The sequence below is a fragment of the Anguilla anguilla genome, chromosome 6 (genome assembly GCF_013347855.1).
Source record: "Anguilla anguilla isolate fAngAng1 chromosome 6, fAngAng1.pri, whole genome shotgun sequence".
NCBI lineage: Eukaryota > Metazoa > Chordata > Actinopteri > Anguilliformes > Anguillidae > Anguilla > Anguilla anguilla.
The window spans coordinates 17,075,871-17,220,049 of record NC_049206.1 but is presented as its reverse complement, the minus strand read 5'-3'; the positions used below and the strand labels follow the sequence as shown (position 1 = coordinate 17,220,049).

The window sequence follows — 144,179 nt, the reverse complement described above, 5'->3', positions numbered from 1 at the left end:
CAGTCTAAATCCTTCCTAACACAAGAAAAACATTCATGACAAAAAAATAAAATCGCATTAAACAAGCAACCATCTTCCGCACAAGAAATCATATCCCTCTACTTTTTTCAGTTGAGTAATGTAATTAATGCTAATATCCTCATGCTGGCTGATGGTTTTTACCTTTGTTCCATGTTGTCTTAGAAAATAAGTGTCAACATTTTTCCGTCCCACCAGTATAAAAAAAAGTATTTTTCACCATTCTTTATTGATTGGGTTCAGTGTGGGGCAAAGAAAAGCAAACTGGCTGATAAATTCATAAATAAATGTAATGAAGAAATAAATTCATCAAAATCTACATTTCTGGATTTTGGGATCTTTGAGAACTTTGTTTTTACCCATATATTTGCATTAATTATTTACCATATGCAGTCTGCCACATTCTAAAAGGATGTCTAATTCAATAAAAGACATTTTGGATTCAGTCAAGCAGGCAGATTCGATTTAGATTTGATTCTATTTTTACATGCCAGTATGAGCTAGGATACTGTTTAAATGAATGCAAAACAACAGAGGAAGGGCATGTAAGTAACACTGGCTTTACTTCAATAGGAAGGTTTCACTGAATAACGTCCATTGGATGTTTTGCTTTTGTATGTTGAATAACACTGAATAATTATTCATTGCATTGAATACTTACACAAGGTTATGCACAAACCGCGCCACTGTTAGATTGCATGAAAAAGACTTCAGTAATGGAGACGTAGTTTGAATATCCTATGTTTAATTGAACAAGATGACTGACTGTTCGTGATCAAAGAACAAGAGTGGAGTGTTTGGAGCTGTCGTGCAATGGTCACATTTGTGCTTTTTTCCTGCAGACTTCCTAACAGACCTAAGTGTGCACATTTAACCACAAAATATAACGTGTGTGTTGTGTACATTTCAGCAATGCACAATGCAGAAAGCCATTTCTTAATGTTGCCAAGAGACAGAGCTTGCGCCAGGGGAACATTAATTACTACAGATTTCAGTCCAATAAGTAAACAGGCATTCTGTTATCATGAAATAATGGAATTGGAGTTAGCTCTCACATGCATGGTAAACCATGAAATGTGCTGCGGAGGAGCTCAAATTGTGCTGCGATTCATCCTCATATAAACACGGCTAGCTTAATGAATCCTTAAATCAAAGCCTTATCGAAGGCAGGGAACAGTAGGGTAGAGCCTTTTTTAACACGCAAGATTCACTTGCATTCACATTGTCTCAAACTATCCTGCTTTTCCTCTTGCTGGCTAATTGACTTTTTAAAACATATATACCAAACTGCCATTTGCATTCTGCTATACATAAAATGTGCAGACAACGATATAACACATATAAATATCTGCAAACCTAATAAGCTTAATAAATAACTGCAATATGCGCTAATGTGTGCTATTTTAAAAAAATCAAAGAACATTTGTTTGAAACGAAAACAATTTGGCATTGCAAATTTCTATTCTGACTCCTAATGTTGCTCAGCAGTCGAGCAAAATGGACCGGGCTAGCGGAAAAGGCACTTATTTTTGGCAAAAATCTGGCCTGTATTTCTCCGTGTTCAGCCGAATATTTAAATCGCAGTTAAGCACCTCTCTGACAGCTCCCTGGCAAACGAGGGCATCGCTTGAATTTGACAAACCCAATTAATGACAAGCAAATCGGTTCAGGGAGTTGAACGAGAGATATGCCATCCTTGCCAAGGTCTAAGCGTATAAAATCATTAGGAGCATGCTCAGCCGTACTCCTGCGAGCTCCATGGTCCAATGTTCTCATTTTTTTTTGGCAGGTCTTATTCACAATATCTTCTACTTCCATCAAAGGCCATTTTTATGCTAATTCCTGCAACAATGTAAAACAAAAAACCATTGTGGAGCATTTGTTCTATCGCTCACAATAAAGCACATATATCACGGAAGATTTGAGGGTGCCAATCGTTTAATTACATAAATGTTGTGTATTTTTTTAAAGTGTCTTTATCATATCACTGTAGAAGACAGGATCTATGGCTGCCATTGCTTTGAGTCAGTTGTTTAATTCTATCTGTAACGGTGCTCTACTTTCATTTTTGCTTGTTTACTGAACAGGCTATTGCGCAAAACACTCAGACAAGATTTTAAAAAATATTGTGTGTTTTGTCTTCCATGTTAAAGAGTCAATGCTACCTATAATATCAGTAGAGGTTTATTTTTGTATAGATTTATTCATAATATCTTTATTAGCATACGAGCGTAAAGCAGCACATTATGTTCATAAATATGTTTTTAAATAGGTCACTGAATATTCAGCCATACATTGCCCTTTTAAGTAAGATTGTTTATGAAAGGGCATTAACCGCAAACTAGCTCAGACTGCAGGGCTCTGACAGACTGGAGACAAAGCAATGTTAGATCAATAGGACACAAGTGGAGAAAATGCAATCTGAAGGTTTTATGTTATTTCAATTATTGTGCACCAAACCTTCTAATATGATACCAACAACAAGAGAGAGAATAGGAGTTAGAGTTCTGTGCAGACCAGAATATGACACACACACACACACACACAAACACACACACACATTCAGGCTGATTATGAAAACACAACAAAAAAAATGTTCATATGATGTAGAAAATGATATCAGAAAACTATTTCTCTGCACCGAAGAAGAAAGCACGCTCGACTGAGCATGTAGGCCACACTAACAAATGCGTAACAAACCCGGAGGTAGAGGGACACAGTGTTCGAGGCTTATGCATCAACATGACAGAGCCTTTCGCCTCAGAGAAAACAGCCATGTGCCATGATTGGCAGAAAATCACAATGATAAAATGGCTGAAATATATTTCATTAAAAATACACAAGTTTTTCTGTGCCTTCGGCATGGTTTACGCTCTTTATAACAAGGGCATAGCAGAATCTGTTATACAGTTCAACTGCCCACGGGCCCTGCTTTTTTTAAGCCAAATATTTCTACAATGGCCTTTCTTTTCTCTCGAGCCTACGACCGAAGAGCCTGAGCATCTTTTGAAATAATCATTAAACGGCTGCCATTATTAGAAGGTGACAGTGACTTGGGCTGGAGATGAGCTTGGGCTAAAGAGGGCAGTTGCAGCATGGTAAACGTGAATGCAAGGCTAATTACAGCGTGTCATGCCATCGGCCCTCTTCACGACTGTGAATGACGTCCAAAGGAATCTGGGGCTTTTCGAGAGGACACGGATCAATCCTCAGTTTTGGGATTGAGAGGGTCTGAAAAAAAAGCACCCTGTGGGGGCCCGCTCTTTAAGAGAGTTCTCAAGGCCTCGTATTTAACGATCACGGTTACACAACTAACCCACTTTTCTCCTGTCTCTGATGGCCTGGAAATAAAGGATTCTTTCGTAGCTAAAACATATTTTCACCATGAAGATTATCAGGGTGAATGCTCTCGCATTGCTATTCACCTTAAAATAAAAAGTTAATAGGCCAAGACTGACTGATGATTTTCTCGACATTGTTTCATTAAGCAATGCACTGTGCTTCCAAACCTGCTGCCAGTGGTCACTTCTTTTCAACATTCCTCGTGACTTAATTCATTTTTCTTTGGTAAAGTTCTGCAGTACGATTTCTTCTGAAGATTTTTAATAGTGAGTTGTGCCATTTGGCTTGTGCATTCTGCCACCGCCAGTACCGACTGTCCTCTTGTGGACCGATGCTCAGCCAGTCACAGTGTTGAGGGAAGGCTTCAGTCAGTAGGGTATTCCCCACCTTATCGCTCACTTGAGACTCCTCTGAGCGTGCACGTGCATGAGGTCTGCCTGTGCCAGCTACAAGAGATGAATAGATAGAGGAAATTGCAATGATGTGACAGGCCTACGCATATGATTAGGCATACCAAATTGGGAGAAATATAAAAATATGGGAATAAGGGTAAAACATGACATTTTGGTGCATATCTGAAACTGAATTTTACTTTAAGTTACCCAGATACACAGCTTAACCATGGCTTAATGTATATAATTATTCTTATAATATATATTCTTTTATCCAGTTTTTACTGAAAACTAAAATAAACTGCATTACTTCATTTGTTGATTGGGTTTTGGCTGTAACCGGGTTTGTTACTCCTGGCATCCTTGTTATTAAGTGTTGATTAGAACAAGGCACTGCTGTACTGCTAATGAATGTGAAACACTGATGCCCATGGTGATTTGTGCTGGTGTGAGGTGGCATAGAATACAATTTCCCTTTCAGATCAGATCAATAATTCGTTTTTAATAATAATTAGAAAATAAAAGCTGAGTCTCCTCTGTAGGCTCCTTTCGGGCTCAAGTTTGTCTATCTTCATTTGTATTATTAGCTGGCTGCATCAAACTGTTATGTTGCCATTCAAATAGACTCAACTTTGGCCAGCCAGTTGCATTTGATGATTTTTTTTTCCCTGGTTTATTTGCTCAGCAGTAAAAGACAGTGAAATTCTGCGTTTTTATTTTTGCTTATGACTCTGCGAGGTGGCTGTCGAGCGGAGGCCGAACATCCTTCGATTGCGGGGGTCGTGGCTGCATCAGCACACACGCCCCCTCCGCCCGGCCCTCCCCCCGCAGCTGCCAGAGCAGCGGCTGTGACCGTGACAGTCGCTCTCGGCGACTGCGAGCCGCTTCCTCTTGTGGGCGGTTGTGCTTTCCCCGAGCGACGGTTTCCCATCAGCGGGCGCGCGGGCGCTGCCTCCTCAAAACCGCCGCTTTAACGGTTCCCCACCACTTCCGCCCTCCTGCGCCGCTCGCGGAAGGCCCGCGCGTGCGCTGGAGCCCCGCCGTCGCGCGGAGCGCCGCTTCCACAGCCAGGCGCAGGACGAGTCGCCCGCGGCCTTCTCCGAGCTCGCGCGCGTCACCCACGGCAAAGGCAGATACGATCTGTGCGGGGGTATCTGCGAGCCCTCTGGCCCCACGGCGCATACGCAGGTCACAGTGTCAGATATTTTCTTTCATGTTTATGGAAATACGGCGAAAGCATTTACAGGAACAGCCCAGCATAGTTTCAGTCCTCTTACTCATGGGTTAACCCTGGGAATTTAGTTTGAACTAAAATAACCTAGGCCTATATACAATGTTACCGCCAGTGAATGCCCCTTGCATAAATGTGTAACTCACAGGGGTGTTGTCGTGGGGGGGGGGAATAGTGGAATGACTACCCAGGGCCCAGGCAGAAAGGGGTGGGGGCCCTCAAAAGGACTGCAACTTTGGTGGTGAGCGGGGGTCGGGGTTGGGGAGCAAGTGTGTCCTCCTCAATGTCAAACTCACTATGCCCCTGACAGAGACTGCATTTTCACAGGGTCCAGGATTTTGTGCTATACTCCTGATAACACACAAGTTGCTTCATTCAATAAGACCTCTCCTCTTTATATAGACAGATCATGCTGCTTACTGATTTGCACTAGTTTACAGCCTTGGATACAGATTTGGTGGTATTGACAAACCTCAAGAAAACTCAGCAGGCTTCCTCATTCAGTGCAATGCGATGTAATGCAGTATAGTGCATTTATAAGCTAATCCTGTGCAAAAGCAAACACATGTATTAGTAGGCAACCACACATCACCTCCTTTAATGTTTCTTGCAGGGATTAATAGCATTAATCAATTCCATTTGAACTTATTCAGAAGCTGTGTAGAAGAGATCAGGCTCTTTTCCTTTTGATATTACACTCCCAGGACTATAGACCGCTCTTAGTTTGAGAAGTTAGAAGGGTTTGGGTACGTGTCCATTTGCTGTACTGTTGTGCTATTGATAGCCCAGTTAATCTTATAAGACCACACTGACTCAGATGGGAAATGTCAAGTCTGCAGGAAGTATGAATGTGAAAGAAAATAAAAAACATTTAGAGAAATCCCGTCTGAATGCAGAATGCGCGCTCGTGTCCGAGATGACCATCAGCTGCTGGAGATTCCCCCCGCTCTGCCTCTATTGCATTCTCCATCTTGGATTTACTTTACACTCACAGCCACACACCATACATGATGGGATACATGCATGCAAACACCTACATGCCAGCACGCACGCACACACATGCAAGCATCCACGGACACACATGCACATGCAAATGCAAATGCACACAGACAGACAGCAGTTGGCATACTCACACAAACACTATGACGCCCAAAACATTAACAAGACTAAAAAGAGAAATAAGCATTACATTTTAACTTTTAGCAGAGCAGCCAACAATGTAAGAACTGTTTCTGCGGACTGCATTTCAAACATGCAGACTATACTGTAGACATCTGGAGCTATCTAAATGACTAACAGCTAAAGAGTTTCATTTTTAGTCGGCCCTCCAGTACCCACATTCCTCAGACCAACGCCCACAGACTTCTTGTTGACTTTAATATGTTGTAAAAGCACACCCAGGCCACTCCCTGGTTCCAACCAAGGCCCCGCCCCTGTCTGGTGGTCCAGGGTTGGTGCACACTGGCCTCTTTCACTGCGCCAGCACACCATATATCTCTGAAATCAGACATCTCATTTCTATTTATTCTCTTTTGAATGCCTATTCATATAAAGCGGTTCTCAGAACAAGGTCAGTTTGGAGAGAGAAAAAAACATCTAGGTAAGAAAAGACGATAAAACAAAGGCTTTACTAATTTGTAAAATGGCACTTTAGCGTCACCTGACACATACAATGACGGATTGTGAGGATGTGAGATTGCAGAGATTGCCCCAACCCTGGCTTTTCCATGCCCCTAGCCTGCTTTTTTGAACCCTTGATGAGCCCTAGCACATGCACTTTACAGGCTGAGACAAAGGCCACTGTGGAATCAGGCTGCTCTAGAATCTTTGCAGAAGGCACCATTGTTTTGTGGGTCTCTTGAGATTGCAGAGATATTTCATTCAGGGTCTGACTACCTCAGCACATTATTGGTTCTGTTCTTAACTTGAAAGGTATTCAGAATTGCTCTGTGAAGCAATAAAGTCCAGGTTAAGTGTCTGGGAGCTTGTACCAAGCGCTTATAAATTACCTCATGTAAGGGCCATTAACAAGGTGCAGGTGAGGTTAACTAAACACTTTCTACTGGGTTCATGTTCAAATGCTTTTTTTTTTTAACCTTCAAAAATGTTCAGATTAACTTTCAGTATGTTTGACATGTTAAATAATCATTGTTCTCCTATCTAGTAGCCTACTGATTATGATACAGGCCAACACAAGATGGGCTTTTCTATCATGATCTATTATTTAACCCTGGAATTACCCTGGGCTTTTTGCAAGGTCTAGAAGTATGTCACACAGGATAACTCTCATTTTAAAACCTAGAATTATTTACTTGAGTCGCGAAGTTAACAACCAGACTGTATGGGGGCGCATACAGGGGCAATGCTCAGATACTAGTTTGTGTGATTATTATGATTTTACTCATATACTATACCAAAAGGGAAAATGGAGATGTACCATCAGCAAAAAAAGATATTATATTACAAATGTAGAAAACAGCACAATTTATTGTATTTCACATTATGGTTTAAAGGAACATTACTATGGTGCCAATAGTTGAAGAAAACAAGTTTATAAAATCAAGAGCTCCATCGAAATTCAGAGATGCAAACATGTCGTACAAAATGAATGACGGTAGAGCTTCTGTCTGATGAGCATGTGTATCTGTCATAAAAAGCACCAGTTTTGGGCTCGGTGCTTTAGTTTTACACCAGCAAATTAGTCATCGCTGAACCAGGGCTGTCTTTCACAGTCACACTGAAAGTACAAACTCTTGGTAAATCAGACTCAACACCTCTGAAAAAAAAAAAACTTATCACCTCAGAATTAGCTTTAGGCAGTAAGGAGGAAAGGATATAGCACCACGCAGCTGCATTTACCTACCACAGAAGATAGAGCTATTAGAGAAACAGTCACATTGGACTTGCCTTCATGAACTCCCAAGAGTTCCCTGTGTGTCCATGTTCAAATGAGAAAAAAGGCCAATTATGAAGGCCAAAATTAAATTAGTCTTTTATATTTGATCAGAAAAACTGTTGCACAACCTTATAAACAATGCAATACTACTACTACTAATATTAATAATAATCCATGAAAACCAGTAACATCAGAAATACAATATGAGGCTTATTGGTATGGTCTAGCATTTGGCCTATACCTGCAGTGACATTTTTCTATAAACACATAAAACAGGTGAGGTCCATGTGGAGATTAAAAAAAAAACATTTTCTTTTCCCTGAATTCCAATTCCACCAAGCATGTATTTTGTCCATGTTATCAATGTTCTCCATAGCATGAATGCATGATTTCTTGCATTACCTGGCATTGTTTATAAACTATTTTTTGTTATTATATGAATCTACACACTTAGCTATCCATTTTGTTCCTCCCTGGTAGAACAAAACCTGCATCCTATGTGTCCTATAGTTGCAGTATATATGAGAACTAACAATAAACCACAGGAATGCCTGTAATCTTCTTCAGGAAGCAGTTAGCGTAATGGCAATCGCTTAAATCAGGGTCAGCTACAGTACATGTAATAGGAAGTTGAACTCTTTATCTTCATTGAACATATCAACATAAGGTAATCATTTCTTAAATATTTCATTAGAATGATTATATTCCTCAGTTAACTAAATTATTTAAAAACTTGTGCAATGTATGTTATTATGTGATTAATTGAATGAATTGTATGAAAACAGTGAGGACTCTCAAAGCCCACATGCTGTTAAAGAAAAGCTCCCATCCTCAGCCTGGGGACCACAATTTTCAGGCCACACCATTTCCTTCTTCTTGGATTTTTCAGTGTTTCACTAACTTACATTTGGTTTGGTTAAATTACATTATGACTATAAAATGGCTAAATGCAAATGGCGATGTTCATTTCATTCAATCAGTTTCATTTCATTACATCTAGTTTTGTGTTTTCATTATTGTTAAAATACTCTTTCGTGTTTTGTGTTTTTTTAGTCTCTTAATTTCAGGAAATTTCATTAATCACAATGAATCACAGCAAAGCCGATAATTAACTAGTCAATATTTGAACAAAAAATGCCAAATTCTCTGTATTATTTAGGTTTTGAAGGTACCCTCTAACCTGTAATATACCTGCCAATCCAACACACACACACACACACAGATTGAGACATGGTGCAGCATAAACCAACTGCGTTTGATGCTACAGCTCCGTCCTCCCATGTTCCCATTCTGCTACGAGGTCACCGATTATAAGCAGGAAATCGCAGCTGAATCTTTAGCGGGGCCCGATCTCGCAGCTACAGGGTAGCGGTGCTTCATCTAACCGGATAGAAATCTGAAAGGCTGATGGTGAAGCCTGCCGTCACAGGGCCTATGTATTAAATATAGAACAGACAGAGGCACCAAAGGGGGATACAGTTGCTTCCCAGGTACAAATAGCAGAAGAAAAATGAATAATTCAGAGGTGCTAATGCAAGATGCACTGCAGCGGTGCCATTGAAGTGCTGCTTATGGTAGTGGTTCTGTGCTGCTGTTTCCATGGCACCCTGTTTTCCCCTCCGCCGTCTTTATTTTAGCCAAACCATGGCCAAAAGAGGAGGGACCTGCCAAAAAGACAGTGGGTGAGAATTAAGGACGCCTTTAAAGAGTAGGGGTCCCGGCCAGGTTCTTAAAGAGAAATGAGACCAGGGAAAAAGTGTTTGGAACAAATTTAGGTAGCTACTTCCAAGCTGTAGATTTATTGGTTAAACTGAAACTGTAAAGTATCCATGTATTTCTTTCACAACATGACATTGTAGCTGTTTCCTACAATATAGAACATAAAAAAAGCAAAATGGTGCCCAAAGATGTGTGCAGACAAAGATATTTAATGCATAATCCTGGAAATTGATGATCAAAAAAATAAACATCATAATATACAATATTGTCTGTCTGGGAATTATGAATTTGGAAAAAAAGAATACATGGGGGAATGACCCATGATTCTCAATAATTGTTTATTGGAGTAAGGAATAGATGCAATGGAGTGAGTTTATATTGGAATATGCCCCAGCTAAAAAAAAAAAAAAAGTTATAATTGTTAGTTTAAATGTATAAAATGCAAGTTCATCAAAATTTCAGCAGTTATTCAAAATGATTGATAATGAGGAAAGAGCAAACCAGTAAATCTTTTACTGGAGCATGCAATATGTGTTGACGTTGTCTTTTTTGGGCAGTAAATACTGTAAGTATAAACAATCTATGCTGTCAGGCAGTGCAATGAAGGAAGAAAAACCTCACATTAACTAATGACACCATTCCTGTATGTGAAAGATCTTAACATATCGGGACACACTTTTTGCTATACAGCACATTCCCTCGGTTTCATTATTCAATACAGGCCTTCACAGTCACTGTATGATCAGAAGGTATTCAGTGTTGTCAACATGCTTTCAGGAGAAAACTAAGCTGTGTTACATATTGCAACCAACATTCACTGTTATGTTTTTTTTATATGCTGGGGAAAATGTTTTTGTTTTCTCAGCTGAGTTGAATGTGGCTAAGGCCGGGGGGGTAAAAGAAAGATGTTATTCGTGTGCGTGTGACAGAGCTCCTGCTGACTCCCCAGGCTACTGTGGGTGGGGTGCTGTCCAACACAACCGCACCACCCCCCCACCCCCCCACCCCCCCCTCGCTGCCCCTGAACAGCTGAGGCCACAGTCATTATCTTAACACACATCTCATCTTCGTACTGTATGTGACCTCAATTACACAGGTACGGAACATATTTACACTTATGGGGATGACTGATCAGAAGCAGTAACTGTACACAATGTTACAAAAAATATTCTCAACAAGAATGGCTTCAAAAACTGAGTGTTTTAATGTCAGCGGAGTAAATGTATTCTCAAACAATATGTATCTGTAAAAAAGAGTACGTGTTTGTTAAAGAGAGCATAAGAACTGCAACTTTGCTTAAAGTGTAATTCATTAGATATAATTAATGTTAATGTCATTTGAAAAAAAAATTAAGGCCAAACACATGTAGATATAATTGTACACATAATAGTATGGCATAATGCATATAGATTAGTTTTGGGGGTTCTTCACAAATATGATTCATTACTGAACACTACAGAAGCCCATACAGTACTTTATAACTACCTTAATAACTATTCCTAAACAGAATTCAACAATTTCAAGGCAGTTACTGTATGAGTATATACAACAGAATATGTATATTGACAATTGTATATTGAAATTCTACAATTTATAAATATGATCTGAAGCACAGGTTGCATTTCACCTATATCTAAAATGCAAATTTAGAAAATTTTGGATACTTTTTAAATGTGTAAGATAGGTTTCCAAAGCTTATTGCTTCACCACATATGACTATTTGGCTTAAACCAGCATACTTCACATCTCATTTTTGACTGAAATTATTTGCAGGACATTCAGTGAAGACGATGCCAATGTGGGGCCTACTTTAACTTTGAAAAATGGGATCAACTGGAAAATTAGCAGCAATGAAATACCTACAGAAACATCCCTTGTTCTCGTGAGCAGGAGGGGGCATCTTTGCAAGTGATAATGAAGTGTCTGGAGCAGTTAAGTGAGAAGAGACGTGACAGTGAAGGGAAATCAAAGTCGGAACAATGCTGGAATATGTATTCTGATGTCAGAGGAGTCTGTGTGCTCGGAAGAGAGAAATGAGTAACTGTGCTATTGGAAAAGCATCTGGATGAAGGGCTTACAAACTGTACTCATGGCCTGAACTCAAACAACATTTATCCTGAATTGTGATTCACAAAAAAGTGTTATTATTTTTTATCTTCACCTATGCGGTTTGGCAAGCTCAACAGTCTTGGAAAGGTAAATTAACGTACCAAACTGTTCCTGTGAAAAACACATTTATTTTTCATTTAGTTGACAACACATTTTGATTGAACGCTGACTCGTATTAAACTTTTTGTAAACATACTTATTGTGAATGGCAGATCAGAAATAGGAAAGTTATATAATTTTTTGAGTTTGTATTCATCTCTGATAAACATAGTCCCAGAGGACTATTTTCTTTTCACACATGCATCACAATCCAATGTGACCACAGACTTACATAAGTAAATACATATAAATACTATTAAATCAATCTAAATATAACTAAATAATTATGATTGTGCATTCCATAATTTATTTTTTAAGACTAAATTTAATCATTAATAACATTTCTTACAGTGCCTAAAGTCAACATCATTTATCATTTACAAATGACCTAAATTCAGGCATGACAAAACAAGTGAACAAATGCCACAAAGCATTTATTGATGTTTGGTAAGCATTAAATATTATTAACATTTATTGCAGTGCCTGCTATAAATAGGCATTTGTTACCCCTTATAAATGACTTTGGGACAAACGTTGTAAAAAAAAATCATCAAGTGTTACACCACTGCTAATACATGTTTGATAAGAATTCATTATCAGGTCATGCAGAAGGAGTTGAATACTATCTAGTTTAGGGTGGGCACAGTATTCATTTAAGAAAAAAAGCGTATACAGGGTACATATATTATAAATAATACATATTATTATTATTATTTGTAAGAAATATATTCACATGCGCAGAAAAAGGCAGAACCTCCATTATACTCAGTTTATCATGTTCTTGGCTGCACCAAAGTATTAAACAGCTATCAGCACAGGCGGAGATTAAGATGGCTGCAGCACTGGAAAGCCGCAGGAAAGTCATTACGCCCCCCCCCCCCCCCCCCCCACATTCAGTATAATAACAGCAATTAAAAGACATCTGCTGCTAATATAGCGGTGGCATTGGATGCTGGCAATCAGACATCATTATGAGCTAGCACACATCCCCCCCCCCCACCCTCACCAAAAGCGAAGCCGTGTTCCAGAACTCATTTGGTTCGCCTCAGTGATTAATTCTATTCAAACGTTAGCGCATCCTGACAAACAGAATCTGACACAGTTGCGGAGCAGGGCGCAGGCCGAGAATTCTAGAGGAAACCAGGGTTGATGAGGTCCCCCGATTTGACGCACAGCCCTGCACAAGCTGCCAGGGCGTGTGAAGGGAATGAACGGGGTCGGAAGTTAAGGAGAGGAACTCACCCTCTCAAATGGTAAATGAACAAATCAACCCCCCCTACCCTGCCAAATGCCTAATTAAACAGCCAACGACGGACACTGAATAAAAGCCATCGTGATTGGCCCCCCGTATTTTGCTCACTTTTACCAGCTTGGGTGAAAATAACAGGCTGACAGGCTAATATTAGCTTTTCCTTCGGAATGCCTTTCAAAGCAGTGGTGTGAAGCCTGCTACTTCATTAAGCAAAATGTGTAGAATCACAGTTCACTCTCTGCAGCGCTCACTTGTTGATGTATTTGCCGATCAGACCATATGACTCTGGCATTGAAATAAGCTATTCTTGATGCCAGTTCAGAGAAATCATATGTAAATACCTCAACACTCCAGTCTACAAATCTGTATTCACTACAGTGTGCTATCATCTGGCAATAATGCGCACAAGTCCAGTGAAGAATTTGTTATCCTTATATACTGACTCACTGTGTGTTATGTACAGAAAAAATTATATGAGTTTCTCAACATTGTCTCTGTGTATGTTGCTCTGGAAAAGCGATTCTGCAAAGTGATTGTAATGTAATATAGTTATAATGGATGATACTTCCTAAAAACAAAAACACAACAGACAAACAAACAAGAAACAAAATGACAATCAGAAGTGTCTTGTCATATGTCCATCCATCCATCCAATATCCATACCTGCTTATTCCTGGGCAGGGTCGTGGGGGTAGCTGGAGCCTATCCCATCATGCATTGGGCGAGAGGCAGGAATACACCCTGGACAGGTTGCCGATCTATTGCAGGGCACTCACACCATTCATTCACACACTCATACCTATGGGAAATTTAAAGTATCCAATTACAGTAGCCTGACCCTGCATATGCAGAGGAAACCCAGGCAAACATAGGGAGAACATGCAAAGCCCACACAGAATGGCCCAGGCCGGGTTTCAAACCCAGGACCTTCTTGCTTGTCATATGTCCACAGACAGAATCCTTGTTTGCTTGCATTGCAGGTCCTTGCAAGCCAGCTTGAATTTACAAATGCTGGCTTTCTTTTGGGTGCATGCATGTCACTGCTTAGTCACCTCTGGCATTGTTGTTTACTGTGCCTCTCTCTGTTGGCTCGTTGAAAGCACCCCAAACCCCGCCCCTCATATGTTCTGGGGTTCGGGGTGCTTCCGACAAACCAGCAGAAAGGGGCAAAGTCATCAAAAGATATCAGTGTGGAAGAGGCCCTCTTATTTCTGGACAAAAGAAATACAGCATCTCAGGACAGTGATGGGAACACTGTGCTGTACAAGAAGGAGCTAAATGCGCTACAGAGCTAGATGTTAAACCAAAGTTCTGACTCACTGTGGACATTAAAGTAACGGTACTTTTCTAAATAACCGAGGTGCTAACGCTGGTGTCCTATCCCCACTACTAGCTCTCTTGGTCTTGCCATTTAACCACCCCCCAATTGTGAATCCTTCTTATCGACTAACCCCTTAGATTCTCCACATCATCACTGCAAAAAAGAAATAAGCTGAGTGGTGAGGCTGCATACTGACAGAAGCCCTCCCTCCCAGCATGAGGGTAGAGCCAGTTGAGCACTAAAATCATGGGACTCGAGCATGGCTTAAACCTGATCAGAACCACAAGGTGCATCACTGATCAAAGAATAAGTGCAGCTGCAGCTGTAACTTATTAACTTGGAGGACAAATTTACCGTATTTGATTGCTTAAAAAGTTACATACAGTATAACCCCAAACACATCTAGCAAATGCTAGTTCAACTCTATGGATTCTCCACCGGAATCAGAGTAAGTCAGAAAGGATCAGCTTAGCTAAGGACATATGTGAGGTGACAGCATCAAAACTGTCTAAGCATTTAATAATCCTAACAGTGGGAGTGTGAATTTCAATTCCCGCTGCATCGCAGAGTAATGGTCAAATCCTTCACTTTAATATGTTACCATGGAAATCAACTGTAGCAAATCAGGCACATACCACTGTGCTTTCGTCTCATTGACAATGGAGTCAAGAATCTTATGACACATATGGGTCGGGGGGAAGGGAATAGAAGGGTTATGGGGTGGGGGCTGGCATTATAGCTGAATATTTCATTAGAGATTAGGCTGATTAAACTCATTGAAGGTTTGACTGTTTATACCAGCACATTTGTACAGAAGACATTATTGCGTGACATAATTTTCTTATTTCAGTAATCAAATGAAATGGGAGTAAACCTCATTCAAACAGCACAATACACAATTGTCTGGGTCACAAAGATTTTCCCCGCTCTCTAATAGTAATTCTAAAATTAGAATCAGTGATAATTTTTCCATTCTAAATCCTGGCTCCTCCTGACGGATTATACTAAATCATAACAACCGTGATACTTACTGTATTAGCATAGTACAAATATATGATTTCTATATTTGCCATTGCTCAGTTGCAGTTGCTTGCTCTTTTGGCATTGTGTTCTGTTTGCCCAATAGAATGTCTGAAAAGGCACAGTTCATTGATTACAGCTGAGTATTTCAGGTAGAGATAACGGCATGGGCTGAGGGGAGAACTCCAGGTGCTTGGGCATCTGCTTCTTTTGCCCCAGGTGCCCAATTTCCCCTTTGATTTGATTTAAAAATAATAATATTTGTAGTAAAATAATATAATTGTTGCTGTCACTAATTTTCATTCATTAATTTTGGTGAAATATAGTCATTATAACACCTGGGTATCATAAAACCGTTTTTCTAGGTTGGTGTGCCATTTTCTCACTTTGAGCACCTGCCCCTCAAAAGGTCTCTGCTTGGCCCTGTAGAGACACAGGGGCAGTTACATCTTATTTTTCATACCAATAACCTTTCTTATAAACACATTAGGTTTAGGTACGATAGCAGAGATGAATATAGAAATACAAAATGCAATGCACTCGCCACATCTGTGTCAAATTACCATGGGAACCACTGAAAGGAGCTTTTTTGCAGAAATGCAGCTTGCCTGTCATTGGGATTATCTCTTGGCAGGCTGTGCCTCCTCACCAGTAGTACACACAGGCGTGTGAAAAGCTTAGATCTTGAAAAGGAGGTGTGCAGCTGGATTCTACCAAACACAGCAGCCACCGTTCAATCGTCACCAATTTATATAGGGAAAGGTGTAGAAAAGGTTAAATAATTTCTCTCTCTCTTTCTCTTTCTCTCTCTCTTTCTCTGTGTGTGTGTGAAGTATGTTCATCTAAGTTATTATGAAAGCCTGATGTCCATGGAAAACAGTTATTTGACGGTGACCCCCTAATTGAGAAGGCATTTAAATTTGAACTGCTGTTATCAGTATTTATGAACTTTCTGACATAGCTGGAGGTGGGCAAGACAGTAATTGGCATGACGTGAAAAAAAAATGTACAAGTTCTTTTTTCATTCTAATAAAATTGCAGGCAATCATTTTATTGCTAAAATCATAGGTATCAAAATGAATGCCACTGTTTTCACTACTTCCTGCTCCCCCCTTCACAGCGATAACACTACTGAGTCATATGTTGAGCTTTATGAACATACAGTGGGGATTTTTCTCCATTCCTCAATATGGAGTCTTTCAAGATGCTTCAGGTCCATTGGTTTAGACTTGTGGACTGTGCTCCTCAATTCACACCATGGATTTTCAATCAGGATGAGTTCTGGAGACTGAAAATAGTCATTATATTTTTATGTATTTATCTATACACACACACACACACACACACACATATATATATATATATATATATATATATATATATATATAAGAGGGAGCAAGACAGGCCATAAAACTCAGGAAAGTCACATGGTGCATCACAGTAGCACTCAACTGAGTAAAAGAACAAGGGAAAGCTTTGCAGAATATTGATTCCATGCAGCACTCAAGCAGTGGATGATCTGGAAATTATCCATGCTCTATTTCACCTTACAGTACAGTACTGTGACAACACCCCCCCCCCCCCCATCTCAAACTCACACTGGAGAAAGACAGAGATAGCCTCTCTGCACAACCATTTCCTTCAGCACATTGGCCAATATGTTAAAACACAAAGGGCAATGATACAATTTGGAGAAAAAAAAGTTATGTAAATATTGCACGGGCATACCAGAGTGCTTCAGTGTATAGTCTATATTTTAACATCTCTAGCAGTCCTGCTTCAATAATTTAGAAAATGAGCCAATGCACATGCTGTAACTACCATCCTAGCAGCATTCATCCCCCAGTTAAGCACTATTTGAAATGTAAGATTACGATTCACTCACGGATATGGTGACTGTATTCATCCAAATGAACAAAAGGAATTGGGTTTTTTATTCAAAGATGTAAGTTACATTCATTTTTGAAGTTTCATGGGAAATGTATGCTTGTAAACAGTGCTTATAAAGACTCGAAATTTAGTTTGGCACATGAAGAGAGATATTGAATGAGGTTGGTTCCAACATAGAGGTTTTCTTGAGGAACAAGGGTGTAAACAAAATTGGCCTACCTTGCACCTCTCATCATTTATAAGGGTAAAGGCATTGTCATTTTGGCTGAACTGGTCAAAGAAAATGTAACCATGTACAATTGTAACCAGTTCTCCCAAATAGTGCCACGCACGCACATACACACACACATTTTGTCATTATTTATAGCCTAGTCCCCCAGCAGCCTATAGCCTATTTTCTCACAGCAACATTTCAGCTGTTGTTCTTGAATTTACATTTACATGAGCTCATATGTATTTTAAACGAGCGTGGCAATTTTTATTTAGCCATTCATTCCGTTCATAATTTCATACAGGCGTTTTTAATAGCGACATGTCATAGAAGATCAGCGACAATTATATTGACTAACATTTTCCTTAATAAGCAGACAAACTTTTCCAGGGCTTAACCGTTTTTGAACTTTATCACTTTTAAAGATACCAGTTTCAAATGTCTACTAATAAAATGATATAATCTATATGTCAACATAGATCGAAAAATGTTGACAATATTTGACTGGTGAAATACTTTCTCAGTTCGTTTCAAGAAAGAGAAATTATAGCTACCGAATCAGGACCGAATCTGTATGTTTCGAAGATATGACTGAAGGTGCACAACTGTGAAATAATTGCAAAATGAGGTGGCAAGTGTTGGACGTTCATAACACAGAACGCACAGAGGGGGGCAATCTAAAAACAGCACCGAAATGTCTACACATAAACCGGTTGTAACTTGACTGGCACGAATGAACAAATATGTTTATGCAGTATTACCTCAGTTAGATCCCATAATTTAATATTATTTTTTAGAATTTAGCATTTCTAAGACATTCTTGTACACAAACCGGTTTGGGGTTGAGAAGAGGAACGTCGGTTCCCCAGTTTTCTTCCTGGCCCAATAGAGCGCGACCCTGTTTTATGAAATTACGGTCATCTGACCAATGGTGCGAGCTTTCGTGACTCACGTGACCGTTTTTCTCTTGTCTTTCTGCACGGGCAGAACAGACTTCAATCTGGAGACGCAGACAGAAGCCGAAACTACAGCCACGGGATATCTAAAGTGCACAAGTGGTCGACTCTAAATACTTATCATTGTACATGAAACCGTGAATATATCATATTTTAAACTTTGTCTCTCGAATGGACTTTTAACATTTGCCGCGGTACATTTGTAAAATCTTGCGCTCAACGCCTAAGCGTAAAACCTACCTTGAAAAGATAAATTGTAAGTATTTTTTTATTTGCTCATTTCTCTTTCCATGCTTGCGTATTATGGAGTGTGCGCCAGTTTTTTTCTTCTTCTTTTTAGTGAGATATTCTTTGTTCGCGCTGGGTAAATTAGGCGCTGGTTTAACATTTCGATCAACGTTTGCGAGCGTAGCTCGCTGGTTTACTCTCAATAAATAAGTGCGGTAAACTCGCTGACCCCTCGCGCGAAGGGGTGCTCGAATGTCCAGCGAGTCGACACGGCTGAGTTATTATAATTACCACTACAAAAGGCCGGGAACACTGGAGGGTACATAGTTCGAAAATTGCTGAGCAAGAGTGTATAGCACAGTCTGTCCTAAAAGAAGGCATGTTGTATTGCGGTCTCATGTTTACTGAAGGCATACATAGACGGTGATTTAATTTAGATATCGACTGTGAGACAGATGTAATGAATACTTGATACAGTGTGGATGTATTTTTTGACATATACTCTGCTCAAATGGCATTAGTTTCTTAGCATGGTTTAGCACGGTCATTGTAAAGAAAAAAAAAACTAAAGTTCATTTTCATATTTCTGTTTTATTTAAATAATCCAAATGAAGTCATACTGGTCATTGCCACTTGCACTTTGATAACAGTACAAGGGAAGGAAAAATGGGGAACAGCATGTCTTGACTTTAAAGGACTGATTTTCCTGATTTAATTTAATCAGAGTGAACTTTCAGGCTGTCTGCCGTTGAAAGGGTCTGTTGAAAGGCTCCAGATGTGGTTAATTAGGACTTATAAAATGTGTCTAGCCCTATACCCTCCCTGTGCGCTTCGGAATAAAGCCGAAGAACACAGAAAGTCACTTAAGTGGAGGACCTTCCTAATTAAATTTTTATCTTTGTGCTTTTTTTCTCTTTTTCGTGATGGGTGCGTTTCTCCTTTGTCTGACTCTTCTGTTACCCACACCTCCCCCCAACCACCGCCCACGGCGAGCTGAGACACCTGAAGGCTAGACATAATGATCAACAGAGCTCGAGTCTGTCTGGAGTGCAGCCAGTCACCCCACACCCCCACCCCCACCCCCAGCCCCTCATACCCCCTCTTTCTATAATCAGGGGGCTAGCAGGCAATCTTTGCAGTTGTACTACTGTGCACTGTGGATTTGGGGCTTGAAAGCAGGCATATGCTGGTGGAGAAACAAAGATACTGTTTCTTGTTAAAAAGATTTTCAGTCTGTTAATGTACTAACTTAAATAAAATAAAGCTTTTGATAGCAAAGAAAAGGCCAGTGATTTCTGCTTGGACCATGAGCCACCTGGCTAGTCTTCTGATGTAGCATCACAGTTGCGCTCAATCGATATTCACTAACAGATAGTCAGAAGAGAAAACTGCCAGTCTTCACTCACGTTGTGTGTCCCTGTGGCATGTGGATGGGTAGACACAGTAGCAGTAATTTTATTTCCCTGAAATAGTTTTTCTCAATTGAAAAAAAAAAAAAAACTAAGAAACACAAAAAACAGCAATGGTCAAACTGCATGGTCTGATTAAATGTGTCAAAAACAGGGCATGTTGATATACTTGAACCTCACATATAACCATCATTGCCAGTACTGCTCCCAATGCTACGCAACACAGTATTGCTTCAATGTTGTGCTTGTAACTTACTTATTACATATTCAAAGTAACAGTGCTAAGTAACAACCCACTGGATGTAATGCCATGCAGGCAATTGTCTTGCATCACCCAAGTCTTTCAGCTACATCTTCATCAGACACCAAACAACTTCAGTCATCATATTAAGAAAATACATTTGATAAATAAAAAGCCTCACTTTTTTATTTTGATCACACATGCATACCCAAGCTGAAATGATACAGCTGTGAGGGTAAGAAATTTCCAGAAAACTTTAAGTGAATTCTAAATGAACTACTTAAGCTTGCAGTACAGTAGATGCCGTTGTTTCAGGGCAGGACTAGCCATGTAAATCTATACTATTCTTCTGAAAATAGGTGTTTTTTTAGGAAAGTGACATTGGATTGAGAAAAAAATGTTCTTTGCTGTCTTTCTAAAAATATTTGGAGATTAAAGAAGCCTGGATGTGCTATTATGAGGATGTACTTTTTATACAGTAGATAAAACATTAGTAGCCTAATGTGCATATTTTTCTTGTGCATGGCATGCACAGCCATGTTTTAATGGAGAGGTTTCTGAATGTTGTGTGTTTCTAGAGAAGGCATGTGCACAGTGTATGCAGTGGCTGTACAGAGGCTTTGATTATGGGCATACCATACTCTCATTGTGATTTTTAACTTTGATGTTGTCATATAGCAGTACCATCTACTGTAGCAAGGTCATAGTATTGCACAAAGTAATGTGTGTACATGTGCATGTATGTGTAATTTATTTTCAAATAAATTTCAAAGTAGTCACTTTATTTAAAATAACTTAGAGTTCAGAAGTCATTGTTTATAAAGCCTTTTACACACATCTTGAATGACAAAGAATAACTATTTTTTTATTTATCGTTATTATTATTGCCAAATGTTCATTTCTAGATGTACAGCTGATTGACCATTTAATTACACTTTAGGGGCATATTTGTTGGAGCTCCACATAGCTATAGGTTTAGTGTTGCCGTTTACATAAATGAAAGCATTTGTTCTGCTCGAGTAGATTAAACGCAAATTAGATATGGCTCTCACTCTCTTTTGCAAAGCAGCTTGCTGCAATTATAATGTCAGTGCTTAAAATATCGACTCTTCTGAAGTTTAATACGATGTAGTTTAAGCAAATGGCCCTGAGCCGCTCCTGCATCTCAGATTGGACATTTCCCTCCCAGAAATGGCAATCTTTCTGCCGTGCTTCAGCATTCCTGAAAATGCGAATCTTTGAAGGATTTTTTGATGCTAATGTAGCATGTGCTGAGGAATGGGCTAAAGTCAGTGGCGCCTTTGTTAACCCCCAGACATCAATCTGCTCTTTGTGTCGACTGTAAACTGCGAAATGAGAAATGGGTACAAATTTAAATGTTTTTACAGTGGTTATATTTTCGTACAACTCATTTGTTCGGCAAGGATTTTTGCTCAAGGACACAGTGCAAATAATATCTAATTGCACGTTGATTGAAACCAGATGGAGAATTACCCTACCTCCAGGTCCTGTTATGATCAAAAATTTCAAGTGCATCATAAAATATCCCTTTTTTAGTGTTACCGTGGGCTATATTATATTTCAGTCACTCATTTGGTCAGTATGTTTTGTATCAGGAACTGTGTAATTGTGAATTGGCTGGTCACCTGAAAATGTAGTGACATTGGCTAAATCTAATCTCTAATTTTGCAGGTGACAATGTGTCTTGGGTAATGCAATATGGTGATTATCAAACTGATTTATAATGCTATGCAGTGTAATTTAATCCAACTAAAATACACAGTAATGCCAGTTGCACTAAAGAAAATCAATAAATGAGTGTTTTTTCCTCTGCATTCTACCATTTTAAAGAATTTTAGATTGATTACCTTTTAGGGGTCATAAAATATTTTCCTCAGTGGCTCAAATGTAGATTTTTTTGTTTCTTGATTCCCTTTGTCCATAACGTGCTGTTATAACTTGTTTGAAAATGGTGCAATATGGGATAGATATGGATTGAAATGTGCTGGAATCTCTTTCTGCCTGTACCTTTCAAAATGGAGGCAGTAGAGAGTCCTGCTGCACCCACTCTACCATATTCTGTAGTGCTCTACTTTGGGGTGGAAATAAATTTCTCTGAATATTCTTCTGAAGTGACCGCAGATTGAGGCATTCTTTGTTGTCGCTGTGGTCAAAGGCCGACCTATTGCAGAGTTAAGGTTCTTGGGCCATTGTTGCTTGGGCACTCCACACTCTGGACAAACACAGTGGTGTACAGATTCCGTGTGAATTCCTTCTGACACCTGTACATGGGGATAGTAATATGGATGAGTGCAGTTCTCCTTTGATGTGTCATAACTTTGGCCTAAGGGACGGGAGGAAAGGGTACAGCGAAGATGGCAACCCAGGAAAACAATGTATTGCTCAATGCTGTAGCTTCACTTTATTTTTAGTTTAAGCCGACATCTCAATTAAGCCTCATAGAAGGAATTGCATTTTTCGAATTGGTTGCAAAGTAAAATGAGATTTGAGAACATTTTTTTAATGATGTTGAAATAAATTTTGCTTCATCAAAAGCCACTGAAACTGTAAAAGTGGAGTTTCATAAGTAACACTTTTTGAACTTATGCTGAATGAAATGTCAGGTTTGGTGTCAGTTTTGTTAACACCAAAACACACACACACACTCTTAACATATCCTTAACACTCTTATTCTAGCATTTAGCTATGTCAAAGTGAAGCAACTGTCGTGATACATTTTACTATATATAGTGCTCTCCCAGGGCAAAATATCTTTGGCATTTCAAAACCTCACTGATTTTTCAATCAACCAAAAAAGGTGGTGTGAAACACTTTGCAAAAAGGATTATATATAAGGTTTAAACTCTAATCTATCTTAACCTATTTTCTAATGTGGATGCCCAACCATCCACCACCCATGGTTGGTGAATACACACATTTTGTGTGCTAAAAAATCCTTAAAAATGTGCATAAATCAGTCCATCGCCACCACCATCTGCAAGAGGTAGCAGTGCATAGCCTATGATACATAGCTGTATGTCAGAGGAAAGTGATTGATGGGATCTTTCAAATAAGGAATACATTCTCCTTACTCAGCCATCAGATATACTCTAAATCACATCTTTATGAAAGGGCCAGCTCTTGACCTCAACTAGACAGGTCTGTGAGTTGACCTGAAACTTAGTAGACATCTTTATGGGCTCAAAGTCCAGCTTCTAAGATCTTTCGTCACCTCGTTTCGGGATGTGCTCTAAATGTGCTACTTCTGTTGTTTTTCTCAAAACCAGAGAGTAAATAAAATGGAGAAATAGGAAACGGGGCATGCCATAACTCACACTTGAAGTGGTCTTATTTGCTCTAAGAGGAAAGGCAAGCTTGCATGAAACACTAATTGAAATTTAATAGGCAGATCATCAGAAAATTTGATTTATTTATTGTATTACTTCACGTGCAATTTTGTAAGTATAATACGTATTAACAAAGATTTATTTATGAAATGTCTAAGAAGCATTTATGTTTTTTATCCTTGCCTTGGAACCGTCTGTCCACTTAAGTGTTGGGCTTAATTATTTCCAAACCCTTGAGCTGAGTGGAGCTCTTTGAGCATATTTGCGGATCAGTGTGTCTCCAAAGAGACTAAAAGCGCATGGTCGGAGGCAAGACCAGACTTTGTCTGGACTTTTCAGAGAGCAAAGTCTTGTTTAGTCAATAGGAACGACCTTTAATCCCCCTTGTGTCCCCCTCCCAGCTCCAGGTGTAAGGCCAACACGTGTGCGCCACTCACGTCTTGTCCATGCAGTAATTACAGCGGGACCCACTTTTGGGTGTGCTATTCTGAGTGGATAGCCTACATACAGTAGCCACATTGAATTTGCATTTCCTTCTCATCTGGCGAGCAGTGGTACAAATGCTGCTTGTTTGCCGTCGTATGTTGATGACACACTTTATTTTGTTATATATAAAAACACTCATTCTAGGAAGCTGCCTGATCTTAACTATTCACATGCTCCATAGTTAAGCTCTGTAAGGTTAATGAGGCAATTTCCACACATTCTGCTACCATCTGGATATAGCTGCCTGGAAGCTGAACACTATTCCACTTGTTCAGCCCTTGTGATGTTGGCATATGAGAGTAATTCATACCTCATTGATTTGGGGTGGGGAGTGGGGGGGGTCTCTCTTACGAAGCCCGTCTTTGTCCTACTGGGGGAATGTGCTTTCCTGTCGAATATGCAGAAGTTTGACAAGTGAAGCCCATTTTTTTTCTCCTTTTTTGCTGTAAGATCAATGTCAGCAGACATGGTTTTCTCTGAAGCATCTTAGCTTCTGATTCTGCCACACAACCCTCCTGGTCGCCAACCCTGCCCTGCTTGCAGAAATGTAGCCTGGACACCTCCTGCGTGGTTCCAGTGTGTATCAATGATGCGGTATGCGGTTTATGTAGCGCCTCTTGGCCATTGATTGAAAATCAGTGATAAAATGGGTACGGCCTTTGCATTACGCAACTGGTGGAAACATAGCAGACTGCGATTTCTCTCTTTGCAAGCATCCTCTTTCTCTCAGAGGGGGCCATTTTAACCAGGCCGTTCGGAGAGATAAACGGTCGGCCGCGATGAACCTCGCAGCAGGAAAGATTACCGGCGGGGCCGCTAATGTCGTCCTGGTCTTGGGGGAGCTCCGTTAGGGGCAATTCATTTTTGCACTCTCTGTCCGGGGAAGGCCTAGCCAGGTGCCCAGGCAATCCATAACAGAGTGTGGGGTCATTGTGCCTCGCCAAGTGGCGCATTTAAAAAAACCAAAGGGACGGGGGCTGCTTCAAGTGCCTTCGGCCTGCTGGGATCAGCGTAGGTAAAGCCGCTCCAGCGTGCAGCCCCCCCCCCCCATCCCCCCACTCTACACCTTATCAGAAGTGTGACCTCCACGCCAGCTTCTGCTAATAACTTAGCGCTATTTGGGAAACCCTAAACATCAGTGCACCTTCTGTGTACCACAGGCAGGGCGCTATCCTGGCACAGGAGAAGATCTGCCTGGCCGAAAACAAGACGTATTTATTTTTAATATAATATACCTAACTTTATTTAGTGGAAATGCGAGCAATCCTCACCAAGCATTTTGTCCTGACAGAGGGAAAGACGAAAAGGGATTAACTCCCCGTCATTTGCTGCTTGGGGTGGAGAATTTCAAATTCTGATTGAGTTCACAGTGATTAAGAAATGATCCTGTTTTGACCTGACAACATGTCAGATTCAGCGTGCGTGTGCATCACAGATTAGCTCTCCTTACCATAAAAAGAGGGAGGGGATGAAACGAAGAAATTAAAAGAATAATATGTTGGGCATAGTTTCTACCTCGATATAATTTGATACATGCCATCAAAGTGCAATATTCCGCATTTCATGTTAAAAATAATGCTTTCGAATCGCCCCCCACATGAAAAAATATAGGAATAATATTGTTGTACTATGTGAACATAACTGCAGATACATTATTATATTTTAAACTCTTTTCTCTGCTTAAGAAGCATCCATTGTTGTTTTTGATTACATTAAATTTGTTCCCAAATTCTCTGCAAAGAATATATATGTATATATCTAAAAAAGAATGGTATTTGTCAATGCGACTGCCATTTTGGTTCAGGTCACATGATCACAGATGTTATACTGCTTGTAGTGTCTTTCTCTGTGCATGCACCCACAGAGAGATTAAATCAATGTGGAACACACTGTACCACAAAGAAAAGATGTGGAAGAAAGCCTTAGTCCTCCTTGTGGCCGTTTCAGGCCAGGAAAAAGCGTACTTGCGCCTGCCTAAACACGTCTCAAAAACTATATCGCCATCTGAATCCATTTATAGAAAACATTAAGCTTGCAGCAAAAGGGCCCTAAGTCAAACCAGCCCGTGTAATGGAGTGTTTCTGTTTTTCTTTTTTTTAAATGCACCAATTGGAAACAACAAGCCTATTTGCATATGCTTATGGGTAAAAGAAGGTGTTGGGAGAATCACATTTTTTAAAGTAATGTATTTATTTGTTTATCCAGACAGACAATCAGTGATGGAAAGGATGTATGTGAGTCATTATTTTCCTGTGGGAGTGCTTATCTTTATCTGAAGCTAAAGTCCTCCTCAAAGGCGTGGTCGGATTTCACACTCGCACTGTAAGCAGTGCATTTGCACCTACGGTTTTCCGTCATATTATTATAGAATTTACATTTACAATTCTAAGCATTTAAAAAAATCAACATTGGGCAACCACATTTCAGGGCTGTGTATATTTTCTCACTTTAGGAACTTATTTTGCTCGAGGGGACAGTAGCAGGGTTTTGAACTTAAGCTCAGGGCCAGTTCTCGAATGTATGCATTGCCCCATGTACTGGAACTGACTTACTCAAACTTACTTCTGTGAGTGACTGATCCCTGTACAGTCCTTAGACGCGCTGGAAGCATTATCTGTGTGAGACAGGTCTGAGTGGCTGTTCCCAGTACAGTGCTAAAATAAATCTTGACTGATACCCTGCTGTCTGGCCACCTCTGCCTCCCTGTAGCATTATTTTGATGCGGTCTGCTTCTCTTGCTTCCGCTCTTCCTCCCACTCCTCCACGACATCAAATTTTGGGTTGCAAAGGAACCTCCATTAGAAACATACTGACAATTTGACTCGTTTTTCGGCTCATTTAAAAGAAATCAAATCAAATTTGGATTCTCTGCATTTTATCACCGGGCTAAACGATCGTAACATCCCATTCGCTCCAAATTATGGGTCTGGGTAATGAATGATCTTGTGCCGCGCGTCTTGCATCTTGCTCGATGACAATGCAACACATGTAGCCTGCAGGGCGCGTCCCTGAGATCAGAATAATTAGCTCCCGCTAGTAATTGATTCAGGGAGGATAATGAGACTAGGTCCCCAAAGGGCTCTCGGTACATCAGTACACCCTGTAAAAGTCGGAGGTCTTTGAAAGACGGGACCCTTGAATCACCAAGGGGCGGGGGGCGGTTTTGAAAGCTGATTAAGCGAATCCTAAACCTTGTGGCCTGCCCTTGCCATATTGCCTTGCTCAAATTGATGTGAATGACTACTCCTCCATTGGTGCTTGGAAACCAATTCAGTTTGATGCATTATAGCAGCGGTCACTCCTGGACCCGTATATGTTCTGCAGGATAAGTTACTGTACGCACAGTACAGTACATTTATATTCAGAAATTATGGGCGCTTCTACTTATGTGAGCTGTAGAGTAAGATGTAGAGGTTGAACCACCCACTACTACGGTGTAATGGCGTGTGAAGCTAGTGTCATTAGTGTGTTATTTGTGGAATATGTGCACGTTTTTGCTTGCACTGATACCAGATTGTAATATGGGGTTTTCCAAAGCTATAGGATTTTGCATAAAATGCTTTAAGTGAATTTGCCTGGTGCTAAAAATCAAATGTGAGATGGGCCCACTGGTTAAGATATAAAAAAAAACTAGAGGTCTGTTCCTGCTTTGCATATTTTCCCCTAAAATGGTTAAGAAGGAATTTGTTTTTTTTCCCCATACTAAAAGATACGACTCTTCCATCTGTTTATTTTAGTCCAGAACATTAACTCTGTGCAAACAGCTTTCAAGAACAGATCTTGAAAATTAATCATTGAGGGGGTTGAACAAGCAGCGTGTGAAGCTTTTACTTAAAATTATACAAAAATACAGTAGTCTATAATTAGTGTGTGTACTGGCAGGTGTCTGACTTCTTGGGGGCGAAAAAAGTCATAGGCTAAATTAATAAAATAACAAATCTCTTTCAATAACTGTTTTAAAAGAGAAACATGCTTTAGATTCATACTAAAGAAGGAATACCAGGAAATGACATGCATTCTTTCTGGCCAATTCAAAAATAAACTAAAAATCTACACTTCCTGTTTGAGTTGAACACAAAGGAGCAAACGAAGGGGAAAATGCAGAAAGGATCCAGAACTCTTTGCTCTCCTGACTTTTAACACGCAGCTTTTGTTCGTTTTTTCCCCCCTTTGTGATGAAATATTGTCTGAGTAGCTACGCAGCCATCTAACGTGTTTGGCCTGGCAAGGGGCCTGTGTACAGTCGTTGACCTTTGGGTGCGCGTGCTAAAACCCTGCAGTTATTACGATTACTTAGGGAGGGATAAGGTCAGGCTGTTAGCATCCCAGATTTGTCACTCTTTGCGACGGAGTAGGCTGTTATCCTGAAGACTGCACACGTTGAATTCAGTTATACACAACAAAGGAATGATACTAAGCTGACCTAAGAGTCTTAAAATGTACCTATTTTCTTATAATATTTTTTAAAAAGAACATTATCATTGTCTCATTTTTGGAAGGGCTTTTTTTTGTAAATCTCTTGCTGCAAATGTGATGAATTACACCAATTACATGACTGGTTCTTTGTTTCCCGAGAAAGTGGAAACAAATAAAAATTATTTTTTCTTAAAAACAGAAGCCAGGGATAATGACTAAGACTTGTGTGCTTCGATGTATACTATTGTTTCCCTTGCTGGCAAAATGAATAAAATTATTGAATGAGAGAAAATCAGTCGATAAATAAAATGAACCTTGCTTGAATTCATTAGTCAAAGCTAAGGGAAAAGATTATTGCTGTATTGAACGGAGGCTTCAGGTTTTATTCATTTTATCTTTTTAATTGGCTGCATGGGACAACTTGCTGTGTAGTCAAATCTATACAAAAGCTTTTTTCCCCTCAGAGCTGCATCGTGCTCACCATTATTGCATAGGTATATTCAGCTAGTGCTAAAACAGGCCTTGGACAAATTCAGTCGTTAGCAGACAGTAGTAGATACAGGATATTGGTGGGCAAGGTATGGTCAAGGATTCCTGAATGTTTAAGTCCCAATGCATATTAGACAGAGAGGGGAAACATAATAAGGCTTAATAGGGTTTTCTGGCCTAATCAATAGGCCATTTAAAATACGGCATTTGCAGCAGCAGTATTTTCTAGCATCCTGGCGGCTAACAGTGAACCAGGACTGATTGGGGGAGAAAAAAGATTAGCGGAAGGACGCAGAGCAGGCCCGCTGGTTTTTACGCCTCCTGTCATTAGGGCGCTCGGAGGACTCCCAGCGATCACAGAGGAATGCAGCCTTCCTGAAAGGCTCGGCTAGCGAAGAGCGACCCGGCGCTCAGCTATCACACCGTCAGCACCCAGCCTTCTCCGCTCTCCGCGCTGCGCCAGAGCAGCGTCGCTAAATTGCTAAAGGCTTCATAATTTCATTTTTTTTGTGTGTTTTGGTTTCATTGTTTTTGTTCGCCCAAGCCTTACAGTATATATCACTTTGTGATCGCTTGTTGTACTGGATTTGGCTTTGGGCCCACCGTTAGTCACCTGAGAAAAGCCCCTAAAAGGGAGAAGCCAAAGTCAATGACGCAGTAGGGTGATCCACCTCTCTGTGGCTATTGAGATGTACCTAACCAGTCAGTGATGGAAGTAGTGGAGGACCACGCCTTCTTTTCTACGAACCAAATGACATTTGTAAGAAGGCATACTTGGATCATTTAAAATATTTTAATAATTTTTGAGAAGGTTATATTTATGTTTTAAGAAGGGATTAATAGGGGTATATAACAGAGGCATTTCAGTTCTGACTGCAGAAAATGGTAAGATAGGGGGTATGGGTGGAAATGAATTAAAGGTAAATTTCCTGATGCAATGCCGGGTGCTTTTCTAGTGTGCGGCTGAATGGCCTGTTTTCGTCATGAAAGAAGGGAAGAAAGATGAGTCTGTGAGTACTGAGAAGACTCGTCTTATTTGGGCCTCTAAAGGAGTTGTATTACTTACGGTTTTCCCATCTGCACAGCCCTACCTGAATAAATGCATTAGTTCAGTGGCAATGGCTTTTGCAGTTTCATGAGTGCATGTCCCCCTCTGTCTAAGCTCTCTTTCAGTAACTTAGCTGCTCTTGCCTTGGGTAATGACATCACAGGGGCTGGAAAAATCAAAAACATGACAGTTATCAGCTGTGGTGCTCTGCGGTTTCTTATGCCATTAGAAGGATTTTCATTTTTAGCATTATGTCAGAGTGCTGCCTCCTCTTGAGTTGGGAATATATATATATATATATATATATATATATATATATATATATATATATATATATATATATATATATATATATATATATATATATTTAAACTGACTAGCCTTAAGGCTCATGAAGCTCTGACAGCTGGATTTAAAAGCAAATAGGATCGACTGAATTTTCGTTTTTCCCCATGTGTCAGATTTGCAGAGACGAGTGAACGGGCAGTGTGGGGATTGGTCCGAGGTGTGATCTCCCACCCTCTTGCTCAAACCTGTATGAATTGCCAGAAACGGCTGGATCCCCCATCTCCACACCGCCAGGCGCAGGCCTGAAGAACGGAAGAGGTAAGAGATTTCATTTAACCTGATTCTGTACCCATAAACCCCCCCCCCCCAACGTGTGCCCGCCCCGCCCTCTTCATGCTAAACCGTGCTGCACGCGGGAGTGTGTTGGGCCGTGTGCCAGGTCAGCCAGTAGAGAAGCACACAGCCCCGGGGGCCAGGGCAGGGGTGGGGGTGGGGGCGGGGGCTAGCGTGTGGAAATTGTTGAGGGCTGGGGCGTGTCCTGGCCTCCCTGGGCCCCCGAGGCGTCCGCTCTCCTGCCACAGTGCGTCTGCGGCCGGATGGATCTTGGCTCGCTGTGCTCGGTGTCACAAGCGGCTACATTTACTGGCCTCGTGCGGCCACGAGGTCTGCAGTGCTTCGTGATTAACATTTCACTCATTTTTCTGGAACAATGAACATAAATTAATTTTGAGCACTTGATAAAAAGCTCGGGGTAAAGTGCTTATGCGGGCGCGCCAAGCCAGCTGCCCTTAAAACATCAATTTACAAAACTCTATAACCAGAGCTTTCCTGGGTTAAAACGATACGGCCACACAGCAGGTGCCTTTTGAGTGCATTCATGTAAGCTTCTCGTCTGACGTAGAAAATATAATCTAGCTTTTCTGAAATTTAGAATCCCAGATGATGAGTTTACAGTTGCTTAGTGTTAAGTGTTGCTGAGACAGTAAATGTAATTCAGTTTCAAAATTAAATGTAACCTTTTGACTGACACTTCTGTGCAAAAAGTTCCAAATTTGAAACCCTTCTCACAGATGCTTTTTTGTTCAGAATGAACAAGTAATCTGAAACCAATATGACAAACCTTTTTCATGACTTGTGGAAGATTAACACAGACAAACTTATATTTGTTAAATAGTTATAGTGTTGTGCAATTTTTCAGTCTATTGCAAATGCAGTGCTTGACTGCAAATTCAACAAATGTCCCAAAGAGTGACTTTTTTAAGGGAACGAGGAGAGCAGCGTCGCCGCGATTCGAGCTGCAATTTCGTGTCCCCCAAGAGGACTAACTGCCTGTACCAGAATCAGCCATAAGTAATTTCCATTCTGTCAAGGGGCCAGACAGGCTGGAACTGCGGGATCATGGGTAACGTGGATATAAAAAGCGGAGGGCGGAAGCCTATAATTTCCTCCTCTTTCCACCCCCCCCGCCCCCCCCCCGCCCCAGAAAAAAAGAGCCCCTCCGCTGTGGTTGCCAGTTGCGGCAGCTGTCAGAAGGGGGTTAGTTAAAGACGCGGCGGCCTGCGGGCTGCTATTCTCGCGCGAGGCCCCCGCGCCGCGGCCTCCCGAGACTCGGCGGCGGAAAAACCGCGGCGCTCCCGCTCTCCGCCCCGCCGAAACCCCTCCTCCTCCTCCCTCGCCCTCTCCTCCAGATTTAATAACTGCTCAGGATCCACTTTTGTTTTACGAGCCCTAAGCTCTCCTGCTGTTTTGTCTTCCTGTCCCCCTGGTCCCATTCTCGTCTCCCCCCCCCCACCCCGTTTCTTTCCCCTGCTGTGCTAATAGCAGGTCTCAGAGCCTTTGACTGCTGGCCTGTGGCAGGTGATCCCGATCCCAGGCAAACAAAAGGGCGGCTTTAAACGCAGGGAGATGAAAGGGGGCTGAGGGCTGTACAGTCGCCCGTTTACAATGGGAAGACTCCTCCGCCGCCATGTTGGACAAAGACCCCCCCGTTTTAATGCGCGTACGAAAACTTAATGATGGTTTCTGTAAATGAGTAGGAAACTGAACGATCGTTTCTGTACGGCTGATTCGAGGCACAAGATGTTGGCCTGGATTCGATCGGCATTTGCCAACTCTTCACCAAAAATGCTAAGGTTTTTTTCCCCTTCACAGATACTTTGGTCAGGTGATTTCAATAATCGCTGAATTTTGTTAGTGAAAAAAAAAGCCTGCACATATTTTCAAGTCAAAGTTAAGGGCAATTGCTGACTGAACTAGGCCACCATCTTGTTCCTTGATTCCAGCATATAGAAACAATCTTTTCATCTCCTTCACCTTCCACATTTCATTCGTTGTCAAGGTAGCTTTCACATGGAGAGCTATAAATACGTATGTACTTGGAGGAATGACAAAATCTCTAGGCACTACAGAGCAATTCTTTATTTACAGCTGGTATGGTTTTAACTAGCTTCCATAAAGTAATTTAATGTAGTATGCACACCAAAAATGAATTCATGAATGAAATCATTTTCAGGGCACAGTTTGTCCTAGCACAAGCTTTACTGAAGGAGAAATTTGTAATGTTTTATTATGGGTATAAAGTACTTAAATGCTCTGTTGAGCATTCCAGACAGTGTGCTATATGTCTAGAGCTTGGCCAGCCAGAGCATTTCATTAGCCTGAAAACATCCATATAAAACCCTGCTGAAGAAAAGCTGCTCTTTCCTTACAGATAGCTCTCTGATCACTTAAAGACACTGAGGATCGAGCATAACCCACATGCCTTTCAATGGATGAAGGTTTGTGAAATGAGTAAGCCTAGCTTGTCTGGTGAATAACCAAAAACAACTGATTCATACAAAGCTTTTTTTTCCCAAGAAAATTAATTCCTCTATCTCTTTGCCAAGTTCTGGTCAGGTTGAATAACCTGCCTGCACAGCAATACTTAGGTTTACTTTTTATGGATTAATAAGGATTCTGGGATACTTTTCGGGAAACTAAGACTAAGACTACACCTGTGATGACATCACCTGAGGAAGACGTTATGTATACGGAACAACTAGATTGGAATTAGCTGGCTACTGTCAGCTAGCAAAGAATTATTCAGTGCTCGTCCTCCATCTTGATTATGTCAGGTCAGAAGATGATATGATCTATCCTTGAAACTCTCCAGAGTCAGCAATGGAGGCTGAGGAATGGAAATGAATGCCCAAAAAGAGCAGACAGAAAGGGTAGACTGTGTGCCTTGCATTTAGATTTGCGTTTCGGTGATCAAATTGTTGTAGGGGTGGGCATACATCGTGTATACCTGTGCAGCTAACATGTTTCTTCACCTTTCACTAAGTTGATCTGCTGCCTACTTATTTGATTAGTTTTTTTAAGTAATGTTCTTATACATGCTACATGCTGATGTAATGTAGCATTGTTCCTTTAAATCTGTGTTTTCTGTATAGATGTAATACACACATATACAGTGTGTGTGCATATACAGGATATATATTATATTTCTCCTCATAATAAAGAAAAACACCCAAACACCTGTCCTACGGATCAGAAAGACTCTTCAGGAGGCAGGCGTGGATGTATCAGTGGCTATATATGCTAGGTGCTCCCGACATTTGAATGGTCACTCCTTTTCAACGAAGGAACGTTTCTCTGCTCATCTTGTGAACTCATGCCAACTCGCTCTCGTCTAGTCAGGTACAGTAAATCACATCAATCAGCACGGTACCACTGGGCAGTAACTACCCAGTCTCACGTTGATTTATAGCCTATCTGGATGAATATGTGAAAGTCCTCTCAGGCTGACATTGATGAGTTACTTTATCGACCCCCCTCTTTCAGCTAACAAAAGAGGCTCCTGTGTAGAGGTTTCACAAAGATTAAATGCTCAATTTAATGTGAGTGGACCAACAAACAGCTCTTCTTCCCCCCCATTTCCCCATCAACAAAGATACAACCAGCCTGATTTATAAAAAATAAAAAAAATTAAAAAGTTATGTTCCAGCCTTGATCAAAATTCACTGCTGTGTGCTCATTTTAATGAAAGGCAGATTAAACATGGAACTGGCGGGTTAAAATTAGGCACGCTGGCTCACTGCCAAATCCAAAGCCTCTGTCTTTCATGGTTTTCTCTTATATTTTGTGAGATCAAGAGGTCCACCAGCAACATTAGCGCAGAATCTGGCTCTGTAATATACTTATGGCCTAGCTTGTTTAAATTCATCAACGCTGCACGCATAGAGCGTATTAGATTACCCACCCCTTTTCTTTTTCAGCTGCCAGGAACAGGCTGCATCAGTTCAGGGTTATTACCCACAATGCACAGACATAAGGGATCCTGATAGCATATGATTTGCCATGGTGAAAATTGATTAATCATCCTGCCATTACTAACAACGTTATGGAATGGAACAAGTGAGCAATTTACGGTTTACTGGCAGTTGTTTTTTTCAGAATCCATTCCTTGAAAGATAGTCATGTGAACCATCTATGTAGCTGTGAACCACTTCTCATTCGTTCTCATTTATGTATTCTGTTACAAGCAAAATTTATGTTCTGACAATCACATGAAAACGACAAATAGAAAATATTATTTTAAAAATATGTGTAAATAAATTTCTGTTGGTATTTGTATTTTAGTTTTATGGGTCCTACTTGTAGTGTTCTATTGTAGGTGGCAGCATTATTTATTCAGATACACTATGCTTCAATGTTCATCTGACAAAATAGGAAGTATATCAGAAGGATTTCTATTGCTGTTTTAAGAAGACTAAAATATGTCTTCAACTTCTTAGTTTTATTTTATAAGAATATACTTCCCCTGCTGACCTGTTTATTTATTGATGGAAAAAGAAGAAAAGATGAATGTAGTCCTGTATTATTATCTTGTTTTCTGAACTTTTATCACCCAACAAAATATCAATTAAATTTTTCCAAAGGATCAAAGGGTGCAGTCTCGACGGAGAGACCCGCTGATTGTGGACCACAGGCCTCGCTGTGCTCCTCATCCATGCCCTTACCGCTGCTTTCCCCCATTACTGCCTCTTAAATTACAGACCTGCAGAAAGACGTGCAGTCAAAACACCTCGTTTGAGCGGGGCCTTCTTTTATTACAACGTCTGCGTCTATTGTGACTGCTCCCTTTCATCTTGTTTTGCGTGCCTGTTTGATTGTGGCTGGCATCTTGTGTCAGCGGCTTTGAAGTAAAATCGCTACATCGCCTCGTGTTTAGGGTTTCAAACTGAGAAGTCCTTCTACAGGGTCCAACAATAAATACTAGCCCGTCTGGTAATGGACTGAATTGCCCTTTGGTGGATAAGTGAGAGTTATTAACTCACTATTAGAAATGTATCCACAGTGCACGTTGCTGGAACTCGGCAATCCTAGTTTTTATCAGATGATACCGTGCTTGTCAATGTTTTTGTTTATTTTTGCTTTCCTTTCCCAGGTACTAGTGTATAATTACGCTCGGGTCATAGTTGTTATTTCGAGGCTTAGCTAAATCTCAAAAGCAGCTTAACCCATAAAATGCTGGTTCCTGAGTGTGGTGTGGTGAGCCCCTAAATTACCTATGAAATAAGGTAACCGATTTAGATTAATAGCCAACTGATTATTATAAAATTGTCATTTCCACAGTACTCAGGCCTTTCTGCAGGGGATCAAAGAATCAGACTCAATAGAAGGATCCCAGCCAATATAACAGGCCGTAGTGCTAACACAGAAATTGAAGCCTTTATTTGAACATTCAAAATGCTAACCATCTGATGCTTAAACAGCACAAGTCTGGGGTTAACCGTCTATCAGATACAGTGTGTGCATGGTTATTGGGCAAGCCCTGCTCCTGTAAGGTTTTAATGGAGAAACGAGTCCCTTCTTAGCGAAGTCAAATGTTTATTCATTATCAAAACCGAATCCTTTGATATTTATTTTTCTGAAACAAAAGTAAAACATACCCTGCAGTTATCAGTGTAAGTTCTTATCTTCAATATACGCAACAAGAAAATTACATTTGCATCTCAACAAATAAAAATAAACTTTGTTTCTTGTTTGAAGTCCATAATTTTTAATTCAGTTGCCAGTATAGCCACCCTTCTTCTCATTGACCATCATGAGCCTCCTGTCCATTGAGTCAGTCAGGTTTTTGATTTGATCAGGACCAATCTTAACTGACGTATTCAACACAGCACCCCAGATGCTGTCTTGAGATGTGTATCACTTTCCATCACTGTATATCTCACACTTCAGTAGAGCTCAGTAGTTTTCAATGGGGTTTAAGTCAGGAGAACAAGGGGGCCAAGTCATGATTTCTTTGCAAGCCAAAGTACATGGAATACTTGGATGCATGTGATGGAGCGTTGTCCTGCATGAAGATCATAACCTTTTTGAAAGCAACTTTTTAAAAAACTGTGAAGAAGGTGTTCTCTAGAAACTAAAACTAGGTCTCAGAATACATTTTTACACCATCTGCAACTCTGAAAGGCCCCACAAACTCACTGTTGATGCCTTCCCACACCATCACACCTCCACCCCCTTGTCGTTGCTTCATTCAAACTGGTGCTTCTTGATTATTTGTGATCTAGCCATGGGTCTGTCCATCTGGTCCATAAATAGTCACTCATTTCAACTGTCCATAAAACCTTTGTAAAGTCAGTTTTTAGGTATTCACATGCCCATTTCCTGATGTTTTAGCTTGTGACAGGGGTGGTCTTGTGGTCTTGAGCCTTTCTGACCTTTGCAAAGTCCCAAAGCTCCTTGCACCGGGCACTTCATGAGATCCCAGACAAGATGCAGTCCTGAAAGATCAAGGCACTTGAAGCTAAAGGATTCCTTGAAGCTTCATGTTTAATTCTGTGCAAATCATCGTCACGTAATACTACACATTTTCTCTCAAAAAGTTTTTTCTGGATTTTACAGTGGTCATGTTTTAGGAGCTTTGCGATTTCAATTGTTTTGCATCCATCTGCCAGGCATTTTTACTATTTTTGTGTTTTCACTTTCAGTCAGGTCATGTTGTTGACCCATTTACCTGCAACATGCATTGGCTTAATCATTCACACTGATTTATCAGCAAATTCTTGTATTTTCCAAGTCTATTCATCACAAAGAATTGGAGTATGCAGTTTTTCTTAATTGTTTTTTTTTTTTTTTTAGATAGAAATAATTTAGGAGCAGAAAACAGAAAAATATATACTTGCCTAATAATTATGCATGCACTCTATAGGGAAACAGCCTTCTCTTGGTCATACAAAGTCTCTCTTGTCCTGAAATGTCATATGCTGTCCATCGCCTTGAAACCAGGCAGCTGCCAATGGAAACACGTATCAAGATTAAATTTAGATTGAAAAACATGATGAACACACCTAAGAAATTGTTTATACGTCCAATGGGACTGTTCATTTTGTCCGTTAAATGCCGAATGCTTACTACTCATCAGGTAAAAGATGGTTTTAAAATGGCACAATCTGAACAAATGCTACCTAAATTGGTGCTCAATCCAACAGAAAAAGCACAACAAAACAGAAATAAACAGGAAGAAGATTATTTAAATTAATTACTTTAGTTGTATGCCAATGTTATCAAGATTATTTGTATTAATAATCAGAGAAGTTTTCCAGTGTTGTACCACACACACACAGGTATAATAGAGCAGAACTATAATAGCTTGAGTCATGGTACTCCTATACTCGTTTTACACCTCAGGTGAAATGAGGCAATTGTGTTTCCAATTTATACTTCCTAAGATAATGTGAAGTGGCGTGGTTCCTGTTTTCTGGTTTTTAATAGGATAAAACTTCAGTGGCTGATTTAGGTCCATATCCCTCCTTTATACATCTGTCAACACATTCACAAAAAAGCAGGTTTTCTGTTTATCACCATTAATTCCTTGCATTTGTAGTCTTTTCTCATTTAATCCGATGGTACCTCATTTTACTGCCTAATGGTTTCATATTGCTCCAGAGCGTGGGTGGTCTCTTTTTGCCAGGGCAAACTGTACAGTACATGCTAATAAAAGGAAACTGGCAAGCACTTGTGGAGATCTCTAAATTAATCCTGCAATAGTTTTTTTTTTTTTTTAACTCCACCTTTATGTGGCTGCCCGGGAAGCGTTGAATGGCAGTGGCCTTTTTTTTTACGACTGACTCCTTCTTTAAAGCCGTGCCTCTTTTTTTCATCCCGTCCCCTCGTTAGACGGAAGTGGGCTTTTAGTAAAATAAGGGGTGAAATTTCAGGTCGTTTATTGTGTCAGAGCAGATTCACTTGAGTGGACCCAGAGAGCGTGAGTGGAGTGGAGTGCGATCAACTCTCCTGCAGGGAGAGATGACAACTCCCCGTCTTCATGTACTGCTCTGAATGATTCATGAGAAAAGGGGGTGGGGGGGTGGGAGAGAACGGATTTTAGGTACCAGTTTGACTGAGTTTTGATGCCTGTTCTGTGCCACTAAAGTGGTCCATTTTGGTGGAAACTCTTGAAATGGTTATTATTGATGCGCATTATGCATGTTAATGCACGTTCTCGTGCTGAAAATAGTGTGCGAGCCTTGATTTTTTACGTCTGTTGTGGACGCTGTAAGTACCATAAACGATGAATAGTTTGCTTACCTGCAAAAGAAGGCAGCTAGTGTGGTGTAGGCACTTCAAATGGCAACGAAACACCTCAGTGTTTGCCATTTCAAAGTTGTTCATTAAGTGCTAATGTTTTCTCAAGAGGCAGGCCTGGAGCTCTCTGTATGATAGAAAAAAAGGTTGGCAGAAAACCTGCTGGTGTTATTGTTTTTCATCTGTTCCACTGGTCTCATCATTATCCTTGTGTGATTCGATACTGTTCATTTACAGTTGATGTTTTATTTACAGTATGGTAGAAGTGCTCATTTACTGACAGTGTTAAAAGAATAATGTTTGGCATTGTTGATGCATTACCTGTCTCACTTCTGTCACTGGTAACAACACTACTCAAGCCACATATTTCTTATTTGAAATCTAGGCCAGGTTTCGTTCACTTTTTCTTTCCTTTCCTTTGACTTACAGTTAATTGTGAGTCATTTTTTTCTCACAAAGATGGTTTGGTGAAGAAAAGAAGAATTCAGCATTCACAAAATTAACTTTCCACGCTGTTTCTGCGAAGACAAAAATACAAACAAACAAATTCATTTATTTGTATGTTTGAGTCCAAGGCCTTAGTTTTGAAACACGAAACCATAAATAGATTAATATAATTGTAAGAATCTACTGGTCTTCTAATATTTAATGTTTGTATGTTTTTTCTTCATTTGGTTTCCGCCAACAAAATTATTTTTTATTAATTATGTAGGTGACATTAATTTATGATTGAGAAGCAAAATGGGAGAGACCCACATTGGTGCTGTCTGGCCATTTTGTTTCCCATGCTCCACTGTCGCTGTAATTCTCTCCCTATTTGCTTCTCATCTTCAGCCCACGTTTGGCCTGAATGGTGTCAGCCAATGAAGTTTCACGGTAGACAACCCAGCTAGAATTTCTGGAAAGCTTTGTGAAAAATAAAATTGCTGTCATGACTAATGGTCACGAAAAGTGCTGAGAAAAATTGGTGGGTGTCAGAACTTTTTCTCGTCCTTGAAGAATCTAAGGCAAATACATCTATATAGCTGTGAAGTGTAGGAAAAGAATACACTTCAGGACTAGAAGACTTTGTAATGGTGCAATAATTCACAGAGTCACTGGAAACCTATCGGTGAATGTGTTTGTCTGGATATGTGTAATTGCGTGAATGTGAGTGTGCTGGTGTGTTCTTGTCGGGAGTGGGGGTAGGGGGTCGCTGGCAGAGGCAGACCTAAAAGCTCTGAGTCTATCAGCAGTAGCAGCAGCAGCAGCAGCAGCAGCAGTAGCTGCTGGGTCTCTTATCAAAGCAGATGCTTTGTCTGGGATTTTGGGCTGTCTCCCTGTCAGAGACAGAGCTCCTCCCCCTGGGCCATACCACAAGGCTGGCCAAAGACACCGTCACCTGGGAGACGATCAGAGGCATGGGCGGGGCTACATGTGGAGGAGTGGCCAGGAGGTACACACTCCGGCATGGAGCACTACCACCTGCTGCAAACCCTCTCAGACCTCCTGAGAGTCACCCAACGCATCTAGAGAATGCTCATTTTCTTTGAGTTATTAAGCCTTTGAATATTCAAATGGTAAACCCATTTTAATACCCAGGCCTGATCTGGGAGTGGCCTCATAATCCCCGTTATACACCTCTGTCTATCATCAGCAGTGCATCATGTTGTGACTGGTTGGTGAAATTTTATTGTACAGTGTGCACACACAAACACACACACACAAATATATGTCCAGACACAGCATGCTATATATCTAGGATGACTTTAAAATTTCCTTCAGTATATGATGTCTCACTTCACATGGTTTTTCTATTGTTGATAATTGACCGGACTTATTTTTTTCCTGTTTACTTCAGTTCCTCATGTTGATGTCAAACATAACTGTGTTATTGAGATTCTGGTCCTCAAACACTGAGTATCATTAAGATGATTAAGGGTCTTTATATGATGAAGTTTCTTCATTATCCATAAGGGTGTTTGTTCTGCTATTGGTAGCTACAGTACACATTTGTCTACACTATTAACATTTGTCCTTAAAATTGACCATAAGCGCGACCCGTTTTCATTTTTTTTGCAACCCATGGGTGGAGGAACTGTGTGTGGAAAATTAAAAGGAACACATGAATATGAGCATAAATGCACATTGAAAAATAGCCTTCTCTTAAACAAAGTTTTGAAGTGGAGGAGGTCAATTATTTTATCCCATTAACCAGACCAGGTCTTTCACAAAGGAAAATAAAATGCTAACTGAACTGTAAAAAATAACTGCTGACCTTGCAGTTATGCAAATTATACATACACTACAGTAGTCAGTTTTCTGTTGAGTCTTAGTATGACCCCCACGTTTGGAAATATTACATAAGGGCCATATTTGCATGTTTTCAGCAATAGATGCAGATTCCTGTCCAACATGAACACCGAGTGTGTTTATGTTTCCCTTGGTGCTCTCAATTACATGGATAAATACATGATAAGGTCATTTTGGAGATTCACATGACCAGTTGTGCTTACAATGTACTTCATACAATAATATGATTTACATGACAGTATATCAGGAACATACTGTGCCGTACATGCTAAAAATTAAATGCAAATAATATACAAATAAGGGCAATTTGATTCCGTTCAAGCCATCAAACGGTTCTGCTAGAGGACGAGAAAGCAGTGATGTGAGGTTTGAGAGCAAAATGCACTCAAAGCTTCACGTTGTGCACACAGCGTTTTCCTGTGACGCTCTGGATTGTACTGCGAGGGGCACCAATTATCTTCAGCGGACAGTGTTTTTTGTTTACATGGCAAATGAACTCGTTTACCCAAGTTTGAAGCTGACCCCGTGTCAGACTGGGGTCAGACGTGTGTCACACAGTTCACACCTGCAGAATTCTGTCTGTCGTTCTCCATAACAACCTCCCCCTCTCTTGTTTTGGTTATTCGTCTAAACTTGTGTTTATATGCGGGAAGAGTCTGGCAAAGGTACAGTAGAACTTGCAGTGAGGTTAAATGCCCTCATCGGTGGTATTACACACTAAAATCACATTTACAGTGGTACCGGATAGGGCACTGTACTGTATGTGATCAAATAATGATACACAGAATGGAAAGTCAGTGCTGACAGAGCCATTATATTAATTTATGATATTTTTGCCTGTTTGAGGAAGTGTATCATAAATTCAAAACAGATTGGCTTTAATGCATCTGTAAGTTGACATCACATATACAGTATGGGTGCGCATTTAAAGTTAAATTTCACTCAGTCAATGTTAAATTTCTTCATTAAATATCAGATTACAAACCAGATTGTCTCCTCAAACTCTTACCCATTTGATGTTGGTAGTTGCACCAAGGTGCCAATATTCTCCGTGCTGCATTTTCTGTGTCCGGCCAGCAGAACCATTTGCTTACACGTACTTGTGGTTTCACACAGTGCTGCCACAGCAAGGATTCCCCTGGAGGATTAGGGATGAGGGGGATTTAGAAGAGCATTGTTGGAATCTAGCAGATGTCCTACTAATGCCATGCGGTGGACAGTCGGTGCATCGCTCACTGTCTGCGATCATTCATCACATGATCACTGCTAGACGTGCATCATATTTACAGTATGGTGGAACAAACCAAGTGAACTGTGAATGTCTGAATGAACAATCGCCATTTTGGTTTACAATGAAATAATGTATGATGTAGATGAAGTGTGTGTTCAGGTTTTTTCATCCAGGTTCCACGATCACTTGGAAGCCTCCATTGTGCCAAAATACTGTATTACATTCTGATTATTATTGTTTGCCAGAAAAAAACATAGCCCATGGTACACTGCAAAAGGAAACATTTCTTGTCTTTGTTGCATAGGTTACGAAAGTATCTTCAAACCCCCACAGGTTAAATTATTCTGCGGAGAGAGCGCATTTATTTTGAAGGGATGTATAAAAAATAAGTGAGTGACAATACCAAGTGAGTGCGAGATGTAAAGAAGAGACAAGTTGGAGTGAGAATAAAAGATCCTATGTCTCCAGAGAGAACCTCTTGGTTTAAACTGCCAGCACTCAAATGCCGATGAAGCTCTGCCAGTGCTTTGTTCACAGGCTTCAGTTTAAGTGGTCCGATAAAGGGTAATGGGGGGAGACCAAGCAGGAAGTGCAACCACCCATCTGGAAATTGGGTCACCAAACAGGAAGTGGTACAGAGAAAGTCTGCATTTGATTAATGGTGCAGATTGAATTATCTTAATTCAGCTGCACTGTGAGAGCACAGTCAACCTCAGACAACTCTGTACAGACTGTAAAAAGCAGAATACATCAAATAAGCAACAATCAAGTTTGGCATTTAGACAAATAATGACAAGTAAAGAGGTGAGAAAATGAAACATAATAGTTATATTAGTCTTAATTTTGTAAATATTCAGGAACCTTGGACTTAATAAGGAAATCAGGTTTTCATTGACACGTATTTATTTTAATATCATAGACTTATCATTGACTTTTCCAAAGTGCTTGCATTCTTAGATGTGATAACCCTAACCCTAACCTGGATGCAAATTCTGAACATAACCCTGCCTTAAATTGAATGGGGAGGGTAGCAAGTATGATGCATTCCAAACAAGTGTAAGAGAACAAGTTTGGATGAGTTTGCATTTTTGGGCAGGCATTGCCTCTGGCTCCTGCGTTCAACAGCCATTTGAATAGTTTCCTTCTCCGGTCTTTCCAAAATATCAGTTGTGAGATGAATAAGCTTGTCTGCCTTCTGCTGGCCTTTGCCTCGTTTGATTCAGGCCACAATCCAGTGTTTATCAGACCAAGCTTCTTAACTCTTTCTGTTGTGCCCAGCAGATCCTACGTGGAGATGCACCAAGCGGACGCCAGGGGATAAACAGAACCATCAGGTGAGGCCAGCAAACATACATACCTACTGTATGTCCAAGCAACTACCATGTATAAAATGTGTCTTTTTCAAGACAGGAAAGGAAGTCAGGTGAAGTCTGGTTTTGGACAGGTGTCAGGAACCATGGATGCAATGGATAGGCGCTGTCACCTTTAAATGCTTACACATCTCATTAGTAAAAACTTCAGAACACAGTATTTTAAGTTATTTATTTCGTACCCAATAGCCAACTATCTCCAGAGTTACCATCTCTCAACTTCTCTAACAGGCAACTGTTCTTTAAGATTACTGTGTTTTAAAAAGATTCTCTCCTTTCGCAAACATAGGGGAGAGTCGCCATAAATGCTTGATAAACGCTTGATAAATGTAACGGTCAATAACTTAATGTACAGTGCGGCTACCATAGCCATTTCAGGGTTGTACATGTGAAGTTCGTTTTATTTTGCTTTGTAAAGTGGACAGAGTGGTGCTTTGCAGCTTTAGTGTCCAGACTTAGTCATGCAATCTCAAAATCAATGTTTTGGCTTTTGAAATGCATCTTTCTCTGTTTACCTGGTTTATCAGTCACAAATAATATTGATGCTGACAAAATCTTGGACTTGGTTTTGACTTGGACTGCCAATCTTTTTAGCAAAAACAAAGCAAAAAATAAATGCCATGCTCTTTATGCTCACATTTGTTTTCCACGTAGAAACTGAAATATAAAGCTGAGAAGTTTTAGTGTGCTACACTATTTAACCTGCACTAAGATGGAAGAAAATGCAAATGTGGTCCCAGCACACTGCTCATGAAGATTTAACTGTCCTTTCTCTATTGCAAAGTGTAAATTTAGAAACCAGATAAAAACCAAACCCGTGTACATAATTAAAGTCAGACAGCTTGGTGGTGATGGGGGGGTGGGGGGGTAAGAGGGCTCTCCCGAGTCTTGATTTAATGCTCTTATTTCTTGTCCATTGTCCTTAGAAGCACCAGCAGTCACTCTGATTAGGGACAGGCCATCACGCAGGGGCCCCTGCTCCGGTTTGGACTGGTCCAAACCCACTACAGGCCTTGCCTGTGACACAATTAACTACCTTATTCACCTCTGTCATCTCATCAAGAGTTTCATGAAATCAGCATACCGTGTTTGCCTCATTGCTCAAAGCAGGCAGAGTGCACTTGATTATTTATGAAGGTGAAACTAACCAGTTGCAAATTTGTCTCTTAATTTATCCTCTGTATAATTAGTTTTTTTTTTGCTTTGTGTTCCACCATTTTAGATCTTTCTCCTAAGTCTGGATGATCAGCTCTAGAAAATGTGTAGCGCTGGCAACGGAGGTATACTGAACATATTTGGTCAAGTTTGGGTAGAATAACTGCTGTTGAAGGGAATATACAGTGGCACATGGCTAATACATAGATAAATACATAAATGTAAAAAGTAAATAATCATTAGGACCATGTGCGAGAAAATATTTTTCATCAACACAGAATTTCATGTTTTAATATTCAACAGCATGGAAGGCAACACTGGTTTCTGCTGATGTGCTCAAACCTATTTTCAAGATGAAAAAAATCTCCCATTAAAGCCTGAGCATCAATCCTGAAAAGCATCATAAATAGGATGCAAATATGTTTTTTCATAATTCCCTTTGAACTTATTTTATGTTATGTTTTAATACTTGGTGGGTCACGGAAAGTGTTTTACTCAGTTAGTACTTGTTAGTACATGGGCCTAGGGATCGGAAAGTTCCGGAATCACTGATGTACAGGTCTCTGTGCCAGCCAACGCAATGTAGAGGCCGCGTGGAGTGCTCTGTACTGCCCCCGTCTCCTTTTACCTGCGTCCGTGACCAGGATTTCCTAACTCAAAAAAAAAAAAAAAACCGGCATGTTTTCTGAATTATTGTTTTCGTCTCCTTACAAGCTTTGATTTGCGTAACTACACCGCAGACGGCATGAGATAAAGAAAGTCGGGCGTCACGTAGTTCGGCTTGCGTCACGTTTGACGCGAGAGCTTAATCGCCCCCTGTCAGGTATGTAAAAACTAAGTCCCGTTTTGCGGCTGGCGAAATACCGAAATGAAGGAGAACGAAAACACGTCGAGCTGGAAATAAGCCGCCCAAGTGAGAACTTTCAAACGGCAAAGTGAGCGAGACGTTGCGAGAGGGGGCCACACCTGCAGGCGGTCAGACATTCCTTTCTGAAATCACTACGGCGAGGTGCTGCAGAAGTGTATGTGCTGCTTGTTGAGTGGGACTAAGCACTCCTATCCCCAGGCTTACAGCATGAAAGAGATTCCAGTTTAACCAACTGTGTGTCTCTAGACACATTATTACTATTATTATTATTATTATTATTATTATTATTATTATTACTACTACTTTATTTTTTATTATTATTGTTGTTGCTATTGTTATTATTATTATTATTATAATCACTACTTTATTTTTGATTATTGTTGTTGTTGCTATTGCTATTATTATTATTATTAGTAGTAGTAGTAGTAGACTTATTTACTCACCGTTTTCTTTTGAAGAACATTAATTACAACTGAGGATGGTGTATAATGTTGTCTATGTTTTTTACTGTATTTGTCAGGTTTTAAACAAGTAATGTATTTTATTCTTCTTCTCTTAATTTCAGATGTTGAAGTGGACATAATGACCCTCCCGAAAGGAATTCACAATCCAGCCAAAAGCTGCTTGTAGTAGCGTCAGAGTAACGGCTAGCATCCCACGAATCAGTAGAACAATTTCTAACTAATTTCCATAGTTATTAATGCAGAAAGCGTTGTCTTATATTGTATATTCATAAGAATCCATGAACGTTTTCTATTTTCTGTTCATATGAACAGACTGTTCACATTGTAGATACAATCAGTTTGAATATTCCGTTTAAAAACAAATTGGATGCACTATGACTGTCATAAATGATTCCCTTTATATATTCATCCACACTATTTCCATCCCTGTTTAAAAACCTTAGTACTTGTCCATACTATGTCAGCAGCACTACTAGAAAATCCATAAATCCTGATGTTTCTGACATGCTCGATTCCCTAAGTGCCTTTTGGAAAACTGAAATTGCCTGTGATGTTTTTCCCTAGTATTTAATCACCCCGCTGTGCTTTACATCATAAATGCCATTGCGTTTCCACGTAATCAGATCTTATGTTAAACTGGTTCTCCTTGGACATTTATGCTGCTGATTACACAATCAAGATTGGGCTCAAATGAAAGCCGAGAGGAGTAAATGGAACTCGGATGAAGCTCGATGACCGCCATGACCGCGCCCTACTTTGAACATTAAATTCATTATGCGTCCTTCTGCGCCCACCCCCCCCGGTCCACGTTGGTTCCTTGAGCAGACGTCCGATCTGTTTTTAGCCAGGCAATGTTTGCTTCAGTGAACATTCAACGCTGTCGGTGAGTTTGAGACAAATCGAGAAAACCATCGACCGTTGACTGTACCCTGCGGCCAGCCCTCAGCTGACCACCGACTCTCGGCAAGGAGACTACTTGAGTAGACAGATACTAACAAGAGCGCCAAATTTGTGCAACCCCCCCCCCCCCCCTCCTTCAGGCCCCAACCGTCCAACACCCCTCCCTGATTTGTTCCCCTCGTGCAACATTCAGCAAAGGTCACAATCAACATTCATTGCTGTCGGTGGGTTTAACTGTGTGGAAAAGCTCACTGAACAATGAATGCCACTGTGTCCCAGATTTCCTCTGCCAACGTCGGAGAAAATATTAGCAACGGATGCGCGGCCTCGTTGTTTTCTGTTGTTTCTGTGGTGTTGCCCTCACCCGCTTAATTTCCTCAGATTGCAATCTCCACGGGGGAGGAAAGGCGCAAGCTGACCCGGCGGATGGGGTCGGCCCGCATCATCGTCAACGTCGCCGGATTGGGGTCCGGGAGCGGAGGGAAGGAAGTGTAACATGAATGCGTAATCAGCTGAAGGCTTTTCGCTGCCTCTCGTTAAGTTTGTCCCTTTCATTTAACGATACGCGGCTCTCCCTTAAGGTCAGTGTGGGTTCTGGGTCGCTGTGTTGAACATAGTGTCCTATACTGTTTCTTTTTTCCCTTTTTTTCCCCCCTTTTTTTGCTTCCTTTTTGGACGGATGTAAAATACTCCATAATCTGTCTGGGCTGTATAGCTGAAGATGTAAATGCAGGCAGGACATGACCGAGCTTGCACGCCACTGGAAAATTGGAAAATCCTGTCATTTTGCGTCAGTTTTAAGCTTTGCGTAATTCTTGCATTAAACAAATTCACAAGTGCAATATTCAGCCTCTCTAGTGTGTTATTTCTGGGTTGTAATGGTCAAATGTTTTAGCGATTTCTTTCCCTCATTTTAAGTCTGTCGATTTATCACAAATAACTCATTTTATCACAAATGTTGGATTTAATTGATTGAACTTAGTCCATTGGAATGAAAAAGGTTACAATGAAAGTACAGGACAAAACCCGATTGCTTCAACACCGGATGAAACACCAAGTTGTTCTAGCTGCAAGACTGCTAATGTTAGCCTGTAAACTCCACTGAATCCTGGGCCCTACCTTAAATGCAAACACACTGTTATTGTTCATTTGAATTAAATGCTGTACTATCCAAGGATTCTAGCCATTACCAAGATTATCTGATAAATAGACCAAAAGTGCATTCAATGTAGAATATTTATTTGACATGCCTGTGACATGGACACACTGACAGGACAGTTGTGAAGGTAAGAGGCTCTTTACTGAAGTGCTGAAGCCATTCTCTCAGTGGTATTTGAGATGTGTGAAACCTGATATTAAAACCTTCCAGTAAGATTCCCATAATCAGTACTCCACACCACAGCCCCAAGCCACTGGGATTCCAAAGTGGAAAACCTGATATTTGGATTTGGGTTGAACTTTGGATCATTTATTGATGCATTTATTTGTTAAACCGATTTAAATTTTTCACATGTAGTTATAAGTGTAGGCCTGATCTGAGAATCGGACTAACCATCCAGCTGATGCCCTTCCTCACTGTATGATGCTGTGGGTCATTGTCAGCAGTGGCACTCTGGATTTGACTCTGGCCCATGGGCTGGACCGACACACTGCAGCAGTGTCTGAAAGCAAGATGAAGCCACCGGCGGCCCTGAGCTTTGGGGTGTTTAAAGCGCGCTTCTGTGCTCGCTCTTGTGTGTTTGTCCAGAGAGTGTTAATATTCGGGATGGGGCTGATTAAGTGTGCTGTCAGAAGCACATTTTTAAGCAGGCTCTTAGAGGTCTGGGGTGGCTGAGAAATAATAGCGCAGTGTTGCTCAGCGCGGTGCGTTTCACTGCGGCTGGCAGGGGCTTGGGGCTGTGACAATGTATCCTTTGTGCACCCCGCCCCCTGCCCCATCGCCCCCCACCAATGCCTCGTTTCACTGCTTTGCAGTTACTTTTATAGAAAACTTAAACATCATTTGGGGATGGCAAAATTACTTAAGAAAATGACTCCAAAGGAAGTCTTATTTTAAGGTCATTTTTAAAAAAAATTAGGTTGAAAGGTTTAAAATTAAATTCAGTGTGGCTAAATCTACTCTCTGATATGATTTTTAAAGTTGAGAGTTGCTTTTAAGAATGTGACCTTTTTTCATGTGACGCCTTTCTTTGCTGTATTTCGTTGTTGATGCATGCAATTGATTGTTTTGGCTTACTTTGATATCAGTGAAAGTCATTTGAACGTACATATAAGTACATGCATATTTTGGCTATGAGGATTTATCAGCTCTTGTTTTTGGCATTAGTACTGAAGTATTTGTAAGCTATTTAGTATTTATACTACTATTAGTGTTCTTAAAAAACAGGTCAGTAATGGCAGGTTCAATATTAACAAATTAGCACAGCATACTATGAAGAAATACTAACATTTGAAAATGATAAAAACCAAATGTTGACATTCTAAAAAAAAAAACTGGTATTGACATTTTCTATATAGCAGTGCATGCATTACTGGACTGATCTGATTTGCATGCATTACTGTACTTACAGCTCACATGCTTGAAGCAATGTCAGTCATTCATTCTACTGCGCTTATGTAGGGTACATGGATTGCCACATACAGCTCTACAAGGTAGATCATTGCAAATGATCATTTCTGTCTAATGTTCAAGGAACACTATGTAGATTCACTTTGAAGTTTCAGTCGGAATAAAATCAGAATACAATAAAGAAAAACCTGCTATACCAGGAGGATTCAAATAAGTTTTTGATGCTCTGGCATTGACAGTGTACAGCTGTACATACAGTATCTATAATGATATGATGCACTTTCCATATTGTTAAGAAATGAGAGAATTCCCACAAGGGAGACTCAATTAAGTGGCATGTGAAATCCTACCTGCAGTCTGGAAGAACTCCTGTAATTAACTAAAGTTAATATGTGCATGTGAATTGAAAAAGAAAATCTTTGTGAATGACTGTATAGAAAAATGAGAATGTAAATTGCTAACTGCTGGAGGTGAAAGCTTGTAAAATGAAATGGAAAAACACAATTTACATTATTTTAAAGGGCCTCCCAGCAGCTCAGTTCTGTTTCATGCTGGGTTTTTAAAAAAGGCTTCGCTAGTCTTTTTGTGGTCAAGCAAAGTTGCAAAAACCATCTGCTCTATCTGGTTATTTGCTGGGTTTGTGTTGTTATACATACTCAGTTGTTCCACAGAACTTCAACAATGCCTTTGAGTCTTACTGATTTGTATGTCATAATACAGTGCCCTTGAAAAGTATTCACATTGTTGATGAGCAAAAAAGGCTGTGTTAAATAATACAGGCAATGAGCTATATTGTATTCCTTCTTCAGTTCTAACTGCAAATTTCAAGGCTTGAAGTCTGGATATCTGAGATTGCCATTGCAAAATACCAATTTTGTCATCAGTTAACAGTGGTGTAATTTCAAAGGTGGGGGGGGGGGGGGGGGGGGGGGACACAGGGGTGTCGTGAGTGCGTGTGGGGGGTAAATGGGGGGTCTGGCGGTCCTTCCCCAAGATTTTGCTCTTAAGGAAGTTGATCCTGCGTTTCAGTGACTTCTGAGAGGCAATATTACTAGATATTAGAACAGAATAATCCTGCAGTTTAAGGAGATAAGGCCTCCTGCATATTAGTGCAGCCGTATGCAGTAAGACGGACCCTGGGTTGCCCAACTCATGGGCACTCTGGGGGGATTTGAGTCTCTTTGTTACAACAGAGGGGCGTCACTGTCAGTTTCCCCTGGATTAGGAACCAGAAATCAGGCTGAGTGGAGTCCTGTGGATTTTAACTCAGTGATGTCACAGAATTTCCAAAGAATACCATTGGTGGGAATCTTCCTCTGAATCACTGTGCCTCCTCATGTCTGTACATGAAGACATGAAGAGGAGGCGCTGAGTGAATGTAAACACCTTGTCTGCCATAACTGCCACTCTTAATGTAGCAAATATCTGAGGATGTTTAAGACCTGTGTTTTCTTTAGGATTAGACACTGTCATAGAGAAGTTATTCAAGTCAAAGACATCACTGTTTTTAACTGGTCTCAAATAAAGAATTAAATGTGTGGTCTGTATCTCAAGGTATTAGGTAATGAAGTGATTTAAATGTAATTTATTGAAGGGGCATTTGATTGTCCATTGTTCCAGCCTTAGTTCCAGCAGTGGTCGTGTTAAGATACTGCATTTTTAAAGCAGAAAATAAAGAAGAACAAAAAAGGTACTGCATTCTATAAATGCAGATATTCCAAAGTCTTTTTTTAACCTCCCAACAGGCGATGACCCAGACTTGAACCGAAACAAAATAATTGCTCCTTTTTCTCCTGATAAAAATCGTTTTTGGTGTCTGACATTTGTGTTTATTGATCATAATTTACACAGCCGTTGGTAGAATTGCGCGATTCAAAGAGAAAGCACTTAATTTGAACAAAAAGTCAAAAAAGACATGTCACGCATGCTCTAGCTATCTTGGTCAACTTCAGTAAATTAAAACAGAAATCGCTTCTAGGGTTATTAAGTATTATTAGCCCATGTGGCAAAAATTATTTTTGATCAGAACATCAAAAAATTATTTGTAGCTTATTTCATCCAGCTTCTGTTACAAATGCCATACAATTATGAATGACATACATTTATTGTGTTATTATTGTCAGAGGCATATTATGGCAAAATAGTTATTTTATCAGAACACATGCGAATTAGTGTAAAACACAGATTTTGACATGCATTCCATGCAAGACACAGTATTCCATGGGCTAGAATGACCAGTGCTCAGTTACCAAACACTTGGCACATTTTATTTGTTATAAAAAGGATTATATTTACACAACATTTATTTTATACTGAAATCACGCATGGATGTCGACAGTCTTACAGGGCTGAAGTTCTCCAGGGGGTTGAGAATTAGCTGGCTCCTCATGAAAATAATTACTTCAATTATAAAACATTAAAGCAGAACAAAAACCAGCACACTCCAACTGCCCATACTTGATTTAAAGTGTAAGGAGTACCAGCTGCAAATGAATCATCTTCCTGCATTGTGAAAAGAAGCAGAAGCTTGCTCCAAGCCTATTAAGGGACGTGCGTGCTTGTCTGTGCTCTCAAAAACCGACGGAGGCTGTTGCAATAATGAGTCAAATTTTACGAATGCAAATGGTCAAAAAGTGAAAATCTGGGACAAAAATTGCTTTAAAACGTTATCATTTTCAAAAGGGCAACAATTTCCTGCCATCTGTGCAGTTTGGCATTCGTAAAAAAGCTACATTCTAGAACATTAGGTCAAGTGATGCTGAGAAAAAAATATATTTTGAGATTAATCCACAGCATAAGGCTCGGGAAAAATACAAAGATCGGGACAATGGCACTTCAAAGAAGGCTGGATGGAATAGGCATTAATTTGTTTTTCTGCAACAGGAAATTGAAATTGGGAAGGCCTTGTTCTGCATAAGTAACACAGCTGCACCTATGGAGCGATTTGAGGAAAGTGGAGCATGAAGATAATGGCTTTGTGCAGAAAGGGGTGGGGGTGGGGTGCATACACACTGCAGAGTGGCACGTCAGCCTGGCCCCACACACAGGCATATTAGTTGCAGTTACAGTATGTGGGCAAACTGATGGGGTGATGCACCCCAATATTTCCAGACCCTGAAATTGATCAACTTAATTTTTAAGTAGATTAATTTCTGTCCCTGACCCTGGTGGCGCACCTGAACTCCCCTTCCACCAAAAAAAAGGCTGAAAATGTCTGGAATGACTGACTGGTATGGTATCAGACTGGATTCAGGAAGCAAAGGCATCTTTATTAAAGACATACTGTGGCTTCCTTTTAGGTCACTTGCTCAGAGAGGCTGTGTAGTTTGTGTGACTGTCAGGACTGCAAGCTTCACATTTACAGTACCTTAAATGATTATTAAGCTTTTGTTTCCATTGGGACAAACTGTTCACGCTTTCACAAACCTTTTAACATATTTAACATGTACCATTAGCACTTATAATGGTGGCTCATGGACTCATCTAATAGAAATAAAAGATGGCTGCCATGCATCAGCTAAATGGCTGATACACACTGGTGATAATGGAGGGGAGCTTCTGTCCCTCATTTTAGAGCACTTTTATAAGCAATTCAGCTGTCAAAGGCACTTCATAATATAATTTATTATTACAGTAATCCGTTGCATAATTATTACCTTTCAGTATGTGTCCCTATACATTTTTCTGCAAAAGTAATCAAGAATAGACTGTAGCTACGATTCAAAAGTGAAACAAGGGACAAAGACTTGAAATAACCTTTACAATACATAATTTTACATAAATTATTTAAAATGCTGGCATAATACCTATTTTGCACAAGATTTGCAGCAGAAACATAAGCAGTTGGGAAAACAAAAAGATATTTGTGTTCTGGACTGCCTGGAACAATATTTGTGATGACAACATGGAAATATGGCTCTCCAAGACTCCAGGTCAGCAATGGTTAAGCTAAATACTGGCAATTACTGGGATTCCTTGGGCCTTAGTGAACTATTGTGACACTATAATTTCAAACAAGACAGCACAGAGGTCTGACAACACCTAGGAATGGAGTCTGGTAAGAATGAGCCTCATCTGCTCATAACAACCTTTACAAAATGCCCATGTTAAATGTCATCTTTAAAATTGACATTTCCGAGAAAAGCCTGGGCTACTTTCTTAAAACACACTAGCATACTTGTTACTTATGCACTCAACAAAAAGTGCAGCCTAGCATACTGGTGAGCACATACCCTCAAGTATGTAAAAAAAAAAAAAAAAAAGAGATTTAAGTTGGAAAGCATGTTGTATTTTTTCCATTTGGCCTATATTACATTGTCAAATATTTCCAGCAAACATGCGTTGACTATAAATGTTTATATAATAGTTTCTCAATCACTGCTTTATTTGTTTGCCATTTGAAATAGTGTCACATAAAAAGGACTTGTGGAAACGACAATGATTGAGAATAATGTACGCTTCAATGAATGCTAGGCTATTGTCAACACTTCACACAGAATAACATTGGCTTAAAAAAACTACAGCCATCTTTAATCTTAAACCTTAATATAACTGGCTCTGGAGGTAAGTAAGGACAGAAGAGTGTGCAGTGTTGATGGTCTGAGTGGTTCGCTGTAGAAAACTTATCGAGAATTTGTTTTAATGGGCAATTAAACACTTTTCCTATGTTGTATTTACTCAGTGGGTGATTATAGGTTGAGGTTAGGTTATTCTGGATTGTTCTTGCTGAGCTCAGATACACAGAATAACACAGACGATGGACTAGTATAAGCCTAAATCATATTTATAAATCATATTTATCAGTCTGACATGCCAGTCAGTATGTGACCCAAATCACTTCGCTGCAAACACAAAATCTTTCATTACCAGGAGTTGTTCATGGATTGTAGCGTTTTACAATGAGTTGCTTCTGGTTCACAAAACTCCAAAAAACCAGACTGGCCAAAAAACTTCCCAATTTGTGTGTGCAGACACCATTGCGGATGGCGACTGACCGCTTGGGTGGGCCGTGAGGGGCAGTGGAAGCCCTGGCTGTGCCCTCCGTCACTGAACGGACCACCCTGGCACCGGCCCATGTTCCATAAAGCATGCCAACCAACAGAGGCTCTTGCCTTTTTCTTTTTTCTTTGCACATAACATGTCGCCCACTGGTTCGCTCCACTCTGGAGAGACAGATTTGTGCCACACGGTTTAACCACTGTGGAGATGCTGAGGTTGTGTGTGGCCTCTGAGGTTTTAGACCTGATTCCTGCCATTGTCAGTTCTGTTCAAGATTAAATATGATTTCTGTGGGTCAAGACTTTGTGCAAATAAGCACTATCAAAATTCTAAATGCATGCATGCCTCCGATAGTGGAGATAGATAATGCATACTAAATCACAAAATGATTAGAGAGAAAATTTTACAAAAAGGAAAAAAAAAAAAAATCTAATAGTATAAATGGAATTATTATTCCTTTCATGAAATCACAATGTAATCACAAAGTAAAACATGGCAACCCTTTATGTCTTGCTAAAAGGCAGCACCACACTAAGCTAAGGCCATTGAATTTGTATTAGACATTCCATTTTCCAGCAGATATTACATTACACATGGCACAGATTAAATTACATATGTGAGTGGGCATAAGGAATACTCCATTTCTGGTAATTTGCAATTACATTTGGGGCAAGGTGTTTGTGTTGTAGTGTTATATTTGTGGTGAGGTAATGAATGCATATTTCTGGTTGCACAGACGTGTGTGCATGTTTGGCATGTGTATGTTCAAGCCTTTATGTTAACAACAGTTGTGCAGATCAAAAAATGATTATATTAAATACAGCTACAAGCAGTAATTATGGGGACCAGGCACTAATAGCTATAGTGAAGCCAGTGTACAGTGCCCTAATGTGGCAAATCAGTTTGAAAGTTGCTTTGATGACTACAAACTTTCCCTTAATAGATTTAGTAAATATTCACAGAAAATAGCTGTAATAAAGTATGTCAGTTCAGTAAGATATGCAACCAATCGAAATGCAAAGGACTGGCCACTGCTGAACATATTAAATCTTTGCAATGGAAGTTCATTTTTTTTACTTACTATATAACTATAGCACCAGTGTTTTGCCTGGAACAATGCTGTAGGGCAGGAGTCTTGATATTGCTGTCAATGTCAGTAACAATTTACATCATATTACAGTATGTCAAGCTGATTGGGAATTATAAGAGCAAAGCTATGCCAACTAAAAGTTCCCTGGCTTACTGCGTTTTTTCTTAAAACAGGGAAACCTTTAAAAATATCATTTAAAGAGTATTCCAATGAGCAGATTATCAAGGGTATATGTTAATACTGTATATCTAATGGTCCTGGTGGTGATGTTTAAGCATTTTATAATTAGAAATGATGGGTCCTAAAGGAAAATTCGTTTCTTTTGAGAAGATTCAGATATGTACCAGATTTTTTGACTATAGAGTATATCATTTATGTAAGATTTTGAAGTTTGAATTTTCAGGAGTTATCGCACAATCATGTTGCCAATCGTTGCCATATTAACAGGGTATATGTTACATTGCAACAGACATGCCACCTGCATCCCGAAGCTGCAGCTGCATTTTCTACATCTCCAGTTGTGGCCTTTGGATTTCTCTTTGTCTTCTTATTAATTAGCCTGATTGTGCATCCGGGCAAGATGCACTTGATGCGTCCCTTACCAGGCAAGTTTACCACTTTTCCAGAGGTTTAAAACATATTAATTGGTGACCAAATAGTGAAAGATGGTATCTTTAGTTTTTTATTTACTTGTTTGTAACTGTTTCCTGACATAAGGTCAACCACCCATTGCCTCATCCCTTGTTAGTATTATAGCCTATCCCCATGGGGATGGATAACACATTCATTTTATCAATCTTACCTCATTTTTATACCCCTGTGGAATTGGAAGCCACATGAGACCACACTAGAGCTCCTTAAGATGGAGGAACTTTAAAAAGTAGCTCGTTAATGGAGATTCATTTTTGGATAAAACAGTTTTATTATTAATAGTGTAATTGAATAACCTTGGAGGGCACTATGTCACACACATTTTTAAAAACACATTTTTAACCACAAGCCGCACTTTTAAATATTGTTGTCACCGATTACAATCGACTGGATGCGTCTTCCCTTGCTTTCGTGTACATCAAAGCCCTCGCACGACGCTTATCACCAAAGATTGAGGTTTCATCAAAGGCGGCGAAGGCCCGCTCTCGATAATCGCGTTTGTTTTGAATGCATTATCCGCGGAAAAGAAAATTAATCAGATTGCTCGCGCGCGCGGCCCACAAACACTTGGGCCACCGTCAAATTCCCAGCTGCCAAAATTAGCTTTGAACTTCAAGCACTCACCAGCCCCCCCACCCCACTCCCTTCAAAAGGTAGCAACCCCTAATTACGGCATGAAAGGAAATGCTAATTTATGAATAAAATATATATCTTCCTCGTGAACGCAAGACTCATCCCAGTTTACTTCCTTAACCTGTATATTAATATGCAGACGAGACCCGGACCCAGAACAAGTGAGCCGCAAAACAATTGAATACCACACAGCCAGGAAAAAGCTGTTAGATGCTGAACTTGCTATTTTAAGTGCAGTATGTTTTTGTTGTAAATTTGAACGTAATTACTCTCAAAGGATGCTATAAAGTACACATTGCAGTGTTTTCTGAATTATAAATGCAGCATATAGCCCCAACCTCTCAGACCTCAATAACAAAGCCATCACACATGTGAACTGCAGCTGTATACTTGTATTTATTAATGTATATATTATGGGCGCCGTATGGACCGTGGTAACACATTTCCAATTGAAGGACGATAAAGAACATAACATAGTAGTCCTCTTTTACATCAATTTCACATAAATTATGTTCTTGTTTGTAGTTGCCTTGATTCTATTGTTAATATTAATAAAATTGTATTTAGACACTGTTTATAGAGAGGCTGAAATAAATAAGAGAATGGTTTATGATTACTACGCGTTTCATTTACAGAAACTGTCTGTGCTATCACGCCATCTAGTGTCCCACGGAATACATCGCATTCCATCTGATGTGGCATTGATCCTTTTGGGAAGGGGACTGCCTTGCTATATCTTTTTGTACATATAGTGGTTTTACTGATTGACACAGATTTTTGTATCAAAGTGTGAAGAGTCAAAGCTTTACAACATACAGTATATGGTTTATTGCACTTAGGAACCAGCCCCCCCCCCCCCCCCCCCCCCCCCACCCCCCCCCCCCCCCCCCCCCACACACACACACACATTAACATTTGGTAGAAACCTTCAGTGCGATAACCTTTCACTTTTATTATATCTGAGTAAGTCTACCAACCTTGGACACAGTATGGAGGTGATTTTCACCAATTCTTCTTGCTCCAGCTCTCTGTTGTTGTTTGGGATTTTCTTAGGGACTGCAATTTCTGTGTTTTGTCACAGTTTTTTGATGGAGTTGAGGCCATTCAAGGACATTCACCTTTTTATTTTAGAAGTCAGTCAAATGTAGCTTTGGCCCTCTGCTTCAGATTATTGCCCTGTTGAAACGTGAATTTTCCCCCCAGTGAGAGGCCTTCAGCATACTGAAACAGGCTTTCTGTCAGTGTTTCATTCAAGTGCCTGCCAAAGAAAAGCATCCCCGTGGATGATGTTGCCACTATGCTTCACTGTAGGGACGGAGTTAAATGGGACATTTAAGTGTTAGGTTTGCGCCAGACGCTTTCCATTTTGACCGAAAAGCTCTCCGACCGCAAAACATTTTCCTACATTTTATCTGGATCACTCTAGCGCTTTCTTGAGCACTCCGGGCAGGCTTTGGGGTGTGTTTTCAAAGTAATGGTCTCTTTCTTGCCACCCTGCCATACCGGCCAGTATTTCTCTACTGTAAGATTTATTCCTCCGCATATACTCTATCTATTTTAGTAACATTCATTTTAGTAACACCCACCCAAATATGCCCAGATAAATGTTTATTTAAAAATGCAAAAAAAGAAGAAAAAACGAGAAGAAATTACACAGTGTGTGCAGTATGATTGCTTTAATGCAGTGCCAATCTGCAATTCTACATTGGATGAAACATAATTTACTTACATTTTTTAATCCGCACGTTCCACTGTTGTGTCGGTCTCTGACCAGTTCATGAAATCATTGATCTTGCAGCACATTCCATTATGACAGAAAGATATGGTGGCCTACATAGCTCAATTATCTCCCACCACACATTTCTGTGATTGGTTATAATTTCTATACATGTAAACCACTTTCCTTCTAAACTGGTTCATTGACAAATGACTAAACTAGAACAAACTAGGCACGATTTCTCTGCCAGACAGCACTGTTCCAGACAAATATACGCAATAGGGGAGCATTTGTGTTGAGCCAGTGAGCCTACATAGCTCGAGCCTTGGACCACATTCAGTGGAATCCGCTCAAGCTGTTCACAGCTGACAGCTTAGATCATGGGGGAAATCTGCTACCGCCAGCTTCTTTTGCATAATCATCACTGATGTGATTTGCTGATAGACTGTCATTATTGGGCCTGTTCCAGTCGCTGAAACATCCACAGATATAATTGAATGTATGTTCTCTGCTGATGGAATCTTGCTGCACCTAAATACGGTTGTAAAATATGCAAGTACCGCACTTTGATTTTTGGCAGAGGTTTTTAGACGTTTTGGCAAGACTTTTGATGACTCCATTTTGTATTAGCAATTGATTAGTTCTCTTACGGTAACCCCTAATAAAACAGCCATTTCTTAAGTTACATTGCTTTGCCCGCTCCCCTGAAGTTTGGAACCATTCGGAACGACAACCCAAAAGAACTGCAGCCCGAAGGCTGAATGAAGTAGATTCCAGTATGGATGCTGGCTTAACCACTACGTGTATGAACATCACTGTACCAGCGTACGTACCACATGTTCATCTGTGGATGTATATTCAGAGAGCATGAAAACAATTAAATTGACCCTAATGTCATTCAGAGAAAGAAGACCCATGGCTAAGTAAAGAAGAGAGGGTGAGGCAAGCGTGAAGGGCTACAGTCACCAGACAGATCCCTCCTATGGCTTTTTCTACAGACAAGAACCGAAACCTTTTTGGGAGGTACTGTTTGGTTTTGGAGTGACACTGGTAGGCAGACGGGCGGGCGGCGAGTGGACTGAATGGGCTCAGTCAGGTGGGCGAGGCTTTTATTTTGCAGGCCTTTACCCCAGCTGGGCGCTTAAGCACTTCCTGAGGACCGAAACCATTCAGCTCTGTTCCCCGCCTCCGAGAGTCGGAGAAATAAGAGTGCTAGAAAATTGGCTGTTTCGAGACCTCCGTTGGCCAGACTCGAGCGGCTTTGTGTCTCCATTTGACTGGGCTCTCCTCCCGTTGCAGCAACATAAAGAGAGATCAGCAAGGATGTCCAAAGCTCTGGATGTGCACAGCACAAACATTTCTCCATTTGTAATATGCATGCTTTTCATCCTCCTTCACAGCCTTTTCCAGCTTTTCACCATGTCAGGCCAAGCCCTTTTCGTGTTGCTGTTAAACGTCTTTATGTTGTTATTCTTAAAGGTTTTGTTTACAGACTTCGGCTCACCTTGCATGTTAAGAAATTAGCATTGCACTAATTAACATACCGCTACTATCTTTTAGCATCAAGGTGGAGCAACCCATGGTCTTGTACACTGAATTTTTTTGCCTCATTATTTACAGTGCTTGGAAGTTACCAGGTGTTTCAGGTCGGTTTCTCTATGTAATCTCAAAGTTTGAAATGCATTTTAGTGAAAGATATTGTTCTTCAAAGACAGAGCCAATAAATGCACATACGTTCACACATGATTCTCAATCATGTCATTATTTATATCCATAAGAAGAATAAGGTGAAAAAACACCGAAAATCACCAATTCATCCAGCCTGAATTTATTCAGTGCACTTGAACTAACTGTAAAAGTGACCACATTTTTTTACATTTACATGCAGCCTAATATCCAATTACAGGTGAAATTTATTACAAAATCCATATCATATAATGACATACAGGTATAAATTCTGTGTTATATGAGAAAATTCTTAATGTGGAGATACTTGATTGAGATAATTTTGTATTGACATTCTAGTTGAGAGATGGAAACTAGATATGTAAAATATTTGTAATTATCAGTTCATTTATATGGACAAATGTAGTGTGCACAGTGTATTTAACTCAAACAACATACTAAAATGCAGAATAAAACTTCCATAAGAGTATCTATAACTAAAAACTAGTACATGCACACTAGAATGGAATTGACAGAGTACCCATATTGATATTCAGGCCAGTGGAACAACCACAAGGTGGCAGTATGTTTCCATCTTGCAAGCCTGAAATGGGTCTTACACAACTGGGGTTTATTATTATTATTCTAAATCTAAGCATTGACCACATATTCAGATATGTGTGCTTACAAAAAGAAAGCCCTCTGATTTCCTTTCTTATTATAAATATTCACTAAAGGGGCGTAAGGCTATAAATGCATGTCTAGCACAGCGATGCAGAGAGCATGGGGACCTTCTGCTACTGACTGAAACCTCTGAGAATAGAGAAGTACAGAGGAGGGTAGGAGGGAGGCGAAAACCTGCGCAATATATAGAATATGAGTGGTCTTATATGAAAATGCGCACATTAGCCAAAAATAACACTGGACAGAGGAAAAGAAATGATAACAGGCATCTTTAAAACACAACGCTCACAAAAGAAATAACTGAAAACTCCAGATTTATAGACATTGGTCTGTAGGACAAGCCTCCCTTATAAGCACACTGCTAATGACAGAAGAACTGTGAAAGGACATTCGATTTGTCTGACACAAATGTACTGGTCTGATACAACACTCAGAAGGCTTAACGAATTCGGCTGAGCTTCACTGATGCCAGATCAGTGAAGCCAGGCCTGGCTGACGGGCTCTTAATGAGGCAAGCCGACTGCTCGTCCTCCACCAGACCTTTCAACTGACTGCCTCTCCCATCATGCATCTGGAAGCAGGCAGCCGATCGCACGCGCGGCGTCGGCCTTCATCTCAGAGACCGAGCACGGTCCTAACACTCGTCTGCACGGCGGTGTCATTTCGTTTGCATGGCTGATTTGTCATTGGAATGGGTACCCCGGTGGAAAGAATGCGACTGTGTGCATTTCGCATTTATTGTGTGAAGTACTGTTCGGTGAATATTTTCCAGGAAGCAAACACCATGCTAACTGTTTGGGGGAAGGACAAGAGAACAAAAAAGTAAGAAAAATGGCCTCTTAAGTAAAGATAGTTAAAGTAAACATCAAAATGGTGGACAAGGCCATACAAAGCAACCCAACCAGTCTCTTCCAAATAGGGAACGATACGCACCGCGCATTACATTATGAAGTAAAGATTCCACCCGCTGTCCTTCTGCCTTCTATTGTGAAGTATTTCATATTCCAGGAGTTCATTGCAGCAATCAAGGGGTTAATTGTTTCAGGTAATATAACAGCACTAAAAAAAAACAAAAAAACCTGAAGCTCCACTCACAGACCATTAGCCTCAGCCTGGTGTCTGAGCCAGAGGAGCCAGCTATGAGCCCCGCCCCAGGCTCCAGATGTCCCATTCAGGGAGAGGTGAGAGGACAGCGCGTTTCATCTCCTGAGCGAGCGTTTGAATCGCTTCCTCTGTCGACTCGATCGGGCCAAACCGAAACACAGACAGCGGCGTTCCTGCTGAGACCATCCCGAGCCCAATGTTACTGAAGCCCCGGGCGCGTGATTCCCAAGGAGGAACAGGATTCAGGAAGCGCCCCGTAACACTCGACATTTCATCTTTCAAGCAACAAACAGCACTGATGTACACAGAACCTCAGCACTGATAAGTACTTATGTATGTACACAGAACCTCAGCACTGATAACAGGTATTTATGTACAGAGAACCTCAGCACAGAAATCAAGTATTTATGTACAGAGAACCTCAGCACAGAAAATGCCATTGCTTTTGCTATTAGTTATCTTTTGCTAGCTGATATCAGTTGCTATCAGTTCATCAGGTCACCAATTTTGTTGTAACTGAAGAAACCACATCTTTAGGGTCCTTTAGATCATAATAATCGCACACAGATCTTGAATTAAAATCACGATATAAATCTAGGCGGTGTAATTATAGTGTCTGCAAATATTGATAGTCAAGTTGTAAATCATGTTGATAATGAAACCTCGGCATTCAAAATAGCCTTTGACCAGACTACTTGGAAATACATCAATACTATAAAACAAATAGTGCATCTACTATAACCAACTAACAAAAGCTATTTTCTTGCAAAGCCCAATTTTTACCTTTGAAAACCAATTATAAAGCATATTCAGATTGTTCATATGACATTAACCTTGATTAATATAAAATACTTGTAAGCTCATTTACAGTAAAGTCAACTATGGTCTTTGCGGACAGTTAGCCAGTCTTATCATAAAATGTTATGTTAAAAAAAAAAAACTGATAAAAATCAACTTCGGAAATGAGCTGTACTTCCACAAATATACCAGCACAACAGCTTCCTTCTCTCCCCAGAGTCTGTGTGTGCAGTGAGGAAGTGCTGACAGTTATCTTGCTCTGGGAGTTTTAATGCGCAGTTTGGCAGGGGCGCAGGCAGGAATGGGGCTATCGTGCTTCCACGGCCCCGGGGGCGGCCCTCTGGGGTTAGCCCCGCGTGTCCTGGCTAAGCAGGTATTTCACGGGCCTCCTCTCCCACACACACACTGCAGCGCGTCAGGGCACGTCCCTCTCTCTGGCGAGCGCACGGTACATCGGGGCGGTCGTTAGCGGGACGGATCGGGCGGGAACCTTGGGCTACATCGGCGCGGGCGGCCCGCGGAGGGAGGCCGATGAAACGACACGGCCGCGGGGCGAGTGTCACTAAGTGTCACTTAGGCGGGGATTTACCGGGTCTTGCAGCGCCCCCTTGCCCGCGCGCCCATGCATTATGAATGAGACGGCGAGGTGGCGCCCGGATATTAATGGGGTCGCGGACGAGGGCCTCTGTGTCCATGCGGCGTGCTGCTCGGCCACCGCTCGCCTCCGCCATTGGCTGGATTCTGCCGCATGTCAGGGCACCCTACGGCCTTATATCTCTACTCTAAGCCCTACGGAATACAGCCAGCTCAATGCTGGACACACACTGGAACTTCTAACATGGAAGACTACATCTGGCATTCCCAGAATCTAGCATTCTTTACATAAAAAAAAAATCAATGATAAAAGACATTTGGATTTTCATTTGTAATGAACACCAGCTTTCGTCTCAAGGATACATCGTAGAAAACTGTGTTCGACTTTACTGGAGTGCGTTTTGAATCATCCTTACTAGTCCTTCCTGGCCACAGCGTGATCTTCAGTTCTACGAAAAATCAGCAGACCACCCTGTTAGTTTTATTGAAATAAAACTGAATTGGTAAAAATGCAGCTACTGGCGATACTGCATGTGAGAGGTGGTTCTGGAAGCTCACTATTGTGCTTAGAATGCCAGTACTTTGCCAAGTAGCAAAGAGCACCACAGTTCTTGTATTATCTAAATTTAATAGAATATCAGTCTAATATCACTAACGACTAGAATACTATGACTTCATAGTAAAACATCAGTTTCCCTGGAATTAAATCATTTCAAATTTGTATAAGAAAATTCAGAAAGAGTGGATGAAACCTTCCAAGCTTGCTACAAGATCAGTGCTTAAAAAAATTCTAACGTACTTCTCTTGGGCTTAATGATGGCAGAGAAGAAACCCAGAAGTACCCATTAGATTAAACTATAAGAAAGTTGCAATGACCATCCTGGTGTAAATTTAGACTCCGTGGGAGTTTAATTGACACCGTGGCCATTTCTCCAGACGTAAGGCACCCGCTCCCCCGCACGCTATGTGGCTTGTTGCTTCTCACCTTGTTAGCGCTGTTAACCAGTGATAGCGATGAGGCGGTTCACCCACCTGCTGCACCCTCGGCTCTTTTGAAACAGGAGAAAACAAAGACTCGCGCGTGACTTCTGGCAGATGAGCCGCTTTTGATCACGGATGAAAGGCAGTCATTTTTGGAAGAAAAAAAAAATGAGCGAGGAGGAACGTACCACTGCTTTTTTTTTTTTTCTGACTGGCTCAAATTGCGATTTTCTCGCGTTCGCCACCGGGAGATTTTCGGCTAATTAATCGCCGGCTCCTCTAACGAGGAAAGAGATCTGTCGTTTCGGAGGAAACGATGACAGGGGGAAAGGGACGGAAACGCAGGAGCGCAGACGCGCTCGGCGCTCTCTCAGGAGTGACAGCGGCGCCTAATCAGCCGGCTTGAGCGCCGTCTCTGCAGCGCTGTGATCAGCAGACAGGCAGGCAGGGATCCCCGCTGGGGCGGGAGCCAGCGCCGAACCCCGGTCGGCCTGCGGTGGAACCGTCAGCGCCGCTGGGCTCGCAGCTATTCACAACGATGCGTACGCGGCGCATGCAGGCTGTGTGTCCGCGGTGAGCGGCAGGCTATTGCAGGGGTTCCTAAACTGTGGGTCCAGGACATGGTGCATCAGCGGGCCAGCGGAGAAGCTAAGGGGGGTTGCCAGACACATACACCATGGTACAGTATGTTGTAGTCAAAATTTGAAAAGCTGGTGAGCATGCACATAAAATCCTCTCCTTATTATTTATTATCCTTTCCAAGGTGGTACTGGTCTCATATACACAGTAAAACTGATAGGCCTAATGTCGACCAAAAACCAGCCAAATCTCACACCTGTAAATCAACTGACTGCTTTCTGTTCTCACCTATTCTCTGGCTGGAGAGCACCCCCTGTCCCCATAGCGATTCGGGGTGGAGGGGTGGGGGGGGGGGGGGGCAGACACGGAACACCGTGCTTCCAGCTGATCTCAAACGTACGTTCTGGCGGCGGTGTGACAAACGGAGAGCCCTCGTCGCCATTTCTCCCCCGCGCTGCCACGGCGATCGGCGGCACGCAACAACAAACGAGGCGTTCCTTCAGACACCGGGGGTCACGCCGCCAACTCCTTCCTCTCCTGTCAGAGCCGGAGCCGCGCGAGAAAGTAAAAACACGTTTCTAACGACAACAGTTGTCAGCTGCCAGAGTGTCTTTTGATAGCCGCCTGTGTTCTCTTCGGGTGGGCTCTCTCTCTCTGCCGAAACAGAACGGGAGAGGAGCGCGTTCCTCATGCAGAGGCGCGCGCAGGCATGCATTTTTAATTCCGCCCTCCTCACCGACGCTCAAACTTTTGTTTGCGTCTCCCCTTCCCACCTGCAATCCCCAGGAGGCAGCCGAATGACGGATGCACTGCAACGCGCAGCAATACTCACACTGGTCCGCACCCACTTGTGGATCTGAGCGAAAATGAATTTAACTGGGAAGTGGAGAATGGCAATGAATCCATTCCACCAGGTATTTTCAGCATAGTGATGCACACCATGACCTGGGCTCGGATTCTGCCAGCGCCAATTAATACTGCGGTTCTAAATGGCATTGAGAGAGGCATAATTGGCAATAGCTCTACCCCCCCCCACCCCCCCCCCTCTAGACTTCTAGACTGGGGAAGGAAAGGCAGCTAGGCTAGTGGGCTTGGGAGGGAGTAATGATAACGCAGTCCAGACTGCAATGGTGGCTTCGTGTAGTCTGAGAGGGGACCGCTTTAAAGCAGGGTTCCTGCATTTTCAGCGCCCTCTGTGAAATCCGTGCCTGTGTAGAGCGTTTCGTATGGAACGGTAAGCTCTGGAGCTTCTGACATCTGGTAGCAGTTTGATTTACTGCAGACCTTTAAAATGTTATGGCCTTAGGACAGCAGGATACCTTTATAGAAAGGAGACAGAAAAGAGGGCAGTTTGAATTATTTTTTCCCCCCCTTGAAGACAGTCAGAATGAAACAGCGCTTAAAGTACAGGCACTGTGGTCAAAGATTGTAGTTTCTCGGTTAAACTTACAACGTGCCTCTATAGAGGTAACGATGTGTCAATATTTAGGTCAGGTTTGCATTTACGTTTCAGTTACAGTAGCAGAGCTAGCTTGGTTGGTCATTGCTTCTTTCATGCCTGGGTAAATTTGAATCAACCTAGTTAGGAGGGGCGAATGTGTACAGCCAGGATGAATATTGTGTCAAGGTACCTTTGTCCAATTTTATAAAATTCAAATATTCAAAGAATCAAGCCTTGGGCTCGATTTAGTTTCTCTGTAGCCACATTCAGGCCAGTATCATCAGTTGACTACATTAGCCTGCATGCACCCATGAAGAGAAGCCGACTGAAATCAGGAGGCTTGATTCACTGACTATTGGATTCTGTTGCTCTCTAAATGGAAAGTTTCCACTTATCCCAGTGGATATGCAGAATTACTGATTATGCAGTGGACACAAGGCAAGACAATAAAATACAAACCAGAACATTGGACCATCAACTGTATATTTTACTAAATGATTTGGTTATCTCCATATTCTTGCTAGCTGTAAGACACGGGCCATGAAAATGTACATAAGCACAATACCCAAAAGGGTTTGGGTAGATATTTTTTTAGGTCCTCCAGGGTTCTTGGATTAACCCTCCCAAACACAGTATGCACCAGGTGCTTCCAGGCTACCAGTTGTCAGGGAGATGCCACTATTCAGTTGGGCATTATCTCTGCTGTACTTGCGGTCAAGCACAGCAGAAGTGCCAGCCACGTGCCAAAATCGTACCTCCCTTCTATAAGCCTGGTGGGGTAAGCTAACTTTTATCACAGATGTACCTTGTTAAGCAGGAACATACCTAAGAAACTACATCAAGGTGTTTTGCAAAATCAAAACCTTGAGGCTCATTTTTACTTACAGGTTATATACGGCTGATGTTGGCAGAAATGCTTTGAGAAGTCTGGTGTAGGCATGAAATATAGGCAGTTTTAGGAGAAAGCAGCCCTCACAAATCTTAATGTCTACAGCTAGAATACAGCTCTCACTACAGACAGTGCATAAACATTACCGAGAAAATAACAGGCCTCCAGGGAATCTTACTATGGAATAAATGACAGGAATGAAAAATTGGATCTTAATTCTGCACTGCATTTCATACCACAATTGACTATATTTCAATTGCATGTTATAACCAGGGCAATTCATTAACCCGAGCTTACAACAGAAATTTAAATTTCACTTCACCTACCTTGAAAATAATAGGGTTTCTGTGAGGACAAAACAAACTCTGGAAAAATATTCAGTTGATTTGGTTGACGTGTTTATTAACGCACTTCTGGGTTCCATCAGGGTGGTTGAAGCTTCAGAACACACTGTGTTCATGGAAACCTCATATTAAATATTTCATATTAAACTCCCATCTGTAAAATCAAGTTTTAATACAGCAGAGGAGAAAACCTAATTTGGCACTCTTTAATATGCTTTTTTTTCAAATATTGAATATTCTTAGGACCTACCCGGAGCTTGCAATACAATAATTTTGCATCAGCAGAATGGAATTACATGTACATATTAAAATAGATCCACAGAGCAGGAAAACCACACCCAACCAGAACATTCAAAATGGGGTCTGCTTTCTAGATTTCAGCCTGCTCACTTTTTCTATGCGGTTTTCCACATTAAAACATTGGTCACTTGTGTTAAGAATAGACACTTCTCTCACTCCATTCCCTCTCAGTGATACACTGTTACTCTCATTACATCACCTCAGTACCTGTACTTAGCAGGTTTCCTTAACCGGGATGACTTTCATGATACAAATAAAACACAAAATATTTGCCATTTATGGATATTGCCATAGTGATTCGTGTTAAATACCTTGCTCAAGGGTGCAACAGCAGTGCACCAACCGGGATTTCAACCTGCAGAATGTTACAAACTCAGCTTTTCGCTGCTATAACACAGGTGCTGCCCTTGCAATATATTAGTCATTAATTAAAAGGGGTTAATGAGCACCACAAATAGATCTTTACAAGGATTTTTTTGCTGGGTGTAGTATAACGATTAGGGAAGTGGTATTTTAACACTGAGGTTGCAGGTTAGATTCCCAGGTGAGGGAAGTGCGGGTGTGACCTCGAGCAAGGCACTTAACCTCAATTGCCCCAGTAAAACACCCAGCTGTATAAATGCATGTTTAAAAAAAAAAATCACAAGTTATGCAAGTAGTTCTAGATAAGAATGTATGCTAAATGCCTAAAACGGCAAGTAAATTACACATAAGGAGGACTTAACGTAGTAATCCACAAGGAAACGATATGCTTTCTCCTCCGGTGTGATACATGCATGGGGGTATTAAATGAAGAGCGGTCCTAGTGTGACAAGGCAGACAACACTAGACCCAAGAGTAGGTGACCCATCCTAAGCGGTCTCCTCTGATCCTGCCATTTAACTCTTACATTATGTGCATTATTAGAGTATGTGGCAGTGCCCATTGTGAACCAAACACACTTACCAAGACCCGGTTCAGTCCAATGCAATTCACATCTCATTCACAACTGACACTGAAGACTAGTGAGAAACAATTAGAGAGAACTGATTTCTATAGGCCTATGTGTTTATGCAAATTAAATAATGACATTTAAATAAAGATCAAATTAAAGATAACAGTGCTTTACATGAGAAAACTACCCTGTGTGTTCCATCTAAGTTCACCTATGAAGAGATTCAAAACCTTTTCCTGGGTTTTTACCTTCTGTTGCTTATTAAATTGCAGTACTTATGACCAATGTTTCTCCTACTCCTAGTGGCATATACATGTTAAATGATAATTATAGAGTGAACTAGTGACATTTTTCTTCATGTGCACTTTGAGCAACCTTAACAGTCTGAGGCGACATGGCCATGGTCAGTGACAGCACTGTGTTCAGAAGTTATACATTTTCTCAACTGCAAATATATCCTCACCTGTAGGTGGAAAATGGCAGGATCAAAACAAAATCATCTACCCCGAGCGCATTCACATACACCCGCAGAGCGCCGACGTCTCCAGGATACTGAACAAACTCCAACCCCCCCCCCCCCCTTCCCACCCCTCCCTCGACAAAGCAGTAAACATGAGTGGCTCGGCGTAAAAAAACATTATTCCGTCATTTTAATTGCCGTTTCAGACCGGTCAACAGGATGAGATGTGGCGTTCTTAAAAGCTCGCCGCGAAGTGGAACCAGCTGCTCGGCGGAACTGTGACTACAGAGCGAACACGAGCAGCGCGGCCGCCGTCTGCTTTCAGTTTATTTTTAAATTTAACATGCCGTTCGTCTCCAGTCACTTCGCATAGCGAAAACGACTGTTCGAGAGTTCCCAGTAACGGCTCCCTGACAAGAGACGTTTTTACTGAAATAGCTTACTGGTGAACCTGGTCCCACCCCGCCCCTATCCCTGTGGAAACCTTTCCATTTCCAGGTTTGCTTAACCGCACACGGAATGCACGCTATGAGGTACCGCCATGGACAAAAGTGCAATTGTTCGGTTTGCAAGAAAAACAAAATACAGAGAGCTCCATAATGCTTGGGACAAAGACATGTTTTTTTTGGCTCTGTACTCCACAATTTAAAATTTGTAATCAAAAAATGCATTTGAGGTTAAAGGGCAGATTCTCAACTTTTATTAAACTGTATTTTTTTTATAGATCTTGGTTTCACCATATAGAAATCATAGTACTTACACAGTCCCCCCATTTCAGGCATCACGTTGTTTTGGGACAAATGGCTTCACAGGTGTTTCTAATTAGTCAGGTGTGTTCTATTGCTTCATTAGCACAGGTATGGGAGAGCTTTTAGTATCGTGTCTTGATTCTAGACTCTTGATTGCCTTTGGAGTCTGTTATTGGCGTTTGTCAACATCATAAGAACCAGAGTGGTGCCAGTCAAGGATCCATTATGAGGCTGAGAAATAATTAAAAAAAACAAAAAAAAAAAAACAGTCGGGGACATAGAACAAACCCGTGGTTGACTAAAATCAACTGTTTTTAGTCAACCTAAGGTTTTTCATATGTCTCTGACTGTTTTTGGAACATCATTAAGAAGAAAAAGAGCATTGGGCCTGGCAGGCTAATGAAGACCACTACATTTGACGACTGAAGAATTCTCATCATAATGAAGAAAAAACCCCAAACACCTGTCTGAGGAATCAGGAACACTCTTCGGCAGCCAGTAGATGTGTCAGTGACTACCATTCGCAGAAGACTTCATGAACAGAATTACAGAGACTATACTGCAAAATGAAAACCACCAGTAAGCCATAATAACAGGATGGCTAGGTTACGGCTTGCTAATAAGTACATAAAACAGCCTACAGAGGCTGGGAAAAGGTCTTGTGGACAGATAAGACCAAGATTCAATTGTATCAGAGTGATGGCAAGAGCAAAGTGTGGAGCCCTAACATCAAAAGCACCCCCTCATCTGTGAAACATGGTGGTGGGGGTGTTATGGTTTGGGCACACATGGCTCCCAGAAGTACTGGGCCACTTGTCTTCATTGATTATCTAACTGCTGATAGCTGCAGCAGAATTAATTCTGAAGTGTACAGAAGCATCTGCTCAAGTTCAACCAAATGCCTACAAACTTATGAGCGGGTGCTTCATCCTACAGCAAGACAATAATCCCAAACACACTGCTAAAACAACAAAGGAGTTTTTCAAAGCCAAAAACTCTTGGCTGGCCAAGTCAGTTACCTGATCTGAATCCAAACAAACATGCGTTTCACATGCTGAAGAGAAAACTGAAGTCAACGAGCCCCCAAAACAAGCAGGAGCTGAAGATGGCTGCAGTACAGGCCTGGCAGAGAATCACCACAGAAGATAATCTGCACCTGGTGATGTCTATGACTCACAGACTTCAAGCAGTCATTGTATGAAAAGGAAATATGACAAAGAACTAAACATGACTACTTAATTTACAACATCAATATGTCCCGAACATTATAGTACCCTGAAATGTGGGCTATGTATAAAAAGTGCTGCAAGTTATACATAGCGAAACCAAAGGCAATACATTGAAATAAATTAAATAAAAGCGGAGAATCTACACTTTAACCATGTGTGAATTGTTTCATTACATATCTAAAATTGTGGGGCATAGAGCCAAATCAAGAAAAAATGTCTTTTTCCCAAACATTGTGGAGCTTACTGTTTGTGAACAAGCAACTAAAATGATGTCGTGTAAAATAGTATTAAAATGACACGGGCAATGGTTAACATTTATGGCATCATACCATACATGTTAATCATGCTTTTTTAAATTAATTTTTTTAATACACTGAGGGAACAGGTTCTTTTGACTATAACTGTTGGTATGCTATTATACAGGTTTAAGGGCATTCTTTTCGCTGTAACATTTTGTACTGTAGACACATGCACACGCAAACACAGGTAAATACTGTAACACATTGGCTCTTAAAAATGGGCTGTAAAAATGCTGTCCTACCACTAGGTGGACTTGTGTATCAATTCCCACTTCCCCTTCCATAAGGATCCACAATAATGAGAGCAACCGAGTAGCGTAGGCTCAATGGCTCTCTCCATTACACCCTACCGTATTTTCAGATGGGACTGCCTGGCTCTTCAATGCAAATGGAGCTCATAACACAACATAAATGCAAAGCACGACAGACAGTAATTGAAAAGATTTATTGCATTCTCTTGGCCTGTTATACATCACAGAATCTGCCAGGAAAATAACCGTCTTAAAAAAAACCCGATAATAATAAAAATAAATAGTTACCTTTGTTTTGATAAATCTGGAGACCCAAAGCTGACATGAGACACAAAAGGTCTTGCGTGAATGGCGTGATCGATTGTCATTACCAGGGTATAGTTATTCACAGAACACCTACACATGTAAACAAGAGAATGTGGGTGTGTGTGCACGTGTGCGTGTGTGTAGATGTGTGCCGTTTGTGCGTGTATGTGTGTGTCTGTGTTGGATGGATGGTGCTTTAAAGTTTCTAAACAATTAAATCAATTGCCAAAAAAATGCTCCATTTTTAAAGTCAGTACAGGAATAAATTTTTACACAAACCACACCCCGCCTCCCTCCAAAAAAATAAAAATAAAAGAAAAAATCTAACAAAAAAAAACAACAACCAAAAAAAAACAATTAACAAGAACATCAACAAATTAAAAAAAAAAAAAAAAACATTTCTTGGTTATAACAACATACTACAGTCATTAACAATTTTTACAAAATCTTAATATACTTCAGCGACAGTTCTCATCTTGTCTCACTGTAACAAATACCACGATATCCGTGTCACCATCAATGCTTGGAAAGCATGTTATGCAGATGATGGCACACTGCCGAAACTTTTGTTGGCAAGAGCATGATTTCAAAAGCAAAGATTCCATTAAAGCTGCGATCAAGCTTACTGGTAGACTGCTGAGAACTGGGTACATTTAAAATGAATAGAATAGGACAGTAAAACAATGAAGCTGCACTGCTACAGCACAACAGCCACGAGTGCTACAGAATTCAGATTGGGATGACCAGATTCAGAGTTTAAAAAATTCAGTGACTTTGTCGACATAACAGAAAATATCAGTAAGAAAATGTGTAATTTCCCATCACACTGCAAAAGGCTCGGCCTACAGAATAATCCACTCCAAAAGAATACTTTTAACCCTAATAGAGTCACTGACTCCAACTGTTAAGATCTTAACTCCATCAATACGTTCAAGCACTCATCATTTTTTCCACAAACATCATTACCTTGAAATGTGCTCAGGGAAATCGACTAAACTAGCTCCTAGTTTTTTCCCTTTTGTCGAAAATAGTGCAACGTCAATGGGCCATATAATACCGTAGCAACTCGTCTGTGATTTAGACTCTCGCACACGAGGGACACAGATGTTTTATACCGAGCCTGACGTGCTCACTGACAGTGGCCGGTCACCGACACATGGTTTTACCATTTAAGCAATTATGGGCACTTTCGATCGACTATGTAACAAGAGCTGTTGTACAACAACTGACCATCTGCAACCGCAACTGAAATGATAATAAAAGTTAAAACTATTTTAACGACTGAAAGCGACATCGGCGACCATCAAGGATGGCAGCTTGGCTAAGTAACACTCGTAAACGTTTCTGCAGTTAAAGGTTTCATTTTCAAGCAAAAGAATTGAAAGATTAAAAGAATAACTATTCAATTGAACCATAAAAACGGCCTGCGATATCAGCCTTATCGTTATCATCAGAATATGCACACCAAAAATAAAGGCAGAAGGATATGACTGGATACATATTTTCTTAAGAGCACTTGTATCTATTACCCTGGTTTTAGGTGTGCAAAAAGGCAGTACTCACTAATTTATGAATTTTTTTACATTACTTTTCAGGTATGTCTTAATATCAGTGCACGTTAGAGAAGACAAAATGAAGCCTTCTTTTCACAACGACTCATGGTCAATTTTCATGGAAACCCTGTTCAGCTTCAGTACCAAAGAGCATGTAAATGCGGTTGTGCCTTTCTGGATCGCTGGATCTTCTGTTCACATTTAAATATACACGGATTGCCACAAGGGGCAGACACCCATGTGTTTTGTGTTTTTATTTTACCCCCCTGTTCTAGACAATGTGCATACGTTGCCTTGTTAGTTCACCTGCATCAATACTGCATGCTAAAAATAATGATGATCTTGGGGAGCTGGCCCCACATCGCTATGCTGAACACGAGTAATAATATTAAGGCAGAAAAATAAAGCGTACATTTTTTAATTCAAAAAGTAAACCCTGTTTTTTAAATTTATTTTCTTCCATCTGAAGGCTCAAACCCTGATAGCTAATTATTATTTGCTAAAAGGCGTTTTCAGTTTAAATTGCAGAGTCAATACTGATTCCAATGTTATGACCCGTATGAGGGGCCATTTGTATTTGTGTACATTGGTGGTGGGAAGATAATTCAGTATTTGTTATTATAGCGATGCATTTTGTATCAATAAGAATGTGACCTTTCCTTGAATTCTTTTATTACAGTCAGTACAACATTCACAACATTGATGAGCTTGAAAGACAGACATGCTGTCCACACACATACTCTATGGTGTGCAAACACCACCCTCTCTAATCCCTCATAGCACTATAGTGTAAACAGAAAGGAATTTCAGTTCAGTTCAGTTCAGTCCTACATCACATATGCAAACAACAGCATAACAAACCAGCAGGACCTTTCAAATGTGTGTGTGTTTTTTTTTAAACCATTTCATAGTATTTTTCTTTACCCTGATATTTTATGATTTGAAATCCTACTGGCACATAATGTAGGATATTGAAAAGACTGCATGCAAGCCTCAACTAGGGACACTACTTAAAAAAAAAAATTAGTTAACCACAAAATAATAAACATGCAAAAATAACAAAAAAATTGATAGTGCACTGTACCTGAATTCCACGTACAAAAAAACAAAAAATGTACGTGGGGACGCAGTTCACACAACGCCCAATTGGATTCAGCGATTTCACAAATGTTTTGCAGAGAGAAAGTCAGTTCCCACCTGGACTTCTTAAAAGAAAATACGGAACAATAGAAGTTCAATGCAAATTTGGTTAAAAATAAAACCAATGAAATATAAGCACCCATGAGAAACCACAGGTGAGCCAAATGACGATAGCTAGCATAGCCAGTAGTAGCTAAACACGCCTGCCCCAGTCCCAGCAATAGCCAATTTGCAAAGCAGCAAATAAGTGAAATGGTTTTCATTATCAAAACAAGGCAAAATGTCATTGTAATGAATTTTGCAATGTAATACAATACATGCCCCTGTATCGTACATCGCAAAATTTAATTACAGTACCATGGGACAGATTAAAATTGCCTCGTAAAAACGACGATGGCTTGATTTTGCAGCTTAATTTACTAGACTACGCATATTAAACACTGATTGTTTACAAAATGGAACATACTTTAGGTATAACACGCCTAAATCTTTGTATTGTCACTGTAAAAATCAACAGTATTTTTTTTTTGGTTTATAAAAATCTTTGGCACATGGCAGTGAACTGAAATTAGACTTAATTTCTAATGTTCAATAAACAAGATTAATTTAGGGTTTCAATTAAAAGGTTGTCTTTTTCCTTCATTCTACATATTCATTTTGTGTTTCACACATTGCAGTACACGTTGTACGTTATAACTGTTGCAAAACCTATACGGGGATACAAATTGCATTGTGGGATTTGTGAGTATATGGTCTCATGCCTAGTTTTCATTGATGCTCTCAAAACGGTACTTTTACTATAAGAATATGCTTCAATTGTCTGGTTTTAAATAAGGAATAAATATACAATTTGAACATTATGGGTATTTTTATAACTGGATATATCAAAGTTAACAGCCTGTTAGGGTGGATCATACATATGCTGTGATGCACGGTTATTCATATTTCTCCCCTTTAACATGCACAAAATGGCACACAGTTCCTTTTTAAATTACATTCAATAAAACACAACAAAACATTTTAAAAATCTATAAACATTAAAATCAAAAAATTCAATATCAAGGTATTGATTCAGATTTATAACTAGAAAGGGTACTATTACAGAATAACAGCATTTTGGGTCCTATTGTAAAAGACATCATTCCCACCCAACTGCATACAAGCAATAGACCAGTTGAACTTGTGTCAGAAGGGTCAAAGAGTCAAAAGGTCAAAGGGTCTATTGGTTTAAAGGCAGAGAACACAGAAGGAACCTGCTTGGAGCAGCCAAAGTGCTTTATTACCCTTAAGTGCACTTGATATTGAAGAGCCCTTCTGTTGGAGAAGTGCGTACGGAGCAGGAGGAGGGGAGGGAAGGTGCTTTCCGAGCAGGCTTAGCAGCCGAGCGTGACGGCCTGCATCTGCTTGGCGACGTCGTACACGTAGGTGATGTCGGGTCTCCTCTCCGGATCGGGAAAGATGCACATATCTACCAGCTTTCTCAGCTGAAAGAGAGAGGAACACAGTCCGCGTGAGAGGATCTCTCCCTCTCTCCTCCTTTCTCTCTCTCTCTCGCTCCCTCCCTCTCCGCTCGCTGCCTGACTCACGCTTGCAGTCGAGAGCCAGCCAGATAACCGGTATAGCCTGTAATTGTTGCTTGACTTTGGTTTTTTTTGCTGATGAGGAACATGATGAAACCCCTGGGGCGGAAGGGTTTTACTCAGCCGCCGAGAACCACGGGTGGCCAAAGGGATGCTGCGCCGTGCTGCGGGTAGCTTGGCAACCTTCCTGGTGGTGCCATGGTAACCTGCCCCTCGGATTCGAGAAAACCTGCGCCGATACCACCCCTGTGCACCCCCCCCCCCCCCCCCCCCCCCAAACCCCCACCACCCCTCGACCCCGTGTCTGTTCGCACCCTTTCCGAAATCCGAAGATTCGCGCTTTGAAAGCGGACGGGGGAGGGCGTCTGCTCCGGCCCCCCGGGCAGACTGACTGCAGCCCCGGAACGAGGGGCAGAGAGAGGAGTTTCGTCTTTAAAAAAAAAAAAAGGAAAAAAAACGCAGCCCTGCTGCCAGGTCACCATGGAAACGGCCCGCGAGCCTCCACCGCTGCCGCGCCTCCTAATCAGCTGGCACCGAGAAATGCAAATGCGGGCGCCCTGAAAATTAGTCGGGGAGAATAGCAGGCTGAAGACGCGGAATACGTGAAATATTCATGCGCTTCACGGACTGGGGTGGGGTGTGGGGGGTGGGGGTGGGGGGGGTAAAAAAAAGAGGGAGATGGATGGCAAACGACACAACAAAGAACGGCGCCTGACATTTTTCTCTTTTCGGCCGTCGTTCCGGACGGCTCCTTTCGCCCTTTTCTCCCATCCGACGGAGAGGACGCGCGGGAGATCGAATCGCACCGCGGGGGAACGGGGAACGCGCTTCGCTCAATTAGGCCTTCTCCATTCGGCCGCTTTGTTAAGCAGAGATCATTTTGCTGTTCTGAGAATGGCTGTTTTCGTCATTATAAACGCTGACATAAAAACCGTTTTGTTTTTCAAAATCAGAATATTGTTCTTAAAGAAATCACAGTGAGAGGTATCCATGGTATACCTTTAACACATCCTTTTGTTGGCCTGACGGACGCCATTTATCTGGTCTCACTTAATGTAGTGAGATCATCCGAAAGCTTTTTGGAGCCAAGGAAAGCTCGGTTTTCACGTTTAGTTTGATTTTTTTTGTAACTTTACCTTGTCATAAAGAATGTGTGTATGTATATCGCAGACCCCCGGTGTCATTCTATACGGGCCAGTCCCTGCCAGAGAAGCGTATTTTCCGTTAAACTGCCGCCATTAAATTTCAACATGAAGGACGCGTGTAGCCGTGCTGATGCTGAGAACACACACACACCGAACCCGATCTGACAGAATGACAGAACCCATGCGCGCTCCTTCAGACTGGAAACGCAGGTGAATTCGGGCGGTTATGGGCGGCTCGTGACAGGACCACACGAAGAAGGAAAGCAGAGGAGAGGTGGAACGGCGGCCGCGAGCTATCTCGGGTTTCAGAGCGGAGAGGTAACCGTTTCACCCTCCCCACCTTCTCAGCTTTTCTCTGGCAACAGCCAATTTCCCTGCAGCCAAACTGCACTGCTGAGAAACACATGAGGTAATGGATAAAAACCGAGCGTAACTGGGCCACTGCAGCCAGCTCAGACCCCATTCTAATGGCTACGTGCTTCCCGTCCTTAACTTCGAGCGACACGTTAAAAGGGAGTATTAGGGGTTTTCCAGCATTTGCACAACATGTGACCAGATGGAATGAAAGACGTAAGACGAGGAAAGAGAGTGAACTTGCTTAAACCTGCAGTTAAGGACCAGGCAGGTTGAGGGCGCACTATATCTGGTGCCGAGAATTCCTTTGCAATTCGAGAGCTTTGTGGTGACGCACAAAAAGACATTGTGAGTCAGTCTCCAAGGGAATTCCTCCAGCTAAACAACAGAAATGGTGGTGGTTGAATGCAGTCTGTAGCGTGATGAGTTATATGTCATATGTTTGGCAGTCTGAGAGAAATGGAAACCCGGAAATGACATTTTGGACGTTCCGAGCATTTCTGAACTTACCTTCTATGAACCGTCTTGTTCCAAGCAACAGCATTCTTTGAGGCCATTTTTCAAATACATACTTATTCCCTCCCATTTGCATGAGCCGTACTTAATCTTCTACTGGGGAGTGAGTGAGTGAGTGTGGGTGGAGCTAAAGGACGGCGGGTACCTCTTCAGAGTAGTGATCGGAGGGGAGAGGGGGGTAGTCACACTGCTCGATCTTCTTGCACAGCGAATACAGGCTCATCTTGTCCCCGTAGAAGGGGCTTTGAAGGGCAGCCATCTGAAGGGGGGGGGAGAAGAGAAACGAGTCACAAAATGGGGTGGCGGTCGCTAACGGTCACCGCACACACGTCCGAGACACGCTATCATCGTAACCGGAGTTGAACGTTGCCAAAACATTATCAAAAAACGCCCGAGAGAACGTCTGGGCAAAGCGGTTTGGAAATGCGGTTTCTGACGCGACGCCGCTAACGCTGAGGGGGAGTGACAAGTTGTCTGTGATGTAGCAAAAGGGATACGCGGACCATCCATCAACAAATCTGCCTTCCTCTGACAAGCACCTCCAGTCTGACTCAGAGTTGGCAGGAAAAGCTAAACAAGCCCTGGCTGGTGGACCGTTTGCCTGTTAAACTCAAAGACAACCCTTGAAGAGGAGGCCCGTATCTGATTTGCCACTTTGCAATGACATACACAAAATAAGTCACCAATAAAATTTGATTATGCCAGGTGGTTAGGTATTACACACTAGGTCATACATATTCAGTGATCAAACAGAAAATATTATTTTTTAAACTGCAAATATAATTTCCCCCCCCCCAAAAATCTGTGTATTATAATACGGCAATCAGAGAAGTTTAATCAATCTGACAAACACTTTTTAACACATTAGGCAAGAGCAAGGCAGAAAAGGTACATACACAATAAGGTACAATAGAACTGCTGAAAATAGAGTTCAACACAGAGAAGGCTAAACACAATACAACCAATCAATGTGTGCGTGCGCGACTATCCAGTTCTACACAGCAGGACCATTAAACACTATCAGAGGTAGGCATTATGCCTCATGCAAGTCACTTCAGATATTCACTTCCGGCACCCTTTATATAACACTTTATAAAATGCTGTTATTAAGGCTTAATAACAAGTTGTATTCCACAAGGTTTCTAAAGGTATGTGGTAGATATGAGTACACACACAACACAGCAATTGCTTTTGTAACTGGAATTATTGCTCAACAACGCATTTACTTCCTTTGACTAATGACGATGGCTAAAAATCTTTTTTTAACGATGTATAACATAGTTATTAATCCTCGATTAAGCGTTATTAACAGTACAGATGATAAACTATTACTCATGTTGTTGTTCTGGCAGTAATCTTGCAATGTGATAAAGGGAAAATGCTGGGATCCAGAAACGTACACTGCCAACTGACATTCACGCGCATGAACACGGGAGAAAAAACTATGCTTCCTTCCCAAATAAAAAGTACACTATGAATAGCTTCAATGGCTTTCAAAATTCATAGCATGACACAGGGAATTCAGCAGGTTCATTAGAAGGTCAGATAAGTGCTCCACTTGCCGTTATGGCTTTGGTGCATGTCTGATACAGACCTGTGCCACTTAGCGTTTTATAGACATTTTCTGTAAGAGGGAAAGGAAGATAATTGTGAACTGAAATTTTCTGCCAAGAGTGGACAAACACCACCCTTCCATGACGCATGTTGCAGTCAGCAGGACCACACCACCTGAGCTTTAGCCTCGGTCAGTGCACCACACACCAAAGTGTTTTAACCACACATGCCAACCAAGGGGCAGTGCGACACGGTGGTTCAGGAACTACACTGACTACCGAAAGGAGGTGCACTGCAGAATAACTTCATTAAACCTCCAGCTTCATACATCCCCAAAGCAACCCATTCTAATTATAACCTAATTCTAACCTAACAATAAAGGAGGTATGAAAGTATCCCCCAAGGGAACTGTTGTCCTCGGTGCCCCTTTGCTCACTCTGTGACATCAGTGCCTTTGACAATGATGCTGATTATGCTGAAGGTGGGGCTAGGGCTGGCCCCTCCCACTGCTGGATAACATGAAATGCCATGAAATGTCTCATCTGTCAGTGACGGGCGTGCTGCTCAGCGACACAGCACTGCACCCCGCAGACACCGATAGCCAGTCCCCCCTCCCCCTCCCCCTCCTGTCCTCCCCCATCCTCCTCTCTGCCGACGACGCAGAAGGCTTAAGCCAGGATTTTGTTTTTTCCAAAAGTTTTAAGATAAATTTAGAGCTCGCTGCAAAATGTGATATTTTCACGTTCTATTCGCAAGATGGAAACACTCCTTCCGCAACGGTGGGGGGTGGCAGTTCTGGCTCAAAAATTCCAATTCTAGCCTCTTCCTCAAGTTAAAAAAAAACCCCAAAAAAAACAAAAAAATACACCTCAATAGTTTAATGAAAAATAATCAAAACAAATATAAAAAAGTATAATCTCCCAAAACTCTGCCCCAGTAACAAAATTCCAGTATCCATGTAAGTGTACAGAACTTGGAGGGTGGGGTTGGTTGGGTTTAGAGCAGTGTTTCTCAACCCTGGTCCTGGGAACCCACTGCCCTGCATGGTTTAGATGTCTCCCTGCTCCAACACACCTGATTCAAATGAATGGGTCGTTATCAGTCTTCTGCAGAGCTGCATGCACGACCCATTCAATTGAATCAGGTGTGGTGGAGCAGGGAAACATCTAAAACATGCAGGGCAGTGGGTCCCCAGGACCAGGGTTGAGAAACACTGGTTTAGAGGGTATGCCTTGAAAGAATTTGACCTTCCATGTCATGCAGATTTTTTTAAATGTAATCAAAATGATTAGAGATGACCCAACCAACTGGCACATCTTAGACTGACATCATCGTCTCTCGTTGACCGCATCACAGAAAAAAGAAAATCCTGCATGTGTTACTTTCTCATGAAATTCAGGCCATTTTCCACATTCTATGATTCATTACTTGGCTGTGTGAGGGTATGCGACAGAAATCTTGTCTGAAAAAAAAACAAAAAACAAATGTGTGTAAGAATTCATTAAAAAAATATGCTCCATGCAGCACAGCAGACACATCAAGCAGGAATAAAACGAAAAAAAAAATAGAAAATAATATTTTGGCCAGCAAATAACTAACAATCACAATGTTCGGATAACGACTTATTTACATTTACATACATGTACTGCAGAGAAATATAAATGCATTTGGTTTGTGCGTGCGTGAATTCACATTGATAGAGGTAGGTATTAAACCACAGCATTTTAGGAAAAGAAAACCTTTCCAGTGGAAGGGACTAACAACGACTGATGTATTTCACCGCGTCTCCTCCGCTTTGTCAGGTAAAAAAAATGTCAACTGTCCCGCTTGTGTTTGGAGAGTTTTCCGCCCGATTCATCTGGTTCATTAGCGGCCTCCGCTCGCGGCCCTGACAGCTGCGGGCCCTCCTCTGCTCCCGGCAGCCGAATCTTTCAGGCTAATTTGATCCTCCACGCCGGGACAAGGGGTGGGGCGTGGGGGCGTGGGGGCGGGGGGGGGGGGGGAGGGAAGCGGGATGATTGACTCGCTCCCTGACCTCTGGGGCCCGGGCGGCCCTCGTTAGTATTCCTCCGGCGTCCGTCCGCGCGGCGCGGGCCTGCTGTCTGTCTGCGGGGGGTCGCGGACGGCGCCTCGCCGCGCCCGGGCCCGCGGAGCCTAGGTGCTAACGGGGGGGGGGGGGGGGGGGAGACTGATACCGCGACTCGCACTGCTCTTTCGCTCCCCCTCTCCCCTGCACGCACCAATTAAAAGCTCCTCGACTACCGCTCCCTCTTTATCTTCAAAGAACGCGGGCCCCAAATCAAACTTGTCGGGAACTAAAACACTGATGTTTTAAAAAAATAAAGGGGGGGGGGGGAAGAAAAAAGGGAATCATTTGATCCCACACCTCTGCGTGTTACACTTTAATGATGTATTAATCAAGGAGGAATTCTCCCAACGAAGAGGGAAAAAAAGAAAGCTTGGGAGAGGACAGCAATTAAAAATTCACCAACTGTGACTTTAGAAGTCTCTTGTTTCAAGATGCATTTTCAAAAAAAAAAAAAAAAAGGAATAGACTTTAAGAACTGGGATTTATTATGAACTTCTCACTCCTGTGCTCAGGAGAAGAAAATGGAAATTCTGGTAGAAGCATGAAGGGAGAGACCAAGCCAAAAACACGGGGGAGCACAGTCTTCTAAGTTAGGAGATACTGGATCAGTGCTGGTGGTTTAACAAATTAAATACTTTAAAGGGAGACTCTCAAAGCACTTCCATCTCATGCGAGCACTTCAGTCCCATGTTTGCTAGTGCAGCTTTATCATGAAAAATTGCACCCACAAGGGTGCAGGTTAAAAAAGAAATAAATGACAAAAATAGCTTAACCCCTTTGTGCAGATGCCAAATTGCGACAATCATCACACATTTAGGGGGCGTTCTATATAAGACTTTATAACTCCAGATGTGAGCATCACAGAGAAAATGGCTCAATTGAAGCAAGTCACTTGTACCAATTAAAATACTAACTACTTAAATAGATTAGATTATATTCATAATTTAAGTAGAAATAAAGTGCCACAAATGCAATTACCATGGCAAAAATACAAAAAATGAAGTTGTTCTCCTTCAGTTTTAAATGAAATACTAAGAGATCATATATGTATAGCAGGTAAAACTATACATGTCCTGGATCATAAACTCCTTGGCTACAAGCATCCAAAATCTGAGGGTGATATGCAGAGCTACTAAAGCAAGCAAAAAGTAAGCAGTGTACCCTGGTGTCTCCAAATCTATCTAAAATACCTAAATTGTGCATTGCTGTAAATTATAACACAATCATGGACTTCACTACAAATCATCTGTTTTGACTTGTGAAACTCACTTTTGCATCATCCTTTCATCGGTATAGGGGCCTAAGATATCTAGGGGTCCAAAAACCTATCCAAAACCTCAAAAATGAATAAAATGTTTTTTGTCCATTACAAAGCATATAAATGTGCCCCTTTAAGACGAAAGATTGATATCACATAGAAAATAATGCAAAAACATTGTGGCAAAATATGGTACACATACCTAAATATGTAATCATTCACATGTGTATGTTTTTTTTCTGCATTCTACAGTATATAGGCTAATCATTTGTTGCATGGGGATGGGATAACATTTTTACAAATGTTCCAATTTATGATCACTCAAACAGAAATTTTACATTCAACGAGCACATAGTAAATATGAATGAGTATTTTCCATGCCATTTCCATCCCATACAAACAGCAAGGGCTGTTAGCCTCCAATAAAACTGTGCTGAGCATTATTTCAAAAAGGCTAACTGTTGTCTCATACGACCAATGCAAAATAACATCAAAAACATGACACAACGTAAAAAATAATTGAAATTTTACAATTAGTAATGCATACATGTTTGTGTATATCCTAGCTAGACTTCATGCTTCCTCTCCTTCTGACTCACATCTCAGAGAATTTGCGTTAGCCGTGCTGATGAATTGGCAAAATTAGTAAAATCTTCTAAAAATCAAAAGAAAAAACAATTACACCTCAACGAGCACTAGTAAATTACTGCATGAAGTTACGGTTGCATGCCAAATGCTGTGCTGAAGCAACCACCCTCACCGATACGTGGGGCTCCCACTCGTTGTAATATAATTCAAATTAAATAAGCCAAATAAACTTGGAAAGCTTGTACTGTCCCCTACACGATACCAGAGTCCATTTCAGAACGGAAGGACAGGAGTTACACGGGAATTAAAAATGCGATTTTGAGTGCGGCCGTTGTACTGCGAATACCAACCTTTCTACTGTGTGTTTATTTCTCAAACGTATTAATCAAGATGATAAATGACCACTACATTTTGAATGGGACATATAAAACCAATGGTAAGACTAGATATTTATTCCATATTCAATCACAGATATTGATGGTAGAATGACATGGTATGATTCCACAGATTTTGAGAAAATAGACAGCCGAGACAATGAAAGCAAGAGTTTCTGTTGCCATGCGAGTACGAGTACCAGGGTTTCATGGGCATGTCAGGGAGAGCTGCATTAGTGCTCGGCTTGATTGTAGTGTACTATGAGCTGGAGACAAGCATGGGTCCAACACAACACTTTACTTAACTCCCTGATGTTGAAGAAGATCAAGACCGAATTGTCTCAGCAATGTGTCCGTTTTTGTTTACTTTGGAACATACCATTCAGCCAGTCCTTGGTCACAATTCACTGTTCACACATCTATGCACACAGCCAAGCAGAGCAGAAACAGAACACTGATGTGTAACATAAGCACGTAGTTTCCATTGCCTTACAGATTTTAAAGCACATTCCAGTCTAAAAATCCAAAGCAAGCTTCAGCGCAGCTCCCTGACAAAGTACACAAGGAGTTGGGCACTTCACTAGGAACCTTCTCCAGTGGAAACATATATAAGTACAGATACAGATTAAACAAACTGGTTCTGCTGGTCTGAAACGTCACAATAGGTTGTACTGTGGGAAGAAAGCAAGCTTTTTGTTATTTGACACTTTGATGTGACACAAAGTTTGAATGACCACATCCTCTTCATATGGCAAGAGGAAAAAACACAGGGCCAAGTTACATTAAATAATTTGGGAAACATTGGGTAGCATTGCTTTGGAATAGTGCTTGTTTAATTTGTGAGCTGATAGCCAATATTTTTTGTCGTATCTTGACCTCATTTTGATATCAATACTTTTAATGGCAGGTCTAAATTTTGGCAAGTTTTATGCAGTGCTGTGTAGGTGTGAGTACCTTGCCATTTTTGCATGCTGAAAACATTTTTGGGGAGATCTTAATCAGCAGTATCATAATAAGCAGGAAAATCCTATTAGATTATATGTCATATTATTTGTACTGAACGCAGCACTTAGTGAAAAGTGTGAACTTTTTACATGCAAAATACAGTACAATATTATAAAATGCATAAATTCAAAATTAACCAGAAGACACAAACAGCATATTACTGGCAAAGCAGCATGTCTGGCAAACAGCTCTTTTTGGTACCAAAGCTGGCTTGCATCATCAGCTAATAGACAATGGTTTAGTTCTCAGTTTACAGGATACCAAACAATTCCAAATAAGCAATACAAACAGAAAATCATTTATTTTTCACTACAAATGTTTCTGTACCAGAAATTCACAAGAGGAAAAGACACCATGTAGTTTTCATTTTCAAAAGCTATAAGACTTCCACTGATGTCACCGTGAAAGACTGCCCCTTTGCTGAGGTGGATCTGATTAAGAATTCAGCAAAACTGTATCTGGATGAGGATGGCTTTGCAGATGAAATGCTACATAAACATAATCTATTTTGTTTTATTATTAATAATATTACTATTATTAGACATTTGTTGTTGGCTGAATGTTATAGCTAGCTACATCAAGACTTAGCGATACATACCGCTTAGCTAAAAGGACAACCATTTTATTAATCAATTTAGCAAAAACCTAACTAAAAATAGTGCCTTTACAAAATGAGACAGCCCAAAGTCAAATGTGAATATAGTCCACTGAATATACTGACACCATTTGCTGATTTGTAGAACACAGCAGCTAGCTAGCTAGCCATTTACTATTGGGAATAATTTTGGAATTCTGCAAGGTTTTAATGAGCATATTTTTTCCCCCTATAACACAGATACACAGTGCATTAACAGCAATATAATTTCCCAATATAGGCTATGTAAATCAGAAACTATACACAAAATAACTGCTGTGGTGCACATAGTGATTAAATATAGAAACACTGAATGAAGGCAGGATGAACGTAAAACATCCCTAACTAGAAAGACCCAGACAGATCACATAAAAAGTTAAGGGTACTTGATATTGGTCTTTTTTCTAAAGAGCTATATACACCAAAACTGTTTCACTCCTATATCAAACTGTTTTGCAATGGCCAGTGCCGTGGAAATAAAAGGTTAATTGGTTGTTTTTTAACCAGATTTAAAGCAACTCGCATCTACTTTAGAGGAAGACTTCAGGCAGGGCCTTTCTCTACATTCCCAATTTTAACCAGCATGTGCCCTGAGCCGCCGGCTTTCAGCTTGGCTACGGCTACGGCAAGGGCAGATAGAGCTGTTTGGAGCCAACATGGCTCCCGGTACTGACAGCTCCTCCCGTTTTCCGAGGGAGCATGTCGATAACTGTAATCCAGCACGTGTTGCCGGGTCGGCGGGTGAATTCCGGTGGAGCGGGCGCGCGTGCTAGGCCGCCGCGGGCTCCTTGTGGTATCGACCAAAAGCGCGAGCGGTGGGGTGGGGGGGGGGGGCGAGCGAGGGGGGGGGGGCCGTCGGGAACGTGCAGAGGCACGCGGCGAGCCATTACCAGGCGGCAGACGACCGCAGGGGTCGGCTGAAGCAATTAGCTTTAACCGAGGGGCCTCCTTCAAACGGAATAAAACATGACCGGGCGCAAGGGGCAGGAATCGTGGATACCTGCGCGCGGCCTACGAACCCCCTCTCCAACGCCCCAGAAGGATCGAATGAAAAATTGATGCGCTCCAGGTCACGGAAAGAGTTAACTCCACACGCGTGCACGTGTTCCAGCGTTCCAGAGCATAATCGATCCTGAAGCACAGGGCTATGCACAGTTTCCTGGCTCCAAGTGAACAAACCCGCCAATAAGAACAGCAGAAATGGCTTCCGCTTCAATTCAGCTCCTTTCGCAGATGACCAGGTGGTTGGAATGTGACCAGTATTCCATCACCACGGAAACATAAAATACATATCTACAGTACTGACGTAATGAATCAACTTCCATTCTAGAATCTACAGTTGAATGTTTTTTAAAGTTCATTATCCACAATATAGTAATATTTCTATACCAACAGTTCTGCACAGATATCACAGATCATAAAACCACACCTGTTCTGTTAGATAAGCACATAGCTTTATACAGCTGCAAACTATTACTTTCAATATGTGTATGCAACGTCTCATGTGGAAATGTGATGAAAAATAGCTTTAAGGACAAGAACAACTACCATTCTCTTGGCAAAAGCAAAAGCATTCAGCTAAAAACTCTTGAAATAGTTCAATTACATATAGCGATTGAGCCAACGGAATCCACTGGAGGCTACAGTAAAACAGTGTTGCAGAAGCCATAGATGCAAACCATCATAGCACACAACATACACAAGCATTTCATTTAAGGGAGATCAAGTAAAATCACCTTACAAAGAGCAAAATAACAACATATGTTTTTGCTCTTTGTAAGATGATTACTTGATCTCCCTTAAATGAAATGCTTGTGTATGTTGTGTACTATGATAGTTCACATCAATGGCTTGCACAACACTATCTCACTGTAGCCTCCAGTGCATTCTGCTGAGAATTACTGTATGTAATTCAACTATTATAACTACTATATTTCAAGGGTTTTTAGCTGAATTCTTTTGATTTTGGGAGGGAGATGTTAGCTGTTTTTGTCACAATACTTAATTTTTCGTTTCACTTCCTGCTGAGCATGGGTATGGTAGAGCGAGGCTTCCTCCCTCCCTACAGGTCATGCAAATTTCCCAGCATGCCTTTGTCTGTGCCCAGCTCACTTTCTGATTCACAACATTGCTCAGAAAATCTCTTTTCCCTTCTCCATGTCCCTGGTCTGAGAAAGAAGAATGAACTCATAAAATCTTTCATAAAATGTATGAATTTCCATTCTTTTGTCTAAACAGCCATCGGCCCTGCAATTTTCAAATAAGCACGATGGTCCTGCTGCGAGTGGAAACCTAAAGGGAGCTACAGGGGTGCTCATCTCCAAACTGACGTTTCCTTAAGATGGGTCAGCCCGCCCCAAGTCCAAATTCCACTTGGGTTTCGGACCCGTTGAAAAGGTGCTCCATTGGGGCAGCTGGTCTATTTCAACCCCTCTCTGGCATGATGCACACATTCTTTGGAAGACATCACAAAGGATAGTGTCTTTTCTCAATAAAATAAAATAAAATTACACTTGTTATCAGATGACATTTTAGCATCAAATGTCATCTAAATCTCCCACAAAAACTACAAATGTGCTCCAGGTTTCTGCAACAGAAGGCAGGCCTGGTAAACTCCAAAAGGTATTTCTACCTCTTCATAAGCACCATAGCTCAGCCGGCATGGTGCTGCCTCTGGTAAAGACGGCCCGTACCGGTCGGGCTGTCGACGGCATTTCCGGCACAGCTTTGTTGTTTACCTCATAGAGGAGGCAGCCGAGCGACCAGATGTCCGACTTGAAGTTGTACCCGTTCTCGTGAATCCTCTCCGGAGACATGTAGTACGGGGTGCCTACTGGAACAGAAGAGAAAGAGCAAGTCAGCCAATTCCACTGCTAAAAGGGACCTTCAAAACGCACACGCTCTGGGGGGGGCCCTCATATGTCAGCCGTAGCCACGGGGTGCAGGAATAACTGAGGAAGGTGTGGAGAGGCACAGAACTGGCGGCATTCAGTCGGCGGGAATTTAATTAGGACGGGATACCGAAGCGAAGGATGGGAAAAGCAGATAATCTCTGAGGTACAGTCATAGGTGTGTTTGTCTCACAGCAGCTAATAGCCCCAGTATTTCCCATGGCTGCTGAAGTCTACCAGGGGGTAATAACTCCAGCGTTTCCAATCCCTGCTACAGTTTCACAGTATCTGATTACTCCACTGTTTCTCATCTCAGCTATGGTTTCACAGTAGGTACCGACTCGACTGTTTCCTACTGCTACTGCTCTCACAGTATCTAATAACTCCCTGGTTTCACACTGCTGCTCACAGTAGTTAGTCACACATTCTCCAGCACTCAACTTTCTTGAGAGCAGTAGAAACCAACATTTTAGTCAATATATTAAAAGGTGCCGTTTGCCAAATTGTTGATGTCTGGGATTATCAATAAAGTTCAGCTGGAGCTTGAGTACTTCATTGTTCTTTAGTGCAGAACCTAAAGACCAACATGACTGCAAGCTTTGCTTCTACATTTACCGAACATAACAAGGTACTGACAGTGCAATTTTGTCTGCCTGTCCTTTAAAGGGGCAGTTCAGCCAATAATGAAATTAAAGTATGTTTCCATTTACCCAGAGTGCCATCTGTCCATCTTGATAGTTTCGCTGAGATTTGAAAAGTTTTTCAGATATCTGCTGCAGTGCACCCTAATACAACAGACCTCAAGGGACCCATGTTTTTGTAGTGCTCAATGGGCCAAACATTTACATGTGAATAACTCAACAGTAATGTCTCTTTCCTAATATAATGCCATGGTTACTCTAAGAAACATCCACAGAGCTTCATTTGTACAATTTCATTGAGAACTACTACTTGGATCCAAAGTATGCCAACTGTGTAATATCCATGGAAAGTCTCATGCAGGTGGACTATGCTTGCATTGTTGTGTTGTTTACAGTTTCAATGTGTTATTTTTGCCGTTTTACATGTCTTTTTATTAATGCAAACAGCATACATGTGTATTTGGACCACATAGAATAGAGGCTTGATTTAACCCCAGGAGTTTTATTCGCTTGCTGGAATGTTGTCATTTTATTTTCAATCAACCTTTTAGCAGGTGGAGCCAGATTCCTTTCAGTAGGTGGACTACAATCATGAATAATGTAGCCAAGCTCAGATTTTTTTATAAATAAAAAAAGGAATGGTTTCATTTCATCCTTGTTGTTAACATGCAAATACTCAGTATAGCTAAATTATATAATTAAATTATATGAAAATATTATTTTCAAAAACATATTTAAGGGTCTTTAAAGGCACTGCATGTAGACAGATTATTTTTAAATGATATAATTACGGAATTCTGGTCCAGGGTCACATTTGCGGTCCCTAACCCTACTGTAAAGGTCCAAACTACCCTTCAGTTGTTTTTGAACTGTCTGGTGTTCTCTTTGACCAAAATCCCTACTCATGAGTCTATAAATGATTTATAAAGCTGTTACACTCTGATAATGAACAAGTTATACACATGTTATAAAGGATTTAGGAATGCAGACTGTGTAATGGGTGCCTCAGCCTCATAATAGTAGGTGGTTAATCAAAACGCAAAAAAAAAAAAAAAAAAAACATACAATTCTGACAAACTAATTGGCAGGTCTCAAATGGCCCAGTTTGCACAAAATAAAATTATATCAAACTGTACATGTATTTCTTGAAAAAAAGTATTTAAACTGAAAGGCTAAATTAGCCTTTTCTAATGAAAGTACAAAAACACATCAATACAAATTCTTCAGAAAAACAAACTATGATACTCTGACTCCTCACTTGTTAACTGACTGTTCAACTAGGGAGCTCCTCCTATAATTAGACAGTGTGTCTGCAAATCTAATTTCTGCGGTCTACAAGGACTGTTTGAACAAAGTATCTCTACATCTATAATTAGAGAAATTGTAGAGAAAATGCAAAAAAATAAAACGATTACAAACAAAAAGTATAGCCACTGCAAAACACATTTTTGCCATTCCAAAGGAAATACATACACATAATACTCTTTAACATGGGTGAAACTTATAAGAAATATGGCTTTTTTAAAAACCACCTCTCATGACAACAGTTTAAAAAAAGATTAAAACACAACTTTCTTGCAAACATTCTCTTTGACACTCAAACTCTAATATCAAAAATCCATTAGCTATTGACTTATTATGAAAGCACGGTACAATGTGTAAACATAACCTAACAATAACAGTAAACGCATATTTGTGCATGTACGGACACTCTCCTGTTTTTGGCTTCATCTGAGCTCCCCTTTGTGTGGGTTTTCAGGCTGCCCTTTCTACCAGTCATGTCTCGCAGCTGCAGTCAGTAAATCAGCACCGAATGAGTACGTAGGATGGACAAACCGTCACTTTCCTCCATAAAGCCCCCATCATTCTCAAAGGCAGCTTTTTTAGGCGATTAACACAGACGTACGCACTCCAGTTCACGAGGGCTTTTTTATCTGCGTTTTCAAGCCGCACCATTTCTTTTTCAGCCACATGCTTCTGTTCTCACTCTCTGCATCCCCTCTCCATTAATTGAAAGGGAGAAAAGCCCTTGGTTTTGAAAGGCAAAGGTGAGTATATTTTCCTGCTTCAGGCTGTGGGCAGCCGAGCCAATAAAAGGAGGGGGGTACAGCAAAGTCTTCTTATTGGAGGTGGGGGTGCTGACAGGCAGCACTTCCTGTCCAACTGGGCGATTCTCACAAAACCAACTGAAGCCTCATTTGTGACGATCCGGTCGACAAATTCTCTAAAAATTGACAATAATTCACTTTATCAAAGCACACAAACTGTGCTACATGGGACATTTCATTGTTTCATGTTAAAACAAAATTTGTGTATTATATACTATGCTCCGTGTTGCATACTAAGCGAGGCAGAATATACAAGATGCCAATAATTAACATGTCGCTGTAGAAAATAAAATCAAGGAGATTAAAAAAACAATTTATAATTGGAGAAACGTTCTGAAAATTGTGATGGGAGTGATTGCAACATTATCCTCACCAATAAAGCTAAATTTGATCATTTTGGTGCAGTGTAAACATTAAACACCGTTGAAATTAATTAGAACAATTTAACTTTTTTCATTATTGTTATCTGTTCTGGTGGGAATAGCCATTTAGACCTTTTCGCTTTCCGGACTACCTACCTAACTTGAACTGATCATTAAATTGTCTCAGTGTGACATTTAGTCCATTTCTCTATTTTCCCATATGATTATATGTCCTCATCATTACATTATTTGGATAGTATCCATTCACCATTTTAAATTCACTGTACCACACACACACTTTCCTGTCTTGTACATTTCTCATTAACACTGGGCCTAGTGTGCCCTTCTCTATTGCTGCCAATGCTTTGCGAAGACCCCATGACAATTAAACAATTTACAACTTTTTTCTTCAAAATATGGCCTAAATAAGGCCACAGCAAAACAGCATTAAAAGGAACATTGTATATTTTTACTATAATGCACATTGGTTTATTTTATTTTTTTGTTTTCAAGATGGAATTTATGGATTTTGGTTTACACAAATGCGGAAAAAACAACATATTTCTATCATGCATGATTCTATCATGTATGACTACGTCTGTCCGTACAGTTCCTCTCAATGAAAAGGTTTTCTTGCAAAGCCAAACCATAAAGGAAGTGACAGGTTGTTAACAAGCTGTAAACATCCCGGCTTCTTTACAACGGTGGGGTCATCCCTGATGTCGCGGCGTAGGAACTGCATGTGTGCAAGGCCCCACAGGCAGACCTCAACACCGTCTGTGCCACAGCGTGTGTGGTGAAGATGACCTCTGACACACTCGAGGCTGCTCCCACACGTCCTTCAAGCGCAGGCCTAAATCATCTGGTTTCCTGCGAGCGTCTCGTTCGCCCAGCGACGGGTAGCCGTGGATACAGGCACGGGGCAGGCCAGACTCATTACCTCCAGACGCCGTGTGTAGAGAGGTCAAGGTTCACGGCGGCAGGAAAAGCCCTAACCGACGGGGTGAAATGTATATGCCCAGGGGCTGGGGGAGACTCGTTTCTTTTACACACAGCAGACGCGTGGTTTAGGTCTGACCGGCGTAATGAAGGCGCATCCTGGTCTGGGGTGGTTAAGGGGGGGGCGTCGTGCTTACCTAAAGAGTGGGCCGCCGTGGTTTGGGAGCTGAAGAACCGCCCCAGTCCCAGGTCCCCCAGTTTCACCACCCCGGTGGCGGTAATGAACACGTTGGCTGGCTTTATATCTGCAGAGCGAGGAAAAGAGAGTCTTTAATTGCTGGCTCAGCCACAGATAAACGAGCGAACAAGCGAAGCTATAATTGGTTATGGCCAATTATAAACTTACAGTGGCCAGGCTAATGGGGGTGCGTTGTATTTTGCGCTAAAAATTGCACTTAAAAGGAAAATGACTTTTGAAGGTTCTGGATAATGTTCTTGCTGATTGCATTAGGCTTAAAATCTAATTTAAGGTTCACTGCAGACACCTTTATAAGGCACAGACAGTGCTGTGTTACTGAAAGCATTTGTTTCCAGAAATAAGGGGGAAAAAAAAAACTGAAAACAAATTAGGACTCCACTCCGTGAAACACCAAACCAAAAACATCTGACGTCACAGACACAACATTGTGAGCATGGTAACAGTTGAAATAATATGTGTTACATGTGTGTGCACGTGCATGTGCCAGTATGTGTGACAAAGTCAGTATACGTGTAACATAACACAACATAAATTACAAGAACAGGCCATTCAGCCAAAAAAAAAAAAAATTCCATTTCCTGACTAAATTAGTGCTCTGATTGCCTACACACTAGATAGTATCTAACACTGTATCAAGCCTAGTCTTGTTTACATTACATTACATTACAGGCATTTAGCAGACACTCTTATCCAGAGCGACTTACACAACTTTTTTACATAGCATTTTACATTGTATCCATTTATACAGCTGGATATATAAACAATTTTCGGTTAAGTACCTTGCTCAAGGGTACAACGGCAGTGTCCTACCCGGGAATCGAACCTACGACCTTCCGGTTACAAGTCCAGTTCCTTACCCACCGTGCTACACTTGTTTCTGTCTCTACTACGTGACCTGGCAGGCTATTCCACACATTGACTACTCACGGCGTGAAAAAATTCTTCCTAATGTCTGTACGGAATTCAAGAAGAATCTTTTCACGAGTAGACGATGTGTGGAAGAGTGGCCTTGTGTGTGTGAGCGTTAGTGCGCAAGCGCGTGTGTACTGTGTATGTCTGGAAGCCGAGTTAGACTTGAGGGCTGTCGAAAGGCTCTCAGTGTAACGCCAAGCAGATTTTCCACAAGGATTTCACTGCATCCAGCTACACTTCCCAGCCAGAGCTCCGCTGCCTCTTTTCAACACAATATAACCTTCCTCAATATGACACACAAGGTCACCTTCACCATGATAAAAACTGGCATCGCCATGCATGCTGAGGTATTCCCCCCTGCCGTTTCCTTAACGTAGCTCTGACCGCACAGTGTACTGAATGATTTCATAGTGCCGCACAAAGAGAAACTCATGCGCTATTACAGTTAAAGATTGCAGTTTCCTGAGCATTTTCACACGACTCTGCGATGTGCTCATGGAATGCGAGCGGAATTTTCTACCTCAGTGGAAAAAGGGGGGGGGGGGGGGCACAAATTCACTTCTGGCATGAGCACTTTTAAAGAAAACAAACCAAACGCATGATGAAAGACTGTTCAGTACGTGCAGAGGCGATAATAATCTTTCCTGTGTGCCGACCACTCAATAGCCACCTGCTGATTGGTCAACAATTACAGGAAGTGCCGATTGGATCAGCAGGGCTATTTTTAAAAAAGCCTCCCCTTTAAAATCCAGGACTGGCAGACTCAAACTACATGCATGATGCATTCTGACATATGTAACCATAGTGGATGTGCTTTCCTGTACCATTTCTGCCTACAGTCATACGTGCCCACAGGATACGGGCCTGTGAGCTGGGTGAATAAACACGCGATAGAGATTACAATAGATCTTGATGATGTAATCGCCACAGGAAAAAGAAAGAAAAATTTTACTCAGGGGCTGAAATGGGGCGCATGCCAAACCCAGCCAGAGGGGGTGCCCTAACTGTGCAGAGGCTTTTTTTAAGGGGTAGCGGGACCTCACCTCTGTGCATGACGCGCCGCGAGTGCATGTGCTCCAGAGCGCTGCACAGCTGAACGAAGTACTTCCACACCGTCCGCTCTGGGATCAAACGCCTCTGCTTCTTAAAGTGCTGAAGGCAAGGAAGAGGTCCCACTGTATTAGACACCCAAAAATCACAAAGCAGCAGTTACAGTTGTAGTAATAGTATAAGGAGCAGTAGAGGTAGTAGTCATAGCTGTAATATAAGTCAGAGGAGTTGAAGTATTGGTTTTATTACTATTATGATTTTTATTGTTTATTCTTTACAGGGACAGTGCACAATTAAATAGTAATTGCACCAGACTTAGCTAGCAGCTAATTTACATCTGTTGTCCCTGGGTAGGTATACAAATGACAACCACAAAACAGCAAATACACTACATAAAACAGCATAATACATAAAAGTCCATCAATGTGAGATAGTTAAAATCAGTATGATATATATGATAAAAACAGTATGGTATATATGGTAAAAACAGTATGATATGCATGATTGTATCTACTGTTTTACCTTTAGTCACCAGCATTACACAACCAAAATCTTGTTTTAAGGCATTTATAAAGACAATTCATAAAGCATATCTATTGTCATACAAACAATAGCTGACGGACTGAGGAATTTAAAATTGACATTGCTGCCCTTTTTTCCATCTACATTCATGACGCACAGCGCTGAAATCAATTAACTATCTTGCAGGCCACGGCATTATTAATCACAGTATTACACAAAGAAGTAGTCAGGCATGATCGATCCTTACCACAGTTATATAACAAAGGTGGGTCGATAAAGCTCAGCACAATGAGACTGACTGTTAAGCCTTGTACTGAGCTTCATTTCAGTCAAGAGAAGTGTAAAATATTACATATACTCCCAACAGAATTTTCACCAACAGTCAATGTCCCCTTCACGTGACATAAGATGCAAGACGCGTTGTGACCTTCTGCCTGACTCCCTTTCCTGTGTTGGTGGAAGGAGGTGGACAAGCTTCGGACAGGTCTGTACGGGACCGTTCTCTTAAGTCCCGATACAACCAGTTTTCTTCCCCGCCCCCATCCACACTATACAAACCCGCAGTCGCTCGCCACAGCACCAGCTGCGTAGCGCTTCTGCTTCAGCTCTTCACTGCGCCTTCACGCTCATAGAGCAACAAGCAGACGGGCCTCTGGTTTGTGCGAACAGGCCGAGAAAAGGATGCTAAATAATTTGATCCGACTAGAACCCCTGTATATTTTAAAGCAGCCTATGCAACATTCGAGAAGGGGGGGAGGAGTACAAAAGAAAGACCGTGGGATACATTCCAAGTCGGAAACAATCAGGAAAACAAAACAAATATACCAATTTGCATTATATATTTTTTTAGGAGAATCTTTTGTTTTAACAAAAAGATCGATGAGAGTGGCAGGCTTGGCATGTATTTTTAGAGGTCTCCTTATTGGGCAGATAAGCAGGTGGCAGGGGAAGCTGTCCACAGCCTGGCTTATTGAACTATACATACATTCACTACTGAGCAGGGCCAGCAACAGGGAATTCACTACGCATCATTACCGCTTCTTAATGCGCTCCTCAAATGCACCATTCAGCCTTGGAGAAAAGCTCAATGCGCAGAACCCTGCTTTGCAATGCGATGCATCATTTATGTAACTTTCTCTTCCGTTTTTACACACGGCACTTCATCTAAAATTCAGGCTCTGACACAGAGCCCAAAGGTTTCTTTTTTTTTTCCCCGGTTAAAAGGTTGCATATGTTTCATATGGATGATGCCTTGTGGTAGATTGGTCTCTGAAGAATTTACAGTTTGGCAAAAAAATAAAATAAATAAATAAATAAATAAATGTATCTGAGGATCCACAATTTTCTGTTCAAGACTGCCTGCACATTTTTGACCTGCAGCAGGAAACTTTTCTTCGACAGTTTTGTGCCTCTCTCCATTATTCCAAGCAAAAAGGGACGTTTTTAAGAGATCACTGCATATCACACAAAAGAAGCCAAACCTGAAAGTATAACTTCTTTGTCGCAACTTGCATAATTTGCAGAACCACCCTTTTAAAGAGATGCTGAATGACCTGAGGGAGAATAGCTTTCCTAAATGGCAGAAAGTTCACCATACATGAGGCTGTTCTGAGGCAGGAAATATGGCGACAGAAAACATTAATATTTGGGAATCGAGATCACAATTTTAGTAAGGTTAATCTAAGGTTATCTGTCGGTTCAAGCCCAGTTACAGAAATAACACTTTATACTCACCAAATTCATAGCAGTTTGAGCATTTCCAGGACTTACTTTAAGCAGGTTGTCTTAATGACAACAGACAGTGTAATTTAGTGGACTAAATGGAACCCATTTTCAACTGTCAATGTCATTTCTTATTGACCTTGTATACCTTGGGTTCTAATTTCAATCTCTGTACAGTATGTTATACCTATAGAATTGCGTGCAGTTTTCTAGGAATGGGATGCACTTCCTGGAGTAAAGAAACCTGATTAGCTCTTCTGTGCCAGGGACCTTTGTCTTTCACTGAGTGAGGTAATCACGTTTTATTAAGTTATGTAGCACTGTAGCAGGCTTGAGTTTATGTCAGTGACAATGATGTCACTGAGGCAAATTCCTATTGGTCTGCTTTGGCTACTTTATATTTTCTAAAGGTGAACGTAACACAGTGGCATAGCCCTCCCCCACACCGTCATATAAATCAAAAGCCATGCATGTGACTCACCACAGTGAAGGCATTCCGTCCTACCTTAATCATCTGAGAGAGATCTCCTGCATCCGCAAGCTCCAGCACTATATTTAGCTCATTGGCTTCGATGAAGGAGGCGTGGTACTTAATCACATTGGGGTGGTTCAATTGCTGCAGATGACAAAAGTGAAGGAAGCGCCATTAACCGTTTAAACGCCGACTGGGTTCGACAAGGCTCTGCTGGCACGGCCGCTGTTTGTGCACAATGCAGCATTTGTGTTTTCCTGTCGTCCCGCCCGGAGCCTAGCGTTATGCCGAACATCACACCGAAGCAGGCACAGACTTGCGCTGCGCATCGGGTCGTCAACATGCAACCCTGATTTGAATGCAGCTTTCATTATACAAAAAAAAAAAAACATAAAAAGGTCGAGTAAGGGCAGACAAAAACCTTTCCGATAAGGACTTTCTTTTTAAACGCAGCCATGCTAACGGAACAGCCGCTGCCTAACTGAAAGGGGCGTAGGCTGGCTTAGCTCCCTCCCGGGTGGTCAGTGAGCGATAGCGCCCGGCTCTGCGTGCACCGGAGGGGAAACCTCCGCGTCGGATGTCACGGGCAGAGGAGCGGGAGGCTGCCCTCGCGCTCGGCGTGGCGCGTTAGGAGGATTATTAAAGGAATTCTCGGCGCTCAAATCTGATGTCAAGGGACGCGTGCGTCACGCCCCCGTGAATGTGCCGAACGCCTTGTTGAGCCACGGCTCCGGTAATCACGAAGTCCGGCTGACATTTTGTTTCTCCGGTTGAACAATGACAAGAAATGGCAACGCACAGCATTCCAATGGATCTTTAGGTTTTGAATAAAAAGGACAATTTTTCGTATTTTAACCGTTTATCCATACTGAAAGTTCTTCAGCAGATTAAACATTAAGCATAAAAACTATTCCACTTTATAAAATAAAATTTTAAAAAAATGTAATTAATGGGGCATTAATATATGCCCCATAAAGTGATCTTTAGCTAGACTTGCTGCCTGTGATATTAAAATAATACTGACCAAAAATGAGAAAGCAAAAGATGCTCTGGTAATTACTCTAGTAATATTAAACCCCAGTGATGGCATGCTAGGGTTAAAGTTTACATAATCCTTAAGTCTTGTTCAATTTATTAATACCAGAGTACTAAAATATGTGCACAATGGTAACTTTATAAAACATATATCTTCTTTCCCCCTGCGCCACTGATTCCGCTGATAGTTCCCCAGTCCCAGAACACTCAGGGCTCTACATGTACGGCAACATTAATCACCGTCATGTCCCAATTACGTACAATGCCCTCCATTTACAAAATCACACAGATCCAGCACGCAGTAATACACTGAAAACTCATGCTTAATTATTTTACACATTCTTTTTGCCAATTTGTTTTAGGATTGCACTTTCTCCTGTTAGAGAACAGCCTAACGGTTGTTTAGTAGTGAGAGATACCAGTAGGCTGGTACAGTTGTGTCTAGCTTAATTAGCAGTGTGGCTGTTGCTGGTGAAGAGGCATTAAAAGGAAAGGCGCAGTGGAAGAAAAGGAGAAGCAAGGACACAGCGAGTGCGCAGACCCACTGACCTCCCACACGGGAAGGCCTCCTCCCGGTCGAAAATGCTGCTGGGGGGCACGGTGTTGCTAAGGAGCGCGAAACGGCGACCCGCACGCCGCCTGGCCTCTTCCTGAAGGCGTCCCCAGAGCCTCGCAATGCCCGCCCCCCCCCCCCCCATTGGCAAGATACTCCCATAAAGAGCTCAAAGGCACACATGAGGTCTCACACAGGTGAGAGGAGAACAGCGTTTTGTAGGAGCAGGTATTCAAAGGCCCAGGGAAGCCAGAGCGGAAACGTTTCTTCCCCCCCCCCCCCGATGAGAATGACGCAACAAACCGGGCAGTCTTTGTGCTGAGGAAGAACGGCAAAGGTCTTTCCGACAGCGGGACGACGATGCAAAAGAACATCCCCAATTAAGGAGCGAGGCGCACTGAACCCAGACTGTTAAACTTCGCCACTACGCACGCGGAGGTGTTTGATACTCGCTTTGTACAAGCAAGGACTCCATAAATGAAATCTAAAGCAAAAAGAAACATCTAAAGGCACATGAGGGAGTCCCACAAGATTTACACCGCAGTGCCCTATGCCCCCTTCTAAATATTGCTGAGAACAATAAAAAAAAAAAAAAGCCTTTTTTTGGCATTAGAAAGAGAGTCGATCTCAGCCTGGAGGAAAGTCGCACCGGAGCCAGTGATCTGCGCTCGCCTCAGAAGAAGCGGCTCCTCTGGTACAGATCAATGCTTCTTTTTCCGACGTTACAGCGGGGTCTCCGTGGAGACGGCTTCGGAAAAGCGCGGCGGAGCATGCGGTGACACCCCCCGCCCCCCACCCCAACCCCCTCCTCCGGCGCCTTACCTTTAGGAGATCTATCTCTTTGATGCAATCTTGCCGAGATTTGTCGTCCATCAGGTCGAATATCTGCGGGGAGATCAAAGCGGGGGGTGGGGAGGAGGGGGGGGTTATCGACGCTGCCAGACAACGGGGCCGCGCTCGCAAAAAGCCGTTGTTTTTACGCCGACGAGGATTCCTGGAACGAATCTGCGCTTCGATTGTTTTCAAATGCCTTTCATAAGAGTATCTGAAATACATTCTTATCAAATAGAGCACTTGAATTCAGGATTGCATTTGAATATACACTTACTGGAATGTGCCAAAGAACACAATCAAATATATTAATTTAATTTTTATTAATGTTTAATACGGTACACCATTTTGTGGAACAACTTTAAACATAATTGAACAGTGCCACACCTTTGTTCATGGAACACATAATTGTTCCCACAATAGCTTTCCCCCTGCATCCAAACATGCAGGAGTCACACTGTAAAGCTTTATTACACTTCTAATACCATCGTGGGATATGAAGTCATTGTAACTTGCAATGTTTTTTTTAATCAAGCATTTAATTCCATCATTTGCAGTACCATGTACTTTTTTTCATTAAAAACCCCAAACATGAACATTATAAAGGTAACCCAGTTTCCAACTATACATATGCAGGTAAAAGTAAATGGTTGTGTGTGTGTGTGTGTGTGTGTGTTTGTGTGTATGCAGGCGCACATGCAAAGATGATGCTAAATTTAAAATATATATATATACAATTTTATGCATCTAATTTAAAATATTCTTTCTTTCTTTTTCAGCAAAACAGCAAAAGCACATCAATACCATGGCTCATAAATCAAGGTATAGTGGCATGGCACATCACGAAAACAAGGAAGTGCATTCTGGGAAGGGGGCCTGGTGTCGTTAAAAGCTCGTTATCTGCTTGTCATTAATATGCCTACCTGCCGGCGCTCGCGCCTTGTCAGGGCCATCGTTAGCGGCGACGAACGCGCGGCGATGTCAAGCGCGCGCTACGCTGAGCGACGGGCGTGCGGTTAGCGAGAGGAAAAAGCGGCGGTAACTAGTTATTTTAATCTTAAGCTCGCCTTTTTTTTTTACCCCCCTCACACGCACGTGCCAGTCTCAGAGTCGCGGGAAAAGCGGCTGCTTTTCGGTGCGGGGCGGCGGGGTGCCGGTGAGTGTGGGAGGCCTGAAATATGCTGCCTTCGCCGTCTTAGAGGAGAGCCGAGACACCAAACATTCAACACCAGCCTGGCTAGCGATGGATGAGCTCCTCCTCGTAATGCGACAAAGGTGGTGACATATTTCCGCTGATGCAGTGCTGCGTTCGTGAACTCAAATCTAATGCCTGTGTTTTTAAGAACCAGAGTTGTTGGACTGCTCATATATTTTTGAGTGCTGAATATTCAAACTTTATTTTATTTGACATGCAAAAGAAATATGAAACTCATATGTTCACATATCAATGTCTACCCATACTTCTGTAGTTTCCTGAATAAAATAAAATCTGCTTAGGGTAATGGTTGAGGTAAACTCATCTGATAAGATGAAAAACTGGTGTTCGAGAAGTAACTCTGTCTTTGTACATTCTCTTGCCCAATAAAATAGTGGTTTTCATTTATATTTTTTGTTTTCATTTCAACTCATTTTTGCTGGTTAGACTAATCAGTTTAATACTGTATTTATATACCATTTCCATAACTGAATTACAAATGATGAGTTGCAAAATTCTTGTCAAATTAAAATTTTAATGTTTACACATGATGTATTTAACTTTTTTTAACTAGATCTCAAAACAAAACAAAAAAGCACTCTGGGAGGAAGATATTTGATATTTGATAAGTAGAAGGCAGTACAAGTAAGCCCGGAATATTAAATAAATCATCCAGTGTGCAAACATGAATACAAATAGTTTTAAAAATAAAAATAATCATACAACATCCAAAATAAGTGTTTTTCAGTTCCTCCAATTTCAATATTTGTTTTCCTTCGGTACTATCAAGATAACAAAAACAAAATGGCCGTGTCAAAAAGTCAAAACACCTATGAGTACTTCATATTGGTAACACTGAAAACAAGTCAAAAAAGTGTGTGCAGTTACATTAAATGCTCGTCGGCAGAGGAATTGAAAGTGACTGCGTGGGTTTCCTGCCAGGGGCAATGCATTTAGTTTGTCTCTGTCAGTCACTGAGGTAACTGGCCATTACTATCGGTTGGCAAGTTGGCCTACTTGACTTCAGCTTGTGCCTTTCACACATTGACACATCCAATTCAGAGTGTAAAACTACAGCTATGGCCCCTGCCAGCAACTGTCGGACAATTTCCTGTTACTAATTTAGCAGGAGCATTTACGAAAAAAAAAAAGAAAAAAAAAAACATTTTAGATAGCTGCAGAAGCTAGATATCTACTGTAGTTAAATTGGTCGACTTGACACTAGTTTGCTGTTTGTTTGTTTGTCATCTTAAGGTAACATCTTGTCCAATATATATGACATTATTCATACACTGCTCATGCTCAGTAGAGCCACATTTCATAAGCATCCACACCGGACAGGAAGGCCGGATCTGGTGCTGGACAGCACATTACGAGAGGCTCCATTGAGCAAAGAGCAGGAGGCCAGTGCAGCTTACACATATTTAAAAATAAACTACATTTTTCGACCGGAGTTTTAAGACGGGAGATTGTTAACTCGACTGCGCGTATCGTGGAGGTCGAGAGAAGATTCTATGCATTTAAAGGGACGGAGCAAATCGATGGTCCTCCTTCGTTTTTGGTCGACGCTGCCTCCAGGCGCTATTTGAGGCTCGGAGAGATGTCAGAAGGCGAAAAACCTGGAGTGGCATGAGAAACGGAACTTTGGCAACATTTCATTTTTCCTACAGCGCTTATTTAGGAAAAAATGTAAAGGCCTGCAGAAAAAAAGTGTACCTTTGTATCCCACAGGCAGTAATATGCATGTGTAAGGGGAACGCTTACGATTGGAAACCAATTTGCTGTGCGGGAGTGAGTGCTATCCTTACGTCCTCCCATGCGGGAGTGAGTGCTATCCTTACGTCCTCCTGGAATAACAGCAGTTTTCAGCTGTAACGTTCAGTCCGTAATAAGCCGTTTATTATAAAAACCGAACCGATACTTGTTTTTGGAACGTTTGGAAATGGAACGGATCAGGTGTAAAATTCACTTCTTTATTTGGCTGGACCGCAACAGTGGGGCCAGTCCTACAAACGCGAGTGATTGAGTGAGTGAGTGAGTGAGTGATGAAGTTACATCATTGGTCGGCCGAGTTATGAAGTTACACCATTGGTTAGCCGGATCACGTGTGTTAGGTCCAGCCATATACTAGGTTTCGACCTGGTCTTCTTTTATAGTGTCAGGACAAATGTAATGCCCGACTCGTGCGTTTATCCATACGTACCTTAACTTTTTTCAAAGCTACGGATGTGTTCTCCAGCAGGTAAGTGGCCCTGTACACCTCGCTGAACTGGCCTCTCCCAATCTTCTTCACGAGGCAGAAATTGTTCAAGGAATTGTATCCCATGTCTGGCTGCAGAGGTTTCTGCATTTACAACGAGAAAAACAGAAACAACAAACTGCTGTAAAATTTTAACATTCCGCTCGTTCCGTTGCGGAATTAACCTCGCGCTGGAAGCGGCTAAATTCGTTAGCTCGGCACCCGTTCAGCAACGTTCAGCACAACCGCTTGCCCTTGGCCATCTGCGACTGCAGAATCAACTTAACGCCTTACGGTTCAACTGAACGCAGCCCGCCGTTGGAACGTCACCGAGTGACCGGTCGTGCAAGGAGCGCTGAAAAAAATCGGTGTTAATCACGCAGGGAGGATAAATATAATAACTGTTACTTTCATTCCCACTGTCTGAAGAGACCTCTCAAACAGTGCGCGCAACACCTCCTCCCTTTAAAATGACTTATGTTGGATCAAGTTGGTTTAAAAAAAAAAAATCCCCAGGAGGGCTTTTCAGAAAGAATCACATGGCAAACTGGCAGCTGAGATCTAAAATTAAAAGCTAAGCAATATCCAGAATTAGCCCCTTGGATATGAAAGGGGGTGGAGGGGGGAGGTGTTGAGGACAACAAAAAAATAAAATAAATAAATCTGCCGACCTTTAAAGGGCTGCTTGTTGACTTTCATCACCAAAAAAAAAAAGTGACAGATTTCAGAAAGGCACATGTCAGAAATGATCGAGCAAAGATGGCTACGGGATAGCCTTAAGGGGAGCCGGCTAACACTGAGGAGGAGCACCGGGGTCCGGACGAAGCCGGGAAGCGGCATTAGATCCGTCCAGCTGCTGTTAGTCATGGCTAAACAAAGCCAGCATGAAAACAGACCTGGGGGAGGCCGTACCTCCCACGGACAGGACGGACGCCGTGTCGCTTCACCTCCAGACTCCACTGACTCGCACACGCACACACATGCACGCACGCACACACACACTGCATGGCACACACAAACCATGCAGCAGAGCTCAATAGACACCGCTCAAGATAGGCAGCATTTACAGGGAGGGGGCGGGGTCAAAGGGCAGACAATTTGAGCGTGTCGTTATTCTTAACCGGGCGCGGGAGGTCTGGCAGAGACCCAGCTGGAAAAGTGCCGCTGCCAAGAATTCGGACTATCCGCTCCCTACGCAAACACGGGTCTGGCCAGCATCATTAGCTGCGCTAAAACGAGTCCATCGTTTTCACCCGCAACTGCAGTACATGCTTCACCACATATTCAATACACGGCCATCAATAACGTTTTTTGGTCTCATCAGACATCATAATTATTCATCATCATTACCATTATCATTTTATCATTATTGACACCGCTACTACTAATTTGCAGTTATTATTCTCGCAATGTTATTCTTGAGATTTCAGGAATGAAATCATTAATACCGCAACTATCAATGGCACAGATGACACAAGTTTCATATCAGTTTTAACATTGGAGGAGTTGGGGGGGGGGGGCTGTCGTGGATGTGGTCGTCATGGCTGCCACGACGGAATGGAAGCTCCGCGGAACAAAACCGGCGGAGTGGCTTTCAGTCGCCGGACGGCTGGCTGACAAAACGTTAGCGGTGGGCCTCCGAAGCGCCGCGACAGCCGCACGCCGGGAGCCGGGCCCCGCTAATGCGTTCTGGCGTGCTCGCTCGCAACGGCGCATTTACATATGCAATGACCTACATCTGCATGTCAGATCGCACGCCGTCTGGCCCCATTAAAGCCGGCCGCCCCCCCGCGCTGGGGCTGGCCCGGGTGGCGGGAGAGGGCCGGCTTTTTTTTTGGCAGCCGGGGGGACGGCCTGCCAGCCAGGATTAGGCCCTGCGCGGCCGGAGCATTAGGCACTTCATTAGGGCTAATCTGTTTAACAGTGGGGCAGCGCGTGTAAACTGCACAGCCCGTTTGCCCCACCTTCTTCGCCCCATGGCCTTCCTTCCAAAAAAAAAAAAAGGGGGGCGGGGGGGGGGGGGTGGCGGACTGGCTGCTCCTCTTGACCGCCGCTTTGTCTTGTCGGGAGGGGGAGGGGAATGGGGCGGTGGGGGGAGGTGGAGAGGGGTGTGGATGTGTTGTGTGGGGGAGTGGTTTCAGCACACAGGCCTGGCTAACGCTGGGTCACTTACACACACCGCACAGGTGCTGGAGACTCTGGTCGAAAGATAAAGCTCAGGTGGTGCTTTTGCTCAGCCTGTGGAGGCAACACCAGCAATATCAAGATGCAGCTACCGAGGGAGAAAAGGGAAAGAAAGGAGGGAGAAAGTGAGAGACAGAGAGCGAAATCCAAGTAAAAATAGTTCACAATAGCAATATCCAACAAAGTGCTGGGTGAAGAGCAGATGGTGAAATCACTTCAATGGTGAAAACTGGTGTGGAAATATTATCGGGTGTTGCTGTGATGCGTTTTGGTGCATGGCCTTTTGGGAAGCGCTAGAAGGGACAGCGAGAAGGGTCACAGGAAAAGGCAAGCCACCAATGACAGGGGAGGAAATGGACGTTCCAGAACCAGGGGCAGGACGAAATCAGACCAGGGTGCAGGACTAAAAAGAGGATGATGAGGTGTGACATCACAGCTACCGGTGGCTGGTGGGTGAAGGACACACACTCACTGCAGCACTAATGCAACGTGACAGAAGCACATGTGATGAGTTTCGCAGAAAGCTAATGTGAAGAAAGCCCCCCCCCCCACAGAATTAGTACGCTATTCGTTCCTCCATATGTCTACATTTATTATTATATAAAGCAACATAATTCAATTTACAGCCAAGTTCTGTTCACTGTTACCTCTCTGTTTTTCAGGATAACCCTTATGCTTCCATAAACGTAAAGTGAATTTGTTCAAGACCCAGGTCTCAGAGACCTGTTCTAGCATGTCATATCATGTACATAAAATTTAATTAAGACATATTCAACTTGTTTTTTGGTTAACAGTGGGTTCTGCCTTGCTACTCTCCCATGACTCCCATTTTTCCCAGTCAACTTCTCACTGTGGAGTCATGAACACTGACCTTAGCTAGAAAGGCCAGCAATTGTTTAGATGTTCTTCTGGGATCTTTTGTGACTTCCTGGATGAGTTGTTGCTGTGCCCTTGGAGAAACTTTGGCTGGCCGGCCACTCCTTGGAAGATTCACTACCGCTCTTTTCTATCTGCAGATAATGGCCCTCACTGTGTTTCGGTGGAGTCCCACAGCTTTATAAATGACTTTGTAACACTTTCCAGATGGATACATTACAACAACTTTTTTCTCATCTCTTCGGGAATCTCCTTTGATCGTGGCATAGTGTGCTTGTAGAAACTTCGTGGTGACTACTTCACTCTCAGGCTAAAGTTCAATATAAGTGAGGTTTAGATTCAACAGGGCTGGCTGCAATCAATCCTGGCAGTGTTCAATCAGCTGAATCTAATTATCAATTTAAAACCTGATTTGTTGATTGAGTCACTTAGGGGGACAATTACTTTTTCACATGAGTGATATACTGTATGTGTTTGATGACATTTTTCATTAAATGAATGAAAATAATAATAACAAAATATTTTGTTTTTATTCAGTTTCCCTTTGCCTAATATTGCATTGCGTGTAACAAATTCAAATTCAGTGTGACAAATATGCAGAGGAAATCAGGAAGGGGGCAAATACTTTTTAACAGCACTGTACATGAGTCTCATATTTTTTATTGCTCCTTAATGCCATGGAGCAAAGCAATTTCCTAATTAAGTAAAAGCTAAATGTGATCAGCAAAACAACTTAAATATGTATAGATTTTAAAAAAAACACTAAACTAAAACTCAGATGTTAACAGCACATCAAAGAAGCAGCGGCCCCAGTCATTACGTCAGACAGCAGGTTCTTGGACGAAGCCTTTCTCTCTCCTGTATGGTACGCTTCACAGGCGACGGTTAAATATGGACATTATGGGCCAAATGAGGTTATACGTTGATATGTGTTGGGTAGAATGTACAATGCATAAAAGTGTCTTCCCGTGTCTATGCACGTGCTTGAGATCATGCACTAGGTTTTCACACATTTTTCTGTGCACTAGGATTACCATTTTCCATGCACCAATACATTTTATAAACACAGATACACATAAACACACACACACACACACACACACACACATGCGTGTACGTATATGCACTAGAAATATTGTGTTCCTTTATATCAAAACCTAAAGGTTCCAATAAGAATTCAATCCATATGTATGGGCACACTAGAAGAGTATAGATTACTTCCTGTGCTACAAGTTCAATCAATGCATATGGAGCCAGACTTTTCCTTCCTAGTAGTAAATCAATAGCTACCTGTAGCATTCCTCCATTAAAGCCCAGCAGTGGTCCGCTTTACAGATAGCGGACTGCATTTCATCGAACCGCATAATCACAGCCAGGAGTTCGGCACCGCAAGTGCCAGAATCAATGCCGTCAGATCCACAAGACCCTTCTGTCTGTGGCTGTGCTTCGACCAGAACAAGAGAAACATTAAACTAACCAGCAAATAAAACACAACACTTCAAACATTTGCTGGTTCATCCCTTGTTTATCTCACGGGTTTCTTTCTGCTTTTTGACCTTCAGCCAACTCAAATATCAACAGCAGTAACCGTATGACAGAACAAACTGGCGAGAAAGACCAGAAAGTCTGTCTCTCCTGCTGTTGAACTTGCAATAACAGAAGCATATGTGGAGAAGATGCGCTATACTGAGAGGAATCAAGTTCAAAGACGGATCTTTGGATCAAAAATTGGTGTTAGAATGCAGAAATATGCTGCAAATAGATAATTCATCAGACGGGGCTCCGATTCCCCTCCTCCTTCCCTCCCTCGCTTCCTGCCACAGTGAGCGAGCCAAACTCAAGGTCGAAAATTCAGAATGAATACGGGATGAGCGACAAGCTCGTGTGCTCTATCCAACGATCAACTCACACTCCACAGCTAGACAGCATACTGGTGTGGTGAAACACAGTACAGTGGCTGGTTAAACTACAGTCTTTTTGGGTTGGCCGAAAAATGGCAGCGTTTAAGCACGGAGAACCAGGAAGAGAGGCAAAACAGCAGAACGGAAGAACACAGCATAAATCTGTAGAGCAAAACTCATGTTAGCACAATGACCACGTGACCCCCATTTCTCCTAACTGTAAATTTCTATGCAGCCAACACAATGTTCTTTAATTCGTTTTTTTAGCTCTTCATTTTTCATTCTTAATTTGTTACTTTGGTGGCTAATAAAGCACTTGGATGATGTCAATGACTGTCGAGCTAAAAACAAGACAGCGGATTGCATTTATTTGCAATAAAAATAATGCCAGTGTGCACCGTGACTCAGATCAAGGCCACGCGGTGCTTTTCTGCTCTTACCTGTGGCGGGACGACAGGAAGTACTGCCCGCTGGCCTGGTGGCTGGACATCCATGGCAACAGGAGCTCGATCCCTTTAACCTCTGTCAAAACAGAACTAGGGTCTCATTCAGACACATTTCCCAAAGTGCAAAAACATTCTGCAAGTCAACAGCCATGTTTTAACGGTATTGCAACCAGGCACTTTCAAAACAGTTTTCCTGAGAAAGCGATTCTGAATGTTAGGGGTCTCTCTAATCATGATCCTGGATAGCTACAGGATCAGCTGCCTTTCATTGTTTTTCAGGGCTTAATTAATATTAAAAAATGAAAAAAAAAAAGTCGACTGGGTTGCTGGGCTCGGCTGCCAATTTCAAAGTGAAAGCGAACAAACCCGCAGCGCTACGCCATGACAAACCCAAAACCGTGCTTGCGTTAATGAAGGAAGCTCTTCAAACTGCACCCAAATTCAGAAACATGTGACAAAGAGAACAAAACCCCATCGCTAACAGAAATCCCCCTATCCGCCACTCCAGGGAACGCGGGAAGCCGAATGTAAAACAAACACAGGCTACTTTAATCTAAAAATAAGAGCCTGACTCACACGTGCGCACACAGACACACACACACACACACACACACACACGTGCACACACACGCACACAACCAGTGGAAAATAAATCTGACTGCTATGACAGTGCATCGCGAGGCAAACGCCGGGCTCTGCTTTTTTTACAAATAGCACCAGCACGTGCAGGCATTAGCATTTTAAGGATTCCGTCGGCTGCCGTGTGGGTGCTGTCACGCCGGTGTCACTGTCGAGCCGAAATGGCTTCCTCTGCCGTACAGAGGCATATGAAAATAAAAACTCATAAAAGGGTATTCAGATGTCATGCAGATAAATAAATAGAATGCAAACCCTCAATTGCCTGTCTCCGTTACCCTGCGAGAAGAGAACACATGCGTCAAACTAATCAAAACCCCAGAACAGAAACCGGAATAAAGCTAATGAAATAATGAGCTATGGAAAAACACCCTGCCTATGCTATAATATTATGAATATATCACTGCATATTTAAGCTACATTTCAGTGCCTTTTTTTACCATTATACTCATACATTAAGTTTTTTTTCCAATATCATTATATTGTACTGTAAACATACATCTACTTTTATGTGTTATCTTTGTCATCCCATCTTCTGTTTCGATCAGTCATATTGTAAGGTTACTTTAACAATGATGTCGTTTTTCTTCAGTCTTACTCACAATTCAGGGAATGCATTAAATATAAAAATCTTTGGTAACTGCAAGACAATTAAAACAGTACACCGATTAGTCTCTTTCTCAATATTGAGACTGCAGGCAATGACCTATTTGGCTATAACATTGGTTCATTTAAAATGAACTTGATGTTAACAAAAACATGAAAATTGAAAATGAGTGCTTTTATGAATTAATGCATTTAAAATGTTGACCTTGCCAAATCTGGTTACAGATACTGCAACTTTAAAAATTAAGATGAAAAGGTAGGATAAGCGATAGCCTATTAAAAACAAAAAAAGAAAAAAGAACACATTTATGTGACACGCCGGTCTGACACCCCCGGGAGGGAGATGCGGCAGTTCCGGAGTGTGCCGCATGGAAAGAAAGAGAGAGCACCCACACCAACACGAAGGCAAATAAACACCTTTACCCTTCCCCCTCACAGGTTCCGGGCGAAAACAATAAACTGAAACAACAAAAGAAAGTAAAACCCAGCGACAGCTTTTCAGCTCGCCGCTGGGGTCCGCTGGCCAACTTTTCAGGTGACCAGTTCCGTTCTTCGTTTTGCGTGCTCGGACAGACGGAACTCAAAACGGACGCTCTCTCTGTGTGTGCTCCTGGTCTGCTCCCGGTCTCGGCCCTGGACTGTGGACAGCAGCACACCTTTAAGCACCTGGGCTGATTAGCTAACGCAGCCCAGGTGCGTGTGCTCTCTCCGCCAGCCGGCGTTGCCGAGACAAATCCGCTTGCAAAAATGTCATAAAACTAGCAATTTCTTTAAGTAAAAAAAAAACCTGTCTGTCATTCTGCCTTTGAAATTGTCGACGGCATTCGATTGGATTAAGCTAATTACAGGGTAAATGCTCCCAGTAAACGCTTGCTCATACTTCAGCTACAGTTTACACTGTTTACAATAAAGGCCTTCATCCTCAGCTTTCTTCTGGACCTGTTTGTGTGTCAAAGAACCTCCGGGGTTCAGGATTTACACCTACAACTTACTGAGCTTCAAGCTTCACCCTTATTTACATATAAATTAATAATGCAATTCAGCATAAACATAACAAGGAGTCAGTACGTGCCTTGAGCAACCGGACGCAGTGTTCAAAAAGGTTTCAAAACAAGACTAGGCAAGCCTAGTTCAGCCAAACCCTGGATACAGCCTGTGTGGAACATCTTCTGTCACAAACTGGAACCTTTGATCCATGACTTTTTGTCCATAAACGGTACTGGACCCTCTTTTCACGTAGGTTCCAGAAGACGCTTCCTCTTTAGAGTCAAAATTATATCGCTTTTTAGTGATATTTTAAATCAATAACAAAAAAAAGTCTACAAATCTAAGGAATGGTGAGCGTCATACCAAAACAAGGTCTCTGGCTATAGATAGCCAATTAAGCTAGCTTCACTATTGAATGGATGTTTGCTAAGTAGCTTAGCCTTTGATAAGCACACTATTAGCTACTTGTAACTAGCTACAGAAATATCCTACTGCAACCAACTGCACACCACCACTCACACATTCCAACAAAGGAGAGTCAGCAAGTCAGCCCGCCCCTCAAGAAGAGACATTCAACGTTCTTTGCCGACCCTCAGGGTCCAGCAAAAAGGGCTTTGTACAAACTTTATTCACGGGTTCCCCGACCATTTATTAGTGTTTAATATCGCAGCCGAGTCGCAATGGTTTAGGACAGAGAGGCAGACTAAAGGGTGGGAGACGTGATGAAACAGACTTAAGTCTTGTACAACAATCCCTGATATCGTTTCGCAAAGAGGGGTGTGTTGTCATGGCAACCACCGCACATGCACCGCCCAACCTTGCACAATCCTAATTAGCGCCGTTCTTTCCTCCTGAGGAAAAGGTCAAGTCTGCTCCCACTGGCTACTGTTCCTTAATTTCTGTGGTGTGAAATTTCATCAAAAGTGTCCCAACCCTGACTTTACAGCAGAGGCCCAGCCTACTCCATATCTGAACAAATCTAAACTCGAGATTTGCACACAAACTAAAGACAATGGGACAAAGGTTAACCAAGCCCTGCTCCAACCACCAAGGACGATGAGCTAAGGAGATACTTCATCCTTACTTTAAAACCAATGTCCAGTCTTCTGCATTAGGCTAATTATTTCCAAACTGGGTGATTTAAAAACAAAAAAAAATCTCTGAGTGCAATCTGAAGGACAAAGCTTTTTAAGGGTTCAGAAATAGCTGAGAAGTCCTATTTCATGGCATGACAAGAAGTCAGAGTTTGGGAATGTGGGAATGTGGAGACCAGCCACTTCATTACCGGCCTGACCTTCTGAGTCCGTCTCAAAGAGCGGACCGTTTCAGCTGCTTTTCAGAAATCAAACATACCTTTGAGTGGAGCGGAAGTGTGTTCATGATTACAAGAAGCGGGGACCTTCTTTTATCAAAGACTAGTCATTATCTGATCATTCCATCCTCATTGCCTTTGAACTGGAAAGTCCTAATGACAGGCGGTTCAGTAAATTCCTTGAAAGTTAATAGGACCACAGTACCCAATTAATTTTAATCACTACTAAGAGCCGCTGGTTTTGCCATGGGTGCCATCATGATCACAAGTGACTGTTAAAAAAAAACAAAACTATGAGATCCACTGCCTCATATAAAATAATTAGAAAGGACCCATCATTTATAAACTTGAAACTGGCATCACAACAAATGCAGTCATTGGTCTGCTAATACTTAAGACACCATATAAAGATTAGACCAGCGGCATTCACACTGAATGGGAGGGAAACTGACGGCTGACACACCTCGGCAAGATTTTTTAAAACAGACTGAAGCTGCCTGAAATGACGAGACAAAATAGAATAAACAGAAGTTTCAATAGAATCTCCAGCAAAACGACGGTAATAAATTATAATACACCATTCGCATGGTGGTTCACGGGTCTTGCGTTGATGGACTCCCATAGATAAGACGACTTCGTCTTAATCCTACTATCCAGTCTATGTCTAGACAAGACTTCTATTATTGCTGCTGCTGCATTTCAAAGGACCTATTAAAGTAACCCTACAGCCAGCTAATTGAACAGCACAGCTGTGAAGGCACCATTCTACTCCACTGATCAATTTGCTGATTAATAAATGCAACTGCTAGGGTAATTAAAACATGGCCACCATGGAAACGTACTTATCAATAGGTACCGGTGCACACCGACGTGGCCAGTAGGCTATTATAGCGGCTGTAGAACTGCAGCTAATGAGAAAAAGAGACAAAGCTCAGTTGAGCTGTCGACAGTAACCCGCACTCGCTCGGAGATGCCATTATCGGGGGACGGGCCGTTACTCAACGCCCCGCGGGGCTGTCAGCTATAGCCGGCGCTGGCGCGGTTAGAGCTCAATAACAGCCCATGGGGCCAGACCGCGTAGCGTAGCTTACCGCTACGCTGAAGCCCGGCGGATTGAGCGGTCCGGCCCCCTAGTCTTTCAGCTCACCTGTGCATCGCGCCGGCTGGTGTAAATTCCGGCAGTCTTTATCTCAGAGCTGGCGGCCTTCGGAGGGTGAGACGCGCACCTCTCTCCGGCGCTCCCCTCTCCGTGAAAGTTATTTTTTGCCTCGTCACTCAAGCGCACCGCGCGACTCTGCTAATAAGCCAACACTCCGCTGCGTTCAGGCTCGCTTCTCTTCCCTCTGTCGGCTCTCCTCTTACGAGGGGGGGTCTGCTGTCTCAAACTGATAAAATGCAAGCCTGTTATCGCGGACTATTATTGGAAATGATTATTGGATCTTAAAACGGCTGGATATTCCAGATTATAATTCAGTACCTCGTGCTAAGTGGCCTTCTCGAGTTGCAGATGGTTCCCAGGAAAAACCTAACCAGTTCCAACCACACATTCCCCTATAACCCTGGTGAATTCATACTTCAAGTGGCTTTTTTTTTTTTGTTTGTTTTGTTTTTTTTGCTTCTTTAAAAAGCTAACTTTCCCCCATCATTTTAGGCTGGTGAACATTTAATAATTAAAGACTGGCTTGACGGAAGCCAGACAGAGGTTATGAATGAGGAGCCAGCAGCTCTGCACGTCACCTTTAATTTCAGACTTTTCCTCAGCAGAATGAATAGTGCAAAATCACTGGCCACTGCCGCAGTGCGTCACAGAAAACAAAATAAACCGTACAAATGTACCGTGAACCATTTTTACTGCACCTCTCATCGACGGCAGCGATAGGCTACGTGTTTTTGCCCTCGACTTTCCCGGTAAGACGCGGGTTGACAGCATTCTTCCACAGGGGGGTGGTGCGGTCTGCTCCTGATGAAGTTTTCCCACCGCCGATTAAGCGCTTCTCGGTAGCGACAAAGCGAAGGCAGCGTGGCAGAATAAACAGTGAAAACTGGGCCGTACCGGGGGCTGCCATCCACTGCAGTGCGGATACCTCCCAAACCTGCAGAGCCTCTTAACAAACTAACAGCATACATATGAAATCAAGCAAAAAATAAAACCAAGAAAAAAAATATACATATATTTTATATGTATGTGTGTGTGTGTGTGTTTGAGTGTGTGTGTTTTCCTCCACTGATATCTCAAAGAACATTTTGTCCTGACATTTTTCATGACTAGAAATTAATCAGTAATTGATGAATAATGAGCGCAAAACCATAGGCGTGTTGTATAAATGTCACCTTCAATTGTGCAAATATCCAATTTACAGCAGCCGAGCTGCAATTTAATACAAAAAGACCGAGTCAAAATACAGCAATGGCACACAACATAAAATCCATTCTTTTTTCATTTTTTTTCTAACAGCTTTTATTGCCGGCCCGAATGATGCCAGCCTTGTGAGCAGTAGGGAGGCTGTCAGCAGACAGGGCCCAAAATGGCAGAATCCATCACTGTGCCAAACAGCCCTGGAACGGGAGGAACAGGACAATATTAAAGCGGTCGACACTAGCAGAAGACTAAGAATAGCGACCTTGGTTATTTTTAACACTAATTAGACCTGGAGCAAATAGGCCCAATTCAGTCTGTTCATTCTCATCCCATCTATGTTATTTTCTGGTTCAAGGCAGAAACCGCAAAGACAAAAAAAAAGTCTTGGCCAAGCACACTGTGGGGAAACCAGGCTGAACATGTGAGGTTGCTCAAGACTGCGCCATGTACACAAACTGGCTCAGGGATTTTCTTTTAGTCATGCGTTTGACTGCCAGGCTGCTTCAATGTCTTGTCCTCACAATGGGACGTGGCAATGCACGGGCGAAAGAGACCAGACGAAATTTGTTTGTTTTTATTTGCGGTAATAGCCACCCAAAGGCGCCGCTCTTGCTAACAAGCCGGCTGCGGACCACAAAACGGCTTCTTTGCTGTCGACACGAAGCGAAGAAACACAATGAAAAATTAAAATGGAGCCGCATCACGGTGCTCGCAATTCCTTTTGAACTCGACACACCTGAATCATCTAAATACTTAAACACACGCATCTAGTTAATAGTGGAAAGGTCTACCCGGGACTGGCAGGCTTTGAACACAGCATCCAACATTCTATCCATACCCCAACATACAGCCGTCTCTGGCAGGCACCGATAACATACATTTTTGACATGTCTTTCACAGAGAACACAAGCGTGCTACACATACACTGTGGTTAACACTGCAGAGCTCAGTGTCAGTGGAGCGCAGGCAATGCCACTCTATTTTTCCACCAGGTATGCCAGCAAGATGAAAGCTGTGGGGGTGCTGGACAGCCTGTCCCGGTAAGTCACTGTTAAGTGACACACTGTGAGTGGATATACCTGCAACTTGATATTGAATCCTGACTGTCAGAGCATATTGTGGCATGCAGCCCTGCAAGGTAGCACACTACTGGCATTATCATTGTCCAGAGAAGAACAGTTTCATTCGTGGGGGGGGGGGGGGGGGGGGGGGGTGGATGGGGGGAGGAGGAATTGTGCTACGACACAACGAAGTAAAAACAAAAAAACGCATTGTCTGCACTCTTTTGACTCGATGGCAGATGATGCAATGACAAAGCTTACTAATGCTTTTGGGCATTCCGAGCTGGGTTACGAATGGGAACCGAAACTTCTACCTCACATTTATGAGTCACATTTCTGGTTTATAAATTAAGCACTGATATTTTTACCCTGTTCCTATAGCCTCTTCCGAGGTTTCCTCCTTTAACAGCTTTAACCCCATTTGAAGTACTGCTCCTTCTGAAGTGGCTTGAGTTCAAAGCGGCGCTCGCGCAACCTGAAGATTCCAGTCTTTCTCCCGCAGAAATAGTTTTCGTTCTCTGTGCGTAATTGCCAGATACAGGCCATATGTCCCTGCTCTGAAGTAAGACGCAGCTTCGAGTCCCAGGGCTTCCTCTTCTCCCATCTCCAGAAGGCCAGACTTTTCTCCGCTAACGTTTTATCTGAAGCATCCTGCTCGAATCCCAGGGTTCTTCGCAAAAAATTCACATCTGCACCGACAGCCATTCCAGAGATAGAATTAGGAGGAGGTCTCTGGCATCGTAACAATTATCCCACAGACGTCAAGCGCACAACCTCATCATCGCTGCATTTGAAACCGAAAAGCAGACAGAAATTCCATTTCGAATACGTATCGGTTCACTTCTGCCAGTCTTTCAATTCCTCCGCACACCTACAAATCACACTGCAGTGTCTACAATCTGTAAAAATGATTATTTTCTATTTTTGTTCCAGAGGAAAAAAAAAAAAGCATCCAGTCAGATGCTGGAAAGGAAAAGAAGGAGAAAAAGGAGCCACTGGAAGTGATAAATGATGCGTTCTCCGGAGCTGGTGAGAGAACATTCAGCCCCGGAGACGACAAGCGCTTCCGGAGAGGTGCAGACTGCAGACGCGTGTTGCGTGACCGCGGCGCGAGCTGAACGGCGCCCTCCAGGTGCAGACCGCCCGCAAGAAGCATGGCCCCCTGCTCGGAAGGACTGACCGCGGTGAAGCGACCGCACGAACCCGAGGCCAGAAGGCGCCGGCGAGTACGGGCGCGAGCCGCGTGCGTGCGAGAGGGACGGGACCTTCACCTCCCGCTCTGGCTCCCCGTCGTCCGTTCCGTCCCTCAGTTCCGTCCCTTCGGGTCGACCGCCGCGTACGCAAGGACAAAATTACCACAGGCCAAAGCTGGACCCGGGGTACCAAACTAAATTCCACTTATTAGAAGAAATTCACAAGTTAGGCAGGATAATTACGGTGAACTGGAAATGAGAAAACTGCCGGCTAATTAATGACTAGAACAACTATTAATTAGAAAAATGCCAAAGTGTAAGCTCGCCTGCAATGAGAAAAATGAATAATTCACATCCTGCTGCGGACCATTGTTTTATTATCAATATTAATTAGGTTCTCATTACCTTTTTCCCCGTTTTCAACACAAAATAACGCATTGCCTTACCCCGGATGACTGAGCAGGCGGTAAAAAATAAATAAATAAATTTAAAGATAATGATATGACTGAGAATCCTTGTTTAAAGAAACGCACCTCCTTTGATCCGGGGGTTTTATGGAGACGCGGTCCCCGCGCCATCTGTCATTTCCCAATGTGTGACTTCGAGATGCGCGATTTACAAGCTTCGCAAAACGCGGTAAGCGGGATTCAGACGGCCGACTCCGTTTACCGCGCGCGGCATTCCGGGGAAAGCGCGCTTCGTAAAGTATCGCCCCTTAAACTGTCAGTGCATCTGGCGTCAGTCCAGCGGCCCTGCGGTAGCAGTGAGCGACCCCCCCCCCCCCCCCCCCCCAATCACGCTCTTCTGCGCGAGCCCATCGAAAGGCCCGGAGGAACGGGGAGAGCTGGAGCTCCGGGACCTCCGGGCGCAGCGAAAGACCCCACCGGCTTCCCGCCGTTGCTTCAGACCTCAGACCGAAAACGCTTTCATTCGCTGCCCGCAGCCGCGCTGGCAAAGGTCGCCGAGTCTGCCTTGGCACGGCTTCTGAAGGGAAAAAGAAAAAGGAGGAAGGGGGGGGGGGTGGGTGGGGGGGGGGTGGTTGTTGGGGGGAAACGGGTCTGCTTCCCGCCGCATCCAACTGGCAGCGGTTTCCCGGGGACCCGGGGACCGAGCGGCTCAAACAGGCAGGCCCGATGGCCGGGGATTTTTCACCACGCCAGGCCACGGGCCAAATGGGCTACGGGTTCCCGTGAACGCCGCTGCGCGAGTCTCGAAGAAACACCGTGGCCCGTGGTGGCAGGGTGTTCAGCCTTCAAAAATAAAAATCCATGTTCCCCCCCCCACCGTTCCCCAAAAAGCATTAAAGGAACCGTAAGGGCTGAACCGTTAAGCTTTCATCCCATTCCACGGCCGCTACTTTTTGGTTACGGTTTCAATTATAATTGTAATTAAATTATAATTGTAACTATAACACAAGGATTTGGGGTTTGCCCACATGTAAGGACAACAGGACTAAATGACCAAGAATCTCATGAAATTTGTGGTTTTCAATTGCTAACACTCTTTAACGTAGGGCACAAATCTTTGTCTTTGAGCAGCAAGAAGCAGACCCTGTGTACTGCAACTCAAGGTCCCTCAATACACATTTGCAAAACAAGTAGGCTACATTTGCTATGTATGCACTTGGGTCACCTAAATTGAAGCCTGAGATACAGTTCAATAGTCCAGTATTAACACATCTAATTTCAAGTAGCCAACTTGCATACTTGACTGTTCATGTTTAGGAAAATTGCTCTTTGTCAGAACACTTTTAGATTCATCCCATTGCTCCAACATCCAATGATGGCTTTGGCATGTACAACTATACACTAACCTTGGGGCTCATGAACATACAGACAATTACTTAAAAAAAATAAATAAATAATAAAAAGTAAAAAAAAATAAAAACAAGTAGGCCAACCCTATACACTCTTGGGAGTCAATGCTAAATGTTTTAGTTATGTACCAACTATGGAAACATTTCTGCGTCCAGTTCCCTAAAACTGCATAAACCCCACAGACTCAACTGAATGAACTGTTAACATAAACAAAATAAACCAAATATACCAACCGTCTCAAAAAAAATGAGGAAAAAGAGACTCCAGCACACATCACATAGAAGTTGTACAAAGTGGTAGGGCTATAAAAGATATTTATTTTCTGCTTCTATTTTACTTTCCTCAGGCAAAGCAGACCTGTAGATTGCTGAAGAATCAATGCAAGTTGTTTTGCAAAATGCTGCACTCTGATACGTAATACAAAGCTGGAAGGCTTACTCCAGTGAAACTTGTGTTGCTGCAAAATAATGACCCCAATAATTCTGGAGTCTGCAGTGAAAGTTTGGGACAAATCACCGCATTCCACAAAAATACTTTGAAATGTAATGAGGCATGAGAAACCAATAGATTGTGCAGAGTAACATATGGCTAAAACATGCCTCTCTGTTGATTTTATTGTATATATTGAGGCCTGAACCAAGATAATTATTTTATGGAATTAAACTTTGCTCTCCTACCCTCTTGAAAGCTCCTGGATTACTGGTAATCTACAATGTTGTTTTAAGAAATGATAATGAATAATTTTAACCAGCAGAGGCTTAAACTACAGCACTGCACAGCAATCAGCAATATTAATATTTTATGGAGCACAACACACTGGGCTGGCTTCCCAGACAAGGATTAAGCCTAGTCCAGGACTTAAGTTTCTTTTTTTCAGAGGATAGCTCCATTCGGAAAATGTTTTTAGTCCAAGACTAGACTTCATCGTTGTCTGGGAATCCAGCCCACAGTGAGACACCATTAGGTAATGACATCATCCTCAATTGCTTTCCGTCATTTAGCCTACTTATGAAGTTGAAAGTAAGTGCAACATACCCCCCCCCCCCCCCCCCCCCCAACACACACACACACAGACAGAGCTACTTGTCTAGGGCACCACTGGAAAGTCTGGGGAACACCCTGCTCAGACTCCTATATTAAGATGAAATGGCCACTGCATAGCCTCCAATACAGTGACATTTCAGATTAAAAAAAAAAAAATGCAAGGCCTTAAGTTTCATTTCCCACTTAACTGGAAGATTATACGTGGGGAGAGGAAGTAGCTAGTCGATCAAGAGAGACAGGACCTAATAATCCTCATAAAAACACCCAGTGTTCACCTAAGAGAATGGATTACTAGTTATTTATCCTTGGTATTGCCCACCTAAGGTTACATATTTAATAAGGTTTTTATTGCTGACAGTGTGACTGTAGAGGATTTCCTCATGTTTTTCCATCTCTACAAGGGATGTTCAATCTTTCAGAGCTATCCAATCAATGAGTGGGTACTCTGTCAGTTCAGTATGCTGCAAAGATTACTGTGTCTTCACATTTTATATTAGCAGAATTAATATACATTTTAATAGAATAGTGAATTAAAAATGAAAAAAAAAAAAACATTTAAAATATCAAATATCACTGCAAGTGGTGATTATGGGGAAGAGCACTCACAACCACAATGAAGTCAATGAACACTGGCCTACAGCCAGTCTATAGTGCCCCAATCTGGCAAATCAGCCCAAATTATTTGTGATGACATCATTTTTAAATGTTCCAGAGTTATAATATATAGGCTATATATATATATATATATATATATATATATATAATATAATACAGGGTAAACTGCATTTTGATGGCTCATGATGGTCAAATTCTTGAGCCTAAAAATGTTCTGAAAATAAATTTCATAGATATATTCACAGAAATATTATGAATATCAAGTTTAGCACTGACACATAGGCTAAAGCAGCAACAGTTTTTAACTGAAAGGTTTTAACAGTTTTTAATCTAAAGTGGCACCCAATTCAAGATGGTTACAATCCATGGGGAAAATATATATGTGAAGGGACTACAGCAAGTAAAAATGATCATAAATTAATTTTTAAATAGCTTTTTGAATTTAGAACTTAACAGTGTGCTTCCATGTATAGGTAGGGCTGGAGTCTTGTTGTTGCCAACAATGAGAATACCAAGTTAACCATCTGCACTATAATGTAGATGCAGCATTCAATGAAACTACGTTAAATTAAAAGAAGTTAAAAAAAAAAAAACAGGATCCACCTTTCAAACACCTTAGTGCCCTGAACTATGTTTCTGCACTGTCATACATTCTCGTCATACTAAATTGCCAACTGTGCCACTTGGCTCACCGCTGAGACACACCCAACCACGGAAAAAGCACAGCAACTCACCCAATCCTTGTTTTCTGTCATTTTAATGATTAGGCCAAACCCATGTACTGTTCTCTGTATCCATCATAACATAACATAACATAGTGACGAGAACAGGCCATTCAGCCCAACAATGCTCGCCATTTTCCTGACTAAATTGTAGGCCTACCTATTTCTCTGATTACCTACAAACTAGATAGTAGGCTATCTAACACCTTATCAACCCTGGTCTTGAGAATCCCCAGAGTTTCTGCCTCTAATACGTGACCTGGCAGGCTATTCCACACATTGACCACGCTTCGCATTCAAAAATTCCTCCTAATGTCTGTACGGAATTTACCATTTGCTAATTTCCATTTATGACCCCTTGCTTTACTAACAAAACTCAACCTGAAGAAATCATATTGGCATCATATTTATATGATGCCAAGCTTTTATTAAGTCTTCCTATCCAAGCAGAAGCACAGTGTGATTATCTTCAATAATTGTAAATATGCATATATGTGTCATCCTTAGTTAAGTACCATTCCTCCCTCCGGCGGCTGTCAATCACGATGTCATCAAAAGACAGACCTCTAATGCAGAAACTCTGCCTGAAGAAGCCTCGGAGTGTTTTTTTTTTTTTTTTTTACATGAATGCCATCCTTTACTGAATGCTCAATCACCTGCACTCAGAGTGTGATTACTGTGTCATAATGTGAAGTCACTGCCATTCTAACTGAGGGCCCTGGAGGCCTGGACCTGCAAACTAGTTCTGAACAGGAAGTTCACTGGTCAATTCTACACAGCTCACATAGTGAAAAGTTGTGGTTGAGGGATTTCAATAAATCCACAGAAAAGAAAAGCCTGTGACAAAACAAAGAATGTGGCTGCAAGACATCTGACGTGAAATCTAGGCTATATCCTCACCAAGATACAGTCATCCAGATTGTTCTCTTTCAGCTGCTCTATCATTCGGTTTTACTGTATAATCAGACAACAGTTATTGAGTAGCTTTATGGCACTGTATCCTCTCTGCCATTTAAAATACATATATTCACACATGATGTAAGGAGATTACTATCAAGCAGGCTAAGCACAGTCTAGGTCACATTCATACACTTTACAAAGACTGCCTTTCAGTTGAGATTAAACAGTTCAATGTATGACATCAGCATTAATTTTGGTCTGCCCATTGCCACCATTCTCTGGGTTACATGAAACGATGCCAGGGAATAGCAAGCCACCCATTGTGAAGCCTGGATATCAATTTACTTTGGTCATAGATAACACCTTCAAACTTGAGTGTTAACAGTGAGCTTGAAAAGGAAATCCATCTGCGTGATATGTCAACCCAAGCAGACTTGTGAAGACTGTTACTTGACAGGATCACTAGGATGTCTGGCTTGAAAGCTGAGGATGTCTTGTGCCAACACATGTATCCTAAAAAGACCTCCAGGCCCAAAAGCTTTAAGTCATAGTTTGACGGCACTGAACAAGGAAATCAGGGAAACAGCCAGAGGCATTTCTCCAGAATCCACTGTCGAAGTGAGTAACACACATCCTGTTTCATTGCAAAGGTAAAATAATGTTCAGCATCCTAATTGTGTTGTTCAGATATGGCTGGCAAGGTTATCCAAGTTGATTTATGTTATAAATACTAGGACCTAGGCTACCCAACATTGAAATTCTACTGTAAAGCAAAACCAGAGGACATCAGTTTATTCTATTCAGTAGGCCAATAATCTACAGTCATAGAGCTAAATATCAGTCAATTTAATTTCATTCTCAAACCAAATCATATGGTGCGATGTAGAAGATTGTATGATTTATCAAAGTAAATAAATGGGGCCCGAGTTACTGAAGTAGTTGTGCCGAATTACTGCATCTATTAGCCTATATATATATATATATATATATATATAACTATAAATCTAGGAATCGGGAAAAAAGGCTTAAATGATGCCCCGAACATCGGAACAACGGACAACTTATCTGTGTCTATTTTTGTCAATTAAACAAAACACATTTAACTAAGAAGAGATTAAGTTAGCCAAGACATTCATGACTATCAAACAGCCAATGGCGATTTTGACGTCTTTCACATATGACGTTAGCTGGCATCAGTCGCATAGCTATTGTACTAGCGTGCGATATAGGCTGTGTTCTCTTGTCAGAACCAATTGACAAGTTAACGCTTACTTAGAATGCAACCTTTAGTGAACTAGCTAAACAGTTGCAGTTTTAGGATTTGAAAAAATAGGTAGCCAAGTAACTCGGCAAACAAATGCTAAACATAAGATTTACCAGTGAATTTTATGGCAAATCTGGTGTATGACACAAATGTGTTACTTTAATTTTGATGAGCAATATACAGTGTTAACAAGCAGTGTGTTAACTCAAAGTTAAAACTTAAGTTCCTGCTCGTCGCTTTAGTCGAGATACAGTAGATGGCTCGCTAGCTAGCTAACGTTGGCTACACCTATAGACTAGTAGCACATAGCCGCATCACTCAAAGCCATTTTTACTCGTTTTGAAGAAAAAACAACAACTCAAACACCCACATGAAAGTGTGAATTGTTGCAATGTTTTGTTTTAACAACATGTTTAAAACTAAGACGAGCTTGAAAGTAGCAGCTACACATGTAGCCTACACAACGTACGCTAGCCAGCAACCAGCTAGTTAGTCAGACTGTTTCTTACCAGGTCCAGGAAGTCGCTCGTATCCTCGCACTGAAGCCTGGGGTTTCTGATACTATGATGACAAACTTTCGCTTTTACCTTTTATCCGAAAGGATGAAATAGAGCTCGTCGTCGTTTTGTACAAGGGTGCGTAAAGTTTGGTCAAAATCTAATTACCTTTAATAGTTATCAAAGAAAATGGCTTAAAACAGACTAGTTTGAAAGTGATTTCTTGGTGTACCGCGCCTTGTCCCCGACTTGCCTGCCTGTTGCTCAGTAGCTGAATGTAAACGACCAAGCTAGATCATTCCCAGTGGAAAGGGGCGGTGCAGCTGAGAATCTGGACTGCCGGCATTGAGCTGTACTGAGAACGATAGCTGGGTTTGGACAAGTTTATTCCTTAACGACTTTGGTGGTAGATATTTTGTGAGTAACGACGAATGTATCTGCATATTTACAAGCAACGGTGAATTTCCTATTCATACAGGGACACACATTCAGTTACGTGAATATGCCGTCAACTGAGGAATGGCAAAGAGATTTTTAATAAAATATGGCGTTGAAGACGGCTGGTTTGAAGTAGAGAAGTGCTGTTAGTTAGTGACAAAAGCTGATAGAATCCAGCGAAGAGATCACGATATCAGTCTATTAACCCATCCAAGACAAACTTAATTTTGTTGGGTTGATGAGAAAAAGTTGGGACTTCAACGATGTATAACCTTATCATAGCTTAATTTTAGGAAGAAAAACATGTAGGCCAAGATTATAATGAAACCAGTCTGTTAAATCAGTTTGTATTTTTTGTCAGCCTACTTCAGTAAACAAGCTTTCCCACAATGCCCCTGCGAGGCCTCTGAGTGCTATGGATAACATTTTTGATTGAAGGAAAAGTGCTTTAAAACATGAACCACTTTTTGTAAATGTTTTTTACTCTTCCAAAACTCTGCAGAGTAGGCTAAACTGATCATTGTGCACACAGCTGTACTCACTGTGGTATGTTTTATGTTGAAAAGCATTTTAAAGTCACCGTTTGCTAGTTTACATAGATTGCCATATATCCCTCAGATATAGTCAAGATTTTCTGAGTTAACCGGTGTCTCTAAACTGTGTCAGTCAGGTGTATTTGCACTGCCTTGGTGTGGAGTTTAGTGTGACTTAGGTAACGTCCTGATTTAGATGCTTAGAAAGCCCAATATAGATGCTGTGACAGGACCTGAAATGAAAAAATCAACCAATTTGTCTGAATTAAAACAGTTCTACAAAGAAGAGTGGGCTAAAATTGCTCAACAGTCATGTGAAAGACTGATATAAAATTGTAGGAAGCATTTGGTTGGAGTTATCGCTGCTAAAGGTAGTGCATCCAGTTATGAAGTTTAAGGGGGCAGTTACTTTCTCCATAGGTAATATGGGTGTTTGATCACTTTTTCATTAAGTAAATAAAATGATAATTAAACAGTGTGTTTACTCATGTCATCTTCTAATATTACAGTTAACATTATTGTGGGTAATGGAGGACAGGTATGCATATGTTGAAAGTGTGCAGGGTTATTATAATTAAATGGAGTGTAACGGTAGTAAGGCATGATGGGTTGGGTGAGAAATTCTAGGCTACTGTAAAATTCACTATGCAGACTCAGGCACATTCTGAACATCATTATTAAAATAAACTAAATCACCATCCAAACATTTTCCCCTGTGTCTTAATATGATCTCAGATAATTTGTCTACTATAGAAGTAAGATAATAATGTTAGTTGCATTAACAATGACACACAAATAGGTGATTTAATTCCGATAGTTGGAAACAAAATCTTTTTTAAATTATGGCTGCTCTCTCTTGTGGACGGGAACGTTAAGGTTTTAATTTTAAAACACTGGAAAGTCTACATTACGTATGTACACGTCCCTGATACAAGGATGAACCTTTCAATTATATCGGTATAAAGGCGGGTGGATATGTTTTGCTACCTAATGAAAAGAACAACAGGCGAAGATTAAAAGAAACGTCTCTCTGAAACTGCTTTTGGATAACGATGCCTTAAATTTAATGGGTTGTGTTATATTGGGTATACATCACGCTTGTCTTACTCTACGAAATCCGAGACCGTGGGGGACGTTTGTAAACGTCTTCAAAGCATCTAGTTTCTGGGGGAAATCATTATTAGGGAAGATGCAAACAATCACAACGTAGCCTACTGTAGCGAAGGATTTCCAAAAGATGCTGTCACATTCGTTCAGATGAGTACTGTTTGATGATTCAGTGGTAACGACTTTGTTCTAAATTTTACTTTCTGCCTATGGTAATATAGTTTTAACAATAGCGTACTTCCATTTCTTGGACTGAGGAAGAGCCAAGGCATCCATTTGTGCTTTCTCGTGTAATAATAGCGGTGGTGTCATTTTTATCTCCCAGCTTTAATCGGGCAGAAAGCTACTGAGTTCCATACACTTTATTTTAAAATTGAGGCTCCTTAAATATGTACAATATTTCACCCCTCTAAGCATTTTGTTTATATTTACATTTTGGTACCCTGGCCTGCTCTAATTTTCCCATCTCAAAAAGTAGGGTTTGAGAAATGTTTTGAAAGTCTTTCCATACCATACAGTAGTATATAGTATCTCGAGGTATTGAGTCCAATTTTTATTACATTTTTATACATAATGTCAATTTAATTTGAATAATTTCCCACCCACATATTAAAATAATGAACTAAACACAAAATCCAGAATCAGAGAAAACTAAGCCTTGCAAAAAAGATTGAGCATCTGTCATCCTTATAGTGTAGCGAGCGATGTGTGGCAAGGCTGAAGGCTCAAACTAATTTCCCCCGTTAACCACTGCGCTCAAGATGAAGTCACTTCTTCTAGTAGTGTAGTTAGGTAGCCCCACCTGCGGCTCGCTACGTTAGTTTTGCAGTGGAAGTGTGGATTACATAAAGACCAAAGACCAAAAAGCCTATATTTCACATCTACTCAATGTGAATGTAGGTCATCAAATTGAAACAAAAGGTCCAAGTTTAAAGAGTTTTAGTTGTTCAATGGCTAAAATAATTCTCAGACAAACATCTCCCATATGTGTAGACTGTTCCACCTTTATATAATGGTTTCACAAAAAAAAAAAATTAAGAAGATAGTATATACTACAGCAATACTGTAGAACTGTTACAGATGTATAGCTGCTTTCCTCCTCATTGTTAATCTTTCCCCCCAGTGTGGCATGTTGCATAAACCATCGGTAGCATTTTTTTGTGGAGGAATCAGCATAAGACCTTCATGCGCGTTGCTTGAACATTTATTAAAACTTACTGTATGGCAAATGACATAGGCAATAATAGGTTGTACTATGCCACTTTACATATCAGAAGCTTGTGATGTGAGTGCGCATTACTCAATGTCAACTGTGATAGCATTATGGATAGTTAAGTAGTGTTAATTAAGGTGTTGTGCTATCTTTGTGATGACAACATATAGTTGTTTTTATGGAGAACCCCCTTCATAGACGGTGTGACTACGTCAGTAGAAATTTTGCCAGTAACTATGTTTTTCAAATAAGACACAGTGTGATTGTATACTCCCGACATAATTCAGGAATGATAGTATTTTGATATTGAGCACACTCTTTGTCTCACACTCATTCAATGTAATGATATTTATTTTTCATTTTGGTTCACAACTGCAAGTCTTGGGTTTGTTCTATTTTAAGCACCCTTGCAGGGTTGTCTCGAAGGCTTAATTCACACATTTGGGGCTAATATCACAACAGCGCAGAGCAGCAAGGTGCCTTAGGATGTTTTCTTAGTATAGCTAGGTCTGCAGTAAATGACAAAATATTCCCATAGAATTGCATGAATGCTCTTTTTTGGTTATATATGATTAGCTTCTTTTGTGGTATTAGGTGTACCCTCTATGTTTACACATTGGATATGGAACTTACACCTTAGTTCACCAGAGATGGTCATATAAATATTAATCTTGATTATAAATGTAACTCTCATTCAAAGAAACTTTGAGGTCTTCTTTCTTCTTTGTCTACTTCTTGTTCTTCTTGCATTATTATCATTACCATTTTGCATATTTGGGAGGCTGCTTGGATCCCTCATGGGTGAAACAAGGAAACTGATGGCGGAATTAGGATGACAGTGCAGTGGTCACATTCTAAAAGATTTGTGTACACAATTGTATTTGCATTCTGGTCAACCAGTTACAGGTGAGTTGATATACCTTTTAATTTGGAAAATAGGGAGGCTAGGGCAAGAATTCTCTGCTGTTTTTCATTTAAGTGTTTAAATGTTAATTCAATGAAGGTAATGTATACATACTAGACTATTGGTATAGATGTGTACAATGGAAGTGCTGATTGTGCTTCGGTGTGACTAGACTGCCTATTAAAAAGTGAGCGAGTGCTTAATGAATAATGAGAAGCTCCAGATGATGAAACAGGTGTGCATTGGAAGGTATTTGACCTTGTGTAGGAGTGAGCATCTGAAGATAGATATGGAGATGGACAAGACTGGGTACATGAGTGGTAGGATGAAAAACAAAATGGCAAGTAAACTATGATGCCTGAGAAACTGTAAATATCATGTGCTGCTGGACAATGATGTCAATTAATATGATCAAATGGTCCTGATTGTTTACTGTTGATCAAAATACTTGACAGTAATTACATTAGTATGTATGTAAGTGATTACACACTCAGTATTTATCTATATACACACATATATATATATACATATATATATATATACTGAAATATTGTGAATAATCTTGCATACTTAAGTTAAACAAAATGCCTTCAAATTCATTGTATTCACCATAGTGGTCTTCCTTGGCTTACCAGGCTCTTTGTGAGTTCTGAGCTCACCAGAGCTCTCTTTCTTCTTAATGAGGTTCTTTCTTCTTAAACAGTTGTTTTTGGTTAGCCTAAGGTTTGGCCTATGTCTCTGTGTTTTTGTTTTTTTATTCTCCTTTTTTTATTTCTCAGCCTCAGAATTGCTTCCTTGACTTTCATTAGCACAACTCTGGTACTCATGTTGACAAACGGCAATGACCGACTCCAAAGGCAATCAAAAGGCTAGAATCAAAACTAGATACTGAAAGCTCTCTTGTACCTGCACAAAGGAAGTAATTGAACCCACCTGACTAATCAGAAACACATGTGAAGCCATTTGTCTCAAACATTATGTTCCTCCAAAATTGGAGGACAAATCTAGAAATCAGAGTACAAAGCTAAATAAATAAATACAAAGTCTTTGTCCCAAACATTATGGCTCTCTCTCTCTCTCTCTCTATATATATATATATATATATATATATGTTTGGCACATTGTATAAGTTATATATTGCTTTATACCCTCATGTCTGAGTCATATAGCCATAGCTATCATCAGAACTTGCACAAGCAGCTTGCAGACTATTGCAAGTATCATGAACTATTCAAGTATCATAATTTTGTGATCAAAGTGAAGGTAATTAATGTATACATATTGCACTATTGTTTTTTTGTGATATTAAGGCAAAGTGATGAAGTGATGTTAAGACAAATTATGTGCTTTCATGTGCCTTTGTAATTTCTGAGGTTATGCTTTTAGGGACAGGTTTATACCAATTTCATTATATATTCAATTTACTTTACCTTCCATTATATTCCATATTTGTGGCTATGTGGCTGTTTAATTTAGTACTGTGAGTTCATCAATTAGGCTAATCAATTAGACTCAATGCAATCTGCAGTCTTAATGATGTTTGCAGGAATATACATGTAATGCCGGGAATGTTTCATCAGCCACAATTGTGGACTTTCTTTACGGCATCACATATTTCAACCTGCAGTAAATTATGGTCTCTCTTTCGGCATTGGGTTTGCATACAGAACACTTAACATAATATATGATTCTTTGCGTTTCATCTCTGCAATCCACTATCATCAAAAAGCACATTTAAGGAGAATGTTTATTATTTTTTTTATAATTGACAACCATGAAGAGCGCATCAAACAGAAAACATTTACTGTACATATTAGGAAAAACATGAACAAAATGGGAAAGTGCATGCAAAAAATGTGAATATTCTGCAGTTTAGCCAGATGGCAATCATCGACTCAGTGGTCTTCTTGCCCAGTTCCCTTCCGACGGGCATTCTGCCACTCAAATTCAAGGAGGCCATGTGTTTACCAAAATAACATAAGTGACAAAAAGACTTCTTTTCCCCAAAGCAGGCAGATGGGAGTATTGTATGTGTGTCTTTTTACAAGTGTTTATGTGAGAATGGTATAGTGGCTTACAGAACTGGATGCATGACCCTGAGGGTATTGAGCTGGAACTCCAGGTGGGGGTGGGTACTGTTTTTCTCTTGGGCAAGGTACTTAACCTGAATTGTTGAAGTTGTATAAATGAATAGTATATAAAGTATACTAGCCATAACTAAGGTTGCCCATTAAGTACAAGTTTCTTAATATCAGCATTACCGTGTGTGCTGTTTTTTTATTTTTTATCATAGAATTGCCTCTGTTGATTGTGGTCAGGCTGTTTTTATACACATGAAAATCCAAACCTTTTTGAACTGCATCAACTGCATCCATTCCAATATAAAGAGTAAAAACAAGCCTTGTTTCAAAGTGATATCAGCTCTAAATACATAGTTTTTTCTCCTCCGTGGGTGGGTGTGAACATTCAGAAAACTTTTATACGAGTTTTTTTTAAAATTTATTACATTTTTGGTTTTAAAAAGAGTTTTATCGTGTTTATCTTATCTCCTAATCTCGTCTTTGTCTTCGATGGTGAGGAAATCCGATCAAAGTTTCCCACCTCCTTTTAATACTTTAGGGGATTTTCAAACGTCGGGAAGTGTGGCTGTAATGCCCCAAGAATTGTTCACCCTGAAAGAAATCATAGAGTAACAATGTATTAACTACAGAGCAATTTGGTTTTTTACGTGGTCATTTAGTTTGAATGATTCTTTACACTACTGTATGCTTGTCAGCCCTCATTAGAAATCATTTAATAAATTTAGTCATTTTCATGCATTAAAAGCAACCTCTTTATTTCAATATATAAGGTGCAGGGTTTCTCAACAAGTCTATGGGGCATTACTCTGGAATACTAAGCTAAAATTCTGCTAGAAAAAGCAACTGAATTAAGTTAAAAAAAAAGTAAAAAACTAAAATTCTATCACTGAAAGTAATTTAAAAAGTACCCTGTGCTCTCAGATAATACTCAACAACACAACACACATTGTTCATATAACATGAAATGAAACTCATTTAAAGCAAAGTACTTTATTCACACAAATTTAATAAGATATGTAACAACCATTTGGTCCATAAATATTTAAGGGGGTAATAGTTTCTGTACATCATCTGTATCATGAAACAAAGATACATGGACAGCTTTGATAGGACACACTGTACTATAAACACAAAAATCATTAAGATTCTTGAATGAACAGCTATCATCTGAGAGTGTGGAACTCTTCTGTGTTGCTGTCCCTTTTAGAGAGGATGTACCATAAAAAGATCTTCAGAAATTAGATATAACAGTACAAAATTAGCCAGGCATTAGAAGGGTGTGAGTCAGGTAGCAAACAACACATATCCTGAATTTCACAAACTTTCCTCCGAGTTATATCATAAGGCACGTAATTAAACTGAGTTAGTTATCTACTTGATAAAGCAGACCTTTAGTACCATGTTGTTCTTCAAAAGAACAAACTTTGATGTTTACTTAGAATTAAATGTTTCTTAACCCCAACTATGACCATAAGAGACCAAATTTGTCCAGTGGCAAGTGTCCATAAAAATGAAATTAAATACAATTAAAATAGCTGGTAAGAAAACAAAAAAACACTTAAATATGTTTTTTTCTTTTTAATTGACAATTCTGATTTCCTCAGCTCTGTGGTCTACAAACACACAGCTTCTCCATCACCTTTTTGTGTTATTACCTACACTATCACCCTGAGCAACATGATAATAATGCACTTTCAACTAGGCAGTGTACTGTCCGTAAGAAATTTAAGACTTCTCTCTACATTTGCGTTATGTAATGGGGGCTTAATATTTCAAAAAGTGCAATATTGTTGGATTGATCATGTTAAGATTAGTCTTATAAGACCCCAAATTAAAATGATTCTTTCATAATAATTTGCTTTGTAGTTCTAACCAAGCCAGATCTGGTCTGAAAGAAAGTTTGATGCCTGCAGAATAGTTACCGCTGTACAGAGCTGTATTTTTTTGGCTTTATATTTTAGCCGAGCAGTGCGCCAAAGCAGAAAGAGATACTGAGTTTAGCTTTCACTCGACATCTGAGTTTAACATTAGGATTGGCTGATATTTTGGTTATTACATTTAATTTAAAAAATGTAACTATTGGGGAAATTAATCTGAATGTACTCTAATAATATATGGCATGACAATTACAATTTCAGTAGTTTACATTGAGATATGGACAATAATTTGAGTTTAACAGTCCAACAGAAAGTCCATCTGAAAATACAATCAAATCCAGTCCAATCCAATTCAAGAAAGAGACTATGTACTGAAAGGCTTCACTGAGGTCTACTTTACAAATCTATATTTTACATATTTTCCCTTTCAAAATATTAAAATATGTTTAAAATGATGGGTCTGATATAGTGCATATAAAGATCTCTTTTGTGGGTACAATATAAATATATACTAAGGAAGAAATATTATAATAATTTCAGGATGTCTAGTAGACACTGTCACTCAGTAGATTAACATTAAATAAAAAAGAATCCTTCAACTATTGTATCTTAATTTTGAAGATATCTACCTTTTTAGGTTTTGTCTTTCAAAAGCCAGATTGGAAGTCACAATCCCTCAGCAAGTGTCAAACCTCCAAAGTCTCTGAGCACATATAGTTTGCAGACTCATCAGCTGAACCTTTGCAAGTGCTATAGATCAGGTTTGGGTTCGATGGCATTTATCTGCTCTTCCAAGAATTTGTCTCTGTTTGTTTTAGAAAAGGTGATGGGAGGAGGGGCGAGGGTGTGTGTGTGTTAGAAAAGGCTCGTTAAGGTAGTTTGTGGTGAGCTCCCGGATTCGTGACTGTCCAGACTAGAGGTCACGGATGCCGCGACTGCAATAGAGGGATTGGTCAGGTCTGCTAGTGTGGTGGCGGTGCCGGGCGGGGTGAGCGCGCCGCTGTCTGACGAGGCAGGCGGGAGCGACGTGCCGTCGGCCTTATCAACGCCCCCGTTCTCCTGTCGCAAAACGTTCCTTCTGAATTTGGCTCTTGCATTTTGGAACCAAACCTGCAAACCAATCCCAATGTCTTTACTTTCATAAGTCTGACTCTGTGGCTTTTATTGTTGTTATTACTGTTACTAGAATGACTTGTTTCGTATGCAGTTGACACCACACTTTTACTGAGCACAATGGACAAATAATGGATAAATAATCCTGATTTGTCTAGACAATGACAAAAATTTACTTGACACTATTTCTCTGTAATTTTGGCAGGTAACTAAATGGGAGACCAACTCGGAAGACAATATCACATCCTCCAAAAATATGCAAACTAAATTTGGTCTTTATTACTGAATTATGATGCATATCAATTTGAGGAAAGTAATGCTTGTTTTCCCTACTTTTTGGGGACACCAACCCCTATAATATGAAAGCGTACTGTGCCTTTCACTCTTGTGATATAACAGTGGCATTCTGGAGACAACACAGTAGATGAAACTGGAGCCACGCACACACTGAAGGCTGCTTATCACCCTACCACTATATATAATGCATTGTAGTAGCCCCTAATATAAAAAAATAACAAAAGGAAAATATGAAGTGAACAGTATAAAATCATAGCGGACGTAAGTCGTGGGAGGAAATGGAGGGTTAAATGGACGCTCACCTGCAGGACTCTCTTGGTGAGGCCGGTTTTCTGGGCCAGCTGTTTGAGGTCCTTGGCGTCAGGGTTGTGGTTGATGGCGAAGTAGGACTTCATGGTGCGGAGCTGGTTGTGCTTGAAGGACGTGCGCATGCGCTTGGTCTTCTGGGAGGATGTGTAAGGCTGCTGGTCACGGTCCAGGTGATCGGCCTCGTTTTCATTACAGCCTGCGAGCAGAAAGGGACGATTAAAACTCATTTAAATATTAATTAGCAAAGGCGACTAGTGCTTAATCTCAGGTGAAAAGATGGGGTCCCTGACAAAATTAAGACTTGGAGTAATTCAAAATATTCAAAATTTGGCCAAGATTCAATCAATACTTGTCCTTATGTTTGGCTAGGATTCAATCAAAACTTGTCCTCAGTTTTGAAATAGAAATATAGAAAATTGACCTAGAAATAGAAACCTTGTTTTTTTTATTCTAAGCATAGTTTGGTGAGCTAACTCCCCAAATTTAGTTTGTAAAGAAAAAACAAACACACACTTGAATTACTTGAACTATTTTTAGGGACAATAAGTTAAAAACTATTTTGGATTTAATCCAGGCCTGTGAGTCTTCTGTGAGAATTTGCCCACATATTTCAGTGTGCACATTGTTTTCCCTGCTAAAGTAATAAAACCATTCAGAAAAGGTGGTCTATAATACCATTAACATGTTACAGTCTCTACAGTGTGTTTTGCCCATAGATTTTAGCAATGTTTTAGGTTTTTTAAAGTTTTTTCAAGCATATGATTTTAATACAGAACTTCTTTAGAATAAATTGCTTTGGTGATTTCAGAAATTACAGGAGGATGTTATTGTGCAAGAAATTGAAGCATTTGATTGAATTTTTGTCACTGAATGGTAAATGACAAAGTGCTCTTTGCTAAAACTGAACACAGCTATCACTCCTTCGATTGACAAGACTCAAGCCCAGATTAAAACTATGTAACTGCAATATACATACAGTATATTTTGCAATTCTTGCCATTTCTTAACACAATCTATTATTTCAAACTCAAAGTTAAGCAGAAAGTGCATTTCAATTTGAAGCAATTCAGGTAAATGACCTAAAATTTGTTTATGGGATTAGTTGACTTATTTTTTCTGTCAAAATGTACATTTTGTTCCTATTCAAAAAGAATTCAGAGGTCCAGGTGAAGTAGTAAAACTACTTAATTAGCAGTAAGCCATAAGTAGTCTATTACACATGTTTTACCCAATTGGGAAATGCAGTGCTCAACATAACTGTATCTACTCTTTATCAACTAAAATACAAAAATAATAAGGACCACATTTATAATGAAACAGTGTGAGAGCTGACAAATTCCTGGTAAAACATAACATGATACAAGGCTGTCTTATATTAAGAATTCTGAAAAGTTTTGTGTAAATATTGAAAAAGTTCAGTTGCATTTCTCGTCAAAGTAAAAGTATGTGATAATGATTATTAATACTAATAATAACTGTATTACTGATAACAATACTGTTAATAATTCATATTTGTAAAATAAAATTAAGGTTTCAAAATGATAATTTAATATCAGTTTAGTTTTTCTATCAATATGTGTAAAAATGATGTAATGTATATGTATAAAAATGTAATTTGAACAAGTCATCTTAAAAATGGAATATGTTGTAACTTGGAGTCACAATTATGATTCAAATACGAACTGTAAAAGTTGAATTTCATTTCTTAGGCCTAAAGGCCAGTGATCAACAGATTTACATGACCTGCTCAAATGTTTTAAGGCAATTTATTTTCTCAAACTTCTTCTTTATTCACACACACACACACACACACACACACACACACACACACACACACACAATTCTATTCTTTTTAAGCTTTTTACTGTGAAAGTAGTTTTAAAATATAAATACAATAATAGAGCTGCTATGTATTTCTCTTTAATTCAGCTATGCAGTAAATATTTTGGTGTTTAAACATATCTATAGATCCAGTAAGGGTTTCATTTCATAGAGCGGCCTTCCAGCTCTGAAAAAATTAAAGAATTTTTCAGGTGATTAATGCTGAAGTATTTCAATGTTAAAGGCATTATACTATTGTTGTATTTTTGTCATAATAATTGGAAACAAGCTGCAAGTTAAGTGTCCACTAAAACTATTATGCGTGTTCATTTCATGATGTATGTTGCACAACATTTTTCAGCCACTCTTATATACACACAATTATATCAGATTCTCTTTAAATTCCTCCCGTGTCGGTCGCGTCCACCAGGGGTCTCTACGACGTTGGTAAGTTATTTTCCCGACGGGAAAAGCCAATTGCTTTATGGGATGTTGCATTGGCTACGGTGTATTGTGCAAAACAAAGGACATGCGGGATGTAGCCTGCTTGTGAATCGGAGATCTAAATGTATTGCAAGAGAGAGACGTTGACACGCCGAAAGAGCAATTCCATGTCAAAAAGCGAAACATGGGCCTAATTTATTCCTTCAAGAAATACTGCATATGCACAGTTCACAATTCATATTTATACTTATATTTAATTGTATTTCCACATGATGTGCTCTTTTTCTAGTGCAAAATACTGTACTTTACAATTGTGTAAAAACAATCGATTTATGCCATAGATCCTAAATATCTGGAATGCTCTTCATGTATTTCAACTATTCAAGAAATACTGTGCATGAACAGTTCATAATACTTTTAAAAACGCGTTTACTTATTGTTATTGACACATGATTTGCTCTTTTTGTTGTGAAAAATACTGTACTTTAGTATTGTGTAAAAATAACTGATTTACGCCAAAGATCCTAAATAGTTGGAGTTCTGTTCATGTTTCTAGTTTTGTAGCTACAAAATACGTAACAATATTAAATTAATGAATGAATTGGTGAATGAATGAATGAATGAATAAATAAATAAATAAATTTTGGGTCGTAGAAGTGTCCAATAATTTTTTTTTTTTAACCAACTACTTTGACTTCCTGAAGATGACCATTTTAATCACACATTGCAGACAATTACATTCGTAGACGTTATTACTCTATAGCATGGACTGTATGGAGAATGCTGTATTATTTTCAGTGATCGTTTTTAGGCTAGGCCTATAAGGCAATTTCCTCTCAAGTCGGTAATACAACATCATAAAGAACCTGAGGTCAACTACGGGGGATATTCTAATCAAAAGATGATATATTGCTTAATAGCTTCCACGTAATTCATTTATGCATTTGATCAAATCTGACTTATAAGAATATCCATGACCTCTGGAGGCTGATTAAGAACGAGTAGCCAGCCAGGGATTCCACGTCACTTTTAATTCAAACTGAACAATTAACGCGCTTATTATATTCTTACTATACAAGAGAAGAGCAGAAAATTGGCTCAGAAAACTACCTTTTCCAGCCAAACGAAAATTAGACTCATTTTAAATGTTAACCTACTAGCTTGGCAATAATCAATGCCGAAGGAAGGAAAACATCAAATAAACTAGGTGAATTGTTTCTGTTGTCTTTAGTCTGCGAGGAGTTAAAATGATCAATAGACCAATTATTGATCTATTACGTTTTAATTCTGATAAAACTTAAAGACAGCAGGCTACGTCAAATGTTTTTTTTTGTTTGTTTGTGTAGTCGATTCCTCTGTTATTCAGTAATATAGGCCTATTTATGTAAGACTATTAAAGGGTTGATTTTTTGCGCGAAAATGACGGCATGTCGTACAGTAGGCCTATTAAATTTTTGAGTGCGATGCAGCGCTTGAACGCGTGATCTGACGATTTCGTGTTTCTGACAGTTGTCTATCATACGCACTTCCTGAAGCGGTATGTTATAATGCAATGGTACAGCGAAAACATGAAATATTTATCACATTTTGCAACAAAAATATAAAATGATTATCGCGGGAGATTGGCACCAGCCTACTAGATTTCGAAATTAATGTCAATATGTCTACTAGTTGCCTAATTAGATGTAGGCTGCTGGGAATGGATTGGTCAGCAATGTTTTAATTGTTGTTGCGTCTGGGATTGTCACGTTTTTTATTATAATTATTATTTTTTAACTCAAAACAAGTAAACGCCACTCCACTAGTTTTACTCACCTGAGTTGTAATTGGGTATGTCAACGCCCATGGCCGGACTCTTTCTCTTTCGCGGCCTTCCTTTCTGAACCGTGCCAGTGCCGTTGAAAAATGGCAGCGCCAATCCTCCACCTTTGGCAGCCAATTCTGTGTAGTTTAACTGGGGGTGGTACTCCCCTTGTAGAAGGGTTTCGAAGTGGACCCTACAGTACACCAGGTTGTCCTTCATGCCGAAGTGGTCGCCAGTGGTCAGGGTCTTGCTACACGAGGTGCACGTGAAGCAACTCAGGTGGTACACAGAGTCCCTGGCGCGCATGACCATTTCTGAGGCCGAGATTCCGAGGTGGCAGCGCGCACATCTCTGCACGGAGAACCTTCTGGAACAAAATATATTTTAAGTAGGAGTCCTGTTTTTTTTTAATTATTTTTGTTGAAAAGGTAAATAAAACAAAACAAGAAAAGGCATATGGACCTGTGCTTTGTTGTATTACATCCAAGTATAGGTATATAGCCGATATATGAACACGGGAATAATATGAACAAGCAAGAATAAAAATCGATGCAATTTTGTATAGTCAAGTAGAACATAGTTAAATTAGTTAAAAAGATGAAGCATCGTTAAATCCATGATTTCTAACAATGAATCAATTAATTCCTAGTGCATGTTCTTGTACGTTAATTTTTCTTGTGCATATTGCAGCTCTCACCAGTTTTATTAGAGCCCCATACTAATAATAATAATAATAATAATAATAAATGAATTAAAACTTTTCCTATGGACATTTTGACTAATTACATGCTTGGTGCCCTGTTTTACTGTCAGTAAATCAATACCTGTGTGTATGTGTGAACGTGAGTTTTTGTATCCTATGCTGTACAGTTTTGGCATACTTATAAATAAACGTCTTTTACAGAACAGTCAAATAGGTTATTTCGCTCATAGCCTAAAACTTACTCGGTCTTACCTGTAGTAATCCTCTTTGCAGTAAATGCTACCATCCTTGGCAAAACAGGTGAGCTCTGATTCTAGGGCCAGTTTACACTCGCAGCACTTCAAACACCGTAGATGCCACTGTTTATCCACGGCTAGCAAGTAATATCGGTCCGAGATTTTCCCGCCACAGCCTGCGCACAAGGCCGGCTTTTCCTGGTTCACCGATGGCATACTCTGGAGCTAAAAAGACGGAACATTCGATATAATAAATGGTAGGATATCATTTACTCACTCTACAGTATGAGCAGACAACAATTATCACCGTTCAAAAGTGAGCAGTTTTTTTGGTTTATCTAATAACCTCTTTCATCTTGAAGGGTGAGCTAATAGTGAGACAAATTATAAAAATAGAAGTGTGACTGACTCGCGAGAACGTGACACAGTATTAGTAGGCCTTTATCATCACAATTTTGCCATTAAACCAATCAAGAGGATGAAATATAATTCGGTGCGTCATCATTTCCTTTTTGTAATATTTCTAACTTTACACAAATCAGAAATTGAGGAGATTCAAAATTGTCTATTTGAAATAAAAATATTGTGTTTTAAAAATAATCAAACAATTCAATTTCGTTGTATGCGTAGAATATTAAGTACAGTATACAGTATTAAATTCTGACAGAGATTTTGTACGTCTACTCTGGATATCAGTGTGCAATGTACTCTAGCCTATAAGAAAATTTATTTATTTCTTAATTGACAAAGCATTTTCTGCAGTACAGATGCAGTAACTCTGAAACACATAGCCTATTTAGTAAACATCCCCACTTGTTTATATAAACATAATATATATTAATAATAAATAGATATAACACATACATAATAAATATAAATAGTACATGTATATGTAAAGAACATGTAAAAAATGGAACGTTTGACATGTAATGTGGTTTGAGATTACTTGCACAGTCACATTATGAAAGATAGACTGTTAGTTTATTTAAGGAATAGTTGGCAAGTTTTGTTTTATTCTTACCATTTCTCTTCCGTTGATGTGCATGCCTTTGACCAGACGAGACTCCGTTTTAGATCTCCTCTCCATCTCCTCCATGATCCCTTGAATATGATCCCCGGAGATCCCATGGAAAAGCATGGCTGCTGGACGCAATGTGCAAGTGATCTCCCTTACCTTGCGCCTCACAACTTCCATACACTAACCTCCGAAGTCTAGAACATCCAAAGGGACCTGAAGCGAGAGAGTCACACAGCTCAACTTCCTCAGTAGCGCGTAGCTGGGAATAATGCAGCGCGGGATAGGTGCAAAAGTATGGTGACGGCTTTCCAATTTATGTACAGCGTCAAGGCGACGACTGTGCAATGGCTAGTTATAATCGCTGAGGTTGATGTTTTGCGTTTATATAAGGTCTCCGGCTTCGTTCAGGATTCCAAGTGCTGAAGGGTCAGGTCGGGACTGCCTGAGTTTGAGTGTAGTGTCTTACTTGTAAAGCGAGCCAAAAGCCAGCCCCGTTTGGATAATTTGGTAGGAGGAGTTCTTCATCGCCGAGTTGCCACTGATTTCTATTCACCAACAAAGACCTGTCATTCTGCTCCCAAACCTCTGCAACGAATAGCACGAACAGGGATTAAACTATCCTACTTTTAAAATATTTTTATTTTTTTGTCTTCACTATTTGAGATTCGATATTGGCGGTTACAGAACATTGGCCAGTGGAAATAAAAATGACCTTCGCTCTATTTATATTCCAAATAGTTTAGATTCACAGTTATTAGAAACAAATAGCCTAATGCCCAAAAAAAGCAAGTCGTTCTAGTCTGATGTAGCGACTTGTGTCGCTGTAGCCTTCAAAATTTGATCAAGCTATTTTGAGTATGAATGTAGACCCTCTGAATACAGATAAAATAGCGGCACACACACGCACACACAATGATGTACGCTGTATCCTGTGAATCTTTAAAATTGTCTATTGGTTGTGGTTCAGATATCCTCTATACCAATCAATCATACCAATATGTCAATTTAGTTTACCTTTATTTAATTAATTTAATAATGAAAAAACTAAATCTCAGTTTGAACCATACAGTATTGGTCTACTGTGGGATATGTATACAGCGACAGTTGCTGTGAATTGACAAAAAAAATGCCTCAATTGCCTCATATAAATAAAGGGTGTTTGTGTGATTGTTTGTGTACATCAGTCTAGCTAAAAGTATGACAATTATATGTATGTTTTTAATCCTAATACTGTGCTGTGCAATAGCGTTAGTTACCTTAAAAATCTAGTAGCCTATCGTTGGTAGGCCTACTTGCCATTGATTATACATTTAAGCCTTAAGGTTGAACAAACCCTTTCCGTTGGCATTCAATGTCACCAGTCTTACATGCGCATTCATTTTGGTGTATAAATTGTATTCTGATAATAAATTAATTAGCAAAAAAATAAAAGTGAACATGTTGCATTGCATGTGCCGCTAAATATAGCTTATATCACGTAATAAGATAATTCACGTTGTACGCAAAGGATCTAGCTTACAATTAGGACAGAATATTTTCTTAACATGCGCGCGCACGCACGCACACACACACACACACACAGTATCATGTGCAGCTAAAGAAAGGCAAGATTTGAAGATGTGCTCTAAACACGATTGAATAAATGGCCAATATAGCCTATAGTACTTCAGACTGAGTCCGTAGTCATTAACTGCTAGTCAATACATGCATTTTTAATTAAAGCACATTGTACTGAATACAAAAAACAAATGTCTTGAAATCAGTCTTGGCATTCTTCTTTTGGTATTTGTATGTCTGTGCCTGCTATAATCTCTAATTGGCCTAATAATGGATTTACTCGTGTTAAGTGGAGATTTGCAGAGAGCGTGCCTCCTAAACACCAATAGTTCTAAAAAGTGTTAAATTAACATTTCTTTAGTTACGCAGTTCAACAACAGCAGTTCCTCTTCACAAAGTGAATTTAGGCTCAGTGTTAATTATCGTGCTGGTGCTTTACACTTTGTGGCTTCCTTTACCCACCCGCTGAGTGATGGAAAGACAACGGTGATTTCGCACGCACGCGCGTTTCAGTTCCGTTTTCTTTTTAAACTTTAAACTTTACTCCAGGAACACGGATTTTTTATTTGTCACTTCTAAAAATAAAAATGAAATTAAATAAAATCTATTTTTCTGATGAGGTTCTAACCAAAATCTAGGCACGTAGCTGCTAAGTAAACCACGTAATGTGACTCTTCCTTTTATGTCTCGAACTAGGGTGTAGCTTGTCAAATTTACTTCTATTTGCCCATATAACAAATGTAAATATTCTCCCACGCGTGAATATGCTTGTTTAACAACGATTACACTCCCTTGCCGAAGATAAACGTTTCAACACTCATTTAACTCAAAAAAATAATTAAGGCCATTCCATGTTTATTATATTTTCCATTTTGTTTTCTGTTTTCATAGCAGATACGCACATTTTAAAGGGGAATTTCTCCACTTTTAAATGGAATGTTACGCATTTCTACATTTTTATATTTTCAGATTAAAATCACTGCCTATGTGCTGTACAATCTATAACTTTTGTCTTGATTTAATGTAACAGTGAGTCTGGGAATATTCTCCATGACCATCCCGGTGCTCTCATGTAGCCTGAAATACGCCCATGAATATACACCTTCGGAAACTTGGCTGAGAAGTAGACTATAGCCCCTGGGCCAATTTTCGCATACTGTTGATGCTGGCAGTGTGTAGAGCCGTGCATTACTTTAACGTTAATTGGACAGGTATTTTGACAAGCCACGTGCTTGTGCCGCGTATCGCATTAAACTATATTTCGACTCATAATTACGCACTTGATCGAATAGTATCTGAATGATTAGATACACAAATGTAGCCACCATTAAAATGAATCGCAAAGAATCACAAACTCTAGGCTTTCTTTCTGTTTACTTTTTGTGAAACAGCATAGCCTATAGTTTCGTGGGCATTTAGAAATTGAATGCAATATTGCACGTAGGACTTTTAGCTTACCTTGGGCGTAAAGGCGGTTTTCACTGTTATTTAGACGGCGAAGTGAGCCCGGTACTACTATGGAGAGAAGACAAGGCAGACTCTACCGGTAGATGGGGGTTGTTCCTTGTTTCTTGTCGACACCATGTTAATTAAAATAAACCAGATGCTTGGCGAACAGACACTTCTTCCTTCATCCCCCCTCCCCAAAAAACGATGCACTGAACACTGAACGATGCATACATAACACATTAGCTACATTTCACAACTACTGGACATGTCAGCTCTTTATACTACTATATAACACGCTTTAGGCATTCTAAATGAACCCATATTTGATACTTTGAACAGATTTTGAAACATTATCGCACTACATTTCTGGCCCATTAAAATTGAAATTCAGATATTAGCCTACAGCTGGATTTGGTGAGTGTCATTTTTCATAATATTATCAGACACACCATCTTTTATTGTTCTCACGTAATATACTGGTGGCTACATAAAAAACAAAAAAACAAAAAACAAAGCAAATAAAAAACAAACAAACAAAATCTAACCTATATGCAATGTGCGTAATTAATCATCATAAGAAGAATGGGGGACATGTTTGAAAAAGGAATACCCAGGGAAAAAAATGCGCAATACATAATGAAATAGCTATAATAACTGGTTACTTGTATTTGTGTATTTTGGAGTTTCCGGCCTAATTCCTAAAACATGTAATCCCAAATTATAAAAAAAAAACTCTCTTTGAAGAAATACTATTTTATGAGTTAACTCACTTTTGTTTAAATGTTACTTAAATTTAAGAAAGTT

At 41.0% G+C, this 144,179-nt stretch overlaps 2 protein-coding genes and 1 long non-coding RNA gene across 7 annotated transcripts; 1 reads left to right on the top strand and 2 right to left on the bottom strand.

The window, feature by feature from the left end:
• Nucleotides 1–18,499: 18,499 nt before the first annotated feature.
• On the top strand, nucleotides 18,500–48,109 carry LOC118229341. The gene is made up of 4 exons (XR_004765652.1): nucleotides 18,500–18,712; nucleotides 30,582–30,726; nucleotides 43,790–43,842; nucleotides 46,467–48,109. It is a non-coding gene; the product is annotated as an uncharacterized LOC118229341 (long non-coding RNA).
• A 24,294-nt stretch (nucleotides 48,110–72,403) lies between these two features.
• On the bottom strand, nucleotides 72,404–124,908 carry LOC118230598 (serine/threonine-protein kinase Nek7-like). Of its 3 annotated transcripts, none has more exons than XM_035423735.1 (10): nucleotides 124,484–124,908; nucleotides 109,453–109,534; nucleotides 104,016–104,156; nucleotides 100,609–100,671; nucleotides 98,232–98,342; nucleotides 95,476–95,584; nucleotides 93,459–93,566; nucleotides 89,059–89,150; nucleotides 78,964–79,077; nucleotides 72,404–76,707 (listed from the first exon to the last, which is right to left on the bottom strand). In XM_035423735.1, exons 2-10 carry the CDS (start codon nucleotides 109,504–109,506, stop codon nucleotides 76,597–76,599), a joined length of 903 nt encoding a protein of 300 aa, XP_035279626.1. In that variant the 5' UTR covers nucleotides 109,507–109,534; nucleotides 124,484–124,908; the 3' UTR covers nucleotides 72,404–76,596. The 3 variants fall into 3 exon arrangements, with proteins under 3 accessions (XP_035279626.1, XP_035279625.1, XP_035279627.1); XM_035423734.1 differs by having other exon boundaries at nucleotides 89,059–89,153; nucleotides 124,484–124,905; XM_035423736.1 differs by lacking the exon at nucleotides 109,453–109,534 and having other exon boundaries at nucleotides 89,059–89,153; nucleotides 124,484–124,904.
• Nucleotides 124,909–130,425: 5,517 nt separating this feature from the next.
• On the bottom strand, nucleotides 130,426–143,537 carry LOC118229207 (LIM/homeobox protein Lhx9-like). Of its 3 annotated transcripts, XM_035420982.1 has the most exons (6): nucleotides 143,385–143,537; nucleotides 140,373–140,582; nucleotides 139,368–139,576; nucleotides 138,424–138,779; nucleotides 134,337–134,539; nucleotides 131,718–133,734 (listed from the first exon to the last, which is right to left on the bottom strand). In XM_035420982.1, exons 2-6 carry the CDS (start codon nucleotides 140,544–140,546, stop codon nucleotides 133,480–133,482), a joined length of 1,197 nt encoding a protein of 398 aa, XP_035276873.1. In that variant the 5' UTR covers nucleotides 140,547–140,582; nucleotides 143,385–143,537; the 3' UTR covers nucleotides 131,718–133,479. The 3 variants fall into 3 exon arrangements, with proteins under 3 accessions (XP_035276876.1, XP_035276873.1, XP_035276874.1); XM_035420985.1 differs by lacking the exons at nucleotides 131,718–133,734; nucleotides 143,385–143,537 and adding an exon at nucleotides 130,426–131,338 and having other exon boundaries at nucleotides 140,373–140,829; XM_035420983.1 differs by lacking the exon at nucleotides 143,385–143,537 and having other exon boundaries at nucleotides 138,424–138,776; nucleotides 140,373–140,829.
• Nucleotides 143,538–144,179: the final 642 nt, after the last annotated feature.

Bases quoted from the DNA above. Each gene is read 5' to 3' on its own strand.
- LOC118230598 (XM_035423734.1), bottom strand. From the start codon at position 109,506: ATGGATGTCCAGCCACCAGGCCAGCGGGCAGTACTTCCTGTCGTCCCG. The intron at 100,672-104,015 runs GTACGTATGGAT...ATCTCCCCGCAG, and splicing joins TAGCTTTGAAAAAAGTTAAG to ATATTCGACCTGATGGACGA. The intron at 79,078-89,058 runs GTAAACAACAAA...CCCCCCCTTCAG, and splicing joins TCGGCTGCCTCCTCTATGAG to ATGGCTGCCCTTCAAAGCCC.
- LOC118229207 (XM_035420982.1), bottom strand. From the start codon at position 140,546: ATGGAAGTTGTGAGGCGCAAGGTAAGGGAGATCACTTGCACATTGCGT. The intron at 139,577-140,372 runs GTAAGAATAAAA...CCGTCTTTTTAG, and splicing joins ACATCAACGGAAGAGAAATG to CTCCAGAGTATGCCATCGGT. The intron at 138,780-139,367 runs GTAAGACCGAGT...ATTTTGTTCCAG, and splicing joins TGCAAAGAGGATTACTACAG to AAGGTTCTCCGTGCAGAGAT.